This window comes from Sarcophilus harrisii, chromosome 3, assembly GCF_902635505.1.
Source record: "Sarcophilus harrisii chromosome 3, mSarHar1.11, whole genome shotgun sequence".
In the NCBI taxonomy this organism is placed as follows: Eukaryota; Metazoa; Chordata; class Mammalia; order Dasyuromorphia; family Dasyuridae; genus Sarcophilus; species Sarcophilus harrisii.
In genome coordinates, this window is record NC_045428.1 from 229,618,609 (window position 1) to 229,732,998 (window position 114,390).

The 114,390-nt window shown below is 32.3% G+C and overlaps 1 protein-coding gene across 3 annotated transcripts; it reads left to right on the forward strand.

Annotated features, from left to right (window-relative positions):
* The first annotated feature begins 11,352 nt into the window (after positions 1 to 11,352).
* On the forward strand, positions 11,353 to 99,726 carry LOC100917684 (canalicular multispecific organic anion transporter 1). Of its 3 annotated transcripts, XM_031959161.1 has the most exons (28): positions 11,353 to 11,700; positions 20,276 to 20,337; positions 25,184 to 25,325; positions 26,155 to 26,285; positions 29,131 to 29,308; positions 34,052 to 34,306; positions 37,079 to 37,144; positions 38,512 to 38,649; positions 40,125 to 40,271; positions 40,912 to 40,996; positions 41,099 to 41,165; positions 44,936 to 45,062; positions 46,679 to 46,855; positions 58,371 to 58,538; positions 62,299 to 62,461; positions 64,137 to 64,209; positions 76,878 to 76,938; positions 77,224 to 77,443; positions 78,868 to 79,022; positions 81,716 to 81,871; positions 83,261 to 83,460; positions 88,367 to 88,493; positions 91,221 to 91,322; positions 92,686 to 92,829; positions 95,314 to 95,472; positions 98,214 to 98,380; positions 98,814 to 99,008; positions 99,189 to 99,726. In XM_031959161.1, exons 1-28 carry the CDS (start codon positions 11,629 to 11,631, stop codon positions 99,295 to 99,297), a joined length of 3,846 nt encoding a protein of 1,281 aa, XP_031815021.1. In that variant the 5' UTR covers positions 11,353 to 11,628; the 3' UTR covers positions 99,298 to 99,726. The 3 variants fall into 3 exon arrangements, 2 of the variants coding, with proteins under 2 accessions (XP_031815021.1, XP_031815022.1); XR_004232917.1 differs by lacking the exon at positions 99,189 to 99,726 and having other exon boundaries at positions 98,214 to 98,491; positions 98,814 to 98,901; XM_031959162.1 differs by lacking the exon at positions 81,716 to 81,871.
* The last annotated feature ends 14,664 nt before the right edge of the window (positions 99,727 to 114,390 follow it).

Below are 114,390 nucleotides of genomic sequence, written 5' to 3' on the forward strand. Positions count from 1 at the left end.
TCCTAGATGGCAGGATGACCAATACATGTTAAATATATTAAAGTATAAATTAAATACAAAATAAGTATACATGTCCAAACCATTATTTTGCTGTACAAAAGAATCAGACTCTGAAATATTGTACAATTAGCCTGTGAAGGAAATAAAAAATACAGGCAGGCAAAAATATAGGGATTGAGAATTCAATGTAATGGTTCTTAGTCATCTCCCAGAGTTCTTTCACTGAGTGTAGCTGGTTCAGTTCATTACTGCTCCATTTGAACTGATTTGGGGTTCATTTCATTGCTGAAGATGGCCATGTCCATCAGAATTGATCATCATATAGTATTATTGTTGAAGTATATAATGATCTCCTGGTTCTGCTCATTTCACTCAGCATCATAAACTAACTTTCAACGTGAAAAAAATAATAGTACTGAGATGTTCAGCTCACATTTCAACTTTCCCTTTCTGTTTTGTATAGGTTGGAAAAGAAAGATGAATTTTGAGGGGGTTTTTTCAACTTAAAATTCAAAGGAATAAAATATTTTCCCACAATATTAGAAGCTTCTTGAATAGAAAGCTAGATTGTTATTTAATTCTTGTTGTTCGGTCATTTTCTGTCAATATCTACCTCTTTATGAACACATTTGGGGTTTTCTTGGGCAAAGATACTGGTGTACCTTGCATTTCACTTGGCAGTTCATTTTACAGATGTGAAAACTGAGGTAAACAGTTTTCCAAAGTCACAGAACTAATATGTGTCTGAGGCCAAATTCCAACTCAGGAAGATGAGTCTTCCTAACTCCAGGCCCAACACTCTATCTAGCTGCCCCTATCATTATAATTAATAAGTTATTAGCAAGTTACTAATAAATATAAATGCCTATGTGGCTTTTTCTAGTTTGTTGATATTACTTTTAAATGATAAATTGGAAATCCTATATTTTCTAAAGTTTAACTTTAAATTTCAAATTTATTTTAGTTTCTATTATAAATAGCCAGTTTTTCCATGTGAAAACAAACTCTTCTGATCTTGGCATTGAGTGTGAAAATATTGGTATGAAAATTAGCTGGAAACATCACATGGATACTGCTATGACCTATTTCTAAAGTTAATTAAAATATTAATTCTATTGTCCCTATATATAACTAACATAATTCATATACCAAGATTAAATTCTCTAGCCCATATAAAACTTTTTGCTTAGGTTTTTCCTCCACAAAAAGCACCCCAACAACAAAAGAAACGATAAAATTTATTCTAATTCTAAATTTTTTTTTTTGCTTTAAATATTGAGAGACAAAGACAGGCAGAGAGATGAACATGGAGACAGATAAGCTCAGTCTAATTTTAAGACTGATCCAGCGGCTATTTTCACCAAGTCTCATGAAAATGAAGTCCTGTAGTAGGAAGCCAAACATTTATCTTGCTTTCCATCTCTGAGAATAGGATGTGTGGTTAAACATTCAGAAGAGCTTTTCCAGTCTATTTGAACATCATTTTGTGTTATGAGTAGGTTGCACACTAAGTAGTGTCTCTGTAGAATAAATGGAAAAAATCTGAAACAGTATTTAACACCTATTTGATAACTAACAATATATGAAGTAAAAGTCTGCAGATAATTTTGTAACCAGCAGGTGTCTCTGTAAAACAAAATTGGCTGAATACAGACTTTTTTTTTTTTTTTTTTTTTTAAATTCCCTCTCCCTTAGAAATTTGAGCATATGAACTTGTGATTCTATTGTGGAAATTCTCACTGCCGATGCAGATCAGAGGCTATTCTGAACTTCATAATTTTCTCAGTTATTGTTATAGAATGTGTCAGAAACAAGAAGACTTGAATTCAAATCTTTTTTAACTCCATTCTTAGACCCCTAGTTTCTAAGTTATGCCACAGAGGAATAACACAAAATATTTGATTTGTATAGAAAAATGGTTCAAAGTTCTTAAAAATTGGAAACATTTTTTAATATAATAAATATTACATTCTTCAAAGTAGACACCTTAAGTGTTAGATTAAAAAAGTGTTAGAAACAAAATTCACAAAATAAATTTCAGAGGATAATATTTAAATGGCTGGGGTTTTAGATATTTGATCAAATCTACAACCCCACCAATTTAAATATTATCAACTAAAATTTATAATATATATATAATATAAATAACTATATATCAGATTTATCTTATATATGTATATAATATACATGTATACATATCTATCTATCTTACATATATACATACACATATATGTACCAGATGAGTATATGTTTTATATATCTATTTGTATATGTGGGTGTATATATATATACACCCACATACATGTATTATATGATCATTTTTATACTGTTCTTTTGATTATCTGAAACATTGTTTCTTTTATTCTAAGATTCACAGCAAGTAAATTTTCTGCACAAATAACTCAGTAAGAAAACCTTGATATTAAAGACATGGGCATATATACCCGTGAGTAAATAGAACATGGACAGCATTTCCCCAAATATCTCAAATCTGATACCTTCCTCCAATATCTTCTGAATCTAATGTTTTGTCTATATAATCATACAATACATAAATACAAACATAATGCAGTAGAGTCCAGAAACAGTTTCAAGTAGCTATTGTGACCTTTGACTGTTTGAGTAAACTGGTCTTAACAAAGAACTAGCTTTAGCATTCTAGCAGAGAGGAGTTGGGTACCCCGTGGTGTCAGCTGAGACTAAGAGGGGACTTCCTGAATACTCCATAAAGAAAGAATTAAGGTCTTCCAGATATTGTGTATCCGGATACATAATATATATATTCTGGAAGTATATATATACACTCAGGGATTCTGTGGGTCCTTCAGGCTTATGAAAACAATGTTTTTACCTCAACATTTCTAACTTGGCTAATTTAGTTAATGACTTTGCTTTGAGCTAATTGTGACTGGTTGCTACCATTTGCATACCAGTGATGGATCATAAACTATAGTAATAGGAACTTAGACCCATAGAACTTGAAAGTAACAAATGTCTTTTAGGGGAGGTGGCCCACAGATGGGGCTCTACAAGTATGAGATTTACAATATACCACTTACTTGTGTTCTCTGGTGAATCAATCAAATCTCTCCAGTAGTACGGATTACAGATGTCTACTGCCAGACCTGGCTTGCACTTGACTTCTTCGAAAGTTCCTTCTTATATTAAATAAAAATTGTCTTTGTTAAGCAGAGAACTTTTCAACAAAAAGTAGTTTGTTAAATTTCAGAGTCACAACTTGGAATTGTTAAGTCAATAAATTGTCTCTCTAGATAAAGTTTAATAAATTATGATCCCTGAAACCTGTTTTGAGATACACACACACACACACACATATATGCAGAAACATATATCTATATCCATGTGAATATAAGTAGATATGTCATTATTTGTCTGTACCTATATGCACATAAACATATTCTAATACTTCCAGAGAGCAGCGAGGTGGGGCAGTGCATAGAGTGAAATGCTGAAGTTAGGAAGATGCTTCATGAACTCAAATCTGGCCTCAGTTAATTACCTAATAACTTATCTAGTGACTCAGTTTCCTCATCTGTAAAATGAGCTGAAGAAAGAAATAGCAATTCACTCCAAAATCTTTGCCAAGAAAATGCAAATGGCATCATAGACCACAAAAATGACTTAAAAACAATAAATTAGTTAAAAAACAAACAGAATCATTGATTTGTCAATGTGGACACTTTCCACATAGTATTCCTTTTGTACCTTGGTGGAAAGTATTTTGAGAGATTCTGTGACTGAAAAGTCAATTATTCTGAAATCAATCTGTAGAGTTTATTTAAATTTAACTAGGCTTTTTCCTGTTTATATATGTCATCAAGTTTGTATTCAAAGTCTTTCTAGCTTGCTGGAAGTTTCCAGAACTAATACTAATTTCCTGCTAGGATTGCCTTTAAGTATTCAAGCTCCATGCCATGTTGAAGAAAGAAATGGTGTGTGTGTGTGTGTGTGTGTGTGTGTCTGTGTGTGTGTAAGCACATGCGTGCATACATCTACATTTATGTCATCTACATAGTCAGGATATTTTAATGGATGAATAAAGGTCCAAAAAGAACAAAGTTAAAGTGTAAGTTTTGTGTCTATTTAGTTATATATTTTGAGTTGTTTCTTCACTTGAAAAATGTAGATAATAAAACTTGCACTACCTATTTATATGGTGATGAAGAAAGATGAAGCCTTATAAATCTTAAATTCAAAATAAATAGGAGTTGTCATTTTTAGGGATATAGATATTCTTACTTGTCATAATATAAAGCAGACAATCTGAAATTTCACCATTTAGTCCAAGTATGATTATTTCAGTTGCATTTTGTAGGTGAAATGGTACAATTTCATACAATATTTTATTGTGGTCCTGGAAATGGTTCAAGATATTAATCAAGTTACAAAAAGCTATAGGAGAAACCGGGCATGTTCAAGTGACAATCTTTCACTTCAGAAAGCTTAACTATTTCTAGAAATTGAGTTCTTCTATAGAAAAATGTATAATTTACTGAAAATTTAAATAGAAGAACTCTTTTCCCCATTTAATTTTTATTGGCTTTTGTGAAGATTTTCCTAACTGTTTCCTGAGAGGTCCCATTAATAGAAGAGATAAAATTTGAAACGAAATTTATATTGACCTGTCATTTTAAAACCTCATCCTAAGAATGGTTAACAATTGCATGATCAACTGGAGAAACACAAGCAACCTTTAAGGGCCTAATGAAAATGTTTGTTTTCAAATGTGTTTCAGAGAAATACAACTTTATTAAATAACGTAATAGACCAAGTTGGAGTGCAATAAAAGAAAAAAATAATCAATTTGAAATGAATGTTATCAGAATGAGTAACAATTTTAAAATGCTTCTTTTTATATAATGACTTTTATCTAATACTAAAGACCAGGATACTTTTCTCCATAAATTATTCCTTTATGATTTTTTTCTATTAGAGGCTTCATATTTAAAATCCATCCAATAATAATATCCATATTTACTCATAGAAGGGGCTATCAGGGAAGCCAGTCCCCATCCTCCTACCCCTATCTGCTCTAGCTGATACACTTTCTATGGAACTAAGAATAAATACTGGATCTATGGGCAGACTGCTTTTGATAATACTTATTTCTTAATCTTTTCATGAAGAACAAATGCGTGAAACTTCTGGACTATTGTTTTTGTTATTGTTGTTGGTACTGTTTGTTTTTTTTTAATCATTGTAAACATATGGAAGTACACTAAAGAAGAAAGATTTGGTTACTGAATGAAAAGAATTATGTGATCAACAGGTTTAAAAGAGAAAGGATTTCTGTTCTCTCTCTTAAAACTATGCACCTTTTTGAACTTTCCTTCAGAATCATCATGCCAAAGAAAAGTGACTTCTCTTCTGTCTTCATGGGCAATTATGATACCTTGAAACACATAACTGAAACATATAGGCTGATTTGAGAAAACCTTAGACTAGACATTAGGTCTCTATGTGGCTCTTTTCCCTTTATCCCCCCCCAGTATAGGTGAAAAAACAATACTCCTAAGATGGTTGCCTTAGTGGCAATCCCAAAAGTTGGAAAGTTTAAGAGTTTCTGGATCCAACTGCTATTTGTCATGCAGTAAGTAACCTCTAGAATTTATTTCTCCATGTTCCACCTTACCAGAAAATATGGACATAAGTAAATTTGTTCATACAAAAAAGAGCCAAGGTGAAGTGAAATCCTTATTCAGTAGACCAATAAAAATATTGTGATTTGATGTTTAAAATATTATATTCCAAGGAGAATATAGTAACAGTTGTAGGTTATCATGTGCCACAATTCTGCCTTTATGGTTCTGCCTCAGTTTTCCTAAATTGTCCTGCCTTAGTTCCCTGGATTGTTTTGCCTCAGTTCCTTGAATTGTTCTGCCTCAATCCCCCTGGTTGCAACCCCCCTTTCCTGTTAATTAGGACTGAGATAATTAGGGCTGTGGAGATCTGGCCACTCTGGTATTCCAAAAGAATCATAAAACTCCACATATCCTATCTCAGATACCTAATTGGCATCCTCTATCTCAATCTCTCCAGACTTCCTATCTCTAGCTGAATACCTCCTACACTCCCAATTTATCAGAAACAAATTGATGGTCCCTTTCTGGAAATTCTCGTGCTCACCAGTGTTCGGACTCCACCCCTTGCCTTTGTTTTCCCCAATCTAGAGAGCCATATAAAAATCATTGGAATCTCACATGAAATGCTGCATTCTTTGAGATAAAAGTCCAATTTAGCCCTGGGGGAACAAATGGATTCTGATATGCCCTCCAGAAAATCTTTCCTTCTCAGAAACTCAAATAAAATATTAAAAACTCTCTAATCTCTATCTTGCCTTAGTTTCTCCAGCATTACAGTCATTTCATCTCTTAAATTTTTATCAATGCATGTTATCAGTCTTGTTCTTTACAACATTTACCTGATACTTTGTGTATGGAATATTTTTATAGAAGAGTCCCTGTTTAACCCTTTTAGGTAGATCCTAAGCATGAATCGTTCCCTGAAGCAGGGACAAAATGAGTCAAAGGGTATGAGAAGACTCTGATTCCCTAGGATTCCTCAAGACATTGAACCGTCAATTTAGATCTAGAGCTAAATCCTCTAATTGGAAAAGAGGTTATGGGTTTTACGTGTTTATACATAATCACTATTAGTCTGAATAGTCCTTACTATTAAGAAGTTCTAGGGAAATATATGTTCCTTTTTGATGTATTAAAATTTATAACCAATTGCTGAAGGTATCAGTGACAGCATATTTTATCTGCAATATGTCAATTTGATTGATTTTTTTTTAATTAGCACCCACAATGTGCAAAGCTCCATCTTTGATAGGTTACATGTTAGATCACAAGCATCTGTAGAATTTAACAAATTATCTCTTGATGAAAATGAAGCAACAAATGCTATGTCTTTTCAAACTTATAATGTTTTCTTTTTCTTTTATTTATATAGGCATTTTGCAAGAATACCTCTATTTAGAAATGATATTAGATTAGGTGAAAAGAGACAATTTGGGATTATAAAAATTAGGAGGAAAACATAAAACAGATTATTACCTCATGCTAAAAAAAAGTATGAATATTTCCAGCTTGGGATGAAAACACTAATTCAATAATATAAACAAAAATGTAATGAGGGACTAGTCAGTAAGGACATAGTTCCTAAGACATGTGTGGATTTGTTGTTCCTGGAAGTTACATAGAACATGCATATAACTTATATTTTACATGGTTTCACTTCAACATATGGAATTTTGGAGAACCAATTTCTAGTCATAAGTGATTGTGATAAGTCTGCAGATTAAGAAAAGTGCTCTGTAGAAGTTGAGCTAAAATGGATCATGAATATGAAAGGTTCAAACAGATGATCTCTTGTTGAAGATGCCCTCATTGAGCCAATGGGTCAGAGGGGGCCTCTGTTATCTGTTTTGTTTGTCATTTTTGCTTATTGTTTCCTGATCTCAGGATTCAAAGATTGAATGAACCTGATTACAATGTTTTGATCTTCAAAAGACTGAAAGAAAAGTTAAATGTCCTCTTAGAAATTAAGGTCAGGAGCAGAGAATCAGTAGCAGCACTAGCTGAATCAATGAGGAACTAACCTGGAACAGACACATGATTGACCCAAACCAGCAAGGAAGTGACCAGGCAGTTGAGAAAACTGAACAAAGGAGTGACTCATCTACTGGTTATACCATGCCTACAATGGAACTTGGCAGAGACTCTAGGAAGGGAGAAAAGAACCCAGAGGGTCAGGAAATGCTGTATCTATTAAAATAGAATCAAGCAGGATATATTGCACAGGCCATGTATAAGCTAGAAAGAAGAAAAAAATCATGCTCTGAGGACTGGGAAAATATTAAGTGATTTTATTATTTCATTTCCTCTTTGTAAAATGTTTGTAAAATGTATTCAGCAAATTGCTGATTAACTTTTGAACTCAATGTTGATATCCTCAATAAAGATAATTCTTTGGGAGGTATCAGGAAGACTTAAGCACTTTTCTTTCAGTTGTTTCCCTGGTGCCATACATAAATAATCTAAAAATAGTCAATATAGTACAGAATCACAAGCATTCCCAAGTATAAAATTATACAGGAAGACAGTTGGTGCAGTGGATAAAACCTTGGATATGGAATCAGGGAGACCCTCTTCATGAGTTCAAATCTAGAATCAAATACTTATTAACAGTGTGACCCTGGCCAAGACACTTAGTTTGGTTTGTCTCAGTTTCCTCATCTCTAAAATGAATAAAGAAATGGCAGACATCTCCAGTATTTTCGCCAAGGAAATAACAAATGGACTCATGAAGAGTCAGAAATGACTGAAAAATGTCTTATAAACAGAAACAAAATTATGCAGATTCAACAAATAAGTAATATTACTACTTGCTTAGTCCTTGACAAGGGCCTATCTTGTCACTCAAAATGGCTTTCCTCAGAGAAAAGTGAACTTCTTATGTTAGAAAGGGATCTGGCCTCTAAAGATCATCCCAATATGTGATAAATCTTCCTGTAAGAATATGGGACTTAGAAGTCACTGCAAATCATTCCTCACCCTAAGGATAGAAACCAAAAATTTTCAATGATTTTCTTTCCATATAGGCTTGGTCATACATGGTTTGGTCAAATATTTATGTCATATTCTCTTCAAAAGTTCTCTAAGAGTTGTTGTACCAATAACTAAAATAGGCAAATTTTATTCTGTATCCATGTGCCAAAGATCACTAGATATTTTTTGAATTAATTCTTGCCTTCAAGAATCAAATGAACAGAATTCCAAACACACCTAACAATAAGACAATTAGACTCAGTTCAAGAAGGGAAAGGGGAAAAAAGCAAAACAAAACAAATCAACAGGTGGTTTCCAACATGAGTGCAACTCTTAAATTGTTTTAAACACATAGGGTAAATTAATCCAATTTCTAGGCCAATAGACAAACCTTATTCTATTTGCCTACAATCAGTTTTTTGACCATTTAAATTCTTATTGTAGTCGAATTGAAAATTAAATACATTATTCCTCAAGAAAAGAAAGTCTTGAAGACGTTAGATTTAAAAAAAAAAAAAAACACCCAGTAACACAGAAATGAATGAAGCAAATTTCATGGGATTGTATTTCATTTTTTAAACTTCCTGGAATAATTTTTTTATTAGGATTCTCAAAAGAATTCATATGACCATAAGGATCTCACAATAAGGCAAAGAGTCTAAGCTTACATGCAAAAATTAAAAACAAATGAATCTTCATGAACCCAGAATATTGGGGAAGCAAAATCCATGATTCTCATATTAGCTGAGATATTCATAAGGGATACAAACATACTATACACACACACACACACACACACACACACACACACAAATGTGTGTGTGTGTTTATGTTCAAATAAATGAAAGTATTTATCTGATTTGTAAGGAAACAGCACTACAATTACAGTCTTAAAAAGGAGAAAAAAAACCTAATGGATACTGAAAACTAAGCTATTCCATAAGGGAAACCCCAAATGGAGCAGTTTTCCAATAGTTGCCTACAAATACGAGGGATTCAATACTTAACGCATATGAAGGTCCAGTATGTAGCATCTCTTTTCTACTCACTCTCTTAACTTTGATTCACACTCACAGTTTGAGTCGCTAAAAGAAAGCTGACTACTTTTCATTCAGAGCTTTAGGGGTAAGTCTGGAGGACTGGGATTTCTCATAATTTCCACCTCCCAACCAATATGTTACCTTCCCAATATTGATTAATCAATTAACATTTCTCAGATATCAACTAATCAATTGCTATCTATCAATTAACACAAAACTATTTTCTATGAAGGCATAAGAAGGACAGAAGTATGGAAATATAAAGTATAAAAATATTAAAATGTCCCTAAATAAAGAGTAGGACAAAGGAGAACTTTGTACCAGGGAGTGTGGGATCAAAGCTAAAGTGATTGAACACAAACATCATCCCTCCCACCCAGCTACCTGACCCTGGAAATAATTTTCTCCCTTTATAGAATTCCTAACAAGTGTTTTTTTTCCCCTCCCGGGACATATCTGATGGACAGATCATTTGCTTGCTCAGAGATACAATATCAGTTCACTCTGGGTCTAAGTAAAACAAATAAAGCAATAAATAGCAGGTAAAAAAAAAAATGGAACTATCTTAGATTCAAACTGTGAAATTCTTGAAACAAACTCTTGTCTGGGGAAAAGCAGGCAAAGTATAGACCTAAAGATTGGAGCAACTAGTGGGAAGCAAAAAAAAAGGGAGAATAAGTAATATTAGAAGAAAGGGTCCTCTGAAGACCAAAATTGTTAAATACATGAAATTTCATGGACTCTCTAATCCAAATCTTTCAAGTTCATTCTCATGTTTGTACTGACACATATTTTAACCTAGATTTACATACTCTTTATTTTAATTTCTCTTGCTCCACCTTTCCCTCTCTCTCTCATTTTTGGGGTTTGTTTGTCTGCTTTTTTCTGTGCAATTTTCCCAAAGCACCTCTTTAATTTATATTTCCTAAGACAGAACCTAGGGGAGGTAGTGGATAGACTGAAGGACCTGTAATGACATCAGTTGTGTGAACTAGGCACATAGTCACATAATTTCTGTCCACCTCAGTTTCCTCAACTGTAAAATGTAGATACTTATAGTAATTACCTCCCAATGTTGTTATGAAGATTAATGAAATATTTCTAAATCACTTAGTATAGCATCTGGCAAATAGTAGTAGGTACTTAAAAAGTGCTTGTCCTTTTTTAAATTTTATTTTTAATTTATAGAATAAAAAAGAATTTCCAGAACATAATCCAATAAAAAATGATTGTACATTAAATTGCAAATTCACTATGCAAAACTTGGTATTTCTTTTTAATATACAACAAAATTATCATGTAAATTTCCTTTTTTCCCCTTTCTTCCACAAACTGGCCTAGAGATGGCTACAATTAGATACAAAATTATTGTATACATAACTTTATTAATGAGTTCTTTCTCTCTCTAGATGCAGATAGTATCTTTCTTCATCTGTCTTTTATAGTTAATTTGGGTAAATTTTATGGCCTTGTATCTCAACACCAAACCATAGGAGGAACCTTTTGTATTCCTTTTCCATCTATGCTTTGTTTCATTTTGCCCCCATCATTCTTTCCAACATCAGCCTTTTCCATTGCTCTAAAGTATCTAGGAAGTGTGAAGCTTCATTTATATGACAGAAATAAGTGAATATAGTTTCTTTGAAACAGGCTGGAAATTGCCAGCATATACGTCCTCTAAATCAGGGTCAGCTCCACCTCCCAACCCCAGAGTTACCAGCTAAAGCATTTTCTGGAAGTGGTTTTCTGCAAACTGGCTGAGTGAGGAGGCTGACAGGAAGAGAAAGGAGCAGACAGGGACTGCTGGTCTATACTTTCAGCTTTTCTTCCCATTGAGGACTTGGATTATTTATGGTCTTCCACCAGCACCAGTCCCTTTCCCTTTCTTCTTAGAAGAAACACACACACACACACACACACACACACACACAGAGAGAGAGAAAGAGAGAGAGAGAGAGTAAGAGAGAGAGAGAGAGAGAGAGAGAGAGAGAGAGAGAGAGAGAGAGAGACGGATCATGTTTTCCTGGCTATGGAACTGGAACAGGAAGGGCTCCTATGAACCTGTCCCTGAAGACCTGAGACAGAAGGTAAAACTAATTGATCCTAAAGGGGAAAGGGTGGGGTAAGTCCATCCTAGAGGAGCTGTAACTTTTAGACTTAGAGCACTATGTGTTTTCCTCACTCATTCTCAGCTATGGTGATACATGGGGTGTTTTAGTTGTGAAAAGATATTCTTTTTACTGCCTCCCTTCACCTTTATAAGAACCAAAGTCACTTGTTTCAGACTGTCCCCTGTGGTCAGACCAGAAAATTGTTTGGGATGTGAGAGATCACAAGTGCTGCATTTGGTTTTGAGTAAGAGAATGGGAGAGACAGATTTGTTAGTGGGCAGAGATCTTTTATTCATGGTGATGAGGAAATTATAAACTGATAAAACCTATAACGCAGAGAAAGGGGAAAGAGGAATCAGGCTAAAATGGAGCAAAGTTACAAGGAGAACCCCAGAGGAATCAGTCAAATTCTTTATTAGGACAAGCCTTTTAAATTGCAGCAGTGATTCACTTCACAGAAAGAAAGAAATCCAAAGCTTTCCATAGAAATTGATTTTGGTATTGCAGCAGTGAAATCTAGATAAACTGTATAATGTTGGCGTGGACAGATCATGAGATTTATAGGGTCAGGAGATCTTGGATAAAATCCTAACTCTCTTCCTTGTTACTTTTGCGACATTAAGTAAATCACATTGTAGCACTGCCTGAAGGGGTAATTATTTCTTTAGTTTCTTCTGGTCTTGGGTTAAACTGTATGTAACAGTGTATGGTTATTCCAAGTCATAAACAAGTCCAGAGCTGTATTCAGAAATGTGGACCACAGATAACTATTGTGTCAGTCAGGCCAAGTCTTATGTTATTTCAGTTATTACCATTTTATAATGGCACATAAATTAACACATGTTCTACTTGAGATGAAGATCTAAAAAAAAAAAAATTAATTTAAACAGGACTAGGACATTCTAATCTTAGCTATAATCTTTTAGGCAAATTGTTACTACTATTTAGAGTATTGTGAGGTTAAAAATAACTTAGTAGACGAAAAACCAGTTTTACAATTTTAAAAATGCTTTATAAGTAATGGAAATCTTATAATATGGAAACAAAAAATTCTGATATGGTGGTAAAAAACAAAATAAAAACTACAAGATTGGAAAAGAGGAATCCCAAATTCAAGTTCTAATTTGCTTATTAGGTAGCTAAATAATCTTGGACAATTTAGACTAGATGTTTTGAAATATCTTTTCAAGTCCCAAATGCTGGCTTTTGACAATTGACTTGCCCAGGATCACACAGCTAACGTTACATGTCTGAAATCATAAATCTCAGGTCTCAGGTCTCAGATCCTCCTGAGTCTAGGGCTCTATCTACTGTGCCATCTAACTGCCGCAATCCCAAATACTTTTTTTCAAAAAGTTTTAGAGGGTTGAGGTAAAAAATTTGAGATCATTGTTTTAAGCTTCTGGTGTTTTTCCACTGCAAATAATGTTGGATCTTGGATAGATAAATAGATGTAGGAACACACACTCACTAATCTATGCATCTATATAGACACATACATGTTGACAGTCTAAATAGGGTTCCTCTATACCTATTCTTTTAGGGTTTTTAACTACCACCATAATGAAAACAACACCAAGCATAAATAAGGAATTTCAATGCACTAGATTGTGTCTTCTATTCCTTTCCTAATGCTATTCCCTTTCAAAATGTGTTTTAAAATTCCTCTCCTTGATTTTTTTCATAAAAAGCCCATTTAGCTTTATAATTCTAATTCCTTGTTTTTCTTCTACTTTAATCCACAATATCCTTCTAAATATTTTGCATTTATGATAATAGTAGTGTAGAGTTGGAGTACATTAAAGCTGATTTATGTGCTCATGTGCCTATGTATGTAAAGAAGTTTTAGTCTCCATGATATTTTTTACATTTAACTACTAGCACAGCCACTACACTATTTCAGATTTTGAGCACCTTTTCCTGAACTATTGCAATATCTTGAAGACTCTACACATTCCAGTTTATGTTCCCCACAGCTACCAAAGCAATTTCCCTAAAAATCAAATCTGACCATGTTGTGTACTACCCCCACCCCCTCCATTTTCTACTTCCTCAGTAATCAACAGTACTTGCTTCCCATTTACCTCTAAGGTCAAATATAAATTCCTCTGTCTGATTTTTAGTTTATCATATTGCACTCTCTTCCTATTTTCCCAGAATACTAATATATTATGTCCCTCTACATGCTCTTCAGTTGAGCCATACTGACCTATTTGTCATGACAGTCGATCTCCCATGCCTGTGACTATGCCCAGATTGTCTGTCTTCTATTCATGGAAATCTTCTCTTCCTTTTATTCACCTCTTGAAATCACTGCTTTCTTCAAAAAACAAAACAAAAATCTCAAATAGAAGACTTCTTTATGTTCTTTCTGCTTTTAACCTAGAATTAAGTTATCAACCATATATATTGGGATATGGGATTGTCTATTTTCTGTATTTGTATCCCTGGTATTATATTTATTTAATATCATAGCTATTATTCCTTTTGAACATAATAGATACTTCCCACAAGCAGTCAAAGCTCTTATTTACAAAATATACATTTACTAAAACATATAGATACTTCAATTTTAAATCTAGTTGAGATGATGTCTTAGTCTGAACTATATCATCTTAATATTAATAGATAAATTATATAGATACACTTGTAGTGGAACTAAAATATGTATGTATATACACACAAATATATATATATTCATCTTTCTCTTGGAAAAATCATAGTAACTAATATTTATCTAGCACGTTACAGTTTCAAAGATTTCTTTCTTCTCAAACAGTCCTATAAATTAGATTATATGGTCTCATTGATGTGAAGAGTGCCTTCAGAGGTACCTATTGAAATTCATCCATGGTTTCTTTTTTTGTATAACTTTTGTCCATGCCATCCCACAAGTCTTCCATTAGGGTCCCATTCATCATCTTGGGAGCTTTCCTTCAGATCTCTTGAAAATATGTAGGTGTCAATACCCTATTAGGCCATGCCAGTTATCTCTCTCAGAGAATCCCAATTCACATTCTAGCTCTAGAAACACCTCTGTGACTTTGGGGATTCAATCTCTCTAGAACTTACTTCCTTAATCTGTAAACAGAAAAAAAAAAAAAAGAACAAGAAGGGGAAGGGTGTTTTGATTGGATGACCTCTAAGGATATACTTAAGTCTAAACCTATTAATATATTACATTATCTGATTAAACTGGTTTAATTGGGAATCTGTTTTTAATTTTTCTTTTCCATTAAGAACCGATTTTAAAAATTATATTTTAACTTTTTTTATCACCTTAATTTCTGAATAAATCTACCCCCATCCACTATCTAGAGTTATAAGCTGTAACAAAAAACTAGAGGGAAAGTAACATATAATTCAGCAAATCTATGTGACACATTAGAGCCTATTGTTGAATATCTAGAGCTCCCACCAATAAAAAAAGGGAGAAGATATTTTTCCAGTTCTTCTCTGGAATCAAGTTTGGTTATTAAAATTGTACCTCTATCAGTTTCATTTTGAGATTGTTATCATTTCCTTGTAAATTTTTTATGTTTCTTTTTCTTGACATCAGTTTATTTAAGTCTTCCCATGGTCTTCAAATACATTATTTCTTTTTTTAAGTTAATTTTTAATGTTTGGATAAATTTAATATTTGTAAGTCTTTTATAAATTGTACAAAACAGAAATTCAGTTTTTATTATAATCTCTGTTATTTTTTGTAATTTTTTCAATCTTTGAATTTGTTAAAAATTTCAGAATAAAAAGTAAATTAAAAAAATTATTTTACTTATTAAATTTTATTTTATTTTCAGTTCAAGGAAAAATCTGTTATACAGTACAATTTAAAAAAAAAAAAACATTTGCACATGAAACTGCAAATTTACCATGTACAACATTCTGTTCCATATAAATATACTGCAAAAATTATGATAATGTAAATTTCTTTTTTCCCTTTTTTTTCTTCCTTTTTCTGACCCTATCCTAAAGATGACTACTATTAGATACAAATAGATATTTGTGTGTGTGTGTATATGTATATACACACACACACACAAATACCCCCCTTTACCCACACCTGCAAGAATCCCCTCACTCCCTCTCCCACTCCCTAAGACTCAATTCACATACCCCTCCAAAAATCCCCCCTTCTTCTCCTTCACTCTTCCAAACCCCAAATTATACATCCTTGCAAAAGACCCTTCCCCACCCTGACTCAAGGTTTTTTCATTTCTCTACCTGTTCAAAAGGCTTCTACACCTTTGTAGATGCATACATTGTTTGCTTATCAACACAGATGAGAGTAAGGTTTCAACATTATCAGACTACCACCCAATCTGCATCCTCTGTATTAATTCTTCCTTTTATTCCATATTTTAATAATATAATTACTTTCTTTTACCTTTTCCTATCCAATTTTTTCGTCACCTCATCATGTGCAACTCAGCCCCAACTTTTCTTTCAAACTAACTTGGTAATCATGGCAATTTTAAGAATACTGATAACTCACATGCATCTACCATTTGATCTTAATGAATGACTTAAAATTAGTCTTTAATGTTTTCTTATATTTTTCTTAATCTTATATTTTCTTTTCTTATATTATATTTTCCAATAAGTTCTTTTCTTTTTGTTTAAATACTGAAAATCTTTCAGTTCATCAAACGTTCATTTTTCCACTTCAAGATTACATTCGACTTTTCTGGGTAAATTATTCTTGGATACAATCCCAGCTCTTGTGTTCTTTAAAATATGATATTCTAAAACCTATAGATTTTTAGAGAAGAAGCTACTAAATTTTGTGAAATTCTGATTATATTTACACATTATATTTCACACACACACACACACATATAATATATATTTCACATCAGATTCTGCTCCAGCCTTTTATTTGTTTGTAGTATTTTCTTCTTAATCTAGGAGTTTTGAAACTTGACTGATAAGTTTTCTGCCTGAGAACTTTTTAAGATGGTGAACAGTAAATTTTTTTTCTATTTTTATTTTATTCTCTTGACTAAAATTTCAGGGCAATTTTCCTTAATACTTTTTATAATATTTACTCAGACACTTTTTAGATCACAACTTTCATGTAGTCCAACAATTCTTATATCATCTCATCTTGATCTATTCTCTAGAATATTTTCTAAGGAGTTGATTATGAACTCCAGGCCCTGCTTTTTTGGCTTTACCTGAAGCATAGTAGATTCTGATCCAACCTTTTACCTTTACTCTGTATGTATCATCCTGCTTCAAGTGTGTTTCTTGTAAACAACATGTGGTAGGATTCTGGCTTTTAATCCAGTCTGCAATCCATCTCCACTTTATGGGGGAGTTTACCTCATTCACATTTATGGTTAAAACTACAAATTCTATATTTCTTGCCATCTTATTATCCCCAAATTATGCTTTTCTCTTTCCTTTCCCCCTTACCTCCCTTCCCAGAATTAGACTTAGGAATACTACTTGCCTCACGCGGCCCTCTCTCTTTAGAATCCCTCCCTCCCCTTTGAAGCCCCTCCCCTTTTCTTAAACCTTTTCCTTACAATTTCTGTATTCCCTTCTATTTACCCTACCCTTTCCCTTTTCACTTTTCCCCTCCCACTTTTCAATGAGGTGGAAAAAGTTTCTTTGTAAACCAAATGTCTAATATTTTCTCTTTGAGCCAAATCTGATGAGGGTAAGATTCATACTATGTTTGCCCCTCCCTCCCTTCAATTCCTCAGATATAATAGGTTTTCTTTGCCTCTTTGTGAGATGTAGTTTCCCTCTTTTTACCTCCACTTTTCCCTTTTTCTGGTACAATTTTCTTTCCACCGCTAGTTCTTTTTTTATATTATAACAGTAAAACCAAATTATACATGTTCTCTTTATGTATAGCCATAACAGAAATACAGTTCTCAAGAGTTCTTTTTATCTTTTTATTCTTCTCTTGAGTCCTATATTTGGAGGTCAAACTTTTTGTTTAGCTCTGGTTTTTCATAAGAAATAAAAGAAATGAAATATGTGAATTCCATTGAATGTCCATCTTCTTCCCTGGAAAAAAATGCTCAGTTTGGCTGGGGAATTATTCTTGGCTTTGCCTTTTGGAATATCAGATTCCAGGCCCTTTGATCCTTTAGTGTGGATGCTGCTAGATGCTGAGTGGTCCTTATTGTGACTCCTCGGTATTTGAATGGTTTTTTTTTCTGGCTACTTGTAGTATTTTTTCTTTGGTCTGATAGTTCTGGAATTTAGCTACAATATTTTTTGGAACTTTGATTTTGGGATCTCTTTCAGTACGTGATCGATGAATTCTTTCAATGTCTATTTTATCTTCTGTTTCTACAACATCTGGGCAGTTCTCTTTGATGATTTCCTGAAAAATAGTGTCTATAATCTTTTTTTTCATCATGATTTTCAGGGAGTCCAATAGTCCTTAGATTATCTCTCCTAGATCTATTTTCCAGGTCTGTTGTTTTCTCAACTAGGTATTTAACATTTTTTTTTCTATTTTTTGCTTTTGCTTGACTGATTCTTGATGTCTCCTTGAGTCATTCATTTCTGTTTGTTTAAGTCTGATTTTTAATTAATTATTTTCTTCATTTACTTTTAAAATTTTTTTTTGTATTTCTCCAATTGAGTTTTTAAATAAGTTATTTTGTCCTATGGAATTTTTTCCACTTTGCCAATTTTTTTTAAAGAATTATTATCTTTTTTCAATTCACAGATTCTGTTTTCCTTGGAATTGCTAACTTTTTCCAGTTCGCAAATTCTGTTTTTCTGGGAGTTGTTTATCTTTTCCAATTTGCAAATTCTGCTTTTCAGGGAGTTGATTTCTTAATCCACTGTATCTTTTAATAAGTAACATGACTTATCCTGATCCTTTTGAAAAGCTTTCCTTTCCTTTCACCATTTTTCTTCTAGCTCTTTTTAAAGATCCTTTTAAATTTCTTCTATGAGAGCCTTGTATGATGGGGATCAGATCATATCCATCTTTGGATCTAAAGACAAATTGTTTTTAATCTCCTCGGGATTTGAAGTCTGTTCTCTTTCCATATCATAGTTATCAATAGTTAGAGCCCGCTTTTTGTTTTTTGCTCATTTTGAAAAAATAAAAAAACAAAAAACTATGGTCTGCTTATGGGGGGCAGTGGGGTAGCTGCCTCTACAGACAACAGGAAGTGGCAGTGAATGGGCAGTGGGACAGCCACTGTCTGCACTGGGATTAGCAGTTGTGCTGAAATCAGCAGCATTAGCAAAGCAGCTACTAGGGCTGTGCTGGGAACAGTAACTGGGACTGTTCTTGGATTATTCTGAGTCAATCAAGTGTTGGGTGGGTGTGTCTAGATCCCAAGAGACTCTAGCATTTTGGGGTTATAGTCTTTACCTCCTGTATTTACAGCTTCTCTGATGATCTATTGGCTTGCTACCAGAGCAAAATAGCTCACACTGTGGTAGAATTCTCCCTGCCAATTTTCCACCAGCAGAGACCCCTTCCCACCCGCCTCTGGTCTGCTCAGTGTGACTGAGCTCTCACTGCCTGCCTGAGGTCTGTGCATGGCCTAACCCTGTTCTGTCCTCACACACGAGCAAAACAGACCTTTTCTGGAGAATTTCAAGTTTATCTTTGGTTGGTAATGTGTTACACTCCCAATATTCATGGGTTCTGCTAGTCAAGCACTAATTACAAGGTTGAATTTTGTAAAAATAGATTGAGGGAAAAGGAAAGTTTAGGAAGATGTGTGTGTCCTCTCTACCTTCTTGGCTCCACCCCAGAAGATTTTTCAAATGTAAATTCTTAGGCTTTGACTTCATTCTGCATCAAGTATAATTATGCATGTGTGTTCACATACTTTTTTTGGGGGGGGGAGTACAAAAGCTTTTTAACTTACTATAATAAAAAATATCTATTTTGTGTTCAATAATTATTCCATTCTACTTGGGCCACAAATTCCTTCCTTTACAAGTCTGAGAGGTAAACTATCCTTTGTTCTTCTAATTTGCTTATAATATCACTCTTTTATGTCTTCTAAATCATGAACCTATTTCGACCTTATCTTGGTATACAGTGTTAGTTATGGGTCAATATCTAGTTTCTGCCATACTAGTTTCCAATTTATTGCCCAGTAGTTTTTGTCAAAAAGTGAGTTCTTATCCCCAAATCTGGGCTCTTTGGGTTTATCAAAAACTAGATTATTATAATCATTGACTATTTTGTCCTGTGAACCTAATCTATTCCACTGATCGACTACCATATTTCTTAGCCAGTACCAAATGGTTTTGATGACCACTCCTTTATAATATAGTTTTAGGTCTGGCACAGTCAGGCCACATTCATTGGCATTTTTTTCATAAATTCCCTTGAAATTCTTGATCTTTTGTTCTTCCATTTAAACTCTGTTATAATTTTTTTTTAGATTTGTAAAATAATTTCTTGGGAGTTTGATTGGTATGTCACTGATAAGTAGATTAGTTTATGTAGTATTGTCATTTTACTATATTCACTCAGCCTTCCTATGAGCACTTGATATTTTTCCAATTTGATTAGATCTGATTTTATTTGTATACATATTTTTCTTTTTAGAAATTCAATCCAGAAAAACATGCTTCATTCATCAGTAAGATAACATATTCCTGGTTTAACAGGTAGGTATTTCATGAATCTCTTTGTGGAATTCTAAGTTGGAAAAGTATTATAAAAATAAATAAAGGCAAGAAGTATCTTCATTCCCTCTCATTTTAATGGTTAAAAAAACCTATCAAAAAGAAGAATTTTAAGTCTGGAAGTCTGGAGGAGAGTTGTGTTACCTTTGACCATTAATGGGATTTAAAGGTGATTAGATTCTTTGCCACTGGTTCCAGCCCCTTCCCATGACATTCTCCCAATTGTAGGAGGTCCCTGGCACCCAAATTCCATTTACTTCCAGTTGCCACTTAACAGTCAGGTTAGCTTTTACAAAGAAATATTGACTTTAAAAGTATAGAAACAAATATAAAAATATATTTCCCAACACATAAGATGTAATATTCCCCTTCTCCACCCTATATTCTGGCTTAGATTCAGTTTACTCAGTTACTATATAGTATAGTCCCAAATTTCAAATCCTAAGATTTCTTGGATTCTAGTCCCAGGTACTTTGGTTTAGGGTTTCCCTGTCAGCTTGGCTGCAATGAACATTCTACCTGGAACACTGGTCCTGAGGTTATTATGGCTCAATGATTCTGAATTCAATGAGGATTTTTGTCTCTTGCACTTGAAACTTGAACAAAAGAATAAAATACAATAAACAGAAACTGGCGGACTGTTTCTTGAGGCTATCAGACCTAAAAGGAGAGAAAGGAGGGAACCTCATTCCTCAACCATTCAATTCATGGCATGTGTATGATGAATGAATTTTTACCCTCTCTAGATACATCAGGAAATAGTATGTGTGTCCCAGTCTCTCAGCATTTAAAGGCATAGCTTACTCTGGCTGTACAGACAATCAAAGAAGGCACTGCTCTTTGAGTGAAGCAGAATTGGAGTAGCTCAAATGAGATTCACAAATTTAGAGACAACTTCAATGTTCACATGAACTATTTGTGCCTGACCTGTGACAAAGCCTTCCAAGCATTCTGATCAGCAATAGTCAAACACACTGTACCTTGACTCAAACATAGTGTGTCATTTTGGTCCTCTGTGAAACTGATGGGCAAACAATCAACTCTTTAAACAACATGGTAAATGAATGTAGTATATCTTTGCCAGAAAAAGGGTGCTTCTGTGTTAGGTTTGGGCATGCTCCAATACAATCTAACATTAAGACTATTATTATTATTATTATTTCAAAAGTATTTTATTTTTCAAATTACATATAAAAATAGTTTTCAACATTCATTTTTGTGGAGATTTCAAGTTCCAGTTTTTTTCTTCCTCCTTGCCTTACCTCTTCCCTCTCGAAGACAGCAAGAAATCTGGTATATGTTATACATGTATACTCATTTTAAACATATTTTCATATTAGTCATGTTGTGAAAAAATCAGAACAGAAGATGAAAACCATGAGGATAAAAAAGCAAACAAGGTGATAAAAAAAGTGAAAATAGTATGCTTCAATCCATATTCAGTCTCCATATTTCTTTCTTGATTATACGTAATAATCACTATTTTAGCTAGTAGGGATAAAACAACAAAAGCAAGATAGTTCTAAACTTTAAGGAAGATATGTTCTATTAGAGTAGGTCATTAATAATTTTAGGGGAAGGAAAAAGAAAGCAAACATTTATTAAGCACCTATTATGTGTCAGGCAGTGGCACTTTAGAAATATATCTTTACAACAATGTTGTGAGATAGAAACTCTTATTATTCCCAATTTTTTGCAGTTAAAAAAAACCTGAGGTTAAATGACTTGCCTAGAGTCACACAACTAGTAAGCATCTGAGTCCAAATTTGCACTCAGGTCTTTTTGACTTTAGCCCCAGATTTCTTTCCACTGCTCAACCTGATTTTATGCAACTTAAAACAAACAGGTAAAGTTGAAATTATTTTTATGTCGGCTCTGTAGACAGTTAATTTTGATGACTCATCTTCAAAACAGAATGATGGACAAACATGGATTTTACTTCAAGCAAAGTCCAGTCCTTATTTTGGAAATGTCTCCTAATATCTCAAGCAATATCATAAATAAAATGATCTCAAGATCACAAATATCTTCTTCCACTAGTTTTCCCATTGAGATAACAAAATAAAGACAAAAGAAATGGCAGCAATAAATTTTATTTAATTTCATTATTTAAATTTTTTTTCCTATAGCATATGCATGATACTTATTTTCATGAGCTGCTGTTAGAAACTCATGAATTCTGGAATCAGATGAATATATTTTTCTTTACATTTCTTTTTTTAATATCAAAGATCTAGTCAAAAGTCACAAATATGAACCTATCCCATACTCCTATCCCTATTTCACTTCCGCAGTATCTCACTGGGAACTCAGAACTATCCTGAAGCCACAGCTTGTCTTTTTTTTTTTTACTTCCCTAAAAATTGGCATGGGTATAGAACTTTGTGTTTTAATATTGTCCATCTACAAATTGGCATTAATATGTCTGTTTATTTTATTTAGTGAAAAATTGTTCCTTATTTATGATTTCATGGTTTATTGGAAACCAACTCTAGTCCTACAGATGCCCCTGCACCCAGATAGTACTTTGTCTATATTTGCACACCTAAATAGAATGTAAGCTCTGTGGAGATAGGATTTGTTAAATTTTTTTTTTCTTTAAGTGAATAATGACTGGGACAGTGGTAGACAATGAGGTTAAAATTATTTGACTTGAATTGAATTGAAATGAGAACTTGAAGAAGTAAGGAAACATCTATATAAGCAAATCCTCAATTATTTTTCAATTAATATATTGAAATCTCTAAGAAGAGGTTTAATAAGTGAGAGTTTAAATGACTGTGCTCTTTCTAGTAGGATATATCAGTGACTTTAAACTAGGATATTCTAATTTTGAAGAAAATCCTCCTTCTATTATATAATTCTATCTGTTTCCTGCATTGCTTGTAAGAAATGAGTAAAATGGATCGATATATATAAAATCACTTAAAAAACATAGTGCATCCTAACTGAAAGACAAATTTCTATTCTCATTACCATTATTTCTGTTATTATTATTTTCTTGTAGCAGCAAGCAATAGCAGAAATGTATACAATGATTTGGAATGGGGAGTGAGATGTGCTATTAATAAAATGTTTCTCTCATTTTGAGGATTTTAGTTTAAAAAGTAACTTTAGAAAGACTAATAACAAAGGTTAGTATGAGATAAAACATGGTATTTCCCCAAAACATTGCAGTAGTCTGTAGGAATAATTAATGTGATGACTATTAAAAACCACTAGAAGAGAACAAAAGACAAAACATTTTTTTTGTAAACGAGGAGCCCTAAGACTGTAGGAATCCTCCAAAAGAATTTGTTTAACTGTTAGATGCTATGTTATTTAGATACTCAGTATGAAAGCATGGGGTCACTTATAACATGTGAACTAAAACTGATTAATTTTGTGTAATTCTAAATAAATGCTGAGACAATAAATGTTATTTAAAATGGCTCTGTGAAAGTCAATACAATTTTATTTTGAAAGTGAATATTTATTTTATAGAATGAAATAGAAAATTTTAACATAACATGAACTATTTTCTGCTTGATTTGTAAAGTGCCCTGTAAGAAAATTTCCAGTTTATTCAAGGGAAACATTATTAGAGCTCCTTGCTCATTACATCTAAGCCTTTTTAAAAACATAAATCACATTAGGATTGTTCATTTTAATATAATGAAAGTTAACTCCTGACTCAGTTGAAGAACTATTTAGGTTAGATCAGCTTAAGATGTTCAAAGTTAGAGAAGTTAATGAAGAGTAGGTACTTGAGTTAAAAAATCTATGATTAATCAAAATGGCAATTAATTAGCACATTTGATAATTTGATAATTAAACATTTGCTAAGTCTACTATATGCTAGGCAATTTGAATGCCAATGTAAAAGAAAAATAGTTCCTACCCAAGGAGTTTATCTTGTTTGAAGTGAGATAATACACTTAAAAGAGTATATACAAAATAAATGTGAGATCACTTTTTTAAAAAGGAAAAAAATTAGCTGTTCATTCCTTAGTTCACTTTTGTTTTCAGTCCTTGTTTTCATGATGCATACTTTGTATTTGTTTAGAAAACAGCTATCTACCTTTGAGTTATCTAGAGAGAGGGAATAGAGATTAATGTCAAGATTCACAAAAGGAAGAAAAATGGTGCAATGGAAAGGAGATCTGGATTTGACTTGAGAAGATCCAAGTTCAGATTCTAGCTCTGACATTTATTGCCTTGAACAGGCCACATTATATCTCTGAGCCTCAGTTTACTGATCTGTACATTGAAATGGTTTGACTAGATGGCTTTTAAGATCTCTTCCACTATAAATCTATAATCCTTTGTCTTAGGCTTTCAGCAAGTATCAGTGAGTCTTCAGAAGACAGCACCGGTGCTATATACTTGATGTTCAGATCTGGGTTTGAATACTAGCTTCCAAAAATTATTATGATTTGATCTTGTGCATTTTTAAAGTTTAATTCTAAGACTTTATTCATAATATCTTAGATTGACTTCAACTTCAGACTATCACAGATTTTTCATAATTACACTGTCATTCAATATGTTAGTTTTCATCTACAAATATGATAAGCATTTTGGCTATGCTTTTGACCAAGTCATTAATTAAAAAAGGTTAAATAGATAGCTTGGGTCTGAGAACAAGGACATACTACTAGAGACCTAGATCAGTGGCTTTAAAGACTTCTAATGTGCTTTTAAAAATAATTTTTATTCCTATAGAGTCCAGGTATCTTATGGAAAAGTATGTTTATTATTCTTTGATTTATAAATATATGCTTAAAATGAAATCCAACTTAATTATTAGATTTGTGTGTTATGCTTACCTCAGTTTTTTTTTTCCTAGTGTAATAATTCTTGGCTACAAGAAACCATTGGAAAGAGAGGATCTTTTTGAATTAAATGATAATGACTCTTCCTACAATGTCTGTCCAATCTTTGAAAAACAATGGAGAAGGAACATGTTAATGAATAAAAAGAACAAAAAGGTGAATCTGATTACTAGAACCCAAGAGATTATTTGCTAACTATAGCAGTTATTTAATTTATTTTATTCTAAGAAATCAAAAGAAGGTTAACTTTCTTCATCCAAGTAAAAACTATGTCCCATGGATGTCATACTCTCTCTAAACCTCAGCTTCCTTGTGTATGAAATGTCCACAAAACCTGCCTTACATACCTAATTAACTATTGAAAGCAAATGAAGAATTAGGAGAAGCATTTTTCAAAGAATAAAATGCTTAACAAATATGAGGTATCATTATTATGATGAATGTTTTCAGCCAGGGATATGGGTTATTTTACAAAGTATTCTCTACCATTGAGATGGCTGTAATCCCTGATAAAGGTTAGAAGGACATTCTAACCACATAATTGCAATTTGCATGTTGAAATTCCAGAAAGATATAAGTATATAACTGCATTGTATTCCTTCTCTTCCTACCACCACAAAAAGAAATGCTGACTTGAAAACATGACCATCATGTTATTACATGTGTAAAAAGAGTTAAAACCTGAGTCATTCTATTAGTCCACTGTACTTGTCTTTCACTAGTATCTTCAAGGCATATAATATCAGTTATAAAAAGTTTCTAATGGAAATAAATAGTGTTCTATCCATAGCAGTGTTAAGGGTCATATTTAAAATTTTTATCATAATTTCACATTGGCTATTTCTTGTACCTTTAGGTATATGTATGTTCACTCTAATTTTTATAGTTATTTTATGTAGGTTTTCCATTATTTTTATCTGTGTTAACTAATTATTACTTGGTATTTGCTTGTTTCTTTTATGTCATCATTTTGTTTTCCTTTCAGAAAGAAGCAAAGACCAAGAAACCATCTTTACTTCATGCACTGTGGAACACTTTTAAGTTTTTACTGATACAGGTTGCTTTGTTCAAAATATTTGCTGATATTTTATCCTTTATTAGCCCACTCATAATGAAGTAAGTTGCAAGCTTTCTTCAATAGGTTGATAATATGTTTTTCAATATGTTGATAATGAAAATAAAGTATAAATATTCTATGATAAAATATCTTAGCTGAAAAAATTTATTATTGTTATTTTTATTTCTATAATACAAATATTTTATCAAATGTCTCTAATTGTATAATTACATACTTTGGAAAACAACTTTGGAAAATGTTTAAAACAAAGCCTAGATAAATCATTTATATTTACTTTGCGTTAATGTTAATGTTTACCTAAAAATATTGTAAGAAAATATTCCATGAGAAGAGTAGCTACATTTCAGTGATAAATTCCTGTATAGACCTTTTACCAATAGTCATAAAATTCTAATCTCTGTAAATTTATCTCACTTTCTCTGGCATATTTGACTCAAACAATAATCTTTCAAAAAAAATCATGAGAAGGTTTTGAATTGAAGCAAAACACAGCAAATCACTTAATTCATTTTGCTTTAGTTAGATCATCTATAAAATGAAAAGGAAATGGCAAATCTCTTTGTGAAGAAAACTTCTCATAGGGTCACAAAGAATCCCCAAGACTAACAGGACTGAAAATAACTGAACAAAAATGCATAATAAATTAGGAGCTAGTTATTCCTACTTTATAGTCCACTGAGTGCCTGAGTACTCTTTCTTTCTATGCTTATCCTAATGTTAACCATAGAAAAAAGAAATGGCTGTGGCCTTTCAAGATATGGGTTAAGTAGATTTATACTTATCCCAAAGATCATTGATCCAATATGGCTGAAATAACTGATGATCTTTTTATAAAAATATAAGCCTTTTTTTCATCAAGTACATGCTGTGATCTATCAAAAAGATCACAAGACCTTGGACTTTACAGATATAAATTTTTAAGGCTTTATTTGTGCAAAGAAGATTTTATAAATTAATAGAAATGAGAAACTTCAGGAGTTAATATAGATATTTACATTGTTTCTTAACATATGTAATACCCAGGCAGCAAAAATAAGGCTTTCATTAACTTATTTCAGGTTTTTGCTATTTTCATTAATTATTCTGTTTTTATGTCAAAATAAATTCTTAAATACTGTCAACCAAAAGAATTCTTAAAAAGCTTATGATATTTAGTACTAATTAATTACCCTTTTTTGTCATTGAGTGTAGTAGCAGTCAGACTTCATTGTTAACAGATTCATTTTGTTTCCAAATTTACAGGAAAGGCAAAAGCCTATACTTCTATATATCATGATTCTTTCCTTTCTAAAGATTTCATTTACAAAATCAAGTCAGCAACATATAAATATTGCCTGGATTGTATTTGTTTCTATCCAGATGTTACATATAATTTAGGAAGAACAACCTGAATATGGTGGTACAATCTTGTAACCTTTATTATATGGAAAGTTGAGGGATCAATTGAATCTGAAAGTTCTCATATATGGTGATTTAAGCCAATCTAGTGTCTGTACTAAGTCAAGTATCAGTTTTAAAGTTAGGCCTAGATAATGGAGGGAGCAGGTATAACACATAGCATCTTTGTTAATGAGCAGGAGGGACAAGACCTGTGAACAGTCACTGTACTTCAACCTTGCGTGAGATAGGATAACATATTCTCTCCCACAACCCTAAAAGGTACAATTTTATTGTCAGCATGATCTTTAATGAGGTTAATCTCTTTAGCAGTATGTCTTGTAAATCACTTGGGCAATTATATATTTTATTCTTCAGAGTCCAGTAATAAGTTAAACAGTTCTGAAAGGTCTTTTTCTTATCATTTCAAAAAAAAAAAAAAAAGAAAAGAAACTGCCCATAAGACTAAAAGCAAGTTTCAAAAAACAGAATGGGAAAGCATATTTTTAATATCAAAAAGTAATAAGGAAATAACTAAAACATGAAGTTTTTATTTTGTAAAATAAGTTATGACTTATTTTACAGATCCCCATACCTAATTGATGTATTGATTCATAGCATCTGAATAAGAAAGGGGGCCTATTCTGTCTGTGTGGGTTTATAAATGTGTTTTTATAGTTTATATTTCCACCAACACAATTGAGGGATATGAGGCCAACTAATATTGTTAATACTAGATATTAGGCAGCATGATTCTTAGTTCTAATGAATTTTTGGAGTGAAACAACAAAAAGAAAATTCAGTATTTAAGGTATTTTCCCTACTTTCTCCTATACCCAGTGAGTGCTGTTTTGGATGGGTTGATTATCTTAGGAAGATTCTGAAGATCACTTGGCAGAACAAGATACAAGACACTGGTCCTTTCTCAAACTAAATCACCAACCATTCCAATTCTACTGCAGAGAGGACAACTCTGTTGTGCTGGCCACATTATTTGAATACCAAATGTACACTTACTTAGTTATTTTATGAAGAAATCACACAGGGCGAGTGTGGTCAAAAGGTAGTCAGAAAAAAATAATACAAGTATACTCTATCTTAAGAGTTTTAGAATCAATTGTATGACATGAGAGACCCATATCATGGATACAGAACTGCCCACCATACTTTAATCAGAGAAGGTGGTGTGCTCTATAAGTAAAGCAGAACTAAATTAGTTCAGAAGAAATGCAAGATGCTCAAAGTAAAAGAATCCACTCTAAGTGTTCATAGAGACTTTTTGTTTTTGACCTATAACAGAGCATCCTAAGGTCATACTGATCTGATCAGCCAGTGGAACTCACTGTAATTCATTTCAAAAATAGTGATGTCATTTTCATCCTATTCATGAACAAAGGACAACAACCAACCACCAATTAAACTGCCACACTTAAGTACCTAATTCTTGAGACTTAACAGCTGCTAATGTCTAATATCTCACTCTTTCCCCTCTACCTCTCAATTAAGGCAGATGATCCTTTTCTGTGAAAACCGCCTTGATTTAGTTTGGAATGGTTATGGATATGCAGTTGCCCTTTTTGTTGTGACCATTTTGCAAACTTTGGTCTACCAGCAATATCAACGTTTTAATATGCTCAACTCAGCAAAAATTAAAACAGCTGTAATTGGACTACTCTACAAAAAGGTAATCATGTAAGGAAGTATATCCTTTGAAAGATTCATTAACATATTTTTTAAAAATCACTAGAGCATTGCTTGTGGAATAATAATATTCTATTATATTCATAATTTATAATTTGTCCAACCATTATCTAATTGATGGATACTTTCTTTATTTTTAGTTTTTTTACCATCACAAAAAGAACTGCTATAAATATTTTGTATATATGGGTACTTTTCCTCAACTGTGTCTGATTTTTTTAGGGCATAAGTCTAGTATTTCTGGGTCAAATGCTATGCAGTTTTATATTGAGGTATAGTTTCAAATTGCTTTCTAGAATAGCTATAATAATTAACAGCTTCATCAACAATGTATTAATGTGAGTGTTTTTATTTAGTAATGCCAATATTTTTCATTTTCCTTTTCAACTTTACCAGGATAAATTTATATATTTATGTATGTATAAATACACATACATTTACATATATGCAAATTTGGGTATATATAATTATAATGGAAAACTATATACATACATTCTACATAAACACATATACCACATGTTTGTGTATATAATATTCTTTTAATGTAAAAATTTGGTAATTTTTTTCTTTGGTTTGTGTCCCATTTAATGGAAAGTCATCTGACTGATTAATTAATCTCTGGTCCTTATTACTTATTATTCTCCTGGAAGTGAAATAAATTGAAACCTTCTAATGGATATCTATATTTCTCTAAATCAATCCAAATTATATACTTTTTAAAAGATAAATTGTTCTTCACAAAGTCTTACAGAAATGAATATTGAAAACTATCTTTACATGTATTTCAGAAAATAAAATACTATTGAGAAAAAAAAAGATAAGTTTTTCTTCTGCTTATGGGATTCATATGAAAAGTACTTTAATGATAATGACAATTTTAGATACAAAGAATCTGAGGCCTTGAGAAGGAACTGACCCACTTAAAGTGACACAGCTATTTAGCAATATTCAGAATAAGAATTCAGGTCTCTTAAGTTTTAGAATGTTCCTTTTTTTAATTACACTATACTATGCTGCAACTGTTTCACTCTCTTTTAACTGACACACTTCACAACTTGCATGTCAGTAGAGGCTTTAGCAAGATTCTGAGAGTCTTTAATTGTCCAATTCTTTTTTCTCTGAGCCCTATTCCACTTTGTTAAACCTATCACTCAGAAATCAGTATAAATTATCTTATCCATCCTATTCTCAAGTATGTCTCACCTACCAGTTATGCAGCTCACAGTTCAGTTCACAGGCAAGATTTGCTAGGCTCTCCATCTCCCATTACCATATAGAGAGCTGCCAAAAGGTGTTAGTTGCTTATATTTCTTTTCAGTAAATGGATCTATCAGTAAACTAGATGAAATAGTGATTCTCAGGAGTCAACCAATGGGGACTTTGAACCTGGGACTAAGAACTTTAATTTCTCATAAAGTCACAACTTGTGCATGCACATGATTCTACTCACTACTTACAAAGTTTGTCATAGTGATCTGTATAGTCCAATCTATGGTTTTTCTAATAGCAATGTATAACTGCGAGAGTTAGACTATAATGAAAGCTGAGTGTTTCAGAATTGATGTTTTTGAGTTGTGGTGCTGAAGAAGACTTTTGAGACTCCATACACAATGAGAAGACAGGATTCACTGGGAAAGGCCCTGATCCTGTGAAAGATTGAAAGCAAAAGGAGAAAGGAATGGCAAAGGATGAAATGGATAGATAGTATCATGGAAACAATATATATGAACTTGGACAAACATTGAGAGATAGTGAAGGATAGAAAGGCCTGATGTGCTATGGTCCTTGGGGTCACAAAAAGTCAAATATAACTGAACAAATGAACAAGAAGAAAAAGACATTTGCACTAAACTCTAAAGAAACAAAGGCAAAAACCACAGTTCTTTCTCTAAAGAAGTATACATTCTAAAGAGGAATACACATTTCAGTGGTAACTCCTGTTTCTGCAATCTTTTTTCTCTCTTTTGAAGTGTTCATGAAGTTCCCCTTAAATTGTGTCTTCTTTTGGGAAAGTGGTCTGTTGGGCTTTCAAGATCCATGCCCTTTTTTTGAGTCCAGAACCCCATGATTCTCTCTGCCTTGATGAGTTATGCTCTTTGAAGCTTCCACTCCTTGGATGACTATTTTAGAATCTGTAGGTCTTCAGTATATGTCTCTACTCCCATTGTAGACACTTTTACTGTCACCAGCCACTAGCTTTAGTAACCATTGCTATTATACAAATCAGCTACAAATGCCAATGGAACTTCTTATGAGTCTTTTAGATCTCTCTAATTCTCAAAATCATTCAGGAAGTTCCATCTCAGAATGCTCATTCATTTAAAAGCAGGAAAGGACAAACACAAGGAAACATAGATGGTCATTTGGACAGAACTGCCACAGGGTCTTTCCACCCTACTTTGATATTAGGAACAGCTCAAAATAGTCCTTCCTTCTCTCACCAGCAAAGGAATGTTATCAAAAGGCAAGTTGTACAGTTTGCAAAAGCACTCAGTTTCAGTTCAGCAGCCTTGAATCTTCAATTCGTGCAACTCAACAGATAATTAAAAGACTCCGTCAATGAATAGTATAAATTCCTCAATCATACATAATCAGAAACAGACTTCTTGGTAAGTTTTCCTATGGTTTCTTGGGAATATCCAGGCAATATATCAAAACAGGAAGAGAAAATCTAAGTCTTCACCTGTTACATCTTTAAATGAAAGTGTTGGATTAAATATCTGTAATCAACTCAATAATCTAATTCTATTAATTCTCTGGTTCTATGCTTCTTGGGTGGCATTAAGGGGAAAAATAACAGTGGATAAAAATCTTGGCCTTGAAGTCATGAAGACCATAGTTCAAATTCCAATTATCATTCAAAATTGTCACTTAATTCTCAGAGATCCAGGCAGCTCTCTAAAACTGGAAATTACAAAGAAATAACTGATCAGAATTATTAGAGGGAATTCCCTCTCTGAGAATCTTGAATACCAATAAAATCACAGGTTTATTCCCTGGGTCACAGTAAAAGAAGAGAGGTCTAGAAATACCTCCCTTTAATCAATGAATCCTATATTTAGTACTTGACTATTAATTTCTATTTGTTGAGCTTTTCTGAAGTCCTTGATCTAAAGAAGAGAATGAATAAGGTGATCATTTTATTTTAATATTACTTACATTTCAAGGTAAGCTCCATTTATTCCTATGTTTTGAAGGATTTTTTATAGGAATGGGCACCAAAGGCTTTTTTCTGCATTTATTGAGATAAATATAAGATTTTTTTGTTGGTTTTTTTATATGGTCAATTATACTGATAATTTTCCTAATATTGGACTTGCCCTGCATTCCTGGTATAAATCCCACTTGGTCATAGTTTACTTGGTTATAAACTATAACCAAGTTTATGATCCTCATTATATATTTCTATAATCTCTTTGCTAGTATTTTATATTTAAAAACTTTGCATCAATATCCATTACAGAAATTGATCTATAATTTTCTTTATCTGCTTTGTCACTTCCTGGTTTGAGCATTAGCTTCTCTCCCTTCAGACTTGTACTGACCTCCCCTCTGTGCTAAGTTTACTCACTGTTCTGCTCCACAGTTGGGGTCTTGCTGCTGGGTTGTTATGGAAATAGGATCTCTTTGCTGGTAGGCCCTAACAGTAGGGTTTTCCTATTGGTCAACCTGGGACAGGGCTTAACTACTGGTTAACATGGAGTCAAAATTTACTGGTGGCTTGTGCTGGCTGCCCTGCAAAAACTGCTAATTTCCCTAAGGGGCTGCTGGTTTGCAGGAAGGTATGGTATCGCTAGTGGATTGTCCCAGGTTTGTATCCCTGCTACAAGCTCCCTGCTTTGAGGTTGGCTACTTCTGCTGTTGCTTTTGGATCTCTCTTCTTTCCCATGCCAATGAGACAGACCTTTTCTGCTGTGCTAGTAAGCAGCTGTCTTGCTCTTAGATCACTTCTGAGGTGGTTTTCTAGTTGTTTGGAGGAGAATTTGAGAGGGCTTCAGAAAGTTCCTTTCTCATTCTGCCATCTTGGCACTGGAAACCCTAAAGCATTTCAAAACATTAGATTTAATATGAAACCTCAAATTCCTACACAAATTCCTTAGTATAACTACTGCATAAAAGAAATTAGCATTTCATTGGGGGAAAAAGGTTTAGGACTATTCTGCAAGTTGACGATTTTCAAAAGTATATTTATCAAAAACAAAGTTAATCTAAACTTATTCATAAAACATATCTCTATAGTTTGTTTCTAATCTCTAAGAATTCTTTTAACACTATAGTTATGGTCATGTAATGCTATAAAAGTAATATAAAAGTTAAATTGCTTCTGAAAAGGAAACAGAACAACAAATTTCAGCTTACTAGCACAGCAGAAAAGGTCTGTCTCATTGGGATGGGAGAGAAGAGAGATCAGAAGTAGTGTGGTAAAATAGAATTAGTTAAGACAGGTTCAAGTTCTAACCCTAAGGTTTACTAATTGGGTGACTGAGCAAGTTACTGTCACTCATCTCACTTTCCTCACATATATAATGGGGATAACTATATTATTCTACCTGTTTCGTAAGGTTATGGGAAGGAAATCAGTCTGAATTATTTTTATTCATGGTTTCATTAGAAGTTTCCATAGATAGTATTTATATGTTATTTCCTTTGTTAGGAAGATAAGGAAGTCATGCATACAGATTCTTAATTAAATTAAATTCTTAATTTTATATTTCTCTTTTTTCAGGCCTTAAATTTATCTAATTCTTCCCGAAAAAAATTTTCATCTGGTGAAATTATTAACTTGATGTCTGCAGATGCCCAACAACTCATGGACTTGACAGTAAATCTCAACATACTCTGGTCTGCACCTCTGCAGATCTTGATGGCTATTTTATTACTTTGGCAAGAGCTGGGCCCATCTGCATTTGCAGGTGTTGTCATACTTGTGCTGGTGATAGCTATAAATGCCTTAGCTGCTAACAGAATAAAAGTGTTAAAGGTAGGACATTTTGTGGTATGTCTACACAAAATGTCAAATAACAGAAGAATGGATTATCCAACTAGAGATGATAAAACTGGAATTATTTTATGTTAAATCTGTTTTTCTCTTAGTGGAACTTAGTGAAACATGAAATTCTAGATAATTTCAAATGTTATTTCCCTTTCTTATAGATACAAATAAATTAGTTTCAATGGTTTAATTAAGAAGTAAATTTCTTGATCTTTAAGATCTTAGAAATCCCTTTTAAGTGATTGGAAGATAAGTGTTTTCCAAGAAGAAGTTAAAATATGTTCCGCCCCCAAAAGAAAAGGAATACCAGAAGGTATTTTCTAAGTATGAGTTCCTGATTCACTCCCTTGCTAATTTTTTGGCTATATAGAATATATTTCCCCTAAAACTGTTTTGGAAATTATAGCAATTAAAAATGTCAAGCAAAAGAAAATTATTAAGGAAAAACATTTTTTGTAAACTATTTTAAAAAAGTTTTATTGGTGTTTTGTTTTTATGTTCCAAACATTTCTAAATTATTCTCCCTTTATGAAAGGACTTTTATAACAAAGAAAACTAAATGGAAATACAGTGACCTCATTTGAAAGTACATGCAATATATCACACATAGCATCCCCTCTCTATTTTCTAAATTATTTTTATTGTGATGCTATTATTGTATAAATTTTTCTCCTAATTCTGCTCATTTTGTCATTAATTTTTTTGTTAAAAGTCCTCAAAATTGTTCATAATATTGATGCTAGAGTGTAAATTTTTCTTGTTCTGTTTAATTCATTCTACATCAAATCACAGAAGTCTTGCCATGTACTTTTGAAATCAGTTATTTCCTTTTTTCTTAGAGCATAATAGAACTCTATCATAATCACATGCCATGACTTATTCATCAAAACCTCATTTGTTGAACTTCTCTTTGTTTAGAGGGTTTTGACACCAAAAAAAGATATTATAAATATTTTTGTATATTTAATACCTTTTCCTCTTTCTTTGATCTCTTTTGAGTATCTGCCAAGTAGTGATGTATCTGTTATATCACTATATATAGTGATATACCCAAAATAAAAGGGTATTTACTGTTTAGAAACTTCCTGTTTATAATTTTCAATCACTTTCCAAAACATAGTACTGATTTATTGATGTACTAACAGTGCATCAATAAGGTATATTTTCTTATAAGCCTTTAAATAACAATCTAAAGTTCTACAAAATTAAAAGGAAAGTTAGTGTTAGAGACTACATTTTAAAATGAAGCTTTAAGCACCAGCCCTGAAATCAGGAGGACCTGAGTTCAAATGTGGCCTCAGACACTTAACATTTCCCAGCTGTGTGACTGAGCAAATCACTTAACCCCAATTGCCTGAGGAAAAAAAAATGAAGCTTTAAATCACAAAACCAAGATTTGGTGTTCAATCATCTCAGAAAACCCCTTGGTGATCTCTAGATCTAGATACTAGATATGGTTTGCCATTTTCTTTTCTGGCTCCTTTACAGATGAAGACACTGAAGCAAACAGGATAAAGTGACTTGCCCAGGTTCACACAGCTACTAAGTGTCTGAGGCTGTATTTTGAATTCAGTTCTTTCTGACTCCAAGCCCAGAGTTCTATCCACTGGCCCACCTAGTTGAGTTTTGAATATTGAGTATTAAATTGTAAATGGATCCACTATTATCAGATTTACAAATGGATACTCTGGTAGTGGATAATATATTAAATTCATATGATGTTTTACCATTTCCCCACTTCTCTCTTATGTGTTGCTTTTTACAAAGTCTCATAAAAACCCTCAGGAGAGAAGGAGAAATATGAACAGAAAACCTGCTTCAGAGTAAGGAAGATGTGAGTTCAATTCTTAGCTCTGAAGTATACTGGCTGGGTGAAATCAGGGAAGTTACTTAGACTTTCAATGCTTCAGACAATCCTTTAGAATTTAAACTGCAGAATACCAGTCAATCTGCATTAGTAGAGGAAATTCCTTACTGAGAGGTCTCTTTACAAATGAAATCATAGGTCTGGACACAAAGACAAAATTAAAACAAACAACAACAACAACAAAACCTCTGTAAGGGAATCACAATAGTTTTAATGTTCCTGTTTTATAAATGAGGAATTGAGATTCTGATAAATTAACACACAGTTTTTAAAATGGTACAACCCAGAGTAGTTATCTGATCTTTTGACTCCTGTTCCCATACTATTATACTGTTCCTAATGTCACAGAGTTATTATAGATTCCCAGAAGCATTGTAAAATGTATAGAGTAAAAAATGATTCTTAAATATTTGAAATATGAAGTCACTTTATATTTTATTTTTAAAAACTTCAAGATGAAATATAGATTCCAGTAATGTTATCTTCAGTAATACATAATGCTGAAAAATGTGATTACTTTATAAAGAACTAACTTTTCAATATTATATTAAACTTATTTTGGAAAACAGTTTAAAAGTGGTCGACAGAGTTTTCACAAATTAATTCCATTATAATAAAATATAGAATGTTAGTGGAGTATTGTGTTGTTCAGTCTATTTGGAAGTGGAAACTTTCAAAGAAGTAGTGAATTAAATTAAACTTTTAAGTGATTTTTCTCATCAGAAAGCTATAGTATAAAATATATGATCAAACTGCTGTGAGTTGTAAAAGAAGGTATGTAAAACATTATACTATTTCAGTGTTATTGAAGGTGATATTGAAAATATAATAAAATAGCTTTACTTCTATCAAATATTTTAACATGTTTTTGGAATTTTATACCCATTAAATAGAAAAGTCAAATGAAGAACAAAGATCAACAGATAAAACTACTCAATGAAATTTTACAAGGAATTAAGGTAAAATAAAGTATAATATGCTGCCATATTTTAGAATGAAATAATAATAAAAAGTGTATATATTATGGTACATGAGGAATCATATCACTTTATCCATAGCTTAAAAGTAACAAGCTAAGTATTATGACTGAAGACTAATTTAGGTATTCAATTCCAAGTGGGCTAAGCAAAAAGAGGAATATTATTATTCTCAGGAGTACATAAAAAGAAATTCTATCAATGTGATTGATCCAATGTTATCTAGTATTCCTTTAGCAACATAGCACAATAGCAAGAAAAATAATTGCACATAAACAAATATGTTTTAGGATTAGGGTGGTATGCCTTCCTCTCCTATAACCAAAAGAGATAATAATTATGAGCTGCTGTTAAATCCAGGAAACCTAAGTCCAGTCCCAAATCTGATGCATTTTGGCTTTGTGTCTCTAGACAAGTTATTTAACTTCTCTGTATTGTAGGTAAGTAGCTCTTTGAAACTATAAGCTGCATAGAAAGCCTGGATCTGAAATAATAAAAGAGGTTTTTCTCCATATCAATGAAAACATCCCATTCCTACCTATATAGTCAATGAAGAAACGTATAAAATCACTATGGGAGAAATTTTCATTTGATAATGATTATCTATAACTATTATCATCCAAAGGGAATTATCTCTTATCAATGGGTTTCACTTCAGAAAAACCACCTGCAATATGGGGATATAATTTTGTATCTACTTAAAAAGAAAAGTCACAATTATCACAATTGAATCCTATGTATAGAAATTCTGAGAAAATCTTGCATCACCAGATTTTCATGAGGAAATTTAGCTATAAAAGTAGCAAAGTGTTTCCTGTTTCCTTCAGCAGTACTATTACAATGGAGAAATTATCTCTTTTCCCAGGGGACAGATAATTTAATGAGTTAAAATTCACAGGTTACTTGAAAATCAATAATCTCACTGATGAACTGTCCTATGTAGACATTTTATGAACTTAAAAAACAAAATTATGAAACACTTCTGTCATAAGTAGGGAAGTTATTGTATTCAAAACGTTTCAGTATAAGATAGCTAGTCATTTGTTTCATAATTAAAAACATTTGTAGATTAAGACTACAAAAAAAATTTTTTTCCATAAGAAATTCCAAGATAATTTAAATTTGTGCTTCAAAGGAATGGACTAAAATAGCTTTATTGCCTTTATATCCATATGAATAAATAAATTAACTAATGGAGAAGCCTTATGGAGAAAAATAGGTATTACATATTTGTGAGAATTATAATATTGACAAGTAAATTGCATAAGAAAATTGAACTTTCTATTTATTCTGGAATATAAACTTTGATTTCTAGTAATGCTGTATATACTAATTTTTTTCTGATGTAGATTCTCAAACTTTATGCATGGGAACCTTCCTATCAGAAAAAGATCATTGAAATTAGAGAACATGAATTAGAAATTCAAAAATCAGCTGGGTATCTTACAGTATTCTCTATGCTCACACTGACTTGCATTCCCTTCTTGGTGAGTTTGATTAATGATTTGTATTTCATTTTTCAAAACTGATTAAATGGGATCCACTCTAAGTTATCTAGAATGGAGTATCTACAGTGAAATTTTATTCCTTTTTTTTATTTAAAGAATTGTCACATAATACTTTAAGTGCTGAAGTCTGTAAGGAAAAAAAAGTAAAAGACCATATACATTTTTTTCCATAGTGACTATTTTCGTTTAACTAGATCATTAATTTCCCAATATATTTCTTTTACAAGTCTGACCAGTTTCTTTGAGATAGTTGAATGTTTAACTACTATTGCCTGTTTTAGTTTTGCATATATTGGAAGTAAAAAAAAAAAAATCTGCTGTGAGATATGGGTGTTGCATTTTTAATGCAATAGTTAGTAACTAGAAATGTGGCTTCAGTCACCCAAAGGACTCCTAGGCGTAACAGAATTTTAAGGACAAAAAGTATTTTGCAAATTAGTATCTTCTGTGTATTCTTGTCATTTTTAAAATCTCTTCTACTTCTATTAAGTGCTACCAATTTTATCTTTTATTGTGTCCATTTTTCATGAAATGTTCCCTTGCCACCTCTAAATTTCTTGAAGAAATCTCTTGAATTTCTCCTTCTATTGTTTTCTTCCATTTCTTTGCATTGTTCACCTTATCTGTTCTTGCTTAATCTCTAGAATTTTGTATTCAGTTAGGTTTCTCTTTACTTTTCTTTTTCTTTCCTTCATCAGCTATTTGTAAAACCACATCAGATAGCTATTTTGCTTTCTTGCTTTTTGGGATGTGTTTTGTTGCCAACTGCACAAAATTACTAACTTCTGTTATCATTGTAGTTAGAGGGCTAGGATTCCAGTCAGGAAGGCCTAAATTCAAATCTAACCTCTTATTAAACAGGTTATTTAACTTCAGTTTACCTCAGATTCCTTAGCTGTGAAATGGCGAAGATAATAATAGCCCTCTCAAGATAGTTTTGAGCAGGAGGGAGGGAGAATGAAATATTTGTAAAGTGTTTAGCAGAGTATGTAGCATGTAGTCAACAGAGAGGAAAAAAGATTAGAGTAATAAAAAAAAAAACTAAGGAGTAGTTATAAGGCACAGAAAAAGCATGTATTAGGTGAACAACAAGATACCCAATTTGGCTTTGTCATGTAGTACATGAAATTTGAGATGTAAGATAAGATTAAAAATTAGATAGAATAGGACCATACTGTGAAATAATATAAAAGTTAAGACACTTGAAGTTTACTCAACAACAAAAGTTCATTATGAGGGAATGTGTCTTTTATATACTTCAGTTGGCTGAAAAATTAAGTTCGAGTTGACCAATATAAACATATATGTACATAAATACATGTATATATTTAAATATATACATATTTATATGTTTGTGTGTGTATGTATAACTTTTTGGTAGCACTTCCTAAAAAATAAATCAGTAAGGAAAAATAAAAAGTATTTAAAGAAAATAAAATAACTCTTTATTTTAGGTGTCTCTCGCCACTTTTGGAGTATATTTTCTTCTGGATGATGGGAATGTTTTAACCGCCAATAAAGTTTTTACATCTATATCTTTGTTTAATATTTTGAGACTTCCTTTGTTTGATTTACCAATGGTGATCTCTTCTGTAGTCCAGGTACTGTTGTATAACTGCAGTTTATGATTTTATTGTTTCTCTTTAGAGTTGCATTTTTTTTTCACTCTCATATTTTTTTATGAGATAATTGGGGTTAAATGACATGTCCTGGATCACACAGCTAGTAAGTGTTAAGTGTTTGAGGCTGAAATTGAACTCAGGTTCTTCTGACTTTGGAGCCAGTGTTCTATCTACTGTGACATCCTGCTACCCCCTATATATATATATATATATTTTTTTTTTTCAATTGAAACCTGTTTTCTATCGCAGTTTCACTACATTAGTGTAGGGTGGTAAAAATCACCAAAAGGAGATATATCTTGCTAGTTTTTTAAAACTTAAGTTTATTTTTAAATATGGAAACTTTGAAAATGTGTATTTCCTAAAACATTTGGTACTCAGGAGAAAATATAAACAAAAGTTCATGTATATACTCTTTTTTTGTATTTCTGTGCATATTAAAATGCTCATATTTATTGATATTGAATAGTTTCATAATGAAAAATAAGAAAAAGGTAACGATATTGATATATGTAAATGTTGTATGAGTTACCCTCTAAATTGAAATATGCTTTTATTATTGAGGAAGTATATTTGTTTCAACTCAAAATAAATGAAACAAACATATTTGTCTTAATAGACAAAAATATCTCTGGGTCGTTTGCAAGATTTTCTTCATGCTGAGGAGCTCAATCCTGAAAACATTGAAAGTCACTGTCCTAGAAGTAAGTCACATTTAATTTTTAAAAATTTGTATTACTCCAAGGTTGAAATTAATTATTTCTACAATTTCCCATTTTTTTTTTTATTTTGGTTATTACCTCTAGATTTTGCTGTAGAGTTTATGGATGCATCCTTCACCTGGGAAAATGGTCAGCCTCCAATCTTAAATGAGTAAGTCATTGCCCTTGTCATGATATTTTGTAAGACTGTATATATTAATTAAGAGAGATTTTGCCCAATTCTATGCCAACAAATCTGATAATGTAAATGAAATCTTATAAAAATATAGATTGCTCAGATTAATAGAGAAGGAAATAAATTTCTTAAATAGTCCCATTTTAGAAAAAGAAATTGAAAAAGCTATTAATCATCTCCCTAAGAAAAAATCTCTAGGACCAGATATATTTACATGTGAATTCTACCAAATATTTAAAGAATAATTAATTGCAATACTATACAAACTATTTGGAAAAATAGGGGAAGGAGTCCTACCAAATTCCTTTTATGACACAAATATGGTGTTGATACCTAAACTAGGTAGAGTCAAAACAAAGAAAATTATAGACCAATTTCCCTAATAAATATTGATGCAAAAATCTTAAGTAAAATATTAGCAAAGAGATTTCAACAAGTTATCCCCAAGAGAATACACCATGACCAAGTAGGATTTATACCAGAAATGCAGGGCTGGTTCAATATTAGGAAAACTTTTAGTATAATTGACTATATTAATAACCAAACTAACAAAAATCAAATGATTGTATCAACAGATGCAGAAAAAGCACTTGACAAAATCCAACACCTATTCCTATTAAAAACACTAGAGAGTATAGGAATAAATGGACTTTTCCTTGAAATGATTAGTAGCATCTATTTAAAACTATCAGTTAGCATCATATGTAATGGAGACAAACTAGAAACATTCCCAATAAGGTCAGGGGTGAAACAAGGTTGTCCACTATCACCATTACTATTCAATATTGTATTAGAAATATTAGATTTAGCAATGAGAAGAAAAATAAATTAAAGAAATTAAGTAGGTAATGAAGAAAATAAATTATCATCTTTTGCAAATGATATGATGGGATTCTTAGAGAATCCTAGGGAATCAACTAAAAAAACTACTAGAAACAATTCCCAACTTTAACAAAGTTGCAGTATACAAAATAAATGCACATAAATCATCAGTATTTTTTATATATTACTAACAAAGTCCAACAGGAAGAGAAAGAGAAAGTCCATTTAAAATAATTGTCAATAATATAAAATATTTGGGAGTCTATCTGCCAAGGCAAAGTCAGGAACTATATGGACCCAACTATAAAATATTTTCCACACATATAAACTCAGATCTAATCTCTTGGAAAAATATCAAGTGCTCATGGGTAGGCTGAGCGAATATAATATAAATGACAATACTACCTAAATTAATCTACTAATTCAATGTCATACCAACCAAACTCTTAAAAATTATTTTTCAGAGCTAGAAAAAATAATAACAAAGTTCATCCGCAAAAACAAAAAGTCAAGAATTTCAAGGAATTAATGAAAAAATACGAATAAAGGTGGCCTACCTGTACCAGATCTAAAACTATATTATGAAGCAAGGGTTATCAAAATCATTTGGTACTGGCTAAGGAATAGAGTAGTTGATAAGTAGACTATGTTAGGTTCACAAGACACAATAGTCAATGATTATAGTAATATAGTGTTTGATAAATTTAAAGACTACAGCTTTTGGGATAAGAACTTACTATTTGACAAAATTGCTGGGAAAAGTGGAAATTAGTATGGCAGAAACTAGTTATAGACCCATACTTAATATCCAATACCAAAATAAGATCAAAATTGGTTCACGATTTAGACATAAAGAATGATACCATTAGCAAATTAGAAGAACAAAGGATAGTCTACCTTTCAGATCTGTGGAAAAAGAAGGAATTTGTATTTAAAGAAGAACTAAGATAACATTGTGAAATGCGAAATGGACAATTTTGAATATATTAAGTTAACATGTTTTTGTACAAATAAAACTAATGCAGACAAAATTAGAAGGGAAGCAATTAGAAGAGGGAGATTATATCCAAGAGTTCTGATAAAGGCATCATTTCTAAAATAAATAGGGAATTGATTCAAATTTATAAGAATTCAAAGCAATCTTCAATTGATAAATGGTCAAAGGTTAAGAACAATTTTCAAATGAAATTAAAACCATTTATGATCATTTTAAAAAATGCTCTAAATTACTATTGATCAGAGAAATGCAAATTAAGCCAAACTCTGAGGTACCACTATACACCTCTCAGATTGACTAAGATGACAGGAAAAGATAATGATGAATGTTTGAGGGGATATGGGAAAACTGGGATACTAATATATTGTTAGTGGAGTTATGAACTGATCCAACCATTCTGGAGAGCAATTTAGAACTATACCCCAAAGAGCTTTCAAACTGTGCATACCCTTTGATCCAGCAATGTTTCTACTGTGTCTGTATCCCAAAGACGTCATAAGAAAGGGAAAAGGACCCACATGGATAAAAATGTTTTTGGCAGTCCTTTTGTTTAGTGTCAAGAAACTAGAAACTAAGTGAATGCCCATCAACTGGAGAATGGCTGAATAAGTTATGGTATATGAATGTTATCAAATATTGTTCTATAAGAAATGATCAGCAGGATGATTTCAGAAAGGCCTGGAGAGACTTACATGAATTGATGCTAAATGAAGTGAGTAGAATCAAAAGATCATTGTACATGGCAACAACAAGATTATATGATGATCAACTCTAATGGTTATGGCTCTTTTCAACAATGAAATGATTCAAGCCAGTTCCAATGATCTTATGATGGAGAGAGCCATCTGCACCCAGAGAGAGAGAGGACTGTGGAACTGAGTGTGGATCACAACATAGTTATTTTCACTCTTTTTGTTATTGTTTGCTTGCATTTGTTTTCTTTCTCATTTTTTCCCTTTTTGATCTGTGCAGCATGATAATTGCAGAATATATATAGAAGAATTGCACATGTTTAACATATATTGTATTACTTGACATCTGGGGAAGGGAAAAATTTTGGATCGCACATATTTACAAGAGTAATGCTTAAAATTATCTATGCATATGTTTTGAAAATAAGAAACTTTAATTTAAAAAAGATGTATATTATAAGAATTCTTACTTGGATGGATTTATGTATTCACCTAGTGTGGGTAGTCCTTCACAATTTCAGTTTGCAATCCTTTCCTGTCTTCCCATTTTTGACTGTATTTACTTGTTTTTTCTTCTAGGCCTTGAAAGAGGACCTATAAGCATGATATAATTCTTTTTCTGTTTTGTGTGTGTGTGTGTGTGTGTGTGTGTGTGTGTTGTTTTTGTTGGTGGTTTTAACATTTGATTACCAGTGTGCTATTCATGATATCCATTGATGATATCTTCATTATTGCTGCCTCTTTTTACTGTGAATTATATCCTCAATAATATTCTCTCATGCATTAATTATCATTTATAATATGCTACAGCCTACTTCTCTCTACCATTTATATATCATTTCCTTTAGGATTACTTTGTATTCTAATTCTTTAGATATGGTATTCCATAATTTGTATTTATGAAGCAAATCTAAGAGACTTTGTTAAATAAAGAGGATATAAGTTCTTAAAGAGATCTAAATTTATGTAAGTTATGCAAAGCATCTCCTCTAATTTTATTATTCTTTTAAAATCTTTTATGTTCTTTCCTCTTATGCTCTCTTATTTCAAGCTCTTTCTCTCCATGTTTATTCTAAATTTTTCTATTATTTTTAGGGGGGAAGATTAAACTTTGAGAAATAGGGGATCAACAGTTATCAATAATTCTCATCTCTGGAAATAATAATTTGTCTGGAAATATAAAGAAATAATGAATATTGACTTGTTCATATATTGTTCCTCACTTTATTTTTCAGTTTGAACATAAAGATTCCAGAGGGAACATTAATGGCTATTATAGGACAAGTTGGGTCAGGAAAATCATCTGTGCTCTCTGCCATTCTAGGAGAAATGGAGAAACTTAAAGGAACAATCCAAAGAAAAGTAAAGTCAATTATTCATTCTTTTTAGGTTTTCTTATCAAAGATTCAAACATTTTACATATTGTTTTTTTAAAATTTTGATTAACCATGGGTAGACTTGCAATATCATTCTGTCAACTGGGTGTTTTGAACAAATACTTGTATAATATATTTAATAATCATTAATGATACTTAAGTGATTTATATATAAATAGAAATTAATAAAATTAGAAATTTAATTTCATTAGGCTTCTAATACTCATCTATTATAAGATTCCTTAAATATTTATGGTAATTTCTTTATTAAATGCCTTTATAACTGCTCATTTGTCAAATATAACCCAACTACATACTTTAGGTAGATGAATTCATAAATCAGTATGTGTTCAAGAAGAAGCCTTTTTGAATGGGAATTGCCTAATGTCCTTTGGTAGCCTATTTCATCACTTAATCATCTTTATAGTTAGCATATATGTCTTTATTTCTAATCACACTTCATAGAGGCTAGAAGTACATTTTCCTGTTCTATTTTCAATTCTAATCTTTATTTCTCCTTTCTTTTTTTCCTCAAACCATTGTCTGTTCCTGATTTTGCTTTCCTCTCTTCATAATATAGATTTTGGTTGTTAGCACAGAGTCTGTCGGAGCCTTCTTAATACAGGCCTATATATCCAGGTGTGCTGTGCAGCTGGATTTTTACAAATATAGTATTTATGAAGCCTAGAGTGGTTTAAGTTATATTGTTTCAATGGTCTTATTTAAAGAGACATATAATAATAATTACATATATACATATATGGAATATACAGATATTATATGTAAATATATGTGTGTGTATGTATGTGTGAATAACACTCAGGAAGTAATTTATCTTTCCTGGAATTTTTCTAACACAGTTGCTAAAGAAATTATCCCAAAAAATTACAAGGGTGGTTTCCAAGATAGAGAAAAAAAAAATAAATATTTTCTAATCTATATAAAAATGTGTGTTCTCTAAAAAGAGTATGTAAAAAAACTATAATTTGTGCAGTATTAATAGTAGTGTAAAGCTATGTCCAATTCTTCATGATCTTATTTGGAATTTTCTTGGCAAGGATACTGTAGTGGTTTATCATTTCCTTTTCCAGCTCATTTTATAGATGAGGAAACTTGGCAGAGTTAAGCAATTTGTCCAAGGCCATAGAGCAGTAAGTATCTGTATCTAGATTTGAAATTGGGAAGATGAGCCTTCTTAATTCCACCACTAGATATCTATCCATTGCACCACTTACCTGCTCTAGTTTGTGCAATAGCTTCCTATAAAATTAGAAGCCAATTTGTATAATCAATTGTGACCCAAAACAAAACAAACAAAACTAGGGGGACATATAATTCTTTACAGAAACTTCATTGAAGGTGAATGTGAAAGACAAAATAATTTGAGTGTCTGAAGGATCTATTTAAACAAACCTGAATCTATTTCAAAACTGTTACAATATTTGCTTTCTTATAATTCAGAAAATTCATTTTTGGAATGAATTTTAAGAACTAGGTGAGAAAGTAAATAGGAAAAAATGAAAGTTACATATGTTACATAAATATGTCATTTAATTCATCTACTTACCTTAAGGAAGATTATCTTTTTTCCCTTTCTTTTAGGGTTCAGTGGCTTATGTCTCCCAACATGCTTGGATCCAGAATTCCAAATTACAAGAAAATATCCTATTTGGCTCAGTTATGCAGAAGCAGTACTATGAAAGAGTATTGGAAGCTTGTGCTCTGCTACCAGATTTGGAGCAATTCCCAAATGGAGACCAAACTGAAATTGGAGAAAGAGTAAGAATATATTCTATCAATATACAGTGTAAATTTCTATTCACTTTTGCTTGCAAAAATTTTTATCAGATTGTCTCAGAGATTTATACAATTATTGATTTAAAAAATTAGAACAATCCCCAATGTACTAGTGTGATAGGAGGTATAATCATTGTGTAGCTAAAGAACCAAAAAAGTGTTTCAGGTTTATGACGGTCTGAAACATATTCATGTAAGCTTTATAATCAGCAGTAAAGATTTAAAGATAAAAGTTTAAAGAAGATGGTAGGAAAAATAATAATCATTACATAAGAACTCTATTTTGATTCAACAATACAGTCAGTATTTCCTATCCCATATAAATTATAGTTTTATTCATCTCTGGGTTTCCAAATGCACAGAAATAGGATTTGTATAATATCCTCATGCCAAGGGCACTATTCATGTACCTGACAGGACAATAGCATTTAAATTACAGATATTATGCTCATGGATATATGTGTATTTGTGTATGTACATATGTGTTAGCTTTAATTCTTAAATACATTTTACACATATATTACTTATATTACACATTAAGAGACAAGATATTGTTGAGAGAATCCTAAACTTAAAAGGCCTATGTTCTCCAAGCTTGACTATTAAGATATTATTATAGGCAAATCATCTCTAAGGCTTCATTTTTCCTTATTTAAAATAGAATAATAATATACTACACTCATAAAAACTAAGGAGGTTGCGAGAAAAGTTTTAAAATCCTTTTTGTGCTCTTCCATGTGTTCTCTTTTGTTTGTTCTGAAACCATTTTCATTTTTCTTTGAGGTTTTGAATACTGGCATTTTTACATTGTTATTCTCTTCTGAATTTGTTTTGATCTTCCCTGTCCCTATATTAACTTTCTTTGGTCAAATCCTTTTTTTTTTTTTTTTTTTTTTTTTTTTTTTGCTTATTTTTCCAGACTATTTCATTTCTTTTAAAGTGAATCTCTGTTCCTGGGGAGGGGGAACTTTCCCATGAGTACAGCAAAACCCCACTTTTCCTAGTGGTTCCAATAAGAGAGTCAAGAAAATGGTTGGGCACTCCACAGCCAGGTGCAATGCCAAGCAAGCAGACAAGACTTGAAGCCTCCAAAACAAGATGCTTGGGAAAGTTCTTTGGAGATCTGAGTTCAACTTTTATCTTTATCAATTACCTTGTAAACTTGGGTATCATTTTGGCTATGGTCACCTATCAAGTTCCTTCTAGTTTTAAATCTATGATTCTATTCAGTAGTGCCTTTTCCATAAAGTGAGCAGGAATAAAGAAATGGGAAGTTGGATTTCTGGAACTGCCCCAAATTCACCTCTACTCTAAAGACCATGAGATCATGGAATATGATATTCTGAAAGACAAAAGAACTAGAACTACACCCAAGAATCCCATACCCAGGGAAAGTGAGCATAATCCTTCAGGGGGAGGAAATGTTCATTTAATTAAATAGAGGGCTATTAAGCTTTCTTGATGAAAAAGAATAAAACTCGAAACAAAAAATTGATCTTCAATAACAAGAATTGAGAAGCATAACAAACAAAGAGAAAAACTAGGGGTTCCATAAGGCTAAATTATTTGCGTTTCTACTTGGGAAGATAATACTTGTAATTAAGAACTGTATCACTATTAGTGCAATTAAAAGAAGAATACATGGACAGAGAGTGTGGATATAAGGTGACTTTAATGAGATGACATCCTAAAATCAAACAAACAAAAAAGCCTTAAAGGGTGAGAAAAAGGATTATACTGCAAATAAAAGGAAGAGAGAGATAATATAGGGTAAATTATCTCACATAAAGAGGTATCTAAAACAGTGTGTGGGGGGATTGGAAGTGAAGTATAGTGAGCATTACTTGAATGTTGCTCTCATTAGAAATGGCTCATAGAGGGAATAATATACTCATCAGTTGAGTAGAGAAATCGATCTTACTATATAGGGAAGTAGGAGGACAGGGGGACAAGAACATGAGTGAGGGACTGACAGAAGAGAGGGAAGATTGGAAGAGGTGATAGAAGCAAAACACTAATATGAAGGGAAAAGGTGAAAGAAGAGAGAAAAAAAGGATAAATAGGAAGAAAAATGGGATGGAGGGAAACACAGTTAATTACAACTATGAATGGGATTGGAATTAATTCAGCTATAAAATGGAAACAGGGAAATAGAAGACAGGATTAAAAATAGAATCCTACAAAATGTTCTTTATAAGAAACACATCTGAAGTAGGGAAACACACAGAGAACAAAGAACAAAATTCTGGAACAGAATTAATTATGCTTGAGTTGCAGTAAAAAAAAAAAAAAGCAGAGATAGCTGTCATGATCAGAGACAAAACAAAAGTAAAAGTATGTTACATTAAAAGAATTAAACAAAAAAAAACCTACATCTTGCTGAAAGGTATTAAAGGAATATTAATACTAAGTATATATGCATCAACTTTATGCTCCCTCCCATTGCCTTTGGGAAAAAATTATTGAGCTAATATGTAAAACCAGGACTTAGTTTTATAAAAACAAAAACAAAAACAACCAAAAAACAAGACAGAGAAATCACTGTTTAATTTGATTACGAGAGAAAGAATAAAAATAAATTATCAGTATCAAAAAAATAAAAAGGTAAAATTCATCACCAATGAAAAGGAAATTAAGGCAATTATTAGGAACCATTTTGTGCAGTTATATGCCAATAAATTTGCCAATCTAAGGGAAGTGTATGAATATTTACAAAAAATATAACTTGCTCAGAATGCCAGAAAAAGAAACCGAATACTTAAATCATCATATCTTAGGAAAGGACACTTTACTATCAATTAACTCTCCAAGAAGAAATTCTTAGGGATTGTGTTTGCAAGCACTTTCTACCAAATTTAAAGGATAACTAATGCCAATACTATACAAACTATTTGGAAAACTAGGTAAAGGAGTCTAACCAAATTCCTTTTATTCCCCATCACACAAGGCTCTCCTAGAAGAAATTAAAAAGGTTCTTAAAAAGAGCTAGAAGAAAACTGGGAAAAGGAAATGAAAAATTTGCAAGAAGGTTTGGGAAAAGCAACACAGAAACTATCTGAAGAAAATTCACTGCAAAATAGACTTAGTGAAATGGAAAAAACATATAACTCATTAAAAGATAGATTTGACAAAATGGAAAAAGAAAGCAACTCCCAGAAAAACAGAATTTGTGAAACAAAAAAAGAAAATAACTCCTTAAAAAACAGAACTTGTGAAATGGGAAAAAAATCCATAGAACAAAACAACTCATTTAAAAATTCAATTGGACAAATGCAAAAAGAAGTTTTAAAAAAAGTAAATGAAGAAAATAAATCTCTAAAATTCAGAATTGAACAAATGGAAATGAATGACTCAACGATACAACAAGAATCCATGATAAAAAAGAAAGCCTAGACACTATCTTTCAGGAAATCACCAAAGAGAACTGCCCGGATGTCATAGAATCAAAAGATAAAATGACCATTGAAAGAATTCACCAAATGCCTCCTGAAAGAGACCTCAAACTTAAAATCCCAAGGAATATTGTGACTAAATTTGAGAACTATCAGACCAAGGAAAACTATTACAAGCAGCCAGAAAGAAACAATTCAAATACCGAGGAGTCACAATAAGGATTACTCAGGACCTAGCAGCTTCCACTTTAAAGGGATAGAAGGGCCTGAAATCTGATATTCTGAAAGGTGAAGGAACTTGGAATTCAGCCAAGAATAAATCTGCTAAACTGAACATTTTCTTTCACTCAAGAAGATGGGCATTCAATGAAACTGGTGAATTCCATTTATTTTTGATGAAAAGATCAGAGCTAAACAAAAAATTTGATCTCCAAATATAAAACTCAAGAGAAGCATAAAAAGGTAAAAAGAAAAAAAAACTCTTGAGAACTGTATCTCTGTTGTGGGTATTCATTGAGGGTATTCATTGAGAGTACATGTATAATCTGATTTTACTGTTATAATACAAAAAAGAAACTAGAGATGGAAAGGGACTGGTAACAGGAAAAAAAAGGGAGAAGTGGAGGTAAAATGAGGGAAATTATGTCTCAGGAAGAGGCAAAGAAAACATATTATAATTGAGGGAAAGAAGGGAGGGTGATGATTGTTGTGTGAATCATAATCTCATCAGATTTGGCCCAAAGAAAGAATATTAGATATATTTGGTTTCACTGAGAAACTAAAAAAAAAAAACTATTGAATTAATAAATAAAACTGAGTTGGTTTTATGAAAAAAACAAACAAAAAAAAACAAACAAAAAAAAAACTTTAGTTAATTTTATTAGAAGAAGGAAAGAGGAAAACCAGATTGTTAGTCTTAAAAATGAAAAGGGAGAACTATCCACCAATGCAGTGGAAACTAGAGCAATTATCAGAAGTTGCTTTATCCAACTTTATGCCAATAAATTTGACAACCTAATGAAATGGAGGAATACCTACAAAAATGTAGATTGCCCAGATTAACAGAACAGGAAATAAATTACTTAAATAGTCCCATTTTAAGAAAAAGAAATAGAACAAGCTATTAATCAACTCCCTAAGAAAAAATCCCCAGGAGCAGGTGGATCTACATATGAATTCTACAAAATATTTAAAGAACAATTAACTCCAATACTATATAAACTATTTGAAAAAATAGGGAATGAAGGACGCCTACCAAATTCCTTTTATAACACAGACATGATACTGATACCTAAACAAAGTAGGATGAAAACAGAGAAAGAAACTTATAGACCAATCTCCCTAATGAATATTAATGCAAAAATCTTAAATAAAATATTAGCAAAGAGATTACATACAATCATCCCCAGGATGATACACCATGACCAAGTAGAATTTATATCAAGAATGGAGGGCTGGTTCAATATTAGGAAAACTATTAGCATAATTGACTATTTCAATAACCAAATTAACAAAAACCATATGATTATCTCAATATATGCAGAAAAAGCATGCAACACCCACTCCTATTAAAAAACACCAGAGAGTATAGGAATAAATGAACTTTTCCTTGAAATAGTCAGTAGTATCTATTTAAAACCATCAGCAAGCATCATATGTAATGAGGATCAACTAGAACCATTCCCAGTAAGATCAGGGGTGAAACAAAGCTGCCCACTATCACCATTGCTATTCAGTATTGTATTCAAAATGCTAGCCTTGGCAATAAGAGAAGAAAAAGAGATTAAAGGAATTAGAGTAGGTAAGGAGGAAACCAAATTATCACTCTTTGCAGATGATATCATGGTATACTTAGAGAACCCCAGAGATCAACTAAAAAGCTATTAGAAATAATCCACAACTTTAGCAAAGTTGCAGGATACAAAATAAATCCACATAAATCATCAGGATTCTTATACATCACTAACAAAATCCAATAGCAAAAGATGCAAAGAAAAAGTCCATTTAAAATAACTGTTGATAATATAAAATATTTGGAAATTTATCTGCCAAGGGAAAGTCAGGAACTACATAAGCACAACTACAAAACACTTTCCACACAAATAAAGTCAGATTTAGGCAATTGGAAAAATATCAAGTACTCCTGGACAAGTTAAGCAAATATAATAATGAGGACAATACTCCCTAATCTACTTATTTAATGCTATACCAATCAAACTCCCAAGAACTATTTTACTGAACTAGAAAAAATAACAACAAATTAAACTGGAATAACAAAAGGTCAAGAATTTAAAAGGAATTAATAAAGAGAAAAGCAAATGAAGGTGGCCTAGCTATACCAGACCTAAAACAATATTATAAAGCAATGGTCATCAAAACCGTCTGGTATTGGCTAAGAAATAGAGAAGTCAATCAATACAATAGGTTAGGTTCACAGAACAAAAAAGCCAATGCCTATAACATCTAGTATTTGACAGACCCAAAGACCCCACCTTTTGGTATAAGAATTTACTATTTGACAAAAACTGTTGGGAAAATTGGAAACTAGTATGGCAGAAAACAGGCATAGCTCCCCACCCCCCAACACCTTATACCAAGATAAGGTTGAAATGGGTTCATACTCTATACATAAAGAATGATACTATAAACAAATTAGAAGAACATAAGATAATTTACCTCTCAGAGTTATAGAGGAGAAAGGAATTTGTGACCAAAGAAGAACTAAATATCATTATTGATCATAAAATAGATAATTTTCATTATATTGTTAAAAAGTTTTTGTATAAACAAAACTATTGAAGACAAGATTTGAAGGGAAGCAACAAACTAGGAAAGCATTTTTACACTGAAAGGATCTAATAAAGGCCTCATTTCTAAATATATAGAGAACTCAAATTTATAATAGTTCAAGCCATTCTCCAATTTATAAATGGTCAAAGGATATGAACAGAAAATTTTCAGATGAAGAAATTGAAACTATTTGTAGACACATGAAAAGGTGCTCCAAATCACTATTGATCAGAGAAATGCAAATTAAGACAACTCTGAGATACCATTACATACCTCTCAAATTGACTAAGATGACAGGAAAAGATAATGACCAATGTTGGAGGGTATGTGGGAATACTGGGACACTGATACATTGCTGGTGCAACTGTGAATGGATACAACCATTCTAAAGAGCAATTTGGAACGATGCTCAAAAAGTTATCAAACTGTGCATACCCTTTGATCCAACAGTGTTTCTACTGAACTTATGTCCCAAAGAGATATTGAAGAAGGGAAAGGGACCCACATATGCAAAAATGTTTATGGCAGTCCTCATTGTAGTGGCTAGAAACTGGAAGCTGAGTGCATGCCCATCAATTGGAGAATGACTGAATAACTTATGATATATGAATGCTATGGAATATTATTGTTCTGTAAGAAACAACCATTAGGATGATTTTAGAGAGGTTTGGAGAGACTTATATGAACTGATGCTGAGTGAAATGAGAAGAACCAGGAGATCATTATACATGGCAACAACAAGAGTATACGATGATCAATTCTGATGGACGTGGCTCTTCAACACTGAGATGATTCAAACCAGTTCCACTTCTGCAGGGATGAAGAGAACCATCTACACCCAGAGAGAGAACCATGGGAATAGAGTATGGAACACAACATAGCATTCTCACTCTCTCTGCTTACATTTTGTTTTCTTTCCCAGTCTTTCTTTTTCTTACTTCTTGATCTAATTTTTCTTGTGCAATAAGATAACTATAAATATGTATACATATGTTGGATCTAATATGTATTTCAACATATTTAACATGCATTGGACTACCTGACAGCTAGGGGAGGGGACTGAGGGAAGGAGGGGAAAATTTGGAACAAAAGATTATGCAAAGGTCAAATTTGGAAAAATTAATGCATGTGCTTTGTAAATAATAAGCTTTAATAATAATAAAAAATTTAAATAAAATACTAACAAAAAATTACAGAAATATACCAAAAGACACTATGATCAAATGGAAATTGTAATAGTGATGCAGGATTGGTTCAATATTAGAAAAATTATGGGCAAAATTGACTCTATTAGTAGCAAAATTAACAGAAATGATATGATTTTCTCAATAGATGTAGAAAAAGCCTTTGGCAAAGTACAACCTGTATCCTTATTTAAAACAGTCGAGAGCATAGCAATAAATGGAGCTTGTCTTAAAATAATAAGTAAAAGAGAAAAATTTGGAACATAAGGTTTTGCAAGGGTGAATGTTGAAAATCTTTGCATATTTTGAAAATAAAATGCTATTATTACTAAAAAATTGTATACTCACATAAATCATGAGCATTTCTATATGTTATCAACAAAACCCAAAAGCAAAATATTAAAAGAGAAATTTCACTTAAATTAATTGTAGACTATATAAAGTACTTGGGAGTCTACCTGCCAAGACAAAACCAATAACTAAATGAACATAATTTTAAAGCACTTTTCACACCAATAAAGTTAGATCTAAACAACTGGAAAATTATCAATTATTTATATATAGGACAAGAAATTCTGCCTAATATATAATATATTTATTATGTTGCACCAATCAAACTGCCAAAATTATTTTGTAGAGCTAGACAAAATAATTTAAAAATTATAAAAAAATTCCAGAACAAAAAAGAATATTAAGAAAATGAAATAAAATGAGAAAAATGCTAAGGAAATTGCAATATCAGGTAGATTTCATACGTCTTCCCACTTGAAATATTTTTTAAAACAGTAGTCATCAAAGCTGTTTGGTATTGGCTTAAAAATAGAGTAGGGAATCAAGAATAGATTAAATACACCAGAATATTAATAAATGACCATGGTAATCTATTGTTAGATAAACTCAAAAACTCTAGCTTTTGGGACAAAAATTCACTTTTTGACCAAAAAAAACTACTAGGAAAATTGGAAAACAGTATGACAGAAACTAAATATAGACCAAAAACTTAGACTGTATCTCAATGTAAAGTCAAAATGGTACTTAATTTTATAAGTCACATCTATCAAAATGGCTAATATGATAGAAAAGGAAAATGATCAAAAAAATCGGAGATGTAGGAAAATTAGAACAATGATGTACTTTTGGTGGAGTTGTGGACTGATCCAATAATTTTGAAAGCCATTTGGAACTATAACCAAAAGGCAATGCCCTTTTTACCAGAAATACCACTATTAGTTATGTATCCCAAATAGATAACAAGAAGGGGTTGGAGGGAAAGAAATGCATGTATAAAAATATTTTTAGAGCTCTTTTTTGTAGTATCAAAGAACTATAAGTTGAGGGAATTACCATCAATTAGAGAATGGCTGAATAAGTTGTCGTATACAAATGTAATGTACTATTGAGCTATAAAAAATGATGAACAGACAGATTTCAGAAAAATTGGAAAGGTTTATATGAATTGATACAAAGGAAAGTCAGCAGAACTAGGACAACATTGTACATAGTAACAACACTTTTCAATGGTGAATTGTGAATGACTTAGCTATCCCCAGCAATACAATGATCCAATACAATTCTAAAGGACTCATGAAAAAAAATGCTATTCACATCTAGGGAAAGAACTGATGGAATCTGAACGGGAATTGAAGCATACTGCTTTTAATTTTTTTCTCCTGGTCTGTTCTTTCTTTCATAATATGACTAATATGGAAATATGTTTTATTTGTTTGGACATATATGACTTTTACTGATCTATTTTAGAAACGGTGGAGTTGAGGAAAAGCAGGAGAAAAATTGGAATTTAATATTTTTAAATGAATGTGAAAATTTCTTTATATATAATTAGAAAAAAAATTAAAAAGAAGAAAAGTAGATCAGAGATGGATTGCAAAGGGTGTGAAATAATCAAGTTAATATATGATCCTACATATAATAGGGAACATCTGGAATTTATTAAGTAAGCGACTGACATAGCCAGATTGTTGTTTTAGAAATGTATCAAGTTAATTTATATATGTGTGTGTGTGTACGTGTATGTATGTGTATGAATGTATTGGAAAACATTTAGTAAAATAAATAAAATGAATTTAAAATTAAGAAACATAAAATATTGGGATGTTAATCATGTTGCCTGCATGGTAGTAAATAGCTATAATCTCAGGTCCCAAAACATAGAGACTGGCAGATCTCTTGAGCTTGTTTTTAGTTTCAGTGGGCTAAATCAACCTGGTGTATGCACTGTTAGCATTAATGTGATGAACTGCTAAAAATGGAGAACTAGTAGATTGCCCAAGAAGGGACAAAATGACCTAGGATGGAAATAGAGCAGGTCAAACTCCTATGCCAATCAGAGTGGGATCAGACTTTTGAGTAAGCTCTGTGCTTGCTCATTAACTGAAAAGGGGAGTCCCAGTATTCTCTTTAATCAATCATCATTTATTGTGCTAGTTGTGGAAAAATATTTTGTAGTAACAAGAAGACACTAAAATTCTTGTATAAGACTAAAGATTATTTTAAGACTTTTTTCCATGCTTCCATAATTAATAAAATCTGTGTCCATCATTTATTATATGAGTGACATTGAAATCTTTTTAACTCCTCTGAGACTTAATTTTTTTGTACAGCTATTTTCTGAAATATTTTTAGGGTACTGTAAGTTTTAAATTTTTCTTAGGTGTTATGATTTAAGGAAAGGTGTGTTTCCTACTTTCCTGTCATATGCATTGTTCTGAGAATGACCACAAGCACTCTTTTCTGCCCTAGAATTGTGATGAGAGTCTCTACTCCACCATATTTACAAGCTCTGGTGTGCTAGTGGTACTTCTCCTCACCCTGGGCCTGCCACCCATGACTGTGACCCACATCCAAATGTGGGCAAAGCATCAATCTTCTTTCAGTGCTAACAAAGAAACCATTTTAATCTCATTCTGATCAGTGTTTGATCCCCTTTGTTATTTGTGGGTTGAGAGCTCTGAAAGTTGCTGCTACTGCTTCTGAATCAGTGGCTTCTAAGACTGCTCTTCTTGGTTTGCTGAGGCTTCATCTACATTGATTGATATGGCCTGCACGGGACTGTGATTCACTCTTCTTCTAGTTCAACAGATCTTTCCTGCCAACCTTCTAAGTTGTCTTGGGCTGGAAAATTTTTCTCTCCAACTTTTGGTGGGTTTTGCTGCTCTAGAATTTGTTTTTTGTTTTTTTTTTTTAATTTTAATTTTTAATTTTTTTTTTTTTGCTCTAGAATTTGTTAAAGGAATTTGGAGGAATAGGGGGAGAGCTCAAGCAACTCTGTCATGTTGGCTCCCCTTAAGGCTTCCTTTTCTTAGCTACAAAATGGATGTAGTCATTCTCAAATTAGCTAATTCTTATTGTAAAGACAGAAATTGTAATGATTTATGAAAATAAATCTGGAAGTGCTATATAAATATGAATTATCATTGTTAACATTACACTTATATAATATCATTTTTTTCAATTACATGTAAACACAAATTGTTAATATTCATTTTTTAAATTTTGAGCTCCAAATTTTTTATCTCCTTTCCCCACTTTCCATCTCCTTGAGAAGGCTAGCAGTTTGATGTAGATTGTACATGTGTAGTCATGCAAACATTTCTGTAGTAACCATGTTGAAAAAAATGTCAGAAAAAAATACCCAAGAATAATAAAGATAGTTTAGAAAGTGTGCTTCAATTTGTTTTCAGTTTCCATCAGTTCTTTCTCTGGAGGTAGATAGCATTTTTTCTATATAAGTCCATTGGAATCGTACTATATTATTGCATTGTTGCAAGAGCTAATTCATTCAGAATTAATCTTTATACAATATTGTTGTTCTGTGTACAATGTTCCCCTGCTTCTGTTCATTTCACTTTGCATCAGTTCAGGTAAGCTTTTCTGGGTTTTTCTGAAATCTATTTGTTCATCATTTCTTATAATATTCCATCATAATCACATACCACAACTTGTTCAACCATTCCCCAGTTGATGGACATCCCCTCAATTTCCAATTCTTTGACACCACAAAAAAGAGATGCTGTAAATATTTTTATGTACACATACTCTTTTGAATTAGGTACATATGCTTTGGATTTTAGTGAAAATCTGACATAGTCATGCTTTTTCTTTCCCTTACAGGGTGTGAATATAAGTGGAGGTCAGAAACAACGTGTAAGCCTGGCCAGGGCTGTTTACAATGATGCTGATATTTATCTCCTTGATGATCCCTTATCTGCAGTTGATGTCCATGTTGGGAAGCACCTTTTTGAAAAAGTGATAGGATCCTCAGGACTTCTGAAAAACAAGGTATATACAGCAGGAACAATCTTGTTTCCCTTGCCCTTTGAAAGATCTTTTTAAGTAACTCAACATTATTTCAGCAGGGTTTCAAAGCAAAAATAAAACAATCTCTGCTCTCAAGAAGCTTACTTTGCTAAGGGTAAGGGTGTTTAAAACATGTTTACAAAATAAATTAAAGTAATTTTTAAAATGAGAGAAAATTAAAATTAGGAAGTAATAATTTGGCTAAACTTTTATAGAAATTATATTTAAGGACTAGAGATAAGTAATTGCTGTCTAAGGGTGAGAAAGAACTTTTTAAAAGTGGGCAAGCAAATTTGCAAGTTGGAGGAACAGTTATTTAAGTAGTTTGGTTGGAAATTATTTTGTGAAAGGGAGTTATATGAAACATTTGAAAATAGAAGCTATATTATGATGAGATTTAAATGCCAAGCTGACTGTATTCAATTATATAGTCCATAAGTAGCCACTGAAGATTTTTGACATGTTCAGAAAATGAAAGTTGTAAGCAAATTTGGTGGAAAGGTACTAGGGAGTGAAAATGGGGGTGATGGGATTGAAATTGTGCAAATCAATAAAAGGCCTATATAGGAGGGCTGCATTTTAGTTGTTGAGAAAACAAAAAGATAGAGAAATTAAAAAAAAAAGACAGGGGAGATGGAAAAATAGGGACAGAAAGTATTTGAATGAACAAGCTCCCTATTCCAAAAGGACTAGCCAACTATAAAACTATTATTTTAGGCAAGGAGAAAGATCTATCTCTTTCTCAGAGACTAGAGCTAATGGAAGATAAGGATAGAGGACTTTAGACATAGACAGTAGATGAACTTGATGATTACACAGATCTTGTTTTCTCACATAATATGTGTATGTCTAAAACAGAGTAATTTTCAATTCCCATAAGTAAGAATCTATTGCTGTATGCCTGATCCCTGCTTCTCAGGGTGATTAACAGTAATAGCACTAAAACATTGTTTTCTAAGAGAGATGGGGTGATTTAGTGCAGAGAAGTTAGTGCTCCTACATTATCAATACGTCCTAAGAAAGGAGGTTTAAGACTGGAAATACAATTTGTCAGAGGGAATGAGGATGAGTTTCCTGCCTTAAGTGGTATAGTAATGGCATCTTTTCAAATCCATATTCCTCAGCAAATTTATTTTGTTATAAGAAATGAACTTTTATGGTTTAAAATTTCATGAGAAAAAATAGAAATAATTTTCTAATGAAAACTTTGAATAAATAATTTGCAAAATTTCCTTCAGTTTGTTGTTAAGTTAATGTATCCATAAAAGGACCAATTTGTATAGTAGAAGCAAGGTCTTCAGTACCCATATATGTATTTCTCTGGAATCAGAAAGGCTATCAGAGACCAATGAAAGTCTGCAGTTTCTCATCCTGAAGAGTATGGGAGGCAGATTTGAATTTAGTTTAAATGAGGAAATATGGAAAATTCCCAGTATGATTTGACTTTTTAAAATGAAGATTTAAATAAAGGAAAAAAAAACTAGGTTTCTTGAATGATGCTCTTCTGAGAGTCTATAATAGGAACTACCCAGGAATGAGTCTTAGAGGTAACAATCAGGCTTCCTACATAGTTCCCTACTTATGTAGATTGAAGTTCTGGGACTGTAATGAAAGGCAGAACTGATCATAGTGAGCAGAGAAAATGAAACATTTAACTGTCTCCTATCTCCCTCTTTCTGTCCCAGAAGGCAAATGTTGATTCCAAAGTTATCTTGTTCTTTAAAATTCATCTGAATTTTTTGTTTTAATTAGTATCATGGCTGGTTTAGATAATAATTCTATCAATTATGATTTCATTTGTTTGCCTTTGTGAACAATTGGTAAAGAATAACTGGCATGTTAGGGATAAGATCTTGAAAATTACCAGTGTGGAAAGAGTTGAGGACTGAGGAATTGTATGAAAGACAATTTTAGTGATATTGATTCCATATTTCTATTAACTTCCTATAATGGAGCAGGGATCTGGACCTTTTCACCAAAAAGCTTCAAATAGCAGCGACTATCTTGTGGTGAAGTCACGTCATTTTATCAGGTCCCACTAGCTTATTCATTCTTTTCTTCATTCTACATGCGAAGATATTTCTCTCTTGGGGTATAGAGCTGATGTCAGTGACGAAAGAGCAGGTTACAAATACTGGGAGGAAAAGGGCTAGACAGAAAAGCCACACATTCTAAATAATAGTAGTTACTATACTGTATTATTTTTGTAAACTAAAAATAAAATATAACATATATATGTATTATATATATATTAGTTTTAAGCTTGATTCAAATCCAATGACTGACAATTTTTGTAAAATAAAGGTGTTATCCATTTACTGTTTCAGCTTATTTTTATGTAATACTTTGTAGTTCATCTTGAAATATAAGTTTTACTGGAGCATCTAAAGAGTGTAGTGGACAGAGCATGGGCCTTGAAGTCAGAAGATCCTGAGTTCAAATTCAGCCTCAAAAAGTTAACATTTACTAGTTGTATGACCCTGGGCAAATCACTTAATTCCAATTGCCTAACACACACACACACACACACACACACACACAGAGAAAGAGAGAGAGAGAGAGAGAGAGAGAGAGAGAGAGAGAGAGAGAGAGAGGTTTTATCAGCTGTGCATACTCTTTGATCCAGTAGTGTATCTACTGGGTTTTTATCCCAAAGAGATCATAAAAGAGGGAAAATGACTCACATATTCAAAAATGTTTGTAGTAGTCCTTTTTGTAGTGGCAAGGAACTGGAAACTGAATGGATGCCCATCAGTTGGAGAATGGCTGAATAAGTTATGGAATATGAATGTTATGGAATATTATTGTTCTATAAGAAATGATGAGCCCACTGATTTCAGAAAAGTCTGGGAAGACTTACATAAACTGATATTGAGTGACGTGCACAACCAGGAAAACATTGTACACAGCAACAGCTGATCTGATAGATTTAGCTCTTCTCAACAATTCAGTAATCCAAGGCAATTCCAGTAAACTTTGGATAAAAAAATGCCATCTGCACCCAAAGAAAGAGAATTATGAAGAATGAATGAAGATACTATTTTCATCTTTTTTTCTTTCTTGTGGTTTTTCCCTTTTGTTCTGATTTTTCTTTATCAACATGACTCATATGGAAATATGTTAAAAATGAATATATACATATAGCCTGTATCAGATTGCTTACTAGTATAGGGAAGGAAGAGGTACAAAGGAAGGGAGAAAAAAATTTGGAGCTCAAAATCTTACAAAAGTGAAAATTGAAAACTTTCTTTACATGTAATGGAAAAAATAATATACAATTAAAATAAAATTTTAAAAAAGAAATAGGGGCAGCTAGGTGAGAGCAAATGAGAAATCTTTGCAAAATTACATGAGAAATTTAAACTGGTGGGGCAGCTAGTTGGTGTAGTAGATAGAGCACCAGCCCTGAAGTCAGGAGGGCCTGAGTTCAAATTTGACCTCAGACACTTAGCAATTCCTAGCTGTGTGACACTCAGCAAGTCACTTACCCCCAATTGCCTCAGGGGAAAAAAAGAAACATAGGACATGCTGAAACACTGATTAATTGAATCTTTAATAAAATTGTATTATTTCTACAAATTATGGTCATTTACTAGGAAATGAAACATTCTTTATTTCAGACACGCATTTTTGGATATGCTGAAACACTGATTAATTGAATCTTTAATAATCTTTTAATAATCTTGTATTATTTCTACAAATTATGGTCATTTACTAGGAAATGAAACATTCTTTATTTCAGACACGCATTTTAGTGACACACAACCTTGCACTTCTGCCCCAGGCAGACCTTATACTTGTAATGGAAAGTGGCAGAGTTGCACAAATTGGAAGTTATCATGAACTTCTGCTTAAAGTAACAGATTTTACCAACTTGCTTCAGATTTCCAGTATTTCAGAGAAAGGTAAAGACATGATAAAAAGTTATTACATAGCTCATTGTATTTGTGTGTTTTTTCCAATCAATAGCTTTGTGAGTAAATGAATGTCTATGTGTTTTTTAATATTTTTTAAAACCCTAAATTAGAACATTGGTCAAAGTGGAGGCAGGCTGGGAATCAGGTTGTATAAGTAAAATTGATTTAAATTGTGTCTATGATTTTAAAATGTTGATTTTTAGAAAATAAGAAATATTAAATGGGAAGTAGAGAAGCTTCTGGCTTCACTTTAGCTTTCCCATCTGACTTGCTCCAAACCAAAAGCTTCTTCTTCTCCAAGCGTTTGCAGCTAGCAGTGACCCTATACCACAGCTTTTGCATTCACCAAGTCTGTGCTGATTCCCTTTCATCCAGGGCAGCAGCTTTGCAGCACAGCTGGACCTGATGTTCTTAAACAGCAAAGATTCCCTTAGTTTTCCTGCACTCAGACTCTCTCCTACACAAACTGCCCAGGAAGTGAAAGTTCCTGTGGTTCAGGCTGAGACTTCCTCTGAAACCAAGGAGTCCCAAAGCTCCTGGCTTGCTGTTTCTGTGGAGGTAGCCTGAAAGTGTATATACTTGACAGGATTAAACCCTAGTCTGGGACCCCTATTCAGCCCAAGTCTCATTTGTTTTTCACCAGTTTATGTTTATCATGAGGAGCAATTTTGTTTTGTCTGTGGGGGAAATATGGAAAGCTTGGAATTTTTCGACCTATCCCACCATCTTTTCAAAATCCTCTTCCAATTAGAATTCTTTCTAATTCTATTTAGAATTATATGGAGATCCTTTGTTCTCAATTCTATTTGGGAGTGGAATGAGAACCTACCAAAGAAAATTAGCTGGTTTTGGGGTCTAAGATGCCATTTTTCCCCATTAAGCCACAAGGTTCTCTAGATCTCTTATGTAAATGAATGGGAAAGCAAGAATGGAAAAGGCTAGATGGAGATGGCATAAAGCTGTTTTTATTAACCTTAAAGTATTTATTCCAAATTTTATGTATACACAGCTATCAACAAGTTTATCAAAACTTTGAACTAAAAAAAAATTTTTTAAAAGACTTTGACTTGGGTCAGCTAGGTGATGTAAAGGTTAGAGTACTAGTCCTGAAATCAGGAGAATCTGAGTTCAAATTTGACCTCAATTCCTAGCTGTGAGCCCCTGGGCAAGTCATTTAACACCAACTGCCTCAGCAAAAACAAACAAATAAACAAACAAAAAAGACTTTGATGTGCCTTACATTAATTTATAAGTTAGCAAGAGTTTGACTAATAATCACAAATACTCCAGAAAGTTTAGTTAGCATTTGACCCATAGAAAAATAGAACCCTTCTTTTCTCTATTTCTATTGCAAAACTTCTGTATACAAAATTGAAAATTACAAATTTATATAGAAAATTAAGGTAGAACATCAGCAATAAATAAAATTATCCTGAGACACTTGTGGATTAACAACTAGGAACTCATCTTCATATTTTTTAGTCTAACTTGTCTTTAACATTATGAAATTCAACAACATTTTTCCATTATTTTTATCTTTTGCAATGTTTACTTTCTGCTTTTTATTCTAATCTATGAATCCTGGACAATTTCAATTAATGACCTTCTGCTAATTTTATTTTTACAATTGAATAATTCGTATATTTGTCATCTTTCCCTACAGTTTGCCCTTCAAAAGAAGTCAATCAAAGAAATTTCAGAACAATATCTAAAGACAAAATAATGGAACAAGCTAGGTAAGTACTGAAATAATTTAATACTCAGAAAAAAATTTAATTCTTAATTGTTTAATTGTGTGGCATCCTAAAAAAAGTGAAACAACTATATATTATCAAAAGAGCTGATATTATAGTCTAATTATAGAATAATAGAGTTGAAATAACTGAAAAAATTATTTTCCATACAAAATCTCTACAATATCTGTGATATCATTCAGCTTCTTCATAAACATTCATAGTAATAATAAGAGAATGTCTGAATAATACATTCTGTTTCTCTTTTGAATATTCTAATTCCTAGAAATCATTTTCTCATGATGAACCTACATATCTTTCCTTCTAATTTCCATTCTTTGGTCCTAGCTCAAACTTCTGAATTCTAACCTTTTTTTAACATGACAATTCTTGAAATATTTGAAAACAGCTGCTATATTCCCTCTGTCTTGCCTCTGGCATGCAAAATAACACCCAATTCTAACAATGTTTTCATTCACTTTGCTACAATTGTCATCATCCTCTGGATACATTCAGCAATGTTTCTCAAAATGTGAGCCCAGAAAGTATAACACTACACTATTTTTTATTCCTAGAAGGCATGCTTACTTAATGCTATGATATCTTAATAGGTATTGTATATAAATAAGTGCAATCTAATAAGATTTTTTCATAGTTGTGTCACACTATTGGCCAGATTCACAATGAACCATCAATTAAATCAGTTTTCCTATCCATCATTCACTTAGCTTATCTTTTATTAATTCATCTGAAAAACTTTGGATTTATCTTTATTAAATTTCTTTTTTTGTTTCAACCCATTGTTCCACCCTAGATTTTTAAATCTTTATTCTGTCAACTACCATATTAATTATGCCTTTTACTTCTGTGTCAATCACAGTTTTCATAAGCATAGTTTCTGTGTCTTCATCCAAATTACTGATAAACATTCTGAACACTTTAAAATCAAAAACTTAGCCCCCAACATAATAGTGAAGATGCTGGTCTAGCTACTATGTTTGAATAAGTCAATTCAAATAGCTAGAAATTCACATTAATATCTGTTCTACTTTTCTCCATCTTGAATGTAAAGATTTAGATTCTTGTTTAGGTGCCTCTGTATGATTCAACTTTGACCTAGAATGGAGTTAATAAAAAATACAATAAAGAAGGACTGAATGATTTCAAGAATGTACTAGAGAAGTGATAGTCAATTTCCATCCAAGATGGCGGAGAGGAGGCACACATCTGCTTAAGCTCTGTGTTTTCTCTCAGAATTTAATTCATGATAAGCCTCTGAATTAGTGCTTGACTGAAAAAAAAAAACCACAAATAATTACCAAGAGAAGACATCCTTGAAATTCTCCAGGAAAAGGTCTGTTTTTACTCAAGGGTGGGGATGATTTTAGATCAGACACAGGCTGAGGGCAGGCAGTGGCAGCGAGAGCATGGCAGGCAGCTCACAACTGAGCAGACTGGAGGGGAATGGGGTGTGATCTCAGCCGTCTTTGTGGAGAGAACTTTACTACAGTATTGGATACTTTGCCCTGGTAGCAAGCCAGCAGACAAGCAGAGAAGCTAAAAGCACAGGGGTGAAGAATATAACCCCAAACAGCTAGAGTCTCTTGGGACCTGGCCACCCCCCATCCCCCACTCCCCCCTTGCAGTGTCTCAGCACGCTCTCAGAGTCTCAGAGCACAGGCGCAGCACAGCCATTGCTGTCCTGCTAGTGACTCCCTGCTGCCCTCCCCCCCCACCACAGTCTGTAGAGGAAGTTTGGTAACACCACCCAGTCCCCCCACCACCACACAAAAAAAAGAAGATTGCATTTGTTTTTTGTTTTTGTTTTTGTTTTTTTGCTAGTTTGTCTTCTTTGATACTTCTCTGACAAAATGAACAAAAAATTTAAATGGACCTTAACCACTGACAGCTTCTATATGGATAGAGAGCAGACTTTAAACCCTGAGGAGACTAAAAACAGACTGTCTCCAGATGAATCCCCAAAGGAGGATATCATCTGGTTTTCCACACAGATGACTCTCATAGAAGAAATTAAAAAGGCTCTCAAAAGAGAGCTAGAAGAAAAATGGGAAAAGGAAAGGGAGGCTTGGCAAGAGAGTCCAGAGAAGTCATCCCACTCATTTAAAGACAGAGTGGATAAAGAAATCAAATCCTTGAAAAATAGAATTAGTGAACTGGAAAAAGAAAATGGCTTTCTAAAAAACAGAATTGGCAAAATGGAAAAAAAATTCTATAGAACAAAACAACTCACTTAAAAACTCAATTGGACAATTAGAAGAAGATGTAAAAAAAAAGCGAGTGAAGAAAATACTTCATTGAAAATCAGAATCAAACAAATGGAATTGAATGACTCGAGGAGACACCAAGAATCAGTCAAGCAAAACCAAAAAAAATGAAACAATGGAAAAAATGTCAAATACCTTCTTGGGAAAACAACAGACCTGTAAAATAGATCTAGGAGAGACAATCTGAGAATTATTGGACTCCCTGAAAAATATGATGAAAAAAAGAGCCTGGACACTATTTTCCAGGAAATTCTCAAAAAGAACTGCCCAGAAGTCATAGAAACAGAAGGTAAAATAGACATTCAAAGAATTCACTGATCACCTACTGAGAGGCATCCTAAAATCAAAATACCAAGTAATATAGTGGCCAAATGCCAGAACTATCAGACAAAGGAAAAAATACTGCAAGTGGCTAGAAAAAAAACAATTCAAATATAGAGGAGCCACAATAAGGATTACCCAGGATCTAGCAGCGTCCACATTAAAGGATCAAAGGGCCTGGAATATGATATCCCAAAAGGCTAAGGAACTGGACAGTCAATAAAATAAGCGAATTTCACCAATTTTTGATGAAAAAACCAGAACTTAACAAAAAGTTTGATCTACAAACATAGAACTCAAGAGAAACCTAAAAAGGTAAAAAGAAATCTTGGGAACTATATTTCTGCTATAAAGATATATAAAGAATACATGTATATCTTGTTCTAGAAACTAGAGGTGGAAAGGAAATTGTACCAGAAAAAGGGTAAAGGGGGGATACTACATCTCACAAAGAGGCAAAGGAAACCTATTATATCTGAGAGAAAGGCTGGAGGGGAATGAATATAGTGTGTATTTTCCTGCAATCAGAATTGGCTTAAAGAGAAAAAAATTAGACATATTCGATTTATGATGAAACTTCTCCCACCTCATGGAAAAGTGGGAAGGGAAAGTGAAAAGAGAAGGAATAAGCTAAGTGGAAGAGAATACAGAAACTGTGAGGAAAAGGAGTAGGATAGGGGGAGGAACTCCAAGGTGGGGGGAGGGATACTAAAAAGGGAGGGCTGTGAGAAGCAAGTGGTGCTCACAAGTTTAATACTGGGGAGGGGGTAAGGGGGAAAGAAGGGAGAAAAGCATAAACAGGGGTTAACAAGATGGCAAGTAATACAGAATTGGTAATTTTAATCATAAATGTGAATGAGGTAAACTCCCCCATAAAGAGGAAGCGGTTAGCAGAATGGATTAAAAGCCAGAATCCTACAATATGTTGTTTACAGGAAACACACCTGAAGCAGGGAGATACTTACAGAGTAAAGATTAAAGGTTGGAATAGAATGTACTATGTTTTAGGTGAAGTCAAAAAAGCAGGGGTAGCCATCCTGATCTCAGATCAAACAAAAGCAAAAATTGATCTAATTAAAAGAGATAAGGAAGGGCACTATATCTTGCTAAAGGGTAACATAGATAATGAAGCAATACCAGTAGTAAATATATATGCACCAAGTGGTGTAGCATCTAAATTCTTAAAAGAGAAATTAAGAGAGCTATAAGAAGAAATAGACAGCAAAACTATAATAGTGGGAGATCTCAACCTTTCACTCTCAGAATTAGATAAATCAAACCACAAAATAAATAAGAAAGAAGTTAAAGAGGTAAATAGAATACTAGAAAAGTTAGATATGATAGATCTCTGGAGAAAACTAAATGGAGACAGAAAGGAGTACACTTTCTTTTCAGCAGTTCATGGAACCTATACAAAAATTGACTATATATTAGGACATAAAAACCTCAAACTCAAATGCAGCAAGGCAGAAATAATAAATGCATTCTTTTCAGACTACGATGCAATGAAAATTACATTCAATAAAAAGCCAGGGGGAAATAGACCAAAAACTAATTGGAAACTAAATAATCTCATACTAAAGAATGATTGGGTAAAACAGCAAATCATAGACATAATTAATAACTTCACCCAAGAAAATGACAATAATGAGATGTCATACCAAAATGTGTGGGATGCAGCCAAAGCAGTAATAAGGGGAAATTTCATATCTCTAATGGCCTATTTGCAAAATAGAGAAAGAGAAGGTCAATGAATTGGGCTTGCAACTAAAAATGCTAGAAAAGGAACAAATTAAAAAACCCCACTCAAACACTAAACTTGAAATTCTAAAAATAAAAGTAGTGATCAATAAAATTGAAAGCAAAAAAACTATTGAATTAATTAAGAAAACTAAGAGTTTGTTCTATGAAAAAGCCAACAAAATAAACCCTTGTTAATCTGATTAAAAAAAGGAAAGAGGAAAATCACATTGTTAGTCTTAAAAATGAAAAGGGAGAACTTGCCACTAACGAAGAGGAAATTAGAGCAATAATTAGGAGTTACTTTGCCCAACTTTATGCCAATAAATTCAACAACTTAAATGAAATGGAAGAATACCTTCAAAAATATAACTTGCCCAGATTAACAGAGGAAGAAGTAAATAGACTAAACAGTCCCATTTTAGAAAAAGAAATAGAACAAGCTGTTACCCAACTCCCTAAGAAAAAATCCCCAGGACCAGATGGATTTACATGTGAATTCTACCAAACATTTAAGAACAATTCACTTCTTGTGTTTTCAGTGGGTAGCTTTGCCTGTTCTTTTTAGGAAATAGCCTGATTTCCCAGATTTTATCTTCTGTTTTGGGACTGGAATCTGCCTCCTGATTTTCTCTTCTACTGAGCGACAATTGAAGGTCTTACTTGCTGATTTGGTTTGATTAATATTCTCTCACTGGCTTTCTCAGAGTCTATATGAACTGGGATAAATCTTTTTTGAAGTTTTTCCAGTGTATCTTGAGCTGGAGAGTGGTTTCATTCCACCAAACCATTCAGAGGCTTGGTTTCACGTGGTTTTGAAGGGACACTAGGAAAGCTCAAGTGGCTTCTTGGTTTTACTCCACTATCTCAGTCTATCTCTGGAAACCCACCAATAAAACCTTTAAAGCAAAGCTAAAATATGGCTTATCTCTAGGATGTTCCCAAAATGTGGGTAAAGCATATACTTTAAAACAGGAACTTAGTCTAAAATATGAGCATCAGATGTAGGTAAATAGTTTTGTATTTTCTACCACAAAAATTGTATAAGATACAAAAGACATGGCAGAAAACAGGAAATATTCAATTGGCATATAACATTCATACTCCCCCTGAAAGATAAATCTTATGCAATGGCTAAATATATTTTTGCAATCATCTTGGACCTTATCTATCCAAACTTATCTGAAGGCAATGAGAACAAAGGGCTCCCCCTCCCTCCAAAAGCCCAGGGGCATCAAAAGCCAACAGCATCCCTAGGAAACCATCAGAAATAACAATGACCAATCTTGGGGTGCTCAAACCAGGAGCTGAGCCTGGCTCAGCTGAGTCACAGGATTCTTTAAAGTAAAATAAGATTATTTTGCATCTTTCTAAGCTTTACCTTCACTTCACTTTTGATAAAGCTAAATGCAGTCTTCTTAGAAGCAGATGAACTATCCTATTGTAATCCTGTGGAGTTCTCACTTTTCGTTCAACAGCTTATGAATATCCTCATCATTTTCATCAAACCAGCCAATGTTTGAGAATGTTCTGGCCCAAATGAGTAAATGCAGTGTTTTGCATCAAATCTCTGAAGATTATCACTCCTTTTCTACTAAAATTTTTCCTATATCTTTTTTTCTTTTATTTATTTTTGAACAATTTAAAAAAATTTATTTTATTCTGAACTTAAAAAATAAAATAAGCATTTCCATAACAGTAGAATAGGGGGGAAAGTCATTACACATGAAATTGCAACTCAGATATATATAATTTACTGTTCCTTTTAAATATATAACATAATGTAACTTTCTTGTTTCTTCCTTTCCCTACCCCATCCAAGAGATGGCTACCACTAGATGAAAATGTGTGTGTGTGTGTGTGTGTGTGTGTGTGTGTGTAAAATCATTTTGTATATATTTTTATTTATCAGTTCTTTCTCTGGATGCAGATAACATCTTCCTTCATAGGTCCTTTGCAGTTAATTTGGGTAGTTATAATAATTAAAATTGACTTAATCACTCAAAGTTGTTTTTAAAATAATATTGCTATTATTGTATACAACATTCTCTTGGTTTTGTACATTTTATTCAAGTCTATCCACATTTGTATAAGATAATTGAGCTCATCATTTCTTATATCACAGCAGTCTTCTTTCACAATCATGTAGCAAAATTCATCCATTCATTTCCAGTTGACAGGCATCTCTGCAATATCTGTTTTTTGTTGCCTCAGGAAGTTGCTATAAATATTTTAGAACATATAGGTTCTTTTCCTTTTTTCCTTAATCATGTTTGGAAACAGACAGAATAGTGGTATTGTTAGGCCAAAAGGTATAAGCAGTATAATAATATCTTGAGTATAATTACAAAATATTTTCCAGAATACTTGGATCGGTGCATAGTTTGAGCAACAGTAAATTAGTGTTCCCATTTTTCCACATTCCCTATAACTTTTGTTATCTTCTCTTTCAATCACTTTAGCAAATCTGATAGATATAAAATTATATCTCAAGACTTTTAATTCTTTAATCAATGATGACTTAGAGTGTTAGAGATTTTAGAGCATATGTTCATCAAAACATATAAATTGTTTTGATTTATTTATTAGAAAACTGCTTCTTCATATCCTTTAAATATTTAACAGTTGGGGGAATGACTCATATTCTTTAAAATTTGGTAAAGTTCTTTATATATTTTGTCTATATATTTTCTCTCAATTTTCTGCTTTCCTTCTGATATTAACTACATTTGTTTTAACTTAACTTTTAACTTGATGTAAAAAAAAATTATCCATTTACATCTTACACTGTTCTATCTCTTATTTATTCATAAATTGTTACCTAATCATTTCAGATAGGTAATATATTCCATGTTTTCAAGTTTTCTTGTATTATCTCTTTTTATATTTAGATCATGTATCCATTTGGAACTTCTTCTGGTAAATGGTGTAAAATAGACCAACTTCTGCCAGACTGCTTTTTATCTTTTTCAAAATTTTTTAATCAAATAATTAATTCTTTCCCCAAAAAACTTTAGTCCTTATACATGTCAAACACAAGGTTGCTATAGTCATTCACTACTGTAAATTGTCTCCTCTCTTCCACTAATATTTCTATTTCTTAGCCAATACAATTTTGATAATTACTGTCTGTATAGTTTAAGATCTGATATTGCTAAACTGTCTTTCTTTAATTTTTTTATTAGTTCCTTTGATATTCTTGAATTTTTGTTCATCAAAATGAATTTTACTATTTTTCTGACTCAGAAAATTGATTTTCTTAATAATTTAATTGCAATGACATTGACTATCTAATTTATTTAGGTAAAACTGTTATTTTTATTACTGATGATTAAGTCTCTAGTATTTTCCAAGTATATTATTATATTGTCTGCAATAAGATATAGCTTTATCACCTCATTTCCTATTATGGTTCCTTCCATTTCTTTTTCTTTTTTATTGCTTTCACTAGGATTTCCAAAATGATCAGGTGTGAAATTAGGATACCCCACTATTGCCAACATTATTTATTATAATAATGTATAACCTTTGTAATCCATTATTGTGATTTTTGCTATTATTTAGCATTTTTATATCCATATTCATAATGAGAAAAAAAAAACACCAGTAAGTATTTTTTTTCTTTTTCTTCTCTTATTGCTATGGATAGTATTTTTAGTACAACATCAAATAATAGTGATGTAATGGGTATTCTAGTTTCACTGGGAATACTTCTAGCTTTTCCCCATTAAAAGTAGTACTTTGCTGGTGTTTTTCAATAGAAGTGAGTGTTGTACTATATAAAAAACATTTCTTTATCTATTAATAAAATCATAATTTTTTATTATTATTGAGATAATAATTTTCCTTATGTTAAATTATCTCTGCATTACTGATATAAAGCCTACTTGGTCATAATGTATAATCTTTGTAATGTATAACATAATCTATTATTGCAATCTTTTTGCTTTTTTTTTAAGATTTTTGCATTCATATTCATTAATGAAAGTGACCTATAATTTTCTTTCTTCATTTTTACTCTTCTTTATGTCAGCATTATATTTGTTTCATAAAAGTAGCTTGGTAGGACCCATTCATTGCCTATTTTTCTAAATGTTTTGATATTGGAATTAGTTGATCTTTGGTTGATAAAATTCACTTATAAATTCCTCTGCTGCTGGTGCTTTTTTCTTAGGAAACTCATTTATGCAATTTCTTTATCTAAAAAAAGATCTATGTTGATATTCTATTTGCTCTTCTACAAATTTAGGAAGCTTAGAATTTTGCAAATATTTTGCTAAATTACTGGCATATAATTTGGTGAATTAATTCTTTATAGTTACTTTGATTTTTCTTTATTAATAATATATTCACCCTTTTCTTTTTAATACTAATGATTTGGATTTATTTTTTCCTCTTTTTAAATCATATTAATAATAGTTTATCTGTTTTATTGTTTTTTCATCAAACCAACTCCTAGTTTTATTTATTAATTCAATGCATTTATATTCAATTTTATTAATCTCCCTTTTAATTTTTAGAATTTCCAATTTAGAGTTTAGTTGTGAATTTTTAGTTTGTCCTTTTCTGACTTTAAAAAAATGCATACCGAATTCATTGGTTTGCTCTTTCCCTATTTCACTGATATAAACATTTAGAAATGTAAATTCTCTGCTTATCACTTTTGATGAATCCCATAGATTTCAATGTATTGTTTCATTATTGTCATTCACATTAATGAAATTATTGATTGTTTCTGTAATTTGTTATTTCATCCACTTATTCTTTAACTTTAGATTGTTTAATTCTTAAATAGTTTTTAAGCAAAATGAATTTTAATACATAATCAAATTTTCTCCTATTATATTTTAATTCAAACTTGACAGTTAAGTAAACAATTGTCTTTTTTTATTCTAAATGATAGCAAATGGAATTTATGTATGATAATGATGAACAAAAAGAAAGTAAGGATACTTAGGAAGTAATGCAGTGACTTGCTAAGGACAGGATAGTGCTTTTTTCCTCTTCTATTTTTAATAGATTTTTAAAATTATGTGTAAAGACTTTTCAGCATTCATTTTTATAAGATTTTGAGTTCCAAATCTTTTTTTCCCTGCTTCTTCTCTTTCTTCCCCAAGACAACAAGCAATTTGATATAGGTTATACATGTGGAATCATGTTAAACACATTTCCACATTGTTCCCTTTTTTAACACAAGGGAAAAACCATAAAAAAAATGAAAATGGTATGCTTTCATCTGCATTAGGACTACATTGTTTTTTCTCTGGAATTGGATATAATTTTTCATTCATGAATTTTTTGGCATTATCTTGTATCATTGTATTCTTTTGTTATCATCACACAATGTTGCTGTTGCTGTGTATAATGTTCTCTTAGTTCTGCTCACTCCACTCAGCATCAGGGCATGTAAGTCTTTCTAAGTTTTTCTGAAATCCACATGTTCATAATTTCATTTGGAACAATATTCCATTACATTCATATACCACAATTTGTTCAGTTATTCCTTGAATGATAGACAATCTGTTCATTTCCATTTCTTTACCACCACAAAAAAAAAAAGCCAATATAAATATTTTTGTACAGGTAGATACTTTTGTCTTTTTTCATGATCTCTTTCCAATATAGACTTTGTAGTGGTATTGCTGTAGCAAAGGTTGTACACAGTTTGATTAGTTCCAAATTGTTCTCCAGAAGGACTGAATCAGTTCACAACTCCATCAGCAATGCATTAGTATTCTAAGTTTCCCATAAATTCTCCAACATTTATCATTTTCTTTTTCCATTGTAGTGGTCAGTCTGATGATAGGTATGAAGCATTCCCTCAGAGCTGTTTTAGTTTGCATATCTCTAATCAATAGTGATTTACAGAATTTTATCATATGAATATAGATAGCCTTAATTTCTTCATCCAAAACATGTCTCTTCATATTCTTTGACCATTTATCAACTGGGTATCCAATTAATTTTAAATATGTTTCCATGGTGCCTTATTCAATACAATTTTATTACATTGTAATATTATTCATATTTCAACTTTTACACTTATTTATAAATTACTAGGACTCTTGACAATAAAATAAAGAGAAATAGTACATGGAAATCAAACATTATAATTGTCTAGGGACAGTCTTGATCTCCAGAAAGAAAATGTACTTTGAAAGAGATTCTGGAAAATAAAACTATTTACTATATATGTCCTGATTATTCAAAAATATATTCAATGTAATTATATGGTCACTCAATTATAATTGCTTCTTGACTGATTATTTGAAACTCAGTTTATTATTTAGCAGAGGTCCTACAAATATGATTTTAAATGAAAGACAGCAAAATACTATCAGAACAGTATGACTAGTACATTAAAATTCCTAACAATGAAATTAATGTATTATTTACAATAAAATAGTTAACTACTGTACTGATAACCAGTAACACTTATTTTTCAGAGGAATAGTAGCAGCATTCCATGGATTCATATTTTTATTATAGCTTTTTATTTACAAAACATATGCATGGGTAATTTTTCAACATTGACCCTTGCAAAACCTTCTGTTCCAACTTTTCCCCTCCTTCCCCCCACTCCCTCCCCTAATCCAATACACATATACATATTTATACAGTTATCTTGCTGCACAAGAAAAATCGGATTTAGAAAGAAGGTTAAAAAAACTGAGAAGGAAAACAAAAATGCAAGCAAACAATAATAGAAAGAGTGGAAATGCTATGTTGTGGTCCACACTCATTTCCAATAGTTCTCTATCTGGGTGTAGCTGATTCTCTTCATTACAAAACAGTTGGAACTAGTTTGAATCATCTCATTGTTGAAGCAAGCCATATCCATGGATTCATATTATGCTTCAAGATAGAAATAATCATAAAATTGTCTAACAAAATCATTTCTATTGATATATTTTTATTAGGGTCATTAAAGAATAAGGCAATAAGCAGAATGAGATTTTGTATGCTCAAAAGTTTTCAATCAACTGAGTGCTATAGAAAGTTGACTGCTTTCGAACCCTTAACTTCATCAGGTTTGCCTTTCATATGCAAAAATCAAAGATCCAGGATTTTTGCTCATGGGAAACTTTCACTCTGAGAACTTTCTCTACTTATTCCTACTGTCCTGACCTTAAATGCTAAGGACCACTGGGCTTTGCCATCCCACCCTGGTGTTAATTGTATTATCTTCCTTTATTAGAATCTGAACTCCTCAGGAGGAGAGAATGTTACATTTTTATTTGTGCTTGGCACATAGTGAATGCTTAATATATACTTTTTAATTTATTTATTTTTCATTGTCTATCACAATTTCACTATGATTTATTAGATCAGTCCAGCAAGTTGCCTGAGGCACATTGAAGTTGTGATTCTTTTAGCCATACAACTAATAAGTATCAAAGATAACACTTGAACTCAGATCTTCTTGATTCAAAGCCTAGAACTCTATTTACTAAGCAATGCTATGTATGATACATGTGCAAATTATTTTTATAAAGATTTTGTGATGGGAAAAAAGACACAATTCAATAATTATTGATATTTTCTAATTATGTTTTTCATGGATTAAAACATACATAGTCACCACTTTCAAACAGTTTATAATATACTGTTTCTTTTTTCTACTTTCTGTGCAATAAATCCAATTCTGCTAATTACTCTCTCTGAAAATTTGATAGCTATCTCTCATTTAGCTTTGAACTTTTTGTTTCTTCTGTTTTCTTTTCTACCAAGAATGTCAATATACAAAATTATGTTCCTTTGGTAGTATGTCAAATGGTTATTCATTGGACAAAGATAACATGCTGAGAATATTAACAATTAAACTAATGCCTGAAGACAGTCTAAAAACTATGTAACTATTAAGATCATTCGTGTGTGTGTGTGTGTATGTGTGGTTTTCTGTGTGTTCTATGGGTAAAATTTATCACCTTTTAGTCAACTTTAGAGTAAAAAATTATTTTCAAACTTAGCTCAATTAGTTTTCAGAGAACAGATATACTATGTCACAAAAGTCAAATATGAAGCTGTTGTTGTGTTCCACTGGCAGTTGTTGTGTTCCACTGGCATAATCTTCAAGAACCGAGAATTATCTTTATTCCACAATGAAGTGTCACAGAAAAACTTTTAAGTATATTTTTGTGTAGACTTAAATTTAAGTTTGTGTGTCTGGTTATTGTTTTTGTCTCTATTCTTCATTCCTACTGTTTTAGTGGTTACTGGCTTAAAGCTGGTATTCAAACACAGAAGATGTGATATGAAATATCAAGTATAATGATATATATATATAATATGAAAAATAAAGATAAATTAAATTTTCTTTTCCAGCTTTGCTTTAGAAGAAGAAAAATGTTTCTCTATGAAGAAAGAAAAAATTCCAACTAGTGATGTAAGTACTGCTATATTTTTATTAAATTACCCATTTATAGGATTATGCATTTTTAAAAGCTTTATAGAGTTCTCACAAACCTCTAGTACAATTTTGCTATAATCATTCAAATGAAATCAATTGATATTGAATTTTAAATATTTTCATAGTATTTTGAAAAATTACATGCTATTGAATTATTTTTAAAAATTTCTTATTGATACTAATTCATAATTTAACATTAGTAGTCCACTAACTTGAAATCTTCTTTTAATAACTACTCTTTTGTGGACACTTTGCATTTAGGTAAAATTTTCCAGCATTGTGAAATACCTACAAGCTTTTGGCTGGCTCTGGGTGTGGCTCTGTGTTACTGCTTACCTAGGTCAGAACTTAGTAAGCATAGGACAAAATCTATGGCTAAGCACTTGGATTAAAGAAGCCAAGCATGTTAAAGATATCATGGAATGGAAACAATTAAGAAACAGTAAACTTAACATCTATGGATTACTAGGATTGATACAAGGTAGGAACATGTGGGAATGGTTTCCTTTTCACTTACCTCTTCTTCTTGCTTTTATGAAGTATAAAGATTTCCTGTTGTACTATCTGAATGAAAAATGCTCCAGTAGTTTTCATGTATTTTCTGATATTCATGTACATCTATTTTGTATGATGGAAAGAGAATATGCAATTTAATAGATGAAAGAAATGCATACAGATCTTTGTTTCTCCTTTCTCATTGTGATTACCATTTAGGCCATATAAGTTCTTCTAACCTTATCATGAAGAATCATTATCATGAAGAGTCAAGTTGATTTATTTGATAATATGGTTAATAATTTGGGCATCTAGTGAAATTTTCAGAAGCTGATTTTGGGTGTTGGGGAAATCTGCCATAATCAGGTGTCTGGAGCAAGAACAAATCATTATACCAAGAGCAAAGCATGCAGAAGATAGTGAGATAAGCCACTCTGTGTATAGTCCTGAGAAAAGTTCAAATGAAAGTTTTAAAGTATGAGAGTAAAATAGAAGAAACCAAGAGTTTTTAAACTGTTGAAGTAAAGGAATGGAGTCAAGTAAGAATACTTGATGGTGAGCCAAAAGACAATAATCAGAAAAAAGATATGCATCTTCTGTAAGGCAATTACTGGTATAATATTAAAAAGCAGTATTTTATTTGAATTTAAAGGGCTAGACTTGGAGTCAAGAAAACCTGGATAAAAATCCCACTTCAGATACTATGTAGCAACTGTGTCACTATGGGCAAGATACTGATTCTTTCTGCCTTTAGTTCTTCAACTATAACTGGACAAAGTTATAGCAATATTGTGAGATGATCATCTGTGACTGACAACTATTCTCAGCAGTACCATGATCTAAGACAACTCTGAAGGACTTATGATAAAAACTTATCCAACCCCAGAGAAAGGACTGGTGGTGTCTGAATATAGATACTTTAAAAAAAAACTATTTTAGTTGAGGGTTTGGGGCTCATGTTTTTAAAATATGACTAATAATGAAATATATTTTGCATAAGTACACATGTATAATCTATTTCAAACTGCTTGCCTTCTCAATAAGGGGGGTGAAGAGGAAGGAATGGAAAGAATTTGGAATTCAGAATTTTAAAAACAAATGTTAAAAATATTTGCAGGTAATTGAAAGAAAATAAAATACTGAATAAATAAAAATTTTAAGTTATGAACAACAAAGTATTGATGTTTATTTCTAATATATCTTTTACCAATCACTTTATATTTTGTTTTACCCAAATATATATACATTAAGCAAATGACTGTTGGGTGCCTAGCCCAAATAAAAACTGTCTAACATTTCTTTGAAACATTTCTTTTGAAACTTTGCATACAAAATTACTTCTATCTAAATGTAGATATATGATATTTCCTGGACAGATGAAGAGATTTCCTCTAACAAATTATTTAACAGGTTTTTTTGTCTGTTTTGGAGCATATATCATAAACAATGGAGCCTTTGCTGCTTCTAAAACATTACATCATCAGATGCTGGACAGTGTGATGCATCTTCCATTACAGTTCTTTGAAATCAATCCCATTGGCCAGATTATCAACCGATTTACTAAGGTGAGTTATATCACAAGACATTTCTTATAGGAAAAACTAATTTAATCTGAAGTTGATACATTTGGAAATTTCTATTAGCTATCAGTAGAGAGCAATAATATTCCAAGTTCTGGATCTTGTAATAGCTGAAAGAACACTAATGACTCAGTTATTGGACAGATTAATAGATCCAATGGTTACATTGATATTTAAATGTAGTCTCAGAAGTATATGATTCTAAGCATCCTGTGTCTCTTTTCCACTACAATGACAAGCAAAAGGAGGCCATATATGACTGAGGATCACTTTGTATTTTAATTTGTTTCTTGAGCTTCCATAGCCAAAGAATTCTTTACCTAATTGTCATCCTACTGATGATGAACTGTTACATATGCAAGTAATGAGCTGATTCTTGTTTAGTAGATTTGGTTTATCACTGCAACTGTAATTGAAGTCATTCTAGCTTTGTAGAAGCTGCCAGACTCTTATAATATGGTCTTAAAAACTCAGGTACACATTCAAAGAAAAATAACATAGGAGGACCTTTGTTTATACTCAGTTGAGGTTATTTTAATGACACTTCTTTTAAAAATACACATAATATATTGCTTGCTTTCTCAATAAATGGGGGAGGGTCTGGAGGAACAGAGAGAATTTGGAACTCAATTTTTAAAAATGTAAATGTTAAAATAAAGTACATTAGGAAAAATATTCATATAGTATAGAATAGACCATTGTATAAAAAATAAAAGTACTAAAAGTGTAACATATCCAGAAGAATGTATTATTGATGGCAAATGGAATTTTAGTCCTTTGGGTAAGAGAATGAAGAATTTTTGTCTATATCCTTGGTCTAACAAAGTACCTTCTCTGCTCAATAAGTATATTAGATATATTTTATTAATAACATTTTGCTTTTATATCACCTTCATTTCTCAACCTATTTCTTCTCCCTGTAATAGAGTGTCATCTTTTTAAACCAAAAATTTTTAAAAAGAAAATATTTAGAAAAGTTAAGCAACTTATCAAACAAGTTGAAAATTATTATTTTGTATTCTATACCCATAATTTCTTCTATCTTTGCCAAGAAATGAAAGAGGTACATTTTTTCTTTGGATAGTAAGGTTACTCATCACACACACTTGCACAGAATTCAGTTTTGATTTTGTTGGTATTATTTCCATTTATGCGGTTGTAGCCATTATGTACCTCACTTTGTAATAATTCACATAAAACTTCTCAATATTCTCTGTATTCATTTATTATATCATAGCAAAATTTTATTTATCCATGTATTATAATTTTAGCTTCTATCACCACACCCAGTCTACTTGGGAAAGGTGTCTGCTTTATCTCCATGTGTATTTAATTTATTTATTTAAGTGTATTTAAGTATATTTAAATTATAACTAATTAGTGCCCTTTGTACAGGGTAGTTTCCATATTAAAAAGTTCAAACAGTAGGCATCCAAGTAATCATTTGGTCAATTGACAAGAAGAGTAATACTTCATAACATCGTAGGCTTTTTATGGCCCAGATTCCAACACTTCAATGAATTAATAAAGCATTTGTTAAGTGTGCATAAAACACTGTGGCAGCACAAATTAAAAAGCAAAGCAGTTTCTATTTTCAAGAAACTCACATCCTAAGAAGCAAGACAATATGCATAACAAGCAGATTCAGCTGTAAGTAGGAGGGAAAATTCCCATTGTCTTTAGGATACAGTTGTGAAACAAATGTAATGCTTCTTTAATGTAATTTCTACTGATAAAATCATATCAGTTTTTGTTTTTGTATCATAAATATAGCTTCCCAGAATGATAGCTGAAGGTACTGGCTGGATGAATTTTTATTACAAAGGAAACAAGTTCAGATTCCTGCACTATTTCCATTAAAGTCTTAGAGAAAGGAGATGGTGGTTAAGGTGGTGATAGGATCCCTACCTGTGCTCTATATTTTTTCTCTCTCAGTATATCTTGTTGCTTCAGCTAGCCTATCTGACCAGCCCTAAGTAGCACTTGATTGACAATTGGTGTGTGACTCTGGGAAAGTCACTTAATCTCTGTCTGCCTCAAATTAATTTATGTATGAAATTAGGATCATAAAACATCCAACTCTCAAGGTTGTTAGAATTATAAAATGAAATATTTGGAAGGAGTTTTGCAAATCTTAAAACTCTATATAAATGTTAATTATTGTTACTTGAAACACTCACTAGCAAAGGAGAGAGTAAAAACTTTTTTCCAGTGTTTAAGCCATCTGAATTTAATTATATGATTAACCACATCCAACTTCATTCACAATTATCAATTGATCCAAATCTAGTAAATGTTGCCTTTTAGATATCATGTAACATCTAGTAGTGAGCAAGTTAGCCTACTAGTTCATGTGTGCTAATTAGGTAAACCATTATTTTGGAAACTCATTGGGAAGTTTTTAACTATTTTTGTGGAGATTGTCAGATTATGATATTAAAACTGGAATGACATAATATACCTTAAAAATACAAGCTGTCTAATTATGACCATTTGCCTATTATTTTGTAGTGGTAGTAGTGAGGTAGGGCAGAAGGTAATAAAAAAGATGCAAAAGGGAACAGGGGAAATGGAGCCAATCATCAAAAAAATGGTATATAAAAATATTTTCATTGCATTAACGTATATTTAATTTAAAAACTGAGAGAGATATATCAATGTATATCCTGACTTTTTAGGACATGTTTATCATTGATATGCGTTTCCATTATTACTTACGGACCTGGATGAACTGTACATTGGATGTTCTTGGAACAATCTTAGTCATTGTGGGTGCTTTGCCACTCTTCATTATTGTAATGATCCCTCTTGTATTCATATATTTCACTATACAAGTAAGTAGATTAATTTTTAGCTTTCTGTAACCTCACTAATACACAATTTATTTTAGCATATTAAAATCCCTCTTGGTCCCTGATTCTTTTAGAACTTGGCAAAGAGCAGAAAGGTGTCTACTTTGTCTACTAGAATTCTAGCTAGAATAACAGTATAACAAATCTTGGATCTTAAAATATATAGAGAGGATAATGTAAGTCTAAATATAATGCACAAATTTTATGTTTTAATTGTTTCAAAACAAAGTGATAGATGAAGGGAATAAGAGTGATAAAATTATGCTAGGGTTATTTTGGAATATACTTTTTCCAATCCTCCAGAGTGAAAAATATTTGCTTGCCTCACACAATTACCAACAATTCACCATATATCTCCAATACTTATGCTTTTTCAATAAACTATGGAATGTAAACTGATGAAAGATGGGGATGTTGAATGTATGCTTCAATCTTTTGAAATTTTGCCAATGGCTAGTTCTGGATTAAATATGTGTTTTCATCTTCTGTCCTCTAATAGAAGTAATTAGGTAACCTATGCCGAAGTATAATGGGACATACATACAATTAAAGTTGATTAAATTAACATCTTTGGGGTAGTGGGTCAGAATTGCAAACCTCTGCATTGACAGCAATTTCAAGAACCAGCTAATTTAATACATATTTAATGTAAGAATCCATTGCATTAATCTCATTTTGAAGACCTCAAGTGAAGGGAAGGTTACTAATCATTAGAAAGAGTTTCTTGACATCAGAGCTCCAATTCTGAACTTAGAAATCAAGCAGAACAAGAATAATTATTCTTTTGCTACAAACCTTTTAAAATACTTGGATTGGGGGAGAAAGCACAGTAATGCAACCTAGTGACAAAAGACACTTGAGTTGTTTCTTAATAAGAGGAATGAGAAAAGGGGAGCTGTTTATAATATAGATGGAGGGTACTCAAAATCACCCAGAAAAAAAGGAACTATGATGATGAGGAGATCTAGAAACTATGTCTTGTTAGAGAAGACAATGCAGTATATATAGGAGGGCCCTTCAGAATTGGATCTGGTCCTGGCTTATCCACTAACTGCCTTTGTGTAGCCTTTCATAAATTATTTAATATCTTTGGGTCTCATTTTATGAATTAGTAAAATTAAGATGTTTAAACTAAATAAGCCTTAAGGTTTTTGTAAGACATATCTAAAAATAAATTGGCACTTTTTACATGATCCTTTAAATAGCAAGTACAATAAATGTGTTGTTAGGAGTATAGAAATAATACCTAGCTTAAAATGAACCTTTCAGTAAAACTAATATTCAAGTGAATTCTTTCAGTTGTTTCTTTTTTAATACAAAAAATTTTTGTTTTTGCCAATTTGTAACCTCCACTTTGTGGGTTTTGATTAGAGATACTATATCGCAAGTTCTCGACAAATCCGGAGATTAGCAGGAGCATCCCGTTCTCCTATTATATCACACTTCAGTGAAACTTTGTCAGGAGCATCAACAATACGAGCTTTTGGACACCAGCAGAGATTCATCAGCCAAAACAGAGATGTTGTGAATGAAAATTTGGTTTGCTTCTACAACAATATCATTTCAAACAGGTAAGGATGGACAATCACATCCACTGAAATCTATTGCAAATCACTTTCCTGTTTGTCATCTTTTCTACCAGCTTCTGAAAGAATAGAAAAAAAATTATTCTTTACATAATAAAAATGTTTAAATATTAAATGTTAGAGCCCTGATTATTTCTAGATTTTGGGATTTCACAATTAATAAAAACATTTACTTCACTCTGTAGAATTTTATATAAATAATATATAAAATATAAAATACTATATAGTAGACTATACATAAACACAATGTAAAATACCAAAAAAATGTATTTACTTTCTATTATATAGGAAGAAAACAGTTTAGATCAGATTTTGGTCAAAAGATAAAATAAATTTAATGTCATTAATAAAACCAATGATGTTCTATAGTATATTTTATACTTATAAGTCAAATTTTAGAATACAAAATAAAAAGTATAATGAACCTCATTTAAAGTTAAACTCACATTAAGAATAACAAAATGAGCAATTTTTACAGTACTTTGAGACATTCTTCACCTTTATTTCCTGTTCTCATCTCAATAATATATAATAATATAAATATAATATAAATTAGAGGTATTTTTTAAAAAGATACAATTCCTTGACCCTGAGCAATTGGATCCTAGGCCATGATGAAGATCTTAGACCTGATTGTTTTAGAACCATCAGTCTCCCTAAGAAATAAATTACAGCTTAGATCCCTGCCTCAGTTGTGTTTGTTGCTCATTGGAATTTTGTAGCACTCAAGAGCTAGTGTTTGATAAAGTGTTGAAATTCACCTTCCTGATTCCAAATTCTATGTATTACATCACCTAGCTGCCATAAAATGGAGAAAGTAAAAGGAATGAATTAGAAAGTAGAATCTAACAATAAAAACACAGTAAAAAAAATTCACATTAACTTAACTGAACAGCTATAGCAGAACTGTTTATACTTTAGATTGATAGTTGGCACACTATAGTTTTTAGGCCAACTGTTTTTATATGAATTTCAAGAATGGTTTTGTTTTGGTTTTATATTTTTAAATGGAGTTTTATTATATTTAAAAGTGTAAAAATACTTCTTAATTCAAAAGTTCAATTTGGCCCTTTGCAGTTGTTTGCTGATTCCTGCTTCAGATGAATAAAGAAAAAGTTGGGATAATAGTTATGATCTAAGACAAAGAAACATTAAAATATTCACACTTAAAAAGATATAAACAAGAAAAGTATATAATGATTGGACATTTTAGGTCATGAAATAATATCAATATTTGACAAATATATACACTGAATTGCATAGTATCTAAGTGCTTTAAAAATTAATTGTACTGTAAGAGAAAATAGTATCTAATTGTTATATTTGGGAACTACAATCTGTCTCTCTTAGTCTTTTCCAAATAATCTAAAGGGAAAAATAGAAGAATAAAAATAGAAGAAATAAAAAATTAGAAATTAAGGACTATGATAGAATTTTGGAAAATTAAATTGCTGACAATTATTGAATGGAAACTTATTCAATTTTGAATGACTTTTACAAAAACTGACTATGTACTGGGGCAAAAACAAATGCAGAAAAGTAAAAATATTTTATTGATCACAATTATGAAAATTATTGTTACTGAAGGGCTTTTAAAAAAAAGAATTCACACATGAATGGAGAGTAAATGATTTGATTATAAAGAATTTATGGGTCAAAGGAAAAAGTAAATGAAATAGCTTCATTAAAGAAAATTATAGCAGTAAGACAATATATTAAAACTTATAGGGTGTAGCCAAATCCATACTTATGGAAAATTTTATAACACTAATGATTGGCATCAACAAAAGAGAGAAAGATCAGATCAATAAACTCAGCATGAAACAAAAAAAAAAAACTAAGATTAATTTATGGGAGGAAAGCAATATTGTTTCAATATCAAGAAAACAAACAATATCCTATGTGTAGTACAAAATAATTTGAAATTCTCAATTATATCAGTATATAAAGAAAAAAATTTAAATAAAATACAAAATGCTTTCTATTGAAAAATTATAAAGCAAGCAAAAGAAATTGAAGCAGTAAAAATGGTAAATAATACAATATAAGTTCACAAACCATCAACATCACTTCATATTATCAACAAAATCTATTAGTTACAGAAAAATAATCACAGGAGACAGAAAATTACTGGAAGTACCTAAATAAAGGTAGACGATAAAAGTGATGATGGTTTCTACAAAAATTTATATCTTCAGTGACTGTTGTGAGGGAAATAACTGAGGAAACAAAGGATGAAACTTCTGGTCCTATAGACTTATTAAGCAATACATGCCAATTACATAATAAATTAGAATCAGGCCTTCTCATCTTGTCACTAGAACCATAATTTAATTTAAAGCAAACTAAGCTAGATGCAGAGCTGACTCACAATATGCAATCAATATGGTTTCCATAATTCCAAAGTGTAAGAACTAAAGAGCAAGAATCTCAAAGGAAAATGAAAAAGCATGAGAAATAAGAAAACCTAACAGTTCTAGGTCACAAAAGATAATATAAAGTAGTAAATAATCAAAACGAAAATTTGGTACTGATTAAAAAAATACAAAAGTTGATCAGAAGAATAGATCAGATAAGGGGGTCTAGAAATAGATTTTAAGTGGTATATGAAATTGGATAAGAAAAAATCTTTATTTTCAATAAAATGTAACTGAAAATTAGCATTTATTACAATTATGAATGTAGGCAACAAACACTCTGAGAAAGAGTGTACAGGTTTTTTTTCAGACTGCCAAATTGGTACATGATTTTAAAAAATGTGCATCCTTGGATTACAAAATCTAGAAGTAATCAAAGACAGCAACATTGTATGTGTGTGTGTGTGTGTGTGTGTGTGTGTGTGTGTGTGTGTGTGTTTTAAATCAAGGATTGGTCTATAACTTCTAGGACAAAAACCTTATTGTTTGACAAAAATGCCAATAGTATGTCACAAGTTAAGTTTTGACAAACATTTTGTATAATTTTCCACAATAAGTTCCAAGTATAAAAAGTAAAAAGAAATATCATAAACAAATTCAAGTAGGGAAGGATATACCCTAACTTTGCCTAAAGGGAAGAAGACTTCTTGATCAAATAAAGGATAAAAAGGATCATAAGAGAGAAAATAAATAGTTTTGATTTCATAAAATTGAAAAATTTCTGCACAAACCAAATCACCACAGTTAGAAGAAGATGGGAAACAGCCAACTGGGAATAAATCTTTGCAACAAATTTCTCAAATAAACTTCTGATATCAAAGATATTTAAGGAACTGACAGAAATTTATAACAAAAGCATGCCCTAATATGCAGTCGAAGGATGTGAATTCTCAGTTCTCAAAAGAAAATAAGTAACTAAGAAACATATAGAAAATGTGATGCCACTAATAATAAGAGAAATTTAAATTAAAACAACTTTAAACTTACACTTTATGTATACCAACTTGGTAAAGGTGACAAAAAAGGAAAATGACAATTTTAGAGGGATTGTTGGAAAACAAGAACACAAATGTATTGTTAGAAAGCAATTTGGAATTGTGTTCCTCTCCCCCACTTGTCATCACCACCAAAGTCACAAAACTTTGAATATCCTTTGACTTAACGTTACCATTACTAATCTTAAATCTCAAAAAGACCTCCCAAAAAGAGAGAAAATATTCATCCTGCTGGTAAATGTTTAACAAGTAGCTGTCTAAGAGGAAAGTGCATACATAATACACTTTTAAATTTAATCTGAATTATTAACATTTTCTCCAACTTCTTCTAAAGTCTAGAAAATAAAAATTAATAAATTAATCCACAATCTTTAGTATTTGGCGATTTCTAAGATGTAAATGCCCACACTGAAAATTAAACAATCAGCTCTCACAAGTTGGCATATACTAGCATACCATTGGAAAGGTCCTATGTGTACATAAATATTTATACCATCACTTTTTTTGCCATAGCAAAAAAGAAAAAACAAAGTGGGGAATGATTGAACAAACTATGATGTATAGATGCATTGAAATATTTTTTACTCATTAAAAAAATTGAACAAGGAATAGAATCAGAAAAAAATTCTGAGAACTTTTAGGAGCCAATACATGATGAATAAGTAGAAATAGGAGGACATTTTATATAAGGACTATAATGTTGTAAAGAAAAACTCTGAAATACTTGGGAATTATGATCAAAACAGAGACCAACTATAACTTCAAAAGACAGAGATGAATAGTGCTTCCCATTTTTTGGCACAAAAATGGAGAATCAAAGTGAAAACATTTCCAGACATGGCCAATATGTAAATTAATTTTACATGATTATATTTATCTGTTATTAGGGAGGACTTTTGCTTTTCTTTTGGGATAATGGCTGGGGCCTGAGAGAGGAAAGGAAAGAGAGAGGTGGGAAGCAATTTTAATAAGTGGTACTTTTAAAAGGATGAAATAAAAGAAAGGGAAAAGAAGAGGACAGAAAAGGAGAGAAGAAAGAAGTGAGGAGAGGAGGGGAAGAGAAAGAAGAAAAGAGAAAATGAAAGATCAGTGAGCTATAAGTCAGGCAGTGTTGGAATTATCATGCTCAATTTCAATTTGAAGTTTAAAAAATTACTTCAAAATTATATTTGTAAAGAAAAAAGCTGCATAGAAGAAAATAACCCAAATCACATATAACAGAAGTTCTTAGTTTCAAAAAATTCTATTTTTGTCTTGCATCTTACATTGAAGCATCCATGTTTATTGATGTTTCTTAAATTCATAAAGAAAATCTAATCAAAAATAGATTTTAGTTTTCTTTCTTTTTTAATGAATTGGATCCAAAATAAAATTAATTCTTCCTACTCTGTCAAATGTCAGATATGATATGAGCTGTGGTAGTGTTTTTTAATAGTCTTCATATTTTATTGCCATTGATGACTGCCATTTTCTTTGCAGGTGGCTCTCTGTCAGACTTGAATTCCTTGGCAATTTACTGGTTTTCTTTGCCGCATTACTTGCTGTGCTGGCAGGAGATGCAATGGACTCAGCAACAGTTGGTTTAATCATATCTTATGCATTAAATGTCAGTAATGATAGTATTTTTGGCACTGTTTGGAGTTTTCTAAAGAGCAAACATAGATGATTGATTAAAACATGATTTTCTTTGAATTCTTGTCTATCCAACTAGTTCAAGAAATTTAAGTCAAATTTTAGGTAAAATTAAGTATTGCTAATACTTAATCAAGTTCTAGGCATCAAGTTCTAGGTTTATTTTGAGATAATTTATCAAAGAATAGTTCTAATTCCCTAATTTCTTTTTTTTTTTTTTGCTATTATTTTTTCTAATTCTATAAAATAATTTTTTGGCAGTTTGATTGGTTTGGCACTGAACAAGTAGACCAATTTAGGCAGAATTGTCATTTTTATTATATTAACTTGACCTATCCATGAGCAATTGATATTTTTCCAGTTATTTAGATCTGACTTCATTTGTGTGAGAAATGTTTTATAAGTGTATTCATATTGTCCTTGGGTTTGTCTTGGCAGGTAGACTGCCAAATATTTTATATTATTTACTGTTATTTTAAATGAAATTTCTCTATCTTTCACTGATGGACTTTGTCAGTAATATATAAAAATGCTGATGATTTGTGAGTTTATTTTATTTCCTACAACTTTGCTAAAGCTGTTTCAAGTAGGTTTTCAGAAGATTTTCTAGGATTCTCCATGTATAGCATCATTTCCTCTGCAGAGTGATAGTTTTATTTCCTTATTGCCTATTTTAATTCAATTTGATTTTCTTTTTTTATTGCTAAAGCCAATATTTCTAGTACAATGTTGAATAATAGTGGTGATAATGGGCATCCTTTTTTCATCCTGATCTTATTGGGAATGTGTCCAGCTTCTCTCAATTACAAATGATGCTTGCTTTTGATTACATATAGACACTGCTTATTATTTTAAGGAAAGCTCCCTTTATTTCTATGCTTTCTAGTGTTTTTAATAGGAATGGGTGCTGTATTTTGTCAAAGGCTTTCTCTTCATCTATTAAGATAATTATATGATTTCTGTTGGTTTTGTTATTGATATGACTAATTATGGTAATAGTTTTGCTGATATTGAACCCAGCCCCGCATTCCTGCCATAAATCTCACTTGGTCATAGTATATTATAATATTGCTGATAAGTTGCTGTGATCTCTTTGCTAGCATTTTATTTAAAATTTTTGCATTAATATTCACTAGAGAGATTGGTCTATCATTTACGTTCTCTGTTTTGGCCCTTCCTGGTTTAAGTGTCAGTACCATATTTGTATCATAGAAGGAATTTGATAGGATTCCTTTTTTACCTATTTTTCCAAATAGTTTACATATTATTGCAATCAATTCTTCTTTAAATGTTTGGTAGAATTCACTTGTAAATCCATCTGACCCTGGAGATTTTTTCTTAGGGAGCTTATTAATGTAATTCCCTAATTTTTTGCATAAACGTAATTTAAAAACCCAGAAACCACAATAAAAAAACATTAGTCCGTCGTTGTTTATTCAGCTTTTATAGAGAGAAAGACTGCATTTACTTCCTAAGATTTTGAGAAAAGGAGTTCATGATGACACTGTCATATGTATTTATCCCTTCCTTTCCATTTATTATTGCCCTAATTACCTCTTTTCTGTACTAATGAAATTACCTCCTATCCTCTTTGTTTGTTTTGTGTGGGTTTGTTGACCCTAATTATTGGTCAAATGTCTACCCAATTAATCTTCCAAAAGGCACATCTCTATTCTATTGTGCTCTACTCAAAATTTTTCAGTTGTTTACCAATATTTTACTTGGTAAATACACAATATTTATATAATTTTTACAATTTAAATATACAATTTTTACAATATTTATAAAATCCAAGTTCCATAACCTAGTATCTTAAATTCATCAAAATTTGGCCACAGATAATCTCCTACTGTTTCTTTAAACAAATAAGATTGCATTCATTTTAAAATCAGCAAAGTTGGAAAGGCACAAAAAATAGAGAAATTTAAATCTAAAGGTGAAGAGCTTTCTAGAGAAAATAAAGCTCTCCATAATTTGAAAGGGAAAGACTATTTTACAACTACATAAAGAAAGGCCAATAGAAGCAATTGATTTGCCTCTAGGTCACAAACTTCAATCATACCAACACCACCAGACACTTATCTACATAAAACCTCAGTAGGAATTGGGAAACTATACCTGACTGAATTGGGGGTAAATTACCACGAAGAAATATGGAAATCCCTTATTGAGGGAACAGACTCTAAACCAAAAAAAGCTCATCTCCTACCAATCTTTTGCGAGCTCTACTCAAATGCTGCCTACTTTATGAAGTCTTTCCTTATAGTTTAAAGTACTCATTTCTTTATTACTACTGTAGTACTTCCTCTTAATAATATCGTTTGCTCTATACTGTATATTGTGTAATTACCCTTTCCCACCATTAGTTTATAAATTCCTTTAATACAAGAACCACACTTTATTCATCTTTGTAGCTTCCATAGCAGCTGTCTAAAAATAGCTTGTACATAGAAGATACTCAATACTTATTGGTAATAATATCTTGCTATTCATTTTGTAAAGAATTCTATAAGTATTAAAAAGGAAGTGAAATATTTTATATTCCATAAAATGCTATGTAATAATGGCAGCTCTTACTATTAGTTGTATATGGTCTTTTATTTTTTTTTCCCTCTGAAATCCATTATTTGTATCATCTAATATTTAAAGACAATTTATGTATACATGTCAAACAAACTAAAAAAAATTTAACTTTTTTCAGATTACTCAATCTTTGAACTTTTGGGTTCGAAAATCATGTGAAATTGAAACCAATGCAATTTCCATTGAAAGAGTTTTTGAATATACAAACATCAAGAAAGAGGTGAGTATTCCAAATATTTTATCAAGCAATATAACAAGACAGATATGTCTCACTGGATTTGGAAGAATAAAAATAATTTATCAAAATGTAGCAAAATTATCCCTTAAATATTGCATAAGAGTAGCCCTGTATGACTCAGTGGGAAACAGAATAGACAATTCTAGACTGTTTCTCTTTCCATCTTTATTCAAGAAAGAATTTCATTCCCACCAGGACAGGAAGTAGATTAGAGCTGGAAGTTTGATCACTGCTCTCCTTAAAGAGAGAAATACAAGGCTATACTTATATCTATCTGTTTCCTTAAATATTATTAGTCTAGGGGTTGTGGTTTTTAGACTCAAGATGACTTCTGATTATTGTTTTATTAATAAGGGTAAGCAGTACCCTGTTTTATTCAAGGCTTGACTTCTTCCCCACCAAATATGAGTTCATAATGAACCTAAATATGAAGCCATTTATCCAAGCCCAGAGCAAGATAGAAATCACAAAATGTATACATAGGAAAAAAAAAAAAAAAAATATATATATATATATATATATATATATATATAGTAGGGGAGAAGAAACCAAATCATTATGAGTCTCTATTTTGAAGTCACCATATTCCAGGGCTCCATCAAAAATCTTCAGATACAGCAATCACTGATAACAGTTATGTTAAAAGAAATCCAGGCATCTTTCTTTGTGTAGTGATTCTTTGTCTATATCATCTCTATTTGAATTAATTAAAGTATTCTTCCCTGTCCACCATTTCTTGGAATAATAGTTTTTCTATTTTTCTATTTCTATTTTTCATAGAGTTCTTTCAAACCTTAAAAAATTATTATTTTGCTAATTATATCTATACATGTAATAGAGTAATATTAAATCCTCTCAGTGAATCAATAAGAATTTATTAAGTATCTTCTAAGTATCAAGCCCTGTGCTAATCAGTTATTAATATTCCTATTACTAAATTAGCTCAGGAAAATACTAAAGTACCCAACTAAATTAAAAGAATCTAAAAGGATTATCAAGTGTGTCTTTGATTTAAAAACATTGGTGGAATAGAGTACATAGTATGAACCTCAATATGAGAGGGAAATTTATTCCATTCCATTATTGTAGAAAATAGCTCCTTGATATTTCTTAGAAAGTAAGAAAACTTGATACTTGTTAAACATTAATTTGTAGGATCTGTCTAAATGCATGTGGACAGTAATGTATATACCTGGATTGAAAGCTAAAGCTCTAGCAAAACATAATAATAAAAGATATCTGGTTTCAAAATTTACTAAAGTGTTTTTTTTAAAGGCATTTGGGAAGAGTGGGTTATTTTTAAATTGTCGTTAATATATATTTAATTATCTTTCATTGTTTTTAGGCACCATGGGTAAAGACTAAAAGGCCTCCATCACAATGGCCTGATAAAGGGATAGTAGAATTTATAAATTATGAAGCCCGTTATCGCCCAGATCTTGGTCTAGCTTTGCAGGATGTTACTTTCCAAACTCGCAGTGAAGAAAAGGTAATACGTTCATATTTCTTTTTTCAATAACTAAGTTTGCAATGACTCAAATATAAAATGGTCTTAAATATGAAATCATCTTCTTCTGATTCTTATATCATGAAAATACATTTTTAAATGTGTCTTGTTTGTTCATCCTTCATAAAATAACCAAATCTATTTTTCCTTCTTTGTACAACTCAGAGTCTTTTAAATTAAATTACTCTTTGAAGGACATTCTCTATTCTACCTTAATTCTCTGAAAAGATTCATTTGTATTCAAGATAAACCTGGCACCTCTCCTTCAGGTTCAAGTGTTGGGAAGAAATGATGCACTTGGATGATACTAAACTGTTAACAAAAGGTTTACTTAGAAAGGATATGAAAAACAGAAGGACAATGAAAGATACAATCCCTATCATTTCCATGCAATTGGTTTAGTAGGCCAGCATATGGTGAGTGATTTTTAGACATCCAGCATGTAGAAGATGTCCTGATCTTAATCAGAGAAATGCAAATTAAGACAACTCTAAGATACCACTACACACCTGTCAGATTGGCTAAGATGACAGGAAAAAATAATGGTGATTGTTGGAGGGGATGCTGGAAAACTGGGACATTGATGCATTGTTGGTGGAGTTGTGAACGAATCCAACCATTCTGGAGAGTAGTTTGGAACTATGCTCAAAAAGTTATCAAACTGTGCATACCCTTTGATCCAGCAGTGTTACCACTGGGCTTATATCCCAAAGAGATCATAAAGAAGGGAAAAGGACCTGTATGTACACGAATGTTTGTGGCAGCCCTCTTTGTAGTGGCTAGAACTGGAAACTGAGTGGATGCCCATCAGTTGGAGAATGGCTGAATAAATTGTGGTATATGAATATTATGGAATATTATTGTTCTGTAAGAAATGACCAACAGGATGATTTCAGAAAGGCCTGGAGAGACTTACACGAGCTGATGCTGAGTGAAATGAGCAGGACCAGGAGATCATTATATACTTCAACACAATACTATATGATGACCAGTTCTGATGGACCTGGCCATCCTCAGCAAGGAGATCAACCAAATCATTTCCAATGGAGCAGTAATGAACTGAACCAGCTACGCCCAGAGAAAGAACTCTGGGAGATGACTAAAAACCATTACATTGAATTCCCAATCCCTATATTTATGCCCACCTGCATTTTTTATTTCCTTCACAAGCTAATTGTACAATATTTCAGAGTCTGATTCTTTTTGTACAGCAAAATAATGGTTTGGTTATGTATAATTAATGTGTATTCAATTTATATTTTAATATATTTAACATCTACTGGTCATCTTGCCATCTGGGGGAGGGGATAGGGGGTAAGAGGTGAAAAATTGGAACAAGAGGTTTGGCAATTGTTAATGCTGGAAAGTTACCCATACTTATAACCTGTGAATAAAAGGCTATTAAATTTAAAAAAATTGCCAAACCTCTTGTTCCAATTTTTCACCTCTTACCCCCCCACCCCCTCCCCCAAATGGCAGGATGACCAGTAGATATTACATATATTAAAATATAAATTAGATACACAATAAGTATTCATGACCAAGGTTTGGCAATTGTTAATGCTGTAAAGTTACCCATACATATAACCTTTAAATAAAAGGCTATTAAAAAAAAAAAAAAAAAGATGTCCTGATCTGACATGAGTAGGACTTTTTATGTCCATTGGTAATCAAGAAGTCTTTTCTGAATAATCAGAAGTAACTGGAAAACTCTGTCAAAGAAGGTAAAATTTGAGCCTTGCCATACAATCTGGAATCAAGTTCTGACTTTATTCTATTTTTTAACCTATAATGGGAGGAAGAAGGAGAAAGAGTGGTATCCTGATAGATGTTAGTCTTGTTACAACTTTAATGTAACTGAAGACTCAAACACATTTTCATAAGACTTTCCTTTTTATTGGAAAATTTATGGGATATTGGGTACCTGCTTGAGAGGCAAGGGATAAAGCTGTGTCAACTTGAAATAAAGAAGACTACTACAGTTACAAAAAAAAAAGGATCTTTAATTGAGGCAAGAGAACTACAATTTGGATCAAGAAAATTACACAAACACGCAGCACTAAAATATTGGAGTGTCTAAGAGGGGTAAAGGTGGACAGGGTTAAAAATTTTTGGCAAAGAGGGAAGGCACATACTTAGGAATCTGTTATGTAAAGATTTTTTTGGTATAACAACCAAAAGTCTATATAGAAATTTGGGAGGGATTTAAGAATAAGAAACAAGAAGAATAATTAGAAAGCCATAATCATAACCTTTCAGATAGATAAATTATTATCTGGTTATAATAGTCATTTGGGAAAGGAATGTTAACTATGCCATGCCATATTTAATAGATTATGATTGCAATGCACAATCATGAGATTCTAGTGACCTGAAAGCAATTTTGATTAATTTTTAATGGAAAGAATTTTCTTTCAAAAAATAAAAACATGAGCAGTTCTTAATAATCTATTTATTCCATTACAGATTGGAATTGTAGGAAGAACTGGGGCTGGTAAATCAACATTGACAAATTGCTTATTTAGAATTTTAGAGAAATCAAATGGCAAAATTATTATTGATGGAATTGACATATCAACTATTGGACTTCATGATCTACGTGGCAAACTTAATATTATTCCACAGGTAAAACGTAGAGTATGGGGTTTACTATGGGATGTACTTCCAAGCATAAGAACTCAGTACTGTAAAAGTGCTTATGCTCATATTTTCTCTTTGTCATTATAAGTATTCCTAACTTTGTGTTAATAAATATGTAAAGATAATTTCATGAACCAAATGTTTAAAGAGGAGATAGTGCATGGAAATAGGAAGTATCATTCTGATTTGATATGGGGAGGTGTATTTAATGGGTTGGCTGGTGAGAAGTTGTCTGAGTCTTTTAGGAGATCTGGTGATTGTGCATAGAAGATTGACCTTCAAGTCCTAAAATCCCAAGTTCAAATGATTCCTGACACATATTATTTTGCAACTATGGACAAATCTTTTCTTCAACTAAGACTTGAAACTATAACTGATTACCTAAACTGCAGATGGGATTTCCACTTGTAGAATTCCCTAAATAAATGAAATCATATGGGGATGATAAGAAACATGTTGGAAACACTTAAAAGCATTCGCATATCAGCTCATGGATAAACAAGAGTGATTTTAAGCAGGGAGATATTGATAACCTAAATTGAAACAAAAGTCCCTATATTTAGTAGAATGAATTTTGAGTTACTTCATATGGGCCAAGGAAGTGAATTTCTATGTATTACCTTTTTGGTTATGTTATTGGTGCTTTACATGAGAATTCTCCCTCCTTTTTTCCTCTAGCTTGCATGTAGGTAGCAAGAGAGTACCTCATACCACTTGACTTGATTTATAGTAATTTTAATGTTAATAACTCCTCTCAACAAAGTGGTCTCTCAATCTTACAGAGGGGCTTTCCATAACTTCTTCATTTCCCCTCCAATATTCAAAGGCACACACACATATACACTATACCTTCATTCCTATAACTCAGATTAAATTAAATAAGAGCAGAAATTAAGTTACTAAAGTCTAAGAAAAGAAAAGCTAAAGAATCTGAAAATATTGAAGATCTATACTTATACAAGTTCCAGAAGTATTATCTAAAAATCAATCAACATTATACCATGTGCTAGGCACTGTGTTAAGTTCTGATATTCAAAAAGAGGCAAAATACAGTCCTTGCCTTCAAAAAGCTTACAGTTTAATGAGGGAGAATACATGAAAACTGTTATTTACAAGCAAACTATATAGGAAAATAAGAAGGTTTGGGAAGGCTTCTGTTTGAAAGAGGGATTTTAGTTGGGACATAAAGGAAGCCACATAGCAGCTGAGTAGGATAGTAGATAGAGTGCAAGACCTGGAGTCTAGAAGACTCATCTTCCTGAGATCAACTCTGGTCTCAAACACTTACTAGCTTTGTGACTCTGGGCAGATCAATTAATGCATTTGTCTCAATTTTCTCATTTATATAAATATTTGTAAACATATATACACCTTTGATATTTAGAATACTTGATCTACATATTGCATATGGAATCCTTTGACTTTTAAAAATTCAGAAGTAGAAACAACAAAGAAAAAATAGGAATGCAATTTAACTTAAATTATATTTGGTACTCTAAGAGGATATGGTCTTAGGATATCTCTTAAGTAGAATTATTCACTTCTGAATTTTTCAAGGCCTACTATGTTTGAAAATTAAAGTAAAATGAGGCACAAAGTTCCAAGCACATTTAATTTATTGGTAAGTTGAGCAATTATCAATTAAAGTCGTCCCCTGACTCCTCAGTCAGCCAAAAGACCATAAAGTAGGACTTTCTAATTTTCATATACTTTTGGGAAATACAAGAAAACAAAGAACAAAAACCATAAAAGATGGAAATTAATGATTGGTAACACAATCTGAAGTATTAAAGGTGACAAAAATAATATGACTGGTTGGACATTTGGGACTGGCAATAACTCCTCCTTCTGTCCTGTATCTGGAAAGACAGATTCGCTAGATAGAATTCATCTACTTATTAGATGAACAGAAATAATACCTCTTGTTAGTAAGGTAACAGATCTCCCTTAATTGTTCATGGTTATGCAAAGCTCTATAGAAATAACTGAGTTTTTTGCAAATAAAGTGATTTACAGGGGAACAACTTTTAAACTTAACTAAGAAAGGAAAACTGAATTTCTAGACTGGTGAACTTCTGAACTTTACTCAGAAACAAAGAAATGTAGTTCAGTCAGCTACAGAATAGAATCGATTATAAAATGGAATCAAATATAAAATACAAAATCAATATTTGATTTTCTCAATCCTTACCTTACTTGGTTGTCTACACAGTCAAAGGAAGTTGATCATTAACAAGTGTAGGAGGTGACTACAAAGTCAAACAAATTACTTATAGCACTAGAGGAAGTTGCCTGGATAATACTAATTGAGGCATGCCTTTATAATATCACCACCAGTCAAAATAATTTTAAGTATAATTACTGTCATTGTGTCAATAGCTTTATATCTCTGTGCTTCGGAATTTCCTTCCAAACTAATTTGATTAACACTTGTAACTCTTGAAAGGAATATTTTGCTGAGAACTGATTTTCTAATTAGGCCAAATTACAATTTTCCATAACAAATCCTTTAACTTTATAGGTAGTTTATATAGTTTTGCATTATATAATGCTAGTTTATATGTGTAACAAATTTAAATTTACATTTGTAGTTTAAATCTACCCTCATTTTTCCATTTGTTTTCTCATATAGCACGAGCTTGAAAATTGTTATCTTTATTTTAGATTTTCATTGTTCTTTTTAAGATTTCCTTAATCTGATAATAATTATATTGTATTATTCAAAGGATCCTGTCTTGTTTTCTGGCACACTCCAAATGAACCTGGATCCACTTGAAAAATATTCAGATAATGAACTTTGGGAGGCACTAGAACTATGTCACTTAAAAGACTTTGTGCAATCTCTTCCCAAGAGGCTGCTGCATGAGATTTCTGAAGGTGGTGAGAACCTCAGGTAGGAATAAAAAAGGGCTGAATTGATATTGCTGCAAGTTCATATGAACTGTCAATAGCACCCCACTGAGAAAGAAATCCAAGATGCAAAATAGCAGCCGGCCTAAACAATGTGAGTAGATAAACACCTATTATTGCTTATGATTTTTTTCTCTCTCTATCTCTTCTTAAAATTGTGAGTATTTAAGGATCCATAATACTAGTATCATCAAAAACAGTAAGCAAGATTGCATTTAGTATCAGGATAAAAGGAAATTTCTTTGTATAAAGAGGAAAGCATGTATATCTTTTATATCATTCTCAAAGAAAAGGGAAGTAAAAATGAAGGACATTTTTTAAAAAGTCAGATTACAAAATTTTGAAGATAAAAGGGATTACCAAGAGATAGGATATCTATCAAAGCATCAAAATGACAACTAAATTTATTGTCACAGTGTTGGACAAAGGCAGCTCATATGTCTTGCTCGTGCATTGCTTCGGAAAACAAAAATTCTTGTCTTAGATGAATCAACAGCTTCTGTGGATTATGAGACGGATAACCTAGTGCAGTCCACAATCCAGAAGGAATTTGCTGACTGCACCATACTGACCATAGCCCACAGGTTGCATAGTATCATGGATTCAGAAAGGTATGTTTCATTTTCTTTAAAGTCAGTGTAACTTACTCAAGCTAATTAATACAATTTTGGATTTTTAAACTGAAATAATTAACTAATGTTTATTTCAAATGAATATTTTTACATACATAAGACTGAAAACAGGTAAAAATTGATCATCTATTTACTCATTATTGTTTCTTCTTGTTGCAGAATACTTGTGCTAGATTCTGGAAGAATTATAGAATTTGAAACACCTCAGAATTTGATTCGTAAAAAAGGACTTTTTTCTGAAATAGTAAAAGAGTCTGGAATTTTATAAGATATAGATATAGCACATAAATAATTTGATTTTATTATTCATTTCTTATGAAAAAATTATTTTTAAACTACATTATTTCCTGTTGAATAGTAAATTAGAGAAATACAACATAATAGTTCCATCTAATATACCATTATACATTACTTATACACACACATATATACATATGATATATAATGCTATGTTAGTTGGAACCTTAGGTATATGTATACAAACTAGTATGTTAATTGGATCATACCCAATATATGAAATGTGCTGGTAAATTACAAGGCTTTGGAGGGGGGGGGGGAAGTATGCACCCATATTTTTCAGTTTAATATTGTATATTATTAATATTTTAGAAAATGTGTTCTAGACCAGTAGTGTAACTCACATGCTGTTCAAACCAGATTAAAATGTCATTTCTATCTGATTTTAATGTCTTGATATGTTAATAAAGAAATATATAAATGTGTTTTTTTAAGTTTTTTGTGACAAACAGGGATCCTTATATATGGTTTCTAGATCCCTCCATATGGTAACATGGCCCCATTTCTATTTAAGATTGACACTATTAGTGTAGTTGTGACTTTGACCCCAGTATTCTCTTAGTTGAGGTTTGGTGTTGGGACAAAATAAGGCACTCAATAAGTAACTGAACAAAGGAGATTTACTTTGCATAACAAAGCAAGGATATCCAGGAAAGATATAGTAACACTTAGCTTCTTTGAATAACCCCCTCAGTTTTCAAGTGACTAAAGCAAAGGTTTTTAAAATCCCTTTGAAAGATGGTGTTTTAGATTACCAAGAGTCAATATATTTCTACTAGTTGTGGGAGAATTTCATTTTTAGTAACTAACGAGTACCACCTATTAATCAGGTTTAATATGATGGATATGATTTAATATTTTATTTTTCCCAATTCCATGTAAAATAGTTTTAACATTCACTTTTTGAGTTCTAAATTCTTTTTCTTCTCCTCTTCCCCTCATTGAGAAGGCAAGCAATTTGGTCTAGATTTTATTTATATTCAGTCATACAAAACAAATTTCCATTTAAGTTTTGAAGTGAAAGAAAACAAAGACAAAAATACCCCAAGAAAAATAAAGAACAAGTATTTTTCATTTGTATTCAAGCTATTGTACCAACTATTTTTCCCTCTCTGGGGACACCACATTTCATCAAAAGTCCTTCATAACAGTCTTAGATCATTGTATTGTTGAGAACAGATAAATTATTCATAGCACATCAATACTGCTGTTATTATGTACAATGTTCTCCTGGTTTTGCTCATTTCATTTTGCATCAATTCATGTAAATCTTTCCAGATTTTTCAAAGAGCATCCTGCTTCTTATTCCTTAAGCACAACAGAAAAAACTTCATGCAATCCCCTCCCACAAACCCCAATCATACCTTCCACTGTGAAATCTTTTGTGGCACTCTTATTTGTCATATAATTTGCCTTATTTTACTTTCTCCTTCTCTCATTGCATTCTTCTTTCTCACTCCTTAATTTTTTTAATAATCTTACCATTATATTTAACTCATACCTATACCCTCTATATAGACTTCTTCTGACTAATTCCTAATAATGAGAAAGTTTTTAGAAGTTATAAATATCATTTTCCTATGCTTATTGACTTTTGTTTCCTATTTACCTTTATATGCTACTTTTAAATCTTGTTTTTTAAAGTCTAATTCACCTTTGATCTTTTTATCAGGAATTCTTGAAAGTTCTTTATTTCATCACCCCCTGAAGGATTATATTCAGTCTTTCTGGATAGGTGATTCTTGGTTGTAATTCTAGCTCTTTTGATCTTTAGATTGTCATATTCCAGTCCCACATAATCATTTAATAAACAAACTGCTGAATCTTGTGTCACACTGATTATGGCTTCTTTTTGGCTGCTTGCAATATTTTCTCCTTAATCTGGGAGCTCTGGAACTTGGCTCTAATATTCCTGGGAATTTTCATTTTAGGATATGATGAGTGGTTTCTTTCCATTTATATTTTACCCTCTAGTTCTAGACTTTCATGGAAATATTCCTTGATAATTTATTGAAAGATGATTTTTTTTCAGTTTTGTTTTCCAATGGAATTTTATATTTTCTTCTATTTTTTCCATTCTTTTGATTTTATTTTTTTGCTTCTCAATGTCTCATAAAACCATTAGCTTCCATTTGCCTAATTCTTATTTTTAAAGATTTTTTTCCTTCAGTGAGTCTTTGTACCTCCTTTCCCATTTGATCAGTTCTACTTTTTAAGGAGTTCTTCTCTTCAGTGAATTTTTAAAATTATCTTTTTCCATTTGGCCTATTCTGCTTTGTAAAATGTTTCCTTTTTCTTTTTTATTAAAGCTTTTTATTTTCAAAACATATTCATGGATAATTCTTCAATATCAGTCCTTGCAAAACGTTGTGTTCCAATTTTCCCCCATTCCCCCACCCTCTCCCTAGATGTCAAGTAGTCCAATATATGTTAAACATAATAGAAATATATGCTAAATCCAATATTTATACATCTATACATATTTATACAATTATCTTGCTGCACAAGAAAAATCAAATCAAACTGGAAAAAATGAGAAAGAAAATAAAATGCAAGCAAACAACAAAAAGAGTGAAAATGCCATGTTGTGGTCCACACTTAGTTCCCACAGTCCTCTCTCTGGGCTCTCTTCATCACAAGATCATTGGAACTGGCCTGAATCATATCACTGTTGAAGAGAGTCACATCCATCAGAATTGATCATCGTATAATATTGATGTTGTTGTGTATAATGATCTCCTGGTTCTGCTCATTTCACTCAGCATCACTTCAGGTAAGACTCTCCAGGTCCTTCTGAAACCATCCTGCTGGTTCTAAGGCATGAGCCAGTTCCCTGGAGGGCCTTGGGGTCAGCCAGAGTCAGGATAAACTAAAATCCTTGGTCTTTAGGGGGAGAAGTGAAGGAGGCAGGTAAGCTGCCCCAAGGCTTGCCAGAGATCTCTCCTGGATTCTGGAGTCCAGAGTCACCAACATGTCTCCTAGGTCTGCTGCAAAAAGTGACTCTGGCCCCTCTCCCTCTACCCTCCATTCCTTGCATATAATTATCTTAACACTAAACATTCAGCAAGCAGCAACAATGAGAAGAGCCATTTATCCAAACATATGCTAATAGAGTCATTGTCTCACATTGAATAGCTATTGTCTGATTCAAGCATACCTTTTTGGAGTTTCAACACTTTACATCTTCCACTTTTTTTTGTTTTAGAACACAAGTGGTCACACCCCCCTGACTTATCAAGAAGGGAGGTGAAAGCACTAAAAAGGAGATGATCACCCCCCCCATCCCCCTGCCCCCTCTCTCCACTATTCCTTCTCCCCTCCTCCCTCCTCCCCTCCTCCCTCCTTCCCTCCAGACTTCTCAGGAAGAGACATGAAAAGCACCAAAGGGAAGTGGGGAGTCAAGCCAGATATTGTTAGTGGGTTTCTGGGCTGAAGGGTCTTACTAGAAACAGGTATGCACAAACCCATAGGCATGGAAGGTATTACATAAGCACAGAACAATAACACACAGGTTAGCAGTGATGACTCTCCCCACAGTCAGTGCAGGCTTGATGTGGTGTAACAAACATGAATTGTACATGCAAGTAGTGATATAACAAATAATATAAATCAACATGGTATTGTAGAAGTCCTAAGAGGAGGGTATATAAGCAACAGTCACACATACGCCTTCTTCAGCAGCCAAGAGATAGTCCAAAACCAATCTATTGTCTATTGCTTCATGTGTCAGGGAATCCAATGATTCCTGCAGATTTTGAAGTCCTGCAACAGTCTTATCATTTCTCAGGAAATCCAATGATTCCTGAGGGTTTTCAAGTCCTACAACAGTCTTAGTATGTCTCAGAGAATCCAATGATTCCTGAGGGTTTTGAAGTCCAACAATTTTGATGTGCGTGATTCACACGCCATAACTGACAGGCTCTTTCAGTGGTGGGCACAATCAGCAATGGAACCACCCGATGTTTCTTGGGTCTTCTCCTTTGTTTCAAGGGTCTGCTCCATCTCTCTGCAATGGACAAGGTGAATACGGCTCGTTGGCACCCATCTGCTTCCTTCTCCTTCTGTGGAGACACAAGCCAACCCTATCCCCCAAGCAGTTAACTTATCTGCTCCCTTCCATTCATCACTTTCTGGGTCTTTCCACCTCACCTGACGATTATCTAAAGATAGTGGAGCCACTCGCACTGGACACTGCCCTTCCGATGGGTTATAAAACCTGTCTGCCGGAGCATCTTTGTCAAACATCAAGACGTTAATAGTATAAAGAAATAAATTTAGAAGTTCTCTAGTGTTACCTGTGGCTCCCCCCTTTTTTTTCGTTTTTGGAGGAGCGTCTTAATGTCTCTATTTCTCCTCTCTACTATTGCCTGTCCTTGAGGATTAAAGGGTATGCCAGTGGTGGGTACAATCTTATACTGTGCACAAAAGTGTGCAAAATGTTTAGAAGTATATGCAGCTCCATTATCTGTTTTTATTGCTTGTGGCACACACCATAATTGCGAATGCTTGGATAAGGAATTCAGTGACCACTTGGGCTGTCTCTTTTGCTACTGGTATTACAAAAGTGAATCCTGAAAAGGTGTCTACCACCACATGGATAAAAGACAGACGACCAAAAGATTTATAATGGGTCACATCCATTTGCCAAATTTCACTGGGTCTCAAACCACAAGGGTTCTTCCCTGGAGGCCAGTGTAGGAGCATGAAAAGTAAGGCAAGCCATAGAGGCTTTTACTATGCACCTAGCTTCCTCTCTTGTTATTCCAAATTGTAAATGTAAAGCTTGAGCTGCCTGATGATATTTAGAATGAGATTCCTGGGCCTCTTGAAATAAAGGAGTATTGGCCAACATAGTTAGAAGGCTATCTACCTTTGAGTTACCTTCAAAAATAGGACCTGGAAGTCCACTATGAGAGTGAACATTGCAAGATATAAATCTTACCTGGATGCTTTCTCACTTGCTCTTGAAGTTCCTCAAAATGGCTGATATATATTAGAGGCAACAAATATTATTTGGGCTGTGGCAATTCTTTGTACCACATCTAATGAATAGGCCAAATCAGATATTATATTTATATCTCCTGGATAATAAGTAAGAGCTAGAATTATAGTACAATTCATTCTGCTAAGTGGACTGAAAAGGAGTTCTTATTACTCTCTTTATAGTTAAGTCATGAGAGTATACAGCACAAATATGTTTGGATGCATCTGTAAAGATAGTTGGTTCTTTAAGAGGAACTTTAGAAACCTTTTCTTCAAGAATCCATCGCCAATTATGTAATAGTCTGGTTATCTTTAATGGAGACCCATGTGTAAAATTTGGAGCCACTCTGGGATGGTTTCACAGCATTTATTAATTTGTGCATTGATATAAAAAGTGTATATCTTGTCAGATAATTGTACTGCTCGCTTAATGGCCTTTAATAAAATTCTAGCCACAAGTACTGGGTAAGGAGTAAGGCTTTGTTCTGGTTGTGCTGGGAGGTTCACCCACTCTATCACACTCTCTCCTTGATGAAGGACTGCTTTGGGTGCTTCTTGTGTAGCAAAAACTGATATTTCCAAGGGTTTTTGAGTGACTCTTTCAACCACATTGTATAAAGCCAGTTCAACTTTTCTCAAAGCCTCTTGAGCTTCTTTTGTAAGCTGAGGTGGTGAGTTTAAAGCACTGTGTCCCCTTAAAATGTCATATAATGGTTGCAATTGATAGGTAGTCAAGCCTAACACTGGACACATCCATTGGATATCATTTAAGGTCATTTAAGGTGTTTAGCTTCTCTGTTCTTAAGGAAAGTTTTTGTACTATAAGCACCTTAGGGTATACCTCATATCCTAAATATTGAAAAGGAGCATGTCTTTGATTTTTTTCTGGAGCTACACGCATTTTATAGTTCCTTAGTGTTTCTATGGTCTTTTGTAGACATGCTTCTAACATTTGTTTCTCAGGTATACATCCCAATATATCATCCATGTAATGTAATAACATTACTTTTGGAAATGCTTTTCTTACTGGCGTAAGAGCAGCAGCAACATACATTTGACACATAGTAGGGCTGTTTTTCATTCCCTGTGGCAAAACTTCCATTCATATCTTTTATAAGGCTCACCTAAGTTAACACTGGGCACTGAAAAGGCAAATTTTTTCGTATCCTCCTTATCTAGAGGGATAGAATAGAAACAATCCTTAATGTCTATAACCCAAAGAGGCCATTCTCTAGGCCAGGGGTCCTCAAACTTTTTTAATGGGGGACCAGTTTACTGTCCCTCAGACTGTTGGAGGGCTGGACTATAGTAAAAATAAAAACTTTGTTTTGTAGCCTTTAAATAAATTTCATAGCCCTGGGTGAGGGGGATAAATGTCCTCAGCTGTTGCATCTGGCCCGCGGGCCATAGTTTGAGGACCCCTGCTTTAGGCAATTGAGTAGGAGATGGAAGTCCAGGCTGAAGAGTTCCCATAGTTTTCATTTGTTCATTTACTTTTCTTAAGTCAGTCAACATCCTCCATTTTCCAGATTTTTTTCTTACAACAAATACAGGCGAATTCCAAGGACTTAGAGAAGGTTGTAAGTGTCCTTGGTCAAGTTGCTCCTGTACTATATCTAATAAGGCCTGAATTTTATTACTGGCTAAGGGCCACTGCTCTATCCACACTGGTGTATCAGTTTTCCATTGAATAGGAACAGCTGAGAATGTTGGCAGGTCTTCAACAGCAGCCCTGACTAAAAAACCGAAGTAATCATTTGTAATCCTAACTGTTGTAAAATTTCTCTTCCCCCCCAAAATTGATGGGGATTTTTTCAACTATAAAAGAAGTAAAAACTCCTGTTTCGCTTTGAAAAGTCCACCTCAAAGGGGTAGCACTAACCTCAGCTGCTATTGATCCTCCTATATCAGACATGTAGGTGTCTGCTTTATCTTTGGCCAGAGACTGGGCCAGTTGGACCCTCTAATGACTGTATGATCTGCACCTGTATCTACCAATCCTTCTAATGGTAGGCCATTTATGTAGATAGTGAGCGTAGGTTGGTCAGCTGTCACAGCTGCTGTCCAGTATATTCCTGGATTTTGTTGCTTGGAGTCAGAATCTGGGCAACTATCACCAGATTGCTTATTAGGAGTCTGTATCAATAAACCTGATGCTACTACTTCTCCTGATTGGTAAGTCACACATTGTCTATCTGTATTAGTGACTGGGATATTATCTACACATTCGCCAGTTTCCCACATCAGTGTGTGGATGAACACTGTTTTGTAAGTACTCTCAGGAGGTGAAATGGTCAAGCCTACTAGTAGTGCTTGAAGGCAAGAGAACCATAGGCTGGAGAGGAACAGATTTCACCTCACCAAGGGGTTATCTCAGTAGTCCCAGCTGTATACAACTCTATTCTCCCCAATTGTAATCCCTTTCTCCCATCAGGTTGCTCCTTGGCTGATTGGTCATGTCTGAGTACTGAACTTCTAAAGATCCTCTGGGTGTAGCATCAGCTGCCATCATGCCCCAAGTGTTTTTTGCCTTGGGCCCTGAAGCTGGGCCCTGGAGCTGAGCCCCTCATCCTGTTTCCCTGAATCAGTCTACATTCTGATGCCCAATGGAAGCCTCTGTTGCATTTTGGATATGGGGTTTTGGGTCTTATTCTCCCACCCTGTTTTCTCACTCTGTCTCTATGCCAACATTGAGCTTTCAGATAACCTAGTTTACCACATTGAAAGCACTGACGAGTCTCTCTGGAAGTTCCTTATCAAAAGGGATCCTGTCTTTCCATGTTTGGATCTTGGGAAGTCTGCATCATAGCCTGGCTATAAAAGGTATTTGTGCCCACTGTGGCACAGCGTTTTATGATCTCCTCTAAAGGAGCACCTTGCGTAGTCCTAGTATAATTCTTCTACAAACCTCATTAGCATTTTCTTTAGCAAGTTGCCTTATCATAATTTCTGTTGCTGCATTTTCACCAATAATTTGTATGACAGCAGTCTATAAACGTCCCATGAAATCATCAAAGGGTTCATTCATTTGGACCTTGCTCTATTTTTGTGAAGGCTTCCCCTCTATCTTGTTTTCCTGGGAAAGTGCCCCATGCTTTGAAAGCAGCAGACACAATTTGCTCATATGCTGCTATGGGGAATTAATCTGTGCTGAAATATCTGCATAAGAACCTACACCTGTTAGCTGCTCACAGCTAATTAGAGTATTAACTCCACTTTGGCTATTTCATTGGGCTTGTAATCTACAGCGCTCACTATATTCAGAAATCCACAACGAGTTTTGTCCAGGTTCTAAGCATGTCCTTTCTATAGATTTCCAGTCACTACGGTTTAAAATTTCATAAGCCAAATTCTATAATAATATCTTAACATAAGATGATATAGCTCCATAAAGAGTGCAAGCCTTTTTCAGATCTTTGATAATTTCTAGATTAAAAGGAATGTATCTTCTCCTTTCTTGACCTGAAGAGTTAAGCTGTTCAATCACAGGATACATTTCTATTCTCACATCAGCTGTATTCTGCACTTCCTCTTTGGCTTTAAGTAGTGCCTTTTACAATTGAGTCATAGGAGGAGGTGATTGCTGGGGGGGAGGTGCTGGTGATATCACTGCTCCTCCCACTCATCCTCCTCCCTCCACCCAGGAAGGTGAAGTTGAAGGTGGAGGGTCAAGATCCTGCTCCAGTGTAGGCAGAGTTGAAGCTGGGTAGTGAGAGTGAGAATCACATTCTTTAAGTTGACTTAACTCCCCAGGCCCTCCAGCGAGATTTCCATTAATCTCTCCTTTCTCTTCCTCTTTCTCCTCACACATCATTATGAAGCTTACTAATATGATGCTATTAGTAAGTATACTGCCTTTTCCAAATGTCCTGGGCGGACAAAATTAAGCAACAAGAAGGAAATATAGATTGTCAAATTATGACAATTAGTAAATACAGTCATAAAGCAAATGGTCTAATATATATAGGCATAAGGCAAATGGTATAGTAAAAAGTGTATATATATATATATGTATATATATATATATATATGGAGAGAGAGATATTAGATTAGATTAGATCAGATTTAAAGAATCTAATCTCATAAATTTGCTGAATTTTTCCTAAAGACAAGTGGATTATTTGTGGGGGGTGAGGAGTGTCCCTGTTCTCCAGTGCTCCTGAGAAGAGTTGACTGGAGAAGAACAATGGGTAAAAATATCAAGAGTAAGCAAAACAAAAAGATTTTTGGAGGTTGGAAGAGACTGGGATAGTTGGGGAAAAGACATCAAGATCAAGATAAAGAAAAGCAAAAAGATCTTCATTAGTTCAGTTTTTACATAGGCCATATTTTATTTACTTTATATGGACATACAACTATGTCTAAATCTGTAATCTATCAACTGTTTTTAAAAATGTTGTTATAAATCTAAATGGTGATGATAGTATATTGAAGTAAAAATTTACAGGTATAATATTAAGTATATACATCTATCAAGTTAAAAAAAAGGTTGAAAAGCTGTTCTGTACTTTTAGAAATAAAATAAAGCTTTTACATATATATATATATATATATGTATGTTTGTCAATGTGTGTAGAAATGTATGTATATATAAATGTCTATGAGGTGTATGGGCTAAAGGCCCTTGCCAGTATAATTTTTTTTTCCCCATCTTCTCAGACTTATCTCCTATTATTTCCCTTTCCTCAAGCATATCCTATGTCATCTCACTAAAGAAAAATGCATACAACATTCACTTCAACATGATCACTCCTCATAGCTTCATAGATGTGGAATTAATATAAATTATGACTCCTATATTCATCAGGGAGGAAAGACTAAAATTATCAAAGGTCAGAAGATGAATAAAACTCAGATTAAAAACCTCATGCACAAACAGATATATCAACTTGAAAGATTTTACAAACAGAAGGAAATATTGTCTCCAAGACATATAAAGGATCCCATACATTCCTGAATAAATGTTTCAGAATGAAGGAAAATGAATTCTACTCTTGATGAGGTAGAAGATCCAAGAAAGCATGATTCCCAAGACAGCAAGAAACTATGCAGCAGGATGTTTCTAAATAATTTGGGAAAGAAATAAGAATCACAGAAACAACCTTTAAGCATCCATAGCAGAAATAATAAGTAGAACAAAAAAAAATAAAATCTTGAAGCCAAAAGTGGCAAATGTCAGCAAAGAAACAAAAGAAAGAACAGCTGATTAGAAATATAAAGACAAAAGTGAAGGAAAATATGAAATATGAGCAATAATATAAAATTATCTCCTTTTGAGTAAAATATATTGATTTCAAGGCTCATGAATCTCCCTGAAGAACATGACTAGTCAAAAACCCTAAAATTATGCTGAAAGGAACTATAAACAACAAACTACTACAATTTATTAAATCTGTTTGCTCTAAATGCCTTAACAACTAAATTTACAAAAGAAAATATAATGCAATAAAAAATATAATACATTGTCCCAGAACTTCTTAATTTAGGTAATAAATGTCAACTTAAAGAATTCAGAGATAGCCTTCAAAAAAACTGTCTGCTGCAAATTCCAAATTTATAATTACAAGAACAAATGATAAATTCAGTCACTAGGGAGAAAGGCCTTCAAGTATAAAAGATACTATTATGAAATCATAGAAGGGAACTGAATATATTCTGATTAGCAACGGTGCTCAAGTCAAGAGTGAAATAGCCTGCAAACCTGAGCCTAAACATCCATGAAAAAAGATGGATTTTAAATGAGGCATTTGAAGGATTAAAAAAAAAATTTACCAAGTTATTTGCTTTGCAAACACTCCAGACAACAGGAACACAAGGTAGGAAAAGAAATATAGCAACCAAGTAATGAAATTTTACTTTGGAAAAAAAGACTGAAAAATAGATACCAATAAGATTAAACCAACAATAACAAAGACAACTACGAAGATCACTGTTAAAAGGAACCACAGACAACTATAAATATTAAATTTATATGCTCCAAATTTCTCATCATCTAAGTTCATCTAGGAATTGAGTTACAAGACTTAGCAGGAGACTTTAATGCTCTTCTGTTTTGAACAAATATAACAGATATTTAAACGGGAATAAGGGAAATGGAATTAAACAAATTGCTGGAGAAACTAGAGATAAATAGAGTCTTACAAATGAAACTGCTAAAAAGTATTTTTCAGTACCACATGGAACTTTTTCAGAAGTTAATCATGCATTAGGACATAGAATATTAAAAATATGTATGTAAACATAGACTATTATCTCATATCCTATACTAAAATAAGATCAAAATGGATAAATGATTTAGACATAAAGAGTGTTATCATAAGCAAATTAGAAGAGCATGAGGGGGTTCAGGGAAAACATTCTTTCAGTGTGAGGGTTTGCTGAGATTTTTCCTAAGCTGCTCACCCATCTTCAGTATCCCCTTTCATCCAACTCCCAACCTGTGGCTCTAAGAAACTGAAGCATATGCAGCAGCCCCAGCCTGATAAAACCACCTCAGCAGATGGGCTAAAGCAAACTGAGGGTAACTAACAAACTTCAGAACCATTGGTGAATTAGAGGGATGTCTACCCAAAGCATGTGAAGACTTCCCCTGGCAGAATAAGTTGATGAGAACAATTTGTTCCAACAGCCATTAAGGCTGCTGAAGCAGGTATGATGGAACCATTAGGGCTTGGTCAGAGATTATTCACTGCATCCTGGGTCATTGCATTTGTCTTGTATCTTGTTCTGCTACTGGGCTTTGATGCATAAGGAAGAGGGAGATTGATGACACTGTGCAACTCTTGCCTCATTTAAATCCAATTTATGAGCAAGTCCATCATCCACTATTTTACTCCAACATCATGACATCTTTGGTGGTCTTCAAAAATGAAGGATGAAGCATGGGAAAAAAAATTCCTGTTGGATATAGGGAGAAGAGATATATGGCCAAATAAGAGCTAGAGAGCATCATGGGAAGTAAATTGAATAATTTTGATTACATGGAAATTAAAAGTCTTTTAGATATAATACACACAAATTAATGTAGACAAAATTAGAAGGAAAACAGCAAGTGAAAAAATGTTTACAGTAAGTTATCAAATATTTAGGGAACTGAGATAATTTTTTTTTTTTTTAAATTAAGAGCCATAGAAGATTCTGAGAAGATGGCAGAATGGGTCAGTAAATTTCAAGTTCTCTAGATTTCCCCCAGAAATAGAATCAATTTGTACCTCAGGGCAAACCAATGAAAAATCAAGACAACTTGGGGCAACAGACTCTAGCATAATCCCAAAAAGACCTGAAATGGTACCAATACCAGGCTGTAGATTAACCAGTGTTGAGTGTGAATATCTCCAGGCTAGCTCCACAAAAACACCAAGTAGGGAACCCTGGGGCTAACTGAGTTTGACTGGAATCTCAGCAAGAACCAGAGGAACTTTTACCTCCTGGACTGCATGCAGTCTGGCATCTGAGTCTGGGAAAATTGAGAAAATCTCTGCTGATCAGGAATCCCAAGCTCAGACATACAACTCGTAGGGAGAAGGAACCAGAACATCTGGTGAGTTCAGAGGTATCTGCAGGAGGGGAGAGCTTTTGGTTTGGAATTCCAGGTCAGAGAGAAGAGCTGAAGTGAAGCTAGAAGCACTATCTTCTCCCCCCATCTCCATTAGAGGTGCTTGCACTTATACTTTGCCTTGAAAAACGAACCATAAAAAAAGAATCCAACCTTAGAAACTTACAATGGGAATAGAGAAGACCAGAATAGACAGTAAAGAACATTAAGTTAAAAAAAACAAAACAAAACAAAAAACTTCTTCTACTCCAAAACATTAAATGTTAACATTAAATGGCTCCTTGTCAAGAAAGAATTTATAGAAAAACTCAGAATTTTAAAATTAAATAAAAGACATTGAGGAAAAACAAAAATAAAAACCAAAACCATCCAAGAAAAACAAGATTATGAAAAAAAGTTAACTAGAAAAGGAGATAAAGTCTTAAGCCAGTGTTTAATAAACCCAAAGATAGAAAATACTTAAAAAAAAAGAATTTTGAATTTGATTTAAAAAATATAGGAAAAGTGGAAAAGTCTGGTGGAAATTAAACTTAGATGAATAACTTACGCCATATTCTATAATAAACTATAAATGGATGCGACCTTAATACTAAAAATCATGCCATTAAAATAATTATTTTCCCAAGTATGGGTAGGAAAAATGTTGTTAATCAAATTAATGATAGAGGCAATTATAAAAGATAAAACGAATACCTTTGATAACATAAATCTGAAAAACTTCTGCAGAAATTTAATTTAATTATATGAATAACAATTTGTTATTCAAGAAAAAATGCACACACAAGATATTTATATATAAAATGTACACACATATCCAGAAGTTATTCCATAATATATGTAGTCAAAGGATACAAACCAACATTTCTCAAAAGAATTGCAAACTGTTTAACAACCATACGAAAACAATGCTTCAAATCAATAGTAATAAAAGAAATACAAAAACGATCCTTGAAGTTCACATAAAATATAGTACATTAGCAAAGTTTAGCAAAGATGGCAATTTTTTGGAGAGGTTGAGTACATTGTAGGTACAGGTACGAATCAATACAAACTTATTTTGTTGTAAAGCATCCTGAGCTTATACAAAGTAATCAAAATGTATCCTAGGTACCCATTTGACCTAAATATTCTATTACAAGACTTACAATCAGTACTTTTACTACAATTACAAGACTTACAATGTGCTGAAGCCAGCTTGAACTGGTTCATGAAAACTGACTGTTAAATTTTGAAAGTGAGCAATTACACCTCAAAAATCAGCAAACACTACAAATCAGGGCTTGAGATGTGGTTTTGGTGATTGTTAAGAATTAAGAAAAATGGAGAAAGTCTTAATAATGAAAACTGAACTTAAAAAACATGTCATGTGTACATTTCTTCCCTAGAGAATCAGTTCTTAAATATTTATGTTTTAACCCAAAGGGATCATTAGTAATAAAAAAGTCTCTCTATACACCAAAATATTTATAGCAGCATTTTTTGTGGTGGCAAAGAATAGGATGCAAAGTAGATGCTCACTAACTGGAGAATGTTTTAATAAACTGTGTGGTACATGACTATCATGGAATGTCAATGTGCTAAAAGAAATGATGAATATCATGAAAACATAGACGCATGGAAAGATTTACATGCTCTGACGCAGAGTAGAGAAAGCACTGAAACAATGAGAATGAATATGTCAACAGAAGGAATAATTGGAAAATAGCCAAAAGTGAATGCTAGAAAATTACAAAGAATAAGTATGGATCCAAGAAAGAGCAACGAAAAGAAACCTCCACCCAACTACTCTGTAGAGGTAGGAGAAGTCTATAGATATTAGACACTGAATATATTTTCACTTTTTCAGTACAGCTCTGTTTTACTAACTTTCTTCCTATTTTTATTTATTTTAAAATATTTGTTATATATGATGGTGCTCTGGCAGGTGGCAGGAGGAGAGATATTGGCAGAGATCTCAGTGGTATTAAAAAATAAACTAAAAATAAAAGATATAAATGTAAATTTTATTTAAAATCTAACAATTGCTAGACCTTTTCCAAAGTGATTTAGAAATGACCTCATAAAAATGGGTATCATAGAAAACCATATTGTTATGCCAAGGAAGGTTAAATGATAATAAACTTAAAGTTGTAAACGCTTATTTAGATTGTGGTATCCTTAAAGCCATAAATATTCCTAATTTGCAAATTAGTAAATTAGCCAAGAAGAAAACAGACATTCAGAAACAAATTGTATTACTGAAAATAATTTGTAATTTTTATTGGAAAGTACTCATTTTTAAAAGGGCACATTAACAAAATTTATTAAAACACAATTTAATTGAATTATTCCAAATATTAATACAGTACTTTACTAAGAAATTAAAGTTTTCACTCTCTTGCTCTACTTTTTAGTACTATATTATTTCGGGTTTTAATATATAATTAGGAATTACCTACTTTGGTTACTGGCAACATTTTTGTAATGTTTTCTTTTTATTCAGACTGTAGTTTCAAGAATGGGAAGAAAAGGTTAAGTATAAGCACT

What these genes read in the sequence shown, in the direction of transcription:
- LOC100917684 (XM_031959161.1), top strand. Translation starts at nt 11,629, where the DNA reads ATGTTTTCCTGGCTATGGAACTGGAACAGGAAGGGCTCCTATGAACCT. An exon ending in ATTAGCCCACTCATAATGAA is followed by an intron (nt 26,286 to 29,130) that starts GTAAGTTGCAAG and finishes CTCTCAATTAAG; the next exon opens with GCAGATGATCCTTTTCTGTG. An exon ending in AACAATATCATTTCAAACAG is followed by an intron (nt 83,461 to 88,366) that starts GTAAGGATGGAC and finishes TTTTCTTTGCAG; the next exon opens with GTGGCTCTCTGTCAGACTTG.